We start from the raw sequence: 123,828 nt of genomic DNA, 5'->3' as shown, positions 1-123,828 counted from the left end.
AAGGGACTGTTTCCTATTGACTGCTGCAGGAGTTGGAATGGCATTGTTTATTGGCCTGGGAAGCCAAGCAAGCGTCTTGTGCTGCTTACAACATATTAGCAGACTTCCAAATGACATGCTAGCATATGTGTTCCCAGCAGTCCCCACCGGCTGGCAGGGAGATTCCTCCTTGCTCCAGATCCTGGACTCGTTTAAAAGATGCCACCTGGTTTGAGGACTTGGGAAGGAATGGAGTCAGCCGACCAGGTGAAACTCACTGTTCCTTATTAGGCCAGGTTTTGGTTTCATTTTAATTTATCTATTTAAGAGTAACTTGTGTCAGTTACAGTTTTGACATTGAATTGCAGGTCTACAGGGTCCCCTCCCCCGCCTTTAGCTGTGGACTACAGAAACAGCCACTTGTCCCAATTGATAGTCCCATTCAGTAGGAGAAGGTTTGGCTCAGGATTGGTAGCCCTTGACTCTGTCTGCACTTGGCTGTCACCCATCATGCGACCTGGGAGTCTGCCGATCCAGCTTCCAGGCGCTTTTTCAGGTTAAAAAGCTAAGGAGAGGCGTGGGGAAGGCCTGTATTTTTTTCTTCCAAACGTTCCTTCAGAGAACGAGGCGATTTAAATTCAAATAATGTTGTTCAACGACTTCCTATTTTCTTCTGAGAAGGTGAGATTCATGTGCAGTCATTTTGATATCAAAGACAAGTTTTTAAATAGAAACTAGCAACCTCACCGCTGCAGAAGTGGACTTGAATGTTCCAGTCTTCTCAGGACAAAGTAGAGAGCATTCCACTGTCTTGGTTCATAATGTTTTAAATCAGTTTCCCTCTTCTCTTTTCAACGTGGAGTATGTTGCACATAGCATTTTGGAAGTACATAAAGTTCTTTTGGAAAGAGCTTTATGATACCTTATTGTCATCGTGGTGGTTACGCTTAATTGACATTTTATGGGAAGTCCTGGTATTTCCTGGGCTCTTTCTGTTTCCATCTTTTAGTCTTTCTCTTCCCCCTTGTATATTCTCTCACTGCCCCACTAGTCTCCCCATCCTCCCTATAGAAGCCTAGTGGGCTTGGGTTCCTTTAAGCGGGTCCAGTGAGCAGGCGTCTGACCCTTGATTGAAGCTCAGGAAGGGCCAGCCTGCTCTCCTCCCCTTCTGGAGGCCAGAGAGGAGAGAGCTGTGTTTAAATATTAGGAGCTGGCAGCAGGGGACGCTGCGGAGCTCTTTTAAAAAGCACACTCTTCTCACCCGCCGCTCGATGCCTTGGGCCCTGAAAACTGAGCTCTGGGCCCACCTTCGGATTGTTCAGTTGATGTTTTATTTGGGCAGCATGACTTTCTGCAGTTAAGTTGAGCATTGTATGGAAAACTTTTCTGTTCCTGCCCTTAAATAAAAAGACTGAAATAAGCAAATACTCAGATCGGCACAACCCCCATCATTACCAGCACCACGCACACCTCTCTGATGTGTAATAAAAGAAACCTGCAGGCATAATTTGTTATGTAATATGCTGATAATACAAGTTTCGGTTTTCGATGGAAACCAGATGTGGAGGGACTGTCTTTAATTGATCCAGCAAGGGGAAGACTAATAGATTAACTAGTCCTTGCAAACCCCAATGGTGTTTTGATTTGTTTAACTTTAGGGGAGAATCCCAAGCTCAGGGCTTTGGAGAGGTTTTTACCCTCAGCTTCTGCTTTGCTGCAGCTGTCCTTTTTGTCAGACTCTTCCTTTTTTGAAAGAACCGGTTCATTGCCAACACGAAGCACATGGCCGGAGCTGGCGGGGCTCAGCGAAGCTTAGCTCTGCTGGACTCTCCTCCTCCTCGCCTCGTCCGGCTGCTGCCCTCCCCTCCACGCCACAAAACAGGGTCTGGCCAGGGGACTTGGGTGCTGGGAGGAGTGTTGATTGTTCTCCCTCAACTCCTTCCTGAAATGTCAGTCCGATCATCCAGGGAGAGTTTCTGTTTAAACTTGTCCAATGAATACACTTTCCAAAAATCATTGACTCTCTTTCTCTGATTAATTTGTTTGTTTCCTGCCTAACTTTGAGGGTTTTTTCTGGATGGCTGAGTCACCTTTATTATGGCTCAAGGTTGGGGATGGCACTGTAATAGCTGACCCCATTAACAGCAGTTTCATTGCCTGCCGGGATGTGAACTTTGGAAACAAACGCAGAGGCTTAGATATGCTGATGTGCCCTGAGACTTGCTTAGAAAATTTTTGTTGTAGCACAGTTTACATTAACATGATTAATGACTGCGCCACTGAAAAGTCCATATTCAAAAGCAATTTACCGTTCCCTAGGGTTCTTCTTACAGTGAAGTATTTTTCTTTGCCAAACAACTTTGTTTTAAGGTAACTTCCTTGATGCTTAATCCAAACCTCCTGTGCACAGGGTTTTGGGGCAAGATTTGGGCTTCGTGTATTGCGGGTTGTGGTTTTGGTGGTGCCTGTCTTAACCTTACCGAACTTGGGTCAGGAAGAACTCGGATTCTTATCTAAGAAAGTTCTCTGAGATCCTGAGCAACAGAGTGCTGTGCTGGCTAGGATGGGAGGAAATCTTCCAGAGGAAACTTGGCTTCTGGGTATCTTGGAGTGATGCGAGGAGGCTGGAGCTGAAGATTTTATTTTCTTTCTCCTCACAGTGATTGGAGATACTTGAGCTTTTCTGAAAAATAGAGACGTCCTTGGGTTTTTCTTGGTTTTTTTTTTTTTGTTGTTAAATGTGGGTTGATTGAGAGGGGGAAATGCTGATGGGTGGATCTGAAAGCAGCCTTAGGAACCCGAGAAAATAAAAACATGTTTGAAGGACTCTGGAAGATTTTGCATTTCAAAGGGTCTACCTTGTAGAATTTCACATCACGTCAGGGGTTACAGAGAAGTGTGACAGGCACCCCCGCTTCTTTAATGGTTCTCCCTCTCTCCTGCTGTGGGGGCTGCACGGGGAAGCTGGCTTTTGCATGGGGGATGGGGGACAGCTTGGCCAGACCACGCTGGAATATCATGGAAACCACATTGCCTCTTGGGCATCTGTAAGTCTTGGGAAGGACTTTTTTCACGGTGCCACTCTCAGGAGGCTGAAAGCAAATCATGTTGGTAAACAGCCCATTTGACCCCAGAATGCAGTGGCAGGCTAACTCCTGACTTCTCCACTCACTGTTTTTGTTCTCTCATTAAACAAAGAAACAGATTCTTCCCTTGCGCTGGTATAATATGATTCCTAAGGATTTAGCTGAAATGGGTGCAGATTGTTCAGAGAATAATGGCAGCACCCACTGGTTGTTGAAGGCCCACCCTGGGCCCTGGGCTTTGTATACACTCTCTAATTCTCAAAGCAAACCTGCAGTTATACCTGAGGCTCAGAGAGGCCAAGTAACTGGCCCAAGGCCACATAGCCGGAAGGCAGAAAGCCAGGAAGGAGCTCTATTCCTTCAGGGCCTGCTTGCTTTCCATATGCCGTGCTGTGTGTTCATATGATAGAGGCACTGGGTTCTGTTTTATCTCAAAGCAGAAATTTTGTTTAGTCTTGTTGACACCACAGAGAAACCTAGAACTTTTAACTCCCTTTTCCCCTCCACTCCCCTCTGCTATGGCTGTGTGTTTTTTTGTTTTTTGTTTTTTTGGAGTGATTGAAATCTGTATGTACTGTAGGACGAAAGGCAGTGCCATAGTTTGGGAGGCTGAGATGTTTTGCTTCAATCTCAGAAAAGGCAGATTCACAAGAAAACATTTCCTGTGACCTTCTGGGGGAAACAGGAAGTAAACCTGGCAGCCCACTGGAAGCACCACCATTTATTCAGATTCCATTTTCCGTTCAGAGAGATTCTTAAAAGCGTTTCCAACTTTTTTTTATTTTTGCATTTGTAATTCAGATGTCTCAAAGTAAATTATGATGTGGTGTTTGCCACTCCAGGTCTGTACAATATCATATTTTGTTTACGTGCCTAAAGTAATCAAATAACTGAACGAACACAATTGTATATCCTCCAGTGTGACTGAACTTGGTGCGCCCCAGCCAGGGCTGGGCAGCAGTCCTGCATTGTGTCTCAGACAGATGGCTCTTTGCAGGTTGGTTCTGGGGGGTGTGTGAGTGTGCGTGTGTTTTGAAGGAAGAATAAGGAGACCCATCTCTAGCAAGGCCTGCCTGGCTGGGCGTGCTGTCCTTTCTGCCCCGGAAGAGTTTGTAGGAGAGTGCTGGGGCCCCTGTGCTCTGAACTTCTAGAAGCTAGAGTAATGGTTCTGAATCTTGGCTGCACATTAGAGTCACCTGGGAAGGTTGAAAAAAAAAAAAATCATCCAGATGCCCAGGCTGCATTCAGGCCCAATTACATCACAATCTTGGAGAGGGGGGCAGCAGCCCAGTGTTGGTATCTTTAAAGTTCCTGAGTCGATTGTCTTGTGCATCCAAGACTGAGGAGTGAGGGCTGTAATAGACCCCATGCATACCTAGGGGTCGGTTCCTTAGTTTCCCTATTCCTTAGCAGGAGATTGGGGGCTTTCGTATTCGGGAGTGGAGCAAACCTATTGGTATTTTCTGCTGCTGCTGCTGCTATGTCTTGGTGAAGTGGCATCTGAAAGGCACCCATCCCTAGGGGAAGTGTCTGCTGTGGGCATCATCGAGGTCATTTCTGTTTCTGCTGGGCCAAGATTCAGCAGAGTCCCTTTGAACGACCTTCTTTCCAGATTGAAGGGGGCAGATTTTACTCAGGCTGTGGTTTCGGGCGGTTCTCATGCAGGGCCTGCCTCCCCATGGTCCTAGTGGCCTTGTTCCTTCTGGGGGTTTGGCACACCGTGTGCCCCTGGGGCTCAGGGAAGGAAAGATGCAGTTAGGTTCCAGGGCATATCCTGGCAACTCTCAGTGAGTGGTGAGTCTTTTTCACCCAGGTTTGCAGTGGATGTCACTCTGTCAGCTCAGAGCCTGTCTTGCCGTGAATATACTCAGGATTACATTTCATAAAATTGTGTTTAGAATGGCCAGGGGGCTTGGAGAGTGAGAGCTTCTTGGGCCTGCTGATGTAAGCTTCTGGAAGAGAGGTCTGATCCTTAAGAGGCGAGGTGACTCTCCTAGGGTCCCGTAGCCAGTTCTCAAAGGTGCAGACTCTGTCTCCTGAGTCCCTGCCGTACTGCTGTGTTCTCATGATGTGGAACCTTAATTCCTGCTTGCAAGACAGCCTGCGTTAGCGTAGACCAGCAGGTGAACTTGATCATTGCTCACAGAGTTCGTTAGCCAAGTGAAACATGCTATCCATCCCCCGTCCCCACCCCCCAGTCCCAGTGGAAGGTGCTGAAACCTTGTAAAGGTGAGCTTGATGAAAAAGCTTTTGGCCTCTTTGCCAAAAGTGTGTCAGTCTGTCCGGCTGTGTTGGGGTGGTGGTGAGTAGTGAATAAGGGCTCTTCCCCCCTGTGGGGAGTTGGGTTTGGGCTGAGTGAAGGGAGAAGAGGAGAATTGCTATTTTTCTCAGGGCTGCAATTTCCACATTCATTTAGCAGACATTGGTTGGACATCTGCTGGGTGTCCAGTGTGGAGCTGGGCACTTTGCTTCATTAGTTCATTTAATCCTCAGCACAACCTGTGGCTCAGGGACTAGCCCGATTTCATTGCTGAAGACATGCTGCCTGCAGAAATCACTCACCCCAGGTTGAGAGGGGAGGTTGGGATTTGAACTTGGCCCAGCTGACCTCAGCCCTGTATTCTTTCTACCACACCCTGCTGCTTTTCCATCCAGTGCTCACCAGGGGAGGAGAGTTCCTGTTGTAAGACATGTGCATTGCCCAGTGGGCGTTCCCTGGCAACTCCTGCCTGGGTGCCATGCTGCAGCTTCTAGGAGGGGGCGTGGGTGGGCCTTCGAGCTCCTGGATAGCTGGGTTTGTACAGGTCCTGTCTGGGGCCGTTATGTGTTCTGGCAGCTGGACTGTGCCTTGTGCAGGAGAGGCGGCTTATGCAGGTTCCAGTTGCTGCTGCCTGCCCCCACCCCATGGAGGCCACCCTCCCTTCCAGGCTGCCCTCTGGCTGAAGCCTGAAGCACCCTGACAGACAAAACCCAGCTGGGAGAGGCCTCGGCCCTGCCTGGAATTCCCCTTGCTCTGGCATTGGCCTTGGCTATGGGCCTGGGAGCGGAGGGAGGTTCTGTCCGCTGGCTGGGAGCAGCTTCTCTGCGTGTTTGGAAGTGGAAAGACTAAGTTCTCTGCAGCTGGGTGTCTCCATGATCTGGGTGAGGAGAGGGAGCCTGGCTCCTGAGCCCGGGGGAAAAGAGGTCTGTGGTTTTGAGTCTCCAGAAGGAGTGCAGAATGCGGGGAAGACCGTCTGTGGCATGATCCTGGGGACCGGGCTGTAGGAACCGCTCTCCCCGGTATGGCAGTCAAATGATTCAGTTTCCTGGCTGGAAGGCAGTGGGCACAGACTGCCTACTTGCTGGACCTAATTTGCCCTGTAACCCTCACTGGGCCTCCGATTTCTCACCTTGCTGGTCCTGCCACCCAGCATTTTTAGTAAGATCAGTTTAGAGCTTGTTTGAGAAGCCCCTTGCAATGGGCGTAGTGCCTTGCAGAGCAATGCCAGGTAGGAGATGAATGTGACTGGGGAGGCAGGGGTTCTGCTGCAAAGCCCATGGTCGGCTGCATGCCAACCAGGTGCTTCTTGTGGCTGCAAGAAGAATGGGACTGTTTGGCGTCACAGAGGAACTTTGGGCAGAGTCTAGGTGAAACCCAATTCTGTATCATCAAGGGCAAAAGTAGCATTCAGCTTTGGAATCAGAAGCCTGGGTTCAAATCCCAGGTCTGCCCTTTGCCGGCCATGCCATGTGCCTTTGAGCAGGCGACTGTGTCTCTGGCCCCCATTCCCTCTTCTGGAGTATGGTAGTGCTGACAGCACCCCCAGCCCATAGGTTCGGGGCCCTGAGTGAGACCACACATGAGGACACTTAGAGCCCACCAAACATTAGTGAGTATCTCATGCAGCCTGTGGTAAGCGTGTGCTGTTGCGAGGACTGAAGGGAGGCCGGAAGGACATGAGTCAGGCAGGTTGCCCTGAGGAGGTCAGTCAGTAGTGACAAGATAAAGGACAGAGCAGAGGGGACTTCAACTGGAGTTGGGCTTGGCTGGATGGGTCAGGCTGGGGTAGATAGAGCCTTTTCTCCTCCAGCATCTTCCTCTCTCAGATAGCGTAGGGTTTTTTCGGGAGGAAAACTTGAAAGTATGCATTACAGTTTAGTTTGCAGTGTGTCTGTTACCAAGAGTTGAGACTGGTGAAATCTTTTAAGTTTTCTCTCTAGGAAACTAAATCTTTGTTTACCAAAAGTGATTTAGTTTTGCTCCTAAGCATAGAAAGTTAAATGCATGTATGGGTCATGATGTGGCCTCACCGTCTTGGCTCTGCTGCGACCGACACTTCTATGAATGAATTCTTTGGAAACCAAGAAATTAATGGCTGCATCCCTACCTAGACTGAGAGTGAGGGGCCCACTTACCATATTTTGGATTCTCTTTAGGTGCTTTGCAGTGGGCATCTTTGTTTTTTGCTCTTCTTCTCATGTTGGGGGAGCTGCCTTGGACACCTAGAGTCAGCGTCTTCCGGGTGCGGGTTATGTGGTTGCAGCTGGAGCGCCTGCCCCCAGCTCGGCCTGCGGTGTGATTCCGGCTGCTTCTAGATCCCTTTGCCACCTGAACCTGACCTCAGTCTGCAGGAGCAAGAGCTCATCTAAGCTTGCTGAAGCTTTGAAAGGAGCCCTTGGCTTGGAGGACAGAGGGAAGGGTCCAGGCTGTGCCATCTGGCTTCTGTTGGTGCAGGCCTCTGACTCCTGACGCGCCTATTCCCTGGGTCTGGTGAGCATTGCGCCTCATGAGTCTGGGGCTGGCTGGCATCCTGTGGGGTGAACAGGATGGACAGTCTTGACTCATGAGATTTCCTGCTGTACTTTGGGTAGCTTTGAGGGAGACCCCTTTCTATGGGGTGTGAAGACTCATGCTGTTTACTAGGTTCTGGGAGGCGGCCCTGACTCCAGACTGTGACAGCCCCTCCCCTCTGGGGCTGGCCCTAGACCGTCCTTTCCAGAGGACCCACCAAGGTGGCTGGGCATGGGTGGCCTTGAAGCAGACCTTCTGCTAGGGCAATGAGATCCTGAAGCTTTGTGAGCGAGGGCTGCATAAGGGAGGTCTCTGAGGTGTCTCAGCTGCCTCTGGTCTCATGGATGTGACAGAACTCATCTGCCAGGTGGAGTGTGTCATCCTCACCCACTGTGTCCTCCTTGGGTGTGTCACTGTTCCTGTGATGAGCACAAAACATACCTGCCATGGCGGTGGTCCCCAGGCTCAGTGCAGTTCAATCAATATGGAGTAACAGCTACTATGTGTGTCAGACACGTCGTCAGGCCCCGAGGAATTCAGAGATGCATCTACTGAATCTCTGATTTTAAGGAGTTCATAGCTCGTGTTATGGACAGTCAGACTGCAGGTTTTTATTGAGGTTCTACTGTGTGCTAGACGCAGTGTAATAAATGAATGAAGATATGTTTACACAAGGTACTGGTGAGTTACACCGTCCTCTGGAAGTCATAGAAGGTCTGTCTAACCAAGCCGAAGAAAGGAGGGCAGGGAAGGCTTCCTGGAGGGGGTGACAGCTGACCTGAGTCTTGAGGAATGAGCAGGAGTTTAGACAGATGAAGAACGGGGAGGAGGAGATATTCCAGACCAGGAGAGCAGGTGTCCCCAGTCACAGCAGCATGAGACTGTGTCAGGGAATCTGGGAGACCTGGAGCCTGAGTGAGATGAGTGTAGATTTCAGAGGGGAGTGGAGCTGATCTGGGTCAGGATGGCAGTGAAGGGAAGGGCGAAGGGCTGGGAGAAAGCCCACCTTCAGGGCGACACTGCCCAGGGGCCCAGCCTTTTGACCTTGGAGTGACCTTCCTGGAGAAGCATGAGACTAGCCTCTGAGAATTTTCATCAAGTGCCGCCTTGGCCAGAGTGATGTGGTCTTTGTTTATTTTTAGACAAAACTCTCGCATTTAGCGGGGGCACTTGGGATTCCCAAGAGCTTCCAGAACGTCTTGCCTGTGCTGCGCTGGAACTAAAGAAGTCAAAGTTCTGGCGTTGTGTGAGTTGAAACAGTGCGATTCAGTGTAAAACTACCTTATTTTTTCTTTAAAGGGGAAAACAGGCACCTAACCGTGTTGGTGCGATGGAAGAGGGAGCTTCGGTGCCCCTTGGGCTCTGTCATAGCCTGTTCTCACCAGTGTTCTCAAAGGCAGGGGGAAGCTGCTGACACAGACACTCGAGAATGGCAGGCCTGAGTCACCTGACTCCTGGCGGCCAGTGCGCCTGAGGCCTCTGCAGCCCTCAGATGCCAGCCCAGATTCCAGGCCCCGTTGACTGTGTGGCATGTGACCTGGGCCCAGAAGAGGAGAATTAAGAAAAATACTGAACCTGTGCAGAGGCGGAGGTGGAACTGCAGTTAGCAGCCCATCTTGGCTTTGGGGGGTGTCTTTTCCAAGGCTGGTAGGGTTTTGCTCATCTGCATTTACTCCTGAGGGAAGAAGAAAGTGAGTAAGTTAGCCACAGATGGTTTTGATTTTAACAGTAAACCTCTCTGTTCATCTCATTCCCGGGGAGGTTAGCACATGCCTTCACCTGTTAGAAAAGAAAGCAAAAGAGGATCTGGCCTGGCTGCGTCCGCATAGGCCAAAAGTTGAGCAGCAAACTGGAGTGAAAGAGCATTATGGCCAGAAGTAGGAGCAGAGAGGGGATCAGACACCTGGGCTCAGGAGAGTACGTGATAGTCCACAGGTAAATGAGTTCTAACTTGTTTTGGGGAAAAAACGATTTTTTTTTTTTTTTTTTTGAGATGGAGTCTCACTCTGTCACCCAGGCTGGAGTGCATCAGTGGCGTGATCTCCGCTCACTGCAACCTCCGCCTCCTGGGTTCAAGTGATTCTCTCGCCTCAGCCTCCCAAGTAGCTGGAACTATAGGCGTGTGCCACTATGCCCAGCTAATTTTTGTATTTTTAGTAGAGACGGGGTTTCACCATGTTGGCCAGACTGGTCTTGAACTCCAGACCTCAGGTGATGCCCCTGCCTGGGCCTCCCAGAGTGCTGGGATTACAGGCGTGAGCCACTGCCCCTGGCCAAAAAACGATTTTTAAAAGCATGTGTGAGGTTCAGGTGAGTCCTTATATGTTACACATGATTTCAGGAAGTCATAGTTCTGAGACATGGCGTGGTGACATGCTCCTCTGCCATGGAGGAGCGTGGCCAGGGTGGTGTCCGTCTGCTCACCTGAGGAGCTCCCTGGGTCTGCCAGCTTCCTGCCTGGCCAAGCCCTTCCCCTGCACTTATGAGACGACGACTGAGCGTGGCTGATCCTGCCCGGTTTCTGGGTGGATCAGTGGAACCTGGGGGAACCAGGGTAGAGTCCCTTATGGGAGGCAGCCATTGGCCTGGTCAGGCTTTGGGCGCTGTTGGAGACAGGGCTGAATTTTTAGCCCCGAGTGTAGGCACAGGCGAGAGCTGGAGCCCAGGCACTTGTTCCCTGTGTGGCTGGCTGCTCATCTCTGATTTAGCTTTGGCTCCATTTTTGTCCTACCCACTGGTTGCTACTGGAGCCAGCATGGTGGTCACAGCCACTGGTGTCTTAGGGCCCTGGAGGAGAAGACAGCAATCCCAGGTTGCCCTCTCCCCTGCTCAGGGCTGATCCTGGCAGACATGGAGGAGGAGATAGGCAGGAGGAGATAGGGAGAAGACTTGGGAGGGAGCTGGATCTTCATGCCAAATGCAGGAAGAAGCAAGCCATCGTTCAGTTCATGTTTGAGCTGCGTCAGCCCATGTGAAGGCCCCTGCACCTCTGGGAAGAACTGCAGGGAGCATCTCTCTGGTCCCCATCTCCAAGGTCGGGGAAGCATTTTACAGTTTTGGCGGTGATGCGGGGAAGGGCCACAGCCAGAACTTCATGTAGCAGTCTAGCATGCCACACCTCACTGGAACCCCGCACGCTAGAGGGGAGCTGCCTTGTGAGAGGTGTTCCAGTGAGTTACTGGTGGTGACATGGGCTCCAGAACAGTGTCTGGAACAGGAACTAGTAGAGCTCAACGTCTTAGATTCCTTAAAAAAAAAAAAAAAGGTGATTTTGTGTGTCTTAATGATTTCCTTTATAAATGGAGCCTCTTATAGTACAGGGCAGTACAGATGAGCCCAGACAGTTGGACAGAATGTTGGGTAGGGCCGATGTCAGTTAGAAAAGCCTGAGAGAAGAGAGAGTAGGGCACAGAACCAGTGAAAAGGATCCCTGGGTTCTAGTGCTGCCACTTGGTGGCTTTTGACTTTGGTTCAGTCACTTCACTTCTCTGAGCTGTGATTTTCTCATCTGTGGACTGGGAATAATAGTGCCTACTTAACAGAGGAGGAGGAATAAATAGGATAGTGCAAGTCCAAGCACCCAGTTCTTTCCTGTTTTCATTCACCCAACAAGTACTTTTTGAATGCGACTGTGCGTTAGGCTTCACCGTTAATTCATATAACCACCCTGAGAAGTGAGTGCTGTTATTATTCCCTTTTTATAGATGAAGAATATAGGGTTCTGTAAGGTAAAGTGCCCAAGGTCATTTAGCTCATGGGCAGTAGTTTTGGGTTTTGAACTCCCAACTTTAGGACTGGCAAACTGTAGCCTGATGACTAAATCTGGCCCACTGCCTACATTTGTAAATAAAGTTTTATTGGGACACAGCCACATCCGTTTGTGTAGGTAATGTCTGTGGCTACCTTCACACCACAGCTGCAGAATTTATAGACCACAGGGTCTACAAAGCCTAAAATATTTATTGCCTGGCCCTTTACGAAAAAAAATGTACTGACCTCTTCTCCACATGAATACTCTGCACTCCGGACCTGGGCTGTTCAGTATGTTAGCTGTAGCCACATGTGGCGATTTAAATTAAATCTAAATGAAATGAAGACTTCAGTTCTTTGGTTGCACTAGCCATGTGTCACATGCTTAATAGCCGCATGCGGTGGTCACCTCTCAACGTTGGACAGCACAGACCCAGAACGTTGCTGTCTTTGCAGAGTGTTCCATCAGGTAGGAGCACACGAGACTGTGTCCCAGTGTAGGGAGAATCCAAATCTGGGAGAACCAAAAGTGCAGAGGAGGCACTCTGGTGAAAGAAAAGACACTGGACCTTCCTGCTCCCAAAACACAGAATTGAAAATTAGTTTGTTGACTCTGAGGTGACGCAGAAATGTCTGCTGTGGCAGAGGGAACCTGGGCCTGGAGTGAAGAGGCTGTCCCTAAATCTTATGACCATTGGCAGGCCCCCGCCATGCCCCTCTGCAGCCTGTAACCTCAGCTGCTGGTTCACTGGGGCCATTGGCCTCATCAACTCTGCCATGTCCAATGCCCCGTGTGTGTTTGCATGCTGGGTCCTGCAGAAATCCCATTTTTATGTATTCATACCTGTTCTGTTCTGGGCCATTTGGGCCTGTTCCTACTGTGCTGGAATGGGAAATACATGGTCTGATGAAATGACCATGTTTTCCATGGGCATCAGATAAAGAACTACTTCATTCATTCAAAATGATGGCTACTGTGTGGCATGAGGAAGGAAGGTGAGTTCCAGGTCCCTCAGCTAGCTAGTATCATGTGACTTACTCCTTAAAGTGCTGTCCACTGCCAACACTGATGCCGTGTGTTGAATAGCTTGGAGCTGGGCTGAACTGTAGCTCTTGTCTTGCTTGGTCCATAAATGCTCTGAATAGGAATCTCTTTGGAAGCTAACTAGGGGCAGAGTCATTCTGAGGGGTGAAGGCAAATATGGAGGGCATAGATCTCCAGTTCATCAGACCCAGGCATAAACGCATCAGTGCTGGACCCATCTCCCCCACATTCGTGCATGCTGATAGACTCTGAGTGTGGAGAAGAGCTGTGTGGCCGGTTACCAGAGGGCTGGTTGTAGTCCAGGCTGTCTACATTGGAGTCTCTGAAATGCATTGTACAGTCAGGAGTCCAGTCCATTGCTCCTGTTAGGAATGGCTGGCTTTTCCATGTTTGGTTTACATGGTTACAGTCTGCACGAATCTTCACACTTTAAACAATGCCCACTCCCTCTGTAATCAGGATGGAAACCTTTATAAAATGCAAGAATAAGATACCAGGAGGACTTTTCAGAACCTTGGGCAAGAGTGAAAAAAGAAGAAAACCAGTTAAGTAAGCCCAGTGAACTTAGCTCTAGAATAGTTGCATGAAGTGCCTGGTAAGGAGGAAGTTGTGTTTAAGAGGTCATACGTGGAAAATTTTTCCCCTACATGCTTTAAAAGGGAAAAGAATAGCCTTGGAAGGCCAGCCTTGATTACGTGTGCCCCTCCCATCCCACTGCCACCTTTGACACTGTGCTTGCCGCTAGCCAGCCACTCCTGGGATGGTGTCCTGTGTCTTCCTTCTTCAGCCAGTGGAGGGGTGAGATCATTCGAGATTAGGCTGTGCCCTAAATTTCTCACTGCTGTCCCAGCACTCAGGGAGACTAATTGCATGTGCCCAAAAGAACCCGGGCACAAATAAATTTATCATGGAAATTATCTTTTTAGAGTGCTGGCGTTTTCTGAGCACCTACTGTGTGCCAAGCACTCTGCATACATTCTCTCATCATCTGCTCATTGCACAGCCAGCTGAGGGTGACTAGCCCCACTAGGCAGTAGCTGAGCTTTAGCCATGTCCCTGAGAGAGTATGGCTTGTGATGGGCTAGAGCCTGGCTTGAAAATCCAGGTCCCTCTGCTCCAAAGCCAGTTTCTCCTCACCACATAGTTTTGTCCCCAGTTGTGCACATGTTGCTGTTTCAAAGAGAAATCTCTTGCTCCTCTGCATGGGTTCCCTGATGACATTTTTATCACGGCCTGTGGGCAGAGAAGTAGGTTGCTCACTGTGGGGTGACATTTAAGAAAACCAACTCCATCAAGCTTTCCCTTTGAATGTGTTGTTATGGTACAAGAAGTCTTCGTTTGTCCTGGGCTATTTTGAAATAAAAGGCAGGAAACTCCCCTCTTGTTTCTATATCTTGCATAGAAGTCATCAAAACAGAATCCTCTGTTCTGTGCAGTAGTCGTGATTGAGGAAGCAGCTGTTCTCTTCATGAAGACCCAACCAAAGCCAGCAGTCTGGAGGCGTCAGGGATCCAGAATTGTCTGTTCCATCTGCTGGGTTTACTTGCGTGTGTTAGAAGTATTTGGCATGGAAACTTTCCCTACCCCACCTCGTGGGCGAGGCCAGAAGGGAGCTCTCCTGGTGGAGGCAGGGCAGACCCCAGGCTCTGCTGTACTTCAAATAATGCCATGGTTTGCTCCATGGAATGGGTGCCACAGCCTCCCATGGGGCCAGGCTGAGTGAACGAACCAGATCAACTGTCTCTCCAAGTCCATGGGTGGGAAGGCAGGCCTCTCCTGTCTGTGATTAGGAGTTTTGTGGGTCTACTTTGTTGTGCATGGAATTTCACACAGTCTGAGCTGTCTAGGCATTTTCAGGCCTCCAGCTAACTCACCGCATGAGCCAGGGAGTGGTGCCGATGAGAATGTGTGACTGGATGGCTAAGCCAAGTGAGTCCATGGAGATCTTCAAACCAAGATGAAACTTAGTCGTTTGAATGTTTTCAGGGGTCTGAATTGTCAGCATCATTTAGACCGGAGTCTGCACTCTGGTGGTCTGGGGGCCAGATGTGGTCCTCAGACATGATTTGTTTGTCTCATATGATGCTTTACAAGTTTTAAAATTTCTTGAGAACATAAAAAGGAGATTGTGCAAAGAAGTCCTGACTTTCAGTTTCTCTTAACAAGCCAGGAGGTAAATTTTAATAGTAGCCTGGGTCTTCTTTCCCAAACAACCCACCACAGTTAGCTATAGCCAGAGCCGTCCACGGTGGACCAGGCATGTTCTCTGCACATCATCTCGGTTCCTATGCAGCATGCTTCTCTCATTTATGTTTCCTGCTTGGCCCTGGAAGGCATTTGAGTTTGAGATCCCTGGAGTGGATAAGACATTGGGAAGGCAGATTCAGATTTTCTGGCTCTCCAGGTTTTTGGCACAGGGCGAACCATGGTGAATGGCAGTGACTAGTAGAAATGCCCAGGCTGTTTGCAGTGCTCAAGGTCATTGCCATCATAATCCTGCTACCTCGTGTTCCACCTGCTAGTAAACTTGCAAAGATAAGCCAGTCCTCAGGGCACTAATAAAAACTCTGAAAGTACAAATATGTCCCTTAAATCTTGGAAGCTAGTCTCAGGCCAGGGGCCCTTCTACCCCCTGAATGGCCCTGTGATGCTGGGTGACCTGGGGATTCATTTTGTACCCCCGCACCACCCCCCACAATCACTCAGGTGCTTCACCTAGTTTAATCTTCTTATCTAAAAGCGCCTTCCTGAGGCTGAGGCAGGCGGATCACTTGAGCCCAGGAATTCGAGACCAGCCTAGTCAACATAGGGAAAGCCCATCTCTACTAAAAATACAAAAATTAGCCTGGTGTTATGGCACGCACCTGTGGTCCCAGCTACTGGGAGGCTGAGGCGGGAGGATCACTTTAGCCTGGGAGGCGGAGGTTGCAGTGAGCCAAGATCGTGCCACTGCACTCTAGCCTGGGTGACAGAGTGAGACCCTGTCTCCAAATATAAATAAGTAACTAAATAAATAAAAAATGCCTTCTGGATTTTAATAGCTATTGCAAGGAATTTTTTACAAATAAAGATTTAATTTTTAAATTCTCGGGACAGGCAGCCTAGCTGCTGTGTACCAAGTAGATAACTTCTGGTGTTAGACAGAAATTTCTTAGGGTAGATGAAACATGCATCTCAGCTCTTTCTTTTGACAGAGACTCAATACAGCAAGTGGAAGTAAAGATTCGCCAGATGGTAATTAATATTTTTCAAAGAATTGAGGTGTTCTCTTCATATTTCTTCAAATATCTAATAGCAGTCCCTCCTGTCATTTATCTTTTTCACTCAACCTTGTTTTTATCTCTTCTTGTGGCAACTGTTCTGTGACTTTTTGTTTCCTTCTGATTCTCACACGTATTTCACCGCATAGTCAACCTTTGGGATTCTTAGTCTCATTCCAAATGGTTTGCTGAATTTGAGAAATGTAGCCCGTCAATCCATTGCCTGAAAGCCCTTCCCATCCCTTTCATTTGCAGCAGAAACATGGCATCCTCACCTGCCTCTTTCTCACCTACTGGTCAGGGCATCGTGCACCTGGGTGGTTGGTTCAGCCTCTGATTCTGCTGGGCCAAGGGTCTTGAGAAGGGGCCCCAAGGCTCTGACGATGCCACTGTTCTCCTTCAGTGCATTCTAGGGACTGTTGGAACTCCTGAAGGCCAAGGATCATCTTGATCTAGATTTAGATTTCCAGGGCCTGGCCAGAGGACGTGCTGGGGGTGGATAGTAGGCCACCCGTCCAATTCTGACCTCATGGCTTTTGCAAGAAACTCAACTTTTATGGATCCCAATTTTCTCATCTGCAAAATTGTCCTCCCAGTTACTAGGGTTCTAGGTACCAAATCCACTAAAAATGTGTTTTTCAAACTTTAGGGACCACCGGACTCAACCTGGAGGGCTTACTAAACAGAATTGCTGGGTCCCACCCTTCATTCAGTTTGTCTGGGGTCGGGGACTGGAACTTTGCCTTTCTAATGAGTTTTCAGGCAATTCTCTACCGATCCGGGGTCCATGCTTGGAGAACCAGTGCACATTGCTGAAGCAGGCGTCAGATACCCCAGTGTTCCCCCTAGCAAGGATGTGGGTTGGCCTGTGTGGGTCTTGGCTGCCTGGCATATGAGACTCGTCTTTCCTTTCATTTTCCCACTGCATCTTATTTTCTGGGAAACTTGAAACTAGATTCCCAGAGGTGTTTTGTTTTCCATTCAGCCATCTTCATGGAAGCTGTCTTCAGACTCTCACCGTGATAGTTGGAGACACATTTATTTCCTACCTTTAGGTAATTCTATCACTAACACACACCATCCACTGTCCATCTCGGTTTCCACCCTCCACCTGGAACCCAGATAGTAACGGAGGCAGCCTTGGTGATTTTGAGTTTTGAGCTTTTGGTTTCCCAGATAGGTTGATTTTACCCGTTCTCACCAAAGACAGACTGCATTTGGGTCGAGCTGACAGAGCTGTCATGGACACAGCAGGTTACCCTGTACTCGGGAATGCTTCACGAGGCTTCCCACTCACTGCCGTCAGTCCAAGGCTGGGCGCCCTTTGTTTCAGGTGCCCTGAAATCAGTGTCTCCGTGCAGTGGTGGGAAATAGAGTGCTTAACCATGTCCAGAATCAACTGCTGTACCCTTTCTTTCCCTTCTCTGATGACACCTGAGCCCAGCCAGGGCTGCTGGAGGTGAGAGACCCTGGGACCCATCTGGGGAAGCAGGTGCAGAGCCAGGAAGTGGTGCGTTGGAGTCCATACAGTCAGCCAGTGCTCATATCTAAGTGGTTAGTGGTGGTTTCCTCTCATTTGGGGGTTTTAGTTGTCCAGAGTGAACCTGAAATCACTGCTGGGTCTTGTGTCTTTAGCTCCAGATGTAGTCACTGGGAGGTGACGGGCAGGCATTGGCTTTGCCTGGCCTTGAAGTTTTCCTCACAGTTTTGTTTTGTCAAGGAGTGTTCCCCCTTGTACTCTCACTCCTCAGAAACAAGGGGACACTAACTCAGTCATGGCTTTGAATGGAGCGTTTCTGTGTGGTTTTCTCCTTGTCCCAGTACTCTGCCTTCTGCAGCTCCCAGCCCCCAGCAGCTGGGCACATTGGCCCTTGTGCTTTCATATCCACAAAAACACGTGGGAAGCGCGTGCCCAGCACATGCCTTGATCACATATTTGTAACTCGGGAGTCTGAGATGATCGTGACATTCTCGTTGGGGCTGTGTGTGGCCACTCCCATTCCCCAAGGGAGAACACAATTACTGTATTGTCTGTCGGCATTCTGGGCGAGCTGCTTGGGTCATGGCTGGGGCTGTTGGTGTATTGGGGGATGGAAATAACCATTTTGCAGCTTCCTATCTTTATGCTGCCATTTACAAAAGAGGGAGGTTTGGGACAACCTCTTAGAATCCCCTGGATCACCTGGCTTTGTTCAGCTGAGTAAACCACCAGCCTGTGCAACCCCACCCCCCCACGCCTCCATAGCTCAGCTTGTTTGCCTGCGATTCAGGCAGGACAGCTCTGGGAGGGCAGACCTCCGAGAGATGGAGAGAAGCAGAGTGATGGGAGGCAGGGAGCAGGGTGGCGGCTTGTGGCTGTCCGGTGCGCAGAGCTCCCCCTGCCTGGGCCTTGTGAGGGCGCTGGCGCTGGCACTGGCCGACATTGTGGCGGCTGACCTATCTGGTCATCCTGAGGCTTCTTCCACCAAAAGCTGGGAATGGGCCCTCCACTCCCAGCCCCATCGCCCAAGCTTGCTGGAGTGTCAGACATGTCGTTTAGCAGCATCCTAATAGAATACTCTCACCCCATCTCTGGCATTGAACTCCTGCCCAACACTTGTGCCACTTCCTCTAGGAAATCTCCCCAGATCTTTACCTCCCCACTTGGAATTCCAGGCTCACTTCTCTGTCCTTGTGGATTTATTATCATATGAACACTGTGCCTTGTGGGAAACCTAATTGAACACTTGCTGTTTGCGTGAACTTAGTTATGTATCACCTGCCTTCTTCCCTCAGTCCCTAGCACAGCCAGCCTAGTGCGTGTTGGACTTGGGACGAGACTGATATGGGGAGGAAATACTGTCCAGAGAGAAGCACAACACAGGGCGTGCATGAGATTTGCCGGTTCAACTACAGTCACCTAGAAATACTTTTTGTTTCTGAGTAAAAGTCTGTTCTAAGGAGCGCGGCGTCACATGTGTATATAATCTTCCCTTGACCCTTTCTGCTCTCTATGGAGGCTCCCAGGACCTTGGCCCTCCCTGTCCCACTGGGGTTCCTGCAGAGGCCTGGGCTGTCCAGGCTCTGCCTGGCCCAGGGCTGGCCCTGCACGTGCTGCCTGCCTCACATCAGGCCCTGACTGCAGCAAGATTCTTCCTCCTAAAAGCAGAACGTAGAAAACAAAGCTGTTAGGGCGGGGCCGTGGGCTCTCAGTTTTCCCATGATTGGGTGTGAGAAGGCTGCTGGCCACCCTCCCGCCCACAGAAACTCTGATGAGTGTTTGCCGGTTCCTGAGGAGGTGTGAGTATGATCAGATACAGGGGTTTTTGTGCTGGTCACTGTGTTTTTCTGTTATGCTCTGCTACTGTGGAACCCAGAAAACTTTGAGTCCAGCCCCTCCGTGAATCGGGAGGTGCTTTGAATTAGTGTTAACAACATTTTGATAGCTGTCGGAAACCCCCCGCAAGCAAGACAGATTTCAGTGTCTCTGGCACCAAGAACGTTGAGACTTGACTTAACGTGGTGATTGTGTTCTTTGTTTCAGCAGACATTTCCTGAGCAGCTCCTTGTGCCAGGTTCTGGGGACTCAGGGGGCTGAGGCTGGGCTCATGCCCTCCAGAAGCACACAGTCTGTGGGGGCGGCAGCTCGCTGGTTCATTTCATGGCCCTGTGATTCAAGCTCTGCATTCTGCACAGAGGCAGAGGGCGTGACCTGACTCAGTGTGGGGTGTGGAGGTCTTCCTGGAGGTGGTGACACCTGAGCTGAGTCTAAAAGATGAGGTTAGAGAGTCTGGAGGCTGAGAGGGGAGCAGGGGAAGTGGGTGGCAAGTTGTAGCCCGAGAGACCAGCATGAGCAGAGGTCTGGAGGCAGGAAACTGCATGTGGTATTTGGAGAACTCCAGAATGTTTTAAGAATAGGCAGTACATGCATGTGTACAAACTCAGCAGTGAAAAGCAGTTTCCTCATCCCTGTCCCCAGCTACACGTCTCCCTCCTTCCCGGGGGGGAGCTCCTGTTGCCATTTTCTTGTTTGTCCTCCCAGAGATATTCCATATGCATGTGCAAGAATATACAGATATATACACACACAAATATGTATATAAAGATACAGTATTTTTTATATTTTTGATTTTAGAAAGTATTACCTATTTCTTGTGAAAGTCAATACCTCGTTTGGTTCAAAATTCAAAACATACAAAAAGCCATTTCTTGAAGAGTCTTCTCTCATGTCTGTTCCCGGCTACCCATTTCCCCTCCCTGAAGACAGCTTTTATGTTAAGTTTCCTTTGTATCCTTCCAGGACTTCTGTATTATTGGCACAATTATTTATTTAGTTTCACCCAAATGGGAGCTTAATATACCCACTGTTCTGATCTTTGCTTTTCTACTTAGCCCTATACCTGAAGATGGTTTCCTCTTTGGACGTGTTGGGCTCCCAAAGCCTTTTTTTTTTTTTAATTTTTAAAATTAAAATTTAAATTGACACATAATTGTACCTATTTATGGGGTACATAGTGATGTTGCGACACATATAATGTATGATGATCGGCTCAGGGTGATTAGCATTTCCAACATCTCAAACATTTATCATTTCTTTGTGTCAGGAGTGTTCAATATCTTTCTTCTAACTATTTGAAACTACATAATATTGTTAACTCTAGTCATCCTAGGGTGCTATAGAACATTAGAACGTACTCCCTCTATCTGGCTGTAATTTTGTATCCTTTAACAAATCTCTTCCTGTTCCCCGCCTTCCCCCTACCCTTCCCAGCCTCTAGTCTCCTCTGTTCTGCTTTTTACTTCTATGAGATCAAAATTTTTTAAGCTTCCACATATTCTCGTAGCCTCTTAGAAAGCTGCGTTTTGTTCTTTGCATGGTGTTGCAGTGTGTATTTATCCTGTCCTTCTTGTTAGGTGGTTAGGCCACTTCCCATCTTGGCTGTGCCTAACGATACGATATGTACTGTTTTGCTCGTGAGTAGGACAGTCTGCAGGGCAGGCTGATTTGGTACTCGCACACGTGTTCACAGGGAGAGTGAGTAAGGAGGATAGAACTGCATGAGGACACGGGCAGGTTATGTTTTATGCTCATCTCTCTAGAGGTTGACTTGTTCCCCCTCGTGAAAGGCAAGCGACTTTTAAGTTGGATTCTGCCGAGTCTTGGGGAAGCTGTCTTACTCCTTTACTGTCTCCCATAAGTAACCTCTGCAAAAGGAGACCTGGCCCAGTGTGGTGTCTGGAAGCAAGGTTCGCCCAGGGGTGTGGTTTGCGTTGCTCGGGGAGACTCCCTTACAGACTGTGACCTTCAGGCCATGCCCTGCAGGACAAGGTCAGCCAGAACTGAAGCCTGCAGTGCGGCTCTGCCAGCCTTGTATGCTGGGGCCTTGTGGATGCGAATGCCACCTCCGGCACTTGCTAGACTTGGGCCTCATGAACATCACAGTTCTAGTCAGTAGTTTGTTGATTTATTAATAATTGAAGTGAGTAAGAGTCTGTCCAGGCAGAGGACCTGCCAGGATGTGGGAGGGAGAGACTGCAGGGTGACTTTGCACCCATCCCATGAAGGTTGTGATGCAGATTTCTGAACTTTATTTTTTGAGGTGGATTCTTACTCTGTCCCCCAGGCTGGACTGCAGCGGCATGATCCAGACTCACTGCAACCTCCGCTTCTCGGACTCAAGCGATCTTCCCACCCCAGCCTCCCGAGTAGCTGGGTCCACAGGCATGCACCACCATGCCCAGCTAATTTTTTTGTATTTTTGGTAGAGATGGGATTTTGCCATGTTTCCCAGGCTGGTTTCAAACTCCTGAGCTCAAGCCATCCGCCCGCCTTGGCCTCCCAAAGTGCTGGGATTATAGGTGTCAGCCACTGCACCCGGCCCAGATTTCTGAACTTTAGCGGTCCCAGTTATTTTATCATGCTATTTTTATCATGATATTTAAAAAATACCCTCTGCCATTTAGTGCATTTTAATTTAGTTTTTATTTCACTTATCCATCAGTTGTTAATAGTTTTCACTTCCGTAGGAGGGGACTGTGGCTTATGTATGTTCATGTCTTCAGCCCCTACCATCATCCCAGCAGTCACAAAGTAGTCACTCAGTAAGGGTTTGTTGAATGAATGAGTACAATTGCTTGCCACGGAGGCTTTTGTCAGGGCTGGTGGCATGCTGTTAACTATTCATCCAGCACACTGGAAACTGGGTTTTGGTGCTTCAATGTCAACCTCTGACCAGTACTTGTTAAATTTCATCCATTCTGATCCCATCCAGTTATTCAGTCTGATAGGGTTTCTTTTTTTGTTTTTACATTTTGTGACTTAAAAAAAATTATTATTTTCGAAGCTAGGACCTCACTTTATTGCCCAGGCTGGAGTGCAGTGGTGTGATCATGGCTCACTGCAGCCTTGGCTTGCCTAAGTGATTCTCTTGCTTCCGCCTCCTGAGTATCTGGGGCTGCAGGCACATGCCACCATGCCTGGCTAATTTATTTTTTGTCAAGACGAGGTCTCACTATATTGCCTAGGCTGGTATTATTATTATTTTTAAGCCTGAGAACATACCTATGCCACCTCCCTTGGGTCTGCTCCTGATCAAGGTGGCCAGTGTTGGTGGTTTGTTTTTTTTTTTAGATAAAGTCTCGCTCTTGTCACCCAGGCTGGAGTGCAATGGTGCGATCTCGGCTCACTGCAACCTCCACCTCCCAGGTTCAAGCAATTCTCCTGCCTCAGCCTCCCGAGTAGCTGGGATTACAGCCGCCCGCCACCACACCCTGCTAATTTTTGTATTTTTAGTAGAGACAGGGTTTCACCATGTTGGCCAGGCTGGTCTCGAACTCCTGACCTCAGGTGATCCGCCTGCCTTGGCCTCCCGAAGTGCTGGGATTACAGGCATGAGCCACCGCGCCCGGCCATGTTGGTGGTTTGATGTGTAACTTTTCCTTCTCCCGCACATTTTTGAACTCCTCCATCCAGATGACACTGGGGAAGAACCCTTTTCCACAGCGAGGTGAAGGCCAGTCCACATTTGGTTTGGGAGGTGCGTGGAGGAGTGCTCAGAGGCCTGGCTTTAGAGTTTTGCTGCTGACTTGGTGAATGAGCTTCCTGAGAGCAAGGGAAGTACAACGAAGCCTGGTTCAGATGGCTCCACTAGGGGGACAGTGACAGCTATAGCCGCAGCTGGTGTACTTGGCAGTCTTTCAAGCATTTTGGGGTGTGCTGCGGACAAACAATAGAATGAATCTTTGTTTCTGGAGCCTGGGCCATTTCTAATGAGGAAGATGATTACTCATTTTTGGAAGTTGGGTTAACTCTTCCAGAGTCTTTTGAGCCTTGCTCAGATCTGTAACAAAAAGCCGGGAAGGGTTCACCTTGGCATCCCAAGGTGTTTGCTTTTAAGCCGGGTGAGTCTGGTTGGCTGTGTCATTTCCTCTTTAACACTCCTCCACCCAGGTCTTTGCCCTAAGTCAGGAGGCCTGATTGTCATATCCAGAGTGCTTAGAAGGAAGTGGGGCAAGTGTTTGCAAATGAGGTGCCCCTTTCTTCTCCTGTTCCCCCACCCCTATGGCATGCCAAAAAATAAAGAAGGAGCTCAAGACCCGTTGAGCAGCTGTTCCCCCAAACTTCTTAGATTAATTCCGTGGCCGGTTCTAAGTAATTTAAAGCCAAATGCCTGGACTTAGCTTTGAATTAGGACTTCATGAAGCCTTTCTTCTTCTTCTTCTTCCTTCTTCTTCCTTCTTTCTTCTTCTTTCTTCTTCTTCTTTTTTTTTTTTTTTTTTGTGAGACAGGATCTTTCTCTGTCACTTAAGCTGTAGTGAAGTGGTGCTATCATAGCTCACTGCAGCCTCGACCTTCCTGGCTCCCTACTCAGCCTCCTGTGTAGCTGGGACCACAGGTGTGTGCCACCACGCCTGGCTATTTTTTAAATTTTTTATACAGATGGGGATTTCTCCATGTTGCCCAGCTGGTCTTGAACTCTTGGGCTCAAGCAGTTCACCTGCGTCAGCCTGCCAAAGTGCAGGGATTATAGGCGTGAGCCACTGCGCCTGGCGGTGAAGCACTTCTTTGTAGGAATCTCTTTCTGTGCCTTAAGAGGCAAGAATCTGGTGCTATTTTGATCTGTGTATAGACAGATGGCTGTTGTTACACATGCAGCGGCTCCCCTGCCATTGTGCTGTGGCTGGTGGTGCTGGGAGTAGTCTTACCAGAATTTATCCTGCCCTCCGGAACCCTCCTCTGCAGTAGGAGTCAGGTAGATAGCTTTGGCTGTTTGACCTGAGAGGTGCCACAGAGCTCGGGTATACTTGTCATATGACAGACCCGCCTGGCAGCTTAGAGTCCCTCCAGTTTTGTTTTGGCAGATGATGGCATTCTCGAATGTGTGGTAGAGCTTGCAGCGCGATGTGGGGGTAGAAGGGAGAAGGCGGAAGGCTTACCATGTGATTGATGAGCCTGTCCGATTAATTTCTACAACAGACCCTGTAGGTTGGTAGATATGACTCAGTCAGATCAGGAAGGGGGAAGTCCTGAAGTGTGAGCTGAGGTTAGGATGTGACCTCTGATGAGTGGGTGGCACATGGGCAACCTTGTGCCTCTCGTGCCTATAGCAGTTCTTACAGAGCTTGTTGGGACCTTCTTGCATCACCTGTCATGTCCCAGTGTGATATAGTCTTAGACCGGTGTGTTGGGGCCACCAGCCTGCAGGCCTCCTAGATAAAGAGATCACTGCCCTCGCAGCTGTGTTCCAAGGCCCAGCTGCTGAGAGATTACCTTCCGTCCATGCAGTGGCTCTGGGGGTCCTGTGAGAGCTGTAGACACCAGCGGGAATGCTTCTCCCTGCCTGCTCAGTGACTGGAGCTGCACCGGTAGGAAAGCTGTGTGTGTAGCCTGGGCTGGGGGTGGATTGTCCTGCAGGAGGGGGAGAGTCCGAGAGCCCATCAACATTTTGTAAAGGAAAAGGAGATTCTTGTCCTGAGAGAATTGTCCTAGAAGATGAAGATGTCAAAACTGGTCACTGGCTAACTTCCTGGCTGTCCAAGAAACTCCTCTAAATCAGGTTGTTGTTAGCGTCACTGAAAGACACCAGGATGCCCCGTATGCATAAGGATTGAGCTCGTAAAAGGCAATCACACATACATCCTCATCCTCACCCCATGGATATGTAAGAGAGGGGCAGGTTCTGCAACACCACCTCCCCGCTACCTCGGTCCCACCCATTGGAAGAGTCCCTGTAGCCTGCTCCGACTCTGCTTTATGGGAGGTCATAGCCAGGGCACTTTGATGGCAGCAAGTAAGGATTTGGCCTTTGCCTTTGTCCAGTTTCCTGGGACCTTCAACTGCAGGTCAGGTCTGAGTAGGACTGGAAAGGCCAGCATAGCAGTTGTTCCAGGACAGGCATCATCAGCTTACTGTCCTTTCTCATAGTTCATTCAGTACCTTCAAATCTGTTGATTTTCATGCTCTCTCCAGAGTTGCCATTTGCCTATGACACCTGAGAAAACTGAGGCCCAGAGAGGCATTAAAGACCTGGCTGAAGCCACACAGCTGATCTGTGACTACAGTTAGAGTCTCACTAGTCAGAAACGGAGCTTATCTGGCCCAGCATCCCTTTTGACACGAGGGAACTAAGGCTCCGAGGAGGGAAATAACTTGGCAAACTGGGCAGAGCCCGTAAGTGGCACTGTCAGGCTCAGAGCCCCCATCCCCTAAGTCCTGCTTGATCCACCTAGGCCACGCAGCCTTTTGTTTGGGTCTTTCCATTTTTGTTTTTAAATCTTTTTTTTTTTCACCCCTCTTCTGTTGATTTTTAGTCATGGTTTGAGTAAACTCAGTATACTTACAAATAGGTCCGACTGAAGAACAGGTCATGGTTGTCTTAGGCTAAGTGGCTTAACATGATAGTAGATTATCTTTGGGGCCTGCTGCAGTCCCCTCATTGTCCTCTGGTTCTCTTCCCATTCTTTCTCTTCCCCTGGTTTGGGGCAGAAGGCGGCATCTAGCTCTGTGGCCACTCGGTAAGTGTGAGTTCTCCTCTCTCCGTGCCTCTTGTCCCTCGTCTCCTTCCTTTTTGAGTGTGTCAGGCAGCTTCCAGTCTATAGCAAGCTCTTCTTTCATAGTGTTTGTGGGTTAAAAGGACATGAGCGGTTGTGAGAATTACGGGAGTGCCTATAGGAAGCTCGTCCGTCAGTTATTTTTCATTGATAAATGAACTCTTGACAAGTCATGCATGCAGTTGGCTTCAGTTTCAAGAAACAACATGGGCTGTCTCATTCCCATGTTCAGATTTGTTTTGGCTTTTTGGATCTCAGCACTTTTATGTCCCTGAATAATGTCATTCCTCCCCCTCCTCTTGAAATGTTATTTGCTTTAAAAAGCAGAAAATCCCTACAACATTGAAAAGTCCAGGAGAACAGAGTTCCGATTTGGTTCAGCAGCTCAGTTTACTGTTTTGTTTTGTCTTGTTTTGTTTTTCCCCCTTCCATTAAGGAGACACATAGGGGAGCCTGGGCTACTTTGTTCAGCCAGGGGCCCAGGTCAAGTCTCTTTCAAGCTGTGTAGTGTGACTCCCAGTCCTTCCCCAAGTGTGGCCTTTGGTGGCCTTTGATTACCTGAAGGACTAGATCAGGGAATATGTTTTAGCCCCAGTTACTGAAGAAAGCACCTCCGAGGACACACCTTCCTGTGGAGGGAGGGATGAGGGAGGGGTGAGTATGCCCTCTCTGTCTAAGGACAGCAGGTGCTTCATGCCTGCAGCCAGCCACTCTTACTCGCCCTGCTGAATGTCCACCAGCCCAGTTGCAGGAGCAAGGTGCTTGGAGGACTCAAAAACATATTCTTGGCCCCTAGAAGCTTATGCTGTAGCTGTGAAGACGAGATACTTTTATCCAATTTATGAGCATTTAATAAGGGCCTATGCCCTGCTAGGAATTGTGCCTACCTAAGGATTTCAGTGTTTCTAGGGATATTTTTGTAGTGCCCCCACCTACAGGGCGTTACCTCCTTAACTTATAGCTGAGGTGGGCAGCACAAGGGTAACGTCTTACATGTTACAAAGGCAGAAAGCTGAGCAAAGTTACAGAGCTCAGCCAGGGCCCTGCAGCTCCTCTGGGACTGAGCTGGGCTGAGTGTGGACTCAAGTTCAGTGCTCTTGCTGTGATACTGACTTAGCAGATAGACATCAGTCTGGTTGCTGCCGTGGGCAGGCTCTGTGCTGAGGCCACAGGATGACTGAGGGAGGGCCACACCTAGGCTGCACACGTCGGGGGGGACTCCCCACAAACAACCTGGAAATGAACTTTGAGAGAAGGGCAGGGTGGCAGTGGGGGAGGCATAGGCAGGAGGTATAGGACCTGGGTAGATAGGGACAGATGGATACAGGTTCCAGCTGGGGTTGCAAGAAGCCATTGTGACTCCCTGCAGGCCCAGGAGCACCCTCAGCTTCCTGGGAGACACTTCACCCTCTGCAGGTTACCCACCGTGTCTGCACATCCATGCAGTTAAGGAGGGAAAGTGATGGCTTCCTGTCCCACTTCTACCCTCTCCAAGATACTCATCATCTGCCCATTTTTCCTGCCTACAATGGAACCCCTAATACCATGTTTCAACATCAGTTCCAGAAGGTTGATGTTTGGCTGGGACACCTCAGGATGGACTGTATTAGAGAGTGTGTGTATTGCAAAATTAGTGTCTGCTTTGGCATTTGATCATTTAGCTGACAAATCAAGTACTTAAAGGATAATTAACAATGAAACTTACAGGTCCTGGAGTAGTGGGGTCCAGGGGTTAAGACAAAGACTTTGGAGTTCAGTAGATGTGGGTTGAGTCTTTGTGCCTTGTTCACAACTAGGTGACCCTGGGCCTGGGCCTCACATTCCCCCTCTGTAAAATGGGATAACAGTAGTACCCTCTGATAGGGATACTCTGAGGTTGCAGTAAGCACAGGGGCTGGCACTGTTGCTATGGCTAATACTTTCCTCATGCTGTGTTAAAAGGTAGGCTCTGTGTCACCTGTTACTTCTGCACTAGCAAAGTACTGACGAAAGAGGTTTTCTTTTTTTTTTTTTTTTTGAGATGGAGTCTCGCTCTGTCACCCAGGCTGGAGTGCAGTGGTGCGATCTTGGCTCACTGCAAACTCTGCCTCCCGGGTTCCCGCCATTCTCCTGCCTCAGCCTCCTGAGTAGCTGGGACTACAGGCACGCGCCACCATGCCTGGCTAATTTTTTGTATTTTTAGTAGAGACGGGGTTTCACCGTGTTAGCCAGGATGGTCTCGATCTCCTGACCTTGTGATCCGCCTGCCTTGGCCTCCCAAAGTGCTGGGATTACCGGAGTGAGCCACCGCGCCTGGCAGGAGGTTTTCTTTGCCTCTTTTTTTCTGTATGTTGAGGGTGGTGCTGGCAGGATTGTTAGTTGTTTCTCAGTAGGACCTGAAGACATGGGAACCCTGGCTGCGGGAGTTGTTGAAATGTTCACTATAGTATAGAAGCTGCACATTCGTGGGTCCTGAACTCTGTGAAACACCAGACTCTCTTTCCAGTATCAACTTGGTCTGGGAAAGTAGAGGCCCTGGATAAAGTTCTTAGGCAGCTTTCAACTTTTAAGATGACTTAGTATATAAAATCAGCAAGCAGAAGTGTTCCCAAGCAAATTAAATCCCTTTGTCTTGGCAGATATGAAGCTTGACTGCATGCAGCATTCTGCTCCCCTCGGAACCCTTCTCGCACTTGTGGGTTGTCACAGAATTTGGCAGGAGACAACATGACCCACTAAGCAACACCCTTCCCGAAATGTTCGTATACTTGCTTCTAGATTCTGCCTACGGATTGCTTTTGTCACACCAACAACTGAAGCTATGAAAGTTTCAAAGTGCACAAAGACCTTGCGGAATTGCTGTCTTCCCCTCCCATTTCCTTTGCTTAATGGGAGGGGGAAATGGAAGCTCTGAGAGCAATGACTTCCGCGAGCCACCAGGAAAATCACTGTCAGTGGCTAAGTTCTCATGTTTAGGTTTTGATCTGAGTCTTGTTTTTAAGGCGGTAAAATTAACTGTGAAACTAACGTGTGCAAGTAGTAAGTACAGGCTAAATAAAGACACTAGAAGGAAAAGCTTGTAAAAGCTTGTCTTGATTTCTAGTGTGGTCAGTTTCTTTTAAGGGATAGCCCTTCAAAATGCATTACAGAGCATTTGGTAAACTTCTAATCTTCTTAAGATTTATATAGGATTGTAGAGTTTGCAGCACTTTCTTGTGTGTATTAATTCATTAGCATGCAATCCTCTTGAAGTGGATGAGCCAGGTGGGGCTCCCACTTGCTGGAAGCTGAGAGTCCCAGGCCACAGTGATATCTGATAGCTGTGTTCAGCGGTTGCAAACAAATGAAGACACATTGAAGACTGTAGAACAAAAGCAAGAAAATTTCATGTTAGCAAGGACTTGTGTGAGAGCAAAGCTGTTCCCCCTGTTTCTGCGGTGTCAGAGACAGAGTGGCCTGGGGAGGAAGGCCTGGATTTGAATCCTGGTCTTGCCCCTGCTAGCTGTAGGATATTGGGCAAATGACTTGATTTCTTTTCTTGGAGCCTCAGTCTTCCCATCTGGAAAATGTGCATACTACCAACCATAATGCCTGTTCATAGGAATGTGAGAGGATTAGCTGAGAAGGACCCAGCCTCTGGTGGATGCCCAGGGAGATGGGAATGGAGGTGAGGGTGGAGGGGTGTGGCTGGAAGTGTGGCTGTGTGGGGCACATGGGGGTGGAGATGGGCTCTGGGCATGGGGTGTCTTGCTGACCATGGCAGCAGCCACCTGTGTGTGTGCCCTCCCACCCATAGGCCTTGCTTTGGGCACAATGCTGGCGAGTTTGGGGCTGTTCTTGGGCAGATGCACTCTTGGGGTAAGGACTTGGGAGGTGGGCAGGGGCCCTCTGCCACCGAGTCTGTACCCAGGGAGCATAAACACGGATCAGTGGAAAGTCTGACCTTGCCTTTTGCTCTTTTCAGTGGAAGTCCTGGTGAAGATGAGTCATTGAGTAGGGGCTCCTGGGGTTGAGTCAGAGAGCACTGTGTCTCCATGATCAGGTTGGGGTGCCAGCCAAGGGGAGACCCTCACCTAGCCCTCCTTTGGCAGATATTGGGTAGCCCTAGCTGTGTATGGAGGCAGGCTGGGGGCCCACTATCATGAGCACTGCCCAGGGAGTCACGGGAGAGAGGTGGGAGGTGAATGTGGGGACTGGGAAGTGACAATACAAGACTTAAATACAGGGCAAGGAAAACTGCAGCTGAGATGCAAGGATGGTGCCCGATGAGATTGCGGCCCACGATTGCTACTTGTGCAAAGGGGAATGGACACCAATGCCTGGCCTTCTCTGTGCCGAGATTTTTTATATGTGTTTTCTTATTTAAATCTTAACAGCAGCCCCAGGGCAAAGGTATTATCCTCATTGTGTTTAATTAATTAATAATAATAATTATTTTTTGAGACAGGGTATTGCTCTGTGGCCCAGGCTGGGGTACAGTGGTGTAATCTTGCTCACTGCAGCCTCTGTCTCCCAGGTTCAAGTGTTTCCTGCGCCTCAGCCTCCTGAGTAGCTGGGATCACAGGCATGCACCACCACGCCAAGCTAATTTTTGTATTTTTAGTAGAGTTGGGGATTTCACCATGTTGGCCAGGCTGGTCTTGAACTCCTGACTTCAAGTGATCCACTGACGTCAGCCTCCCATAGTGCTGGGATTACAGGCATGACCCACTGCACCCAGCTTAATTATTTCTTTTGATACAAGGTCTCCCTCTGTCACCAGGCTGGAGTGCAGTAGCATGATCATAGCTCATTTGCAACTTCAAACTCCTGGGCTCAAGCGATCTTGCCTCAGACTTCTGAGTAGCTGGGACTGCAGGCATACACTCCCACACCTGGCTATTTTTGTTTTAGTTTTTATTTTTTGTAGAGGTGGAGTCTTGCTGTGTTGCCTAGGCTGGTCTTGAACTCCTGGTCTCAAGCAGTCCTTTTGCCTCAACCTCTCACATGCTGGGATCACTGGTGTGAGCCACTGTGACCAGCCTCACCCCCATTTTAAAGATGAGGAAACTGAAGTCGAGTGATTTCATGGCGAAGGCCAGGGCTGCCAAATTCCACAGCGCACACACGTTCCTCCCCACTCCCCCTCCCTGGTATAATCACACGGTCTCCCTGGTATAATCAGTGGGCTTTAAAAAAAGGTTTTAAAAATTTATATATAGCGTAATAGTCTTTTGGTGGTTAGTTCTATGAATTTTGATAAATGCATAGATTGGGATTTCTTTAAATTTTTTTTTTGAGATCATTTACACTCATGCAGTTACAGGAAATAATACAGAGAAATCTCGCATACCCCTTACTCACTGTCCCCTAATGGTAAATCCTACCAAACTAATGCAGCATCACAAGCAGAAAATTGTCACGGATACAGTCAAGGCACAGAACATGTCTGTCTCCAAGGATCCGTCCCGCTGCCTTTTCATAGCCACGCCCATTTCCCTCCTGCTCCCACGCCCCATCCCCAACCCCTGACAGCCATTCATCTCTTCGCTAATTCTATAATTTTGTCATTTTAAGAAAGGGATATAAATGGACTCCTAGAATAGTGAGCCTTTGGGGACTGGCTCTTTCACTCTGCATGAGTCTCTGGAGGCTCATCCAGGTTGCGGCGTGTGTCTCTGGTTGGTTCCTTCTTATTGCCGAGTAGTATTCCACAGTGTGGCTGTGCCCTGCCACATTTTGTCTAATTGTTCACCCAGCGAAGGGTCTCTGGAGTATTTCCTGGTTTTGGCTGTTATGAATAAAGGGCTGTTACAAACATTTGTGTGTGAATGTAAATCTTAATCTCTCTGGAATAAATGCTAAGGAGAACTCTTGCTGGTAGTTGTTTGAATGGGCATTTGAAGGGGTTTTTTGGGGGATGGAGAGGCGAGGCACTGGTGGGAAGTGCAGTCCTGAATGCTGGCCCACCAGGGTTCAAATCCCAGCTTTGAACCCGGACCCTGGGTGAGTTGCTGTATATGGCTGTAAAATGGGGATAATTCAATCTGGCTTGTGGCTAATGTGTGTAAAGCGCCTGGTACCTCGTAGGTGTTCAGTAGATAGAAGTGATTCTTGATATAGGTTAAGAGAAAACCCACTAGACCATGGCAGGGTCTGTGCCCCAGAGGTGGCCTCTGGGAGGGCTTTGCGAGGCTTCCACCTTGCGCCCTGTGGGATCACCCAGTTATTGTCTTTTTCTTGGCCATGCCCCTGGTTTCTCTTTGAGAAGACCCTGACCCTGTTTGCAGACTGGGCTCGAAGTCTCTGGCCTGGTCCTGGCATTCCCCAGTGAAGTTGGCCGGGCCAGGGCCCACAGGTCATAGGAATCCCAGGAAATTCCAGATCGTGCTGGGCTCTGCTGGTCTGGATTCACCTCACAAATTCGGAGAACGTGCCCAGATCATTTCAGATGTCGCTGCAATTTAGCTCGATTCCGGAAATGTGTATTGAGCTGTTAGGGTATGTGAGGGATTGTGGTAGGTGTTGGAAAGGGTTCAGAAAAAATTGCTCTCCCAACAGATCAAAGCAGCCAACTCCAGCTTCTAACCTCCTTCAGGAGCCTCCGCAGCTGCAATGATAAGGTCTCCATTGAATGTGGCATTCAGAGCCCTGGGTCTGGTTTGAGTCTCTCTCTAGCTCCCATCCTGCTACTGTGCCCTCTGCATGCCCTGTGTGCCAGCCACCAGCGTGCTCACCGTTCCCATACTCCAAGTCCGGCCCGGCGGCCACCCCTTGCTTACACCCTTCCCTCTGCTTGGGTGCCCTGCCCTTCCTGATGAAATCTTGCCTGTTTTTTAAGAACCAAAAGTACCATGGGCGGGTGTGGGATGGAATATTCAAACCTCACATAGGGTTGGACGTGGTTCCTCTCCGGAACCGTCATTCCCTTCTCCAGGCAACCACTGTGTGGGACCATGCTGGACTCCTTTTTTTTTTTTTCTTTTTTTGAGGCGGAGACTCACTCTGTCACTCAGGCTAGTGGACTTGCTCTTCTTGCCTTTGTCACTTTATAGGATTTCTTGGAGTTTGTTTCATATCTGTACAGTTTGAGCTGGCTCATTAAAATATTTTTGAAGGCCACATGGTATTCCCGTATGTAACAACACCGTAATTTATTTAACCAGTTCGCCCTGTTTGTAGGCATCTAGGTTGTCCCCACTCTTGGGCTTTTACAGTGCAAAGGAGTCACTTTAAGGCCTACCTCCGATGAACGTCCCCCTTTCTGCCTGCCTCTGAAATGTGTTGGCTGGGTCACTGCACTCTCTGTGAGACCCCCCAGGGCAGGGATTGTGCTATACCTGCCTTCTCCTTTCCATGCCTGCCACGTGTGCTGACCACCCAGTTACCCAGGCGCTTTTGGTGCTTCTGCTGCCTCTCTGAGCCCTGGCCCCTTGTCGGGACTTTGCTGGGGATGGAGCTAGAGAGAGCTGGGGCGCCCCATCTTTGCCTCGTTCTGGCTTCCTGCTTCATGCAGAGCTGTGTCTGGATGGGCTGATGTGTTCCCATGGCGACAGACTTCCACAGTTTCATTCTTACTGGCCGCCTCCTACTTCACCAGAGGGATGGGCAATCATATAGCCAGGCCCTTGTTGATGGAATTTAGTTTGTTTCCCTTTAAACACATTTGAGAGGATGGCCGCTTGGGCGTCTATTGCCGAGAGGAGGATCTGGACTCCGAGCCTCCCCCATGAAACTGCTAGCAGTAGCTGCTGTTGGTTGAGCACTCGCCCGGATGAGCGAGACACCGGGCAAAGGACTTGGGCTCTGTTTTCATCAGATACAGTAACCTTGTGAGGCAAGCACTGTTTTCCCTGTTGTACAGAGAGGGAAACTGAGGCTTGGACAGTAACTTGGCAAAGGCCACTCAAACAATGTATTTCAAGAGCTGGGATTCCAACTCAGTTGTGCTTGAGTCAGGACCTGAGCCTCTGTAGCTACTGAGCCCACCTGGCTTCCTAGAGAGGCTGGAAATGGGGGAGGAGGGAACAGGCAGCTCACCTCCCAGGCCTTGTGCCGACGGCTGGCTGCTGTAGAGCTGGATTGGGGCTCACACACAGAAACATGACGGCTGCCATTAGGCTTCCACCACTGAGGAGGCACAAAAGACCCCTTTGAAAGGCGAGTCCAGGAGCACCTCTTTGGCCTGCTCCTGAGCTAAGCCTGCAGTGGGGGCTGACAGGCATTTCTGGCTCAGCTGCCTGGCCAGAACTTGCAGGAGTGGTCTGAAATTCTTTCCTTGAACGGATCACACTTGGTCAGAACGTGTCACTTCTAGATTGATGTGGTATTGAACCTGTGCATCAGGTCTCTCAATGCGACCTGGGAATCTTCAGGCTCCCCGGGGCTCCCTTCCTGAACATGTATTGATTTCCCTCCTCCCCTTCCCTGCTTTTGCACTTTGGATGAACCTTGTTTTCGAAGAACAGTAGAAGGTAATTTTCCTGTGCTTGCCAGCTGGCCTGTAATTGAGCAATTTCAATAACACCCACTGTAAAGTCTAATTGAAGTAAACAGGAAAATATGATTTACAATCTGGACAGCAAGTAAATACCAGGGTGCAATTAATTTTTACACAGAGCAGCAGATTCTAAAACATTTTCCTGTGTTGAGCAGTTTGTTTTTGATTACAGATTAGGAGCTGCTTTTCTGTTTAATACTATTATCGTGATTATTTTTTACTTTTTGATGGTGATCTTCAGGTTCCTTGTATCTGTGTGACTTTCTTTGAAGGTTTAGCCACATGGGGAAATAGAATCAGAGACATGAGTTTGTAAGGAGGGATTTTTCAAACCTGAACTGAAGGCCGCACTCTTTCTTCATTTGTTTGGTGGGAAACGATGGTGGGTTATTGGAGAGGGGCTGCGGATAGGCTGTGCAGAATGGTGATGCTGAGTGGGTCCCATCACTGCTGGAAGCTCACTTAGTTTAGTTCATTCTGGGGAAGATGACAAAGCTGTGAAGGCCCCCAGTGTTGCAAAGATGTTGATGTTGAAATGTGGCACTTCCAAGGACCAGAAATGTATGCCTTTTTTGGGGGGTGGGGGGTGGGGACGGAGTTTCACTCTTGTTGCGCAACCTGGAGTGCAGCGGTGCGATCTTGGCTCACTGCAACCTCTGCCTCCCAGGTTCAGGCGATTCTCCTGCCTCAGCCTCACATGTAGCTGCAATTATAGGTGCACGCCACCATGCCCAGCTAGTTTTTTTTTGTATTTTTAGTAGAGCTGGGGTTTCACCATGTTGACCAGGCTGGTCTCGAACTCCTGACCTCAGGTGATCCACCTGCCTCAGCCTCCCAAAGTGCTGGGATTACAGGCATGAGCCACCATGCCTGGCCAAACGTATGCCTTTTTAAATGGACCCTCCTGATTGTTCCAGTAGCTTCTGTTCATAACTGGGTGGAGAAGGGAGCCAGCATGCTGACTGCTGGTCCCCTGCTGCCAGTTGGCTGCCTGAGGGCCGACCCCTTTGGTGTTGGATGCGGGGATGAGGCATGTTCTGACCCTTGGCTTACTTTAATGCATCCTGGTGTGTGCTGAAGCTGCCTGTAGAGCCAGCTCAGTGGTAAGATATCACATGACTTGAGTATGCTGCAGGGACAGCAGATTGTTAGCCACCCAGACCCTGAGATAGATCTTGAAGGTATCATGCGGCTGGACCCCAATTTGTTGTTCTACCCACCAGGCCATTTTACAAGTGAGGCAGCCCAAGGCTGGCATGGCAGGGGTGTGGGGGGCTCTGAGAAGGTAACTCTGGGCCTTGGTGACTCTCCCAGAGTGCATCTCCTTTAGCAGAGAGGTGGTTCCAATCCCCTGGGATTTCCAGTACTGTGGGAGGGGTGACTCTCAGGGCCCTGGTCTTTCTTAGTCCTGAATCTTTTTGCTTTTCTTTTGTCTTTCCAGGGAGTTGACCACACTTGGCCATTTCCCGGAAGGGCCCCACCCCAAGGGTGAGTGGCCAATGGGGAGCTGTTTCTGCTGACATCAATTCCCCAGGAGGTACTCACCCCAAGTCTGCCCAAGTGAAGATGGCTCATACCCACCCTGGGATGGAGCCCAGCGCCTGAGGCCCTTATCATGGTGATGGTCCTAAGTGAAAGCCTCAGCACCCGGGGAGCTGACTCCATTGCATGCGGGACCTTCAGCCCTGAACTGGTGAGGACCTGGCAGGCTTCCTGCTTTCCATGACCATTTCTGAGGCCTGATGTACAGACAGGGCTGTGGACTGAGCACCTAGGCTTAGCAAATCGAGTCCAGAGCCCCCAAGAGCAAAGCTCTGTGAGGCGTCCCGGGCTGGTGCGACAGGGCACAGGAGCAGAGCTTGACTGAGAACTTGCTGGAAGGAAGGAACTCAGCTCAGATTTGAGGTCATCTGGTGAATGAGGAGGGGAGGCCATCCCCTGGTAAATAACAGCAAGTGTGGTTCTGCCGCCTGCCAAGCCAGGATTGACATTCCTTCTGTCTCCACCCGTTAAGAGGGGGTGGTTTCCAGAGGGGGGTGGTGCCCTGAATGGGGGCCCAGATAAGCCTATCCCTCTGAAGGGTGGTGCTGCCTCAGGAACGTCAAGAGTGGGAGACGATGGGGAAAGAAGGTGTGGTGAGCTATGGCAACAGCCACCCTCTGCCAAAGGTGGTTCACCCTGGACCGCCCTGGACCATGTGGTGGACTAACGCAGAGAGGTAGCTAACTCGGCCTTCTTACACTGCGAGCCAAACAACCTCCAATAGCTGAACCCTGTCAGCAGACCTGTCCTTCCAAGCCCAGTTCCTCAGATGTGAGTGCAGGCTGCTCCCCTGCGGAGGGAGCGAGAAGCCACACTCAGTCATAAGCAGTCTTGTGGAGATGGGCAAGTCCTCGGAACTCTCTGCAGCTTCCGTGATCAGGAAGGGGCCAACTGCCCAGGGTCACCTCGCCCAGGACCCCTCCTGGCACCCTTCACATCTCTTCTCAAGGACCCACGCTAAGCCTCCTTGGTGGGCCCCTTCCCCTAGCTCATGCCGGTGAAACCAGACCTTGAGCAGATAGACCTAGGTCTCTGGCTGTGGCAGGAGCTTGGGAAAGCCACCGAGATCTGTATTCTTTCCTCAGGCCTCACAGAGCGCCTTCCGTGTGTTGGGCACCAGGCTGGAGGATTTCGGGGAACAGGATGAGCCGGAGCCAGGCCCTGTACTCCTCACCCTTGAGAAGCTCCTGGTCTAGAGGGAGGGTGTCTGGAGAGCTGTGAATACAGTGACACTTGAGGATCCCATGAACAAGAACTCGCAGCTGAAGCCCACGGGAAGGCCAGGGTGTGTAGAGGAGCAGGGCCAGCCTGGTTGTAGCACGCCAGGGAAAGCCTTGCAGAGCAGGGATACTTGATTTGGACTTGAAGGGTGAGAAGAAGTGGCTTAGAAACCGTTGGGTCCAGCCTCCTCGTTTTACAAATGAGGCAGCTGCAACCTGAAGCAGGCAGTAACTGCCTCACTGGCTCCGCCTCTCCCTTCCCTCCTGCCTCTCCAGCCCCACTTCCTGGGCCTGCATTCAGGCCTCTGCCCGCTGCCTGGTGTCTGGATGCCAGTCTTGGTGGCCCTCCCTCAGTCAGATCTCTTCAGCCCTTACCAGGTGTGACACTGGTGCCACTCTGCTCATGGGCCTCAGCCTGTGAGCACTCCATGGGTGTCACCCCCAGCTGCAAGGACAGGGACTCAGCTTTGCTCCTCACCATGTCCCCAGCACTACTGGGGGCAGGGCAGACAGCAGGCACCTGAGGTGTGTTTGCTCGATGGCAGACTTGGTCACTGCAGCAAGGAGTAGAGCTGCTGTGACCATTCAGCTCTTCTGCCACCACCCCGTCCTTTCCAGTTCACATTTGCTGTGTAATGTGATTTCTTCTCACCAGCCCCACTGCCACCACCCTGGTTCCACCTGCTGTTCTCTCGCAAGGATTCTTGTGGTAACTGGTCGCCTGCCTCTGGCTCTTTTTAACCTGTTCTCCACCCAGCAGCCAGAGAGAATCCCAGTCAGAGCTGTCCTTCTGTGTGTAGAAGCTTCCACTGGCTTTACACTGAATGCTTAGCAAACACCCAGCCCTTACTAGGATATACATGGCCCCATATATTCTTGTCCATGTGACTGCTCTGACCTCATCTCTGCCACTCTGTCCCCTCTGCTTGGTCCCCACTGGCCTCCCTGTTCCAACATGCCAAGCGTGAGCCTGCCTCAGGCCTTTGCACTTTTTCCTTGGCTCTCTGCCCAGAGTAGGACACGCTCCCTCCCTCCTTCCTTCTCTGGCCACTCAACCTACAGTTCAGTCCCAGTGCCAGCGCCCACCCCTTACCCCCACCACACTTTCTCTCCTCTTTTCCTATCTTTTTCCCTCTTGGGCACTCAGCACTTTTAAACATGTCCCTGTGGATCTTGACCGAGTCCTTATACTAGAATGGGAGCTTTGTGAAGGCAGGAGATGTCTCTCTTGCTTGTTGCTGAATGCACGGGGCCCAGCGCGTGGCAGGTGCTCAGTGGATGTTTGTGGATGGATGAGCTTGCAGGTTCCTGTTGCCTGGCCTCTTCTCATTCACCATTGTCTTACTCTCTTTCTGGCTGCTGCTCCAGTTCACGACTGAGTGGGTGTGACTAGAGTAGCTCTGACCAAAAAGAAGGGACCTCAAGGGTGAGGAGCCATCTGGAGGTCCCGAGGGAGGAGCCCTACCTGGATCCAGCTATGCTGTTGGCTGCAGTGGCCGCCTCTGTGCTTGGTCCCTTCTCAGGGTGGGACTGCCTGGTGTTGGCTTCAGAGTTGGTTCCAGGACATGTGGGCCCAAGATCAGCTGAGCTGCTCTTCCAAGAGGTGTGCCCTGAGCCCCTGGCAGGAGGAGCACGGCCTCCCAGCCCTAGCCAGGGAAGGAAAACTCATCTCAGAAAGGGAAAGCAGTCAGGGGAGAGCAGGCGGCTTTGCTGGAAAGGATTCTACCATGTGTTCTCTTGTGGCCACACACATTAGAATCTGTGCTTTCTTCCCGAACTCTCCCTTGCTTTGTTGGAAAGTATCCTTCTTTCTGCTGCTTTTTGTTACTGGCCTGTCCGGGCCCAGAACCACCCAGTGTGCGGTGCTGTGGGTCCATCTGTGGTCTTCCTCCTCCTCTTCTCTCCCCTGGGCTCCAGATGAGAGGTCCGTTGTGGGGAGCAGCCCTGTTGAGAGGGCTTTCTCATTGCTCAGTTTGCTGATGCGCCCAGAACACATTGACTGGGCGTCAGTGCCTGGCCCAGCCCGGTCCGGCTCAGTGCCGCCTGCCCTATAGCGTGGGCCAGCAGGAAGGTGTTGGGGGTGCGGCTACACTGAGGGTCTTGGGAAGTGTGTTAGTTCATATCATGTTGCTATAAGGAATACCTGAGGCTGGGTAATTTATAAAGAAAAGAGGTTTACTTGGCTTATGGTTCTGCAGGCTGTATAAGAAGTATGGCACCAGCCAGGCACGGTGGCTCACACCTGTAATCCCAGCACTTTGGGAGGCCAAAGGGGGCGGATCACGAGGTCAGGAGATCAAGACCATCCTGGCTAACATGGTGAAACCCCGTCTCTGCTAAAAATACAAAAAATTAGCTGAGTGTGGTGGTGGGCGGGCGCCTGTAGTCCCAGCTACTTAGGAGGCTGAGGCAGGAGAATGGCTTGAACCTGGGAGGCAGAGCTTGCAGTGAGCCGATATCGCGCCACTACTGCATTCCAGCCTGGGCGACAGAGTGAGACTCTGTCTCCAAAAAAAAAAAAGAAGTATGGCACCTGCATCTGTTTCTAGTAAGGCCTCACGAAGCTTCCAGTCATGGCAGAAGGTGAGGGGAGAATAAGTGTGTCAAAAGGTGAGAGAGGGAGCAAGAGGGAAGGGAGGAGGTGCCAGACCTGTTAAACTACCAGCCCTCACATGAACTAGAAGAGCGAGGACTCCCTGTTCACCATGAGGAGGCCACCAGGCCATTCATGAGGGATCCGCGCCCATGACCCAAACACCCCCACCAGGCCCCGCCTCCAGCATTGGGGGTTACATTTCAACATGAGATTTGGAGGGGATGAACATCCAAACTGTATGCCCAGAGGTCCAGGTACCTCCTCCCTGTCCTTGAGCCTCATGCCACCTGCTGAGGGGCAGGGGTGCACCCATTTCTACCCCATTATACAGACAGGAAACTGTGGCTCAGAGAGCCCAGGGAGGGGCTGCCCCGGTCACAGATTTCAAGTCCAGGCCCTTGTCTGCTTCCCCCAGCACCTTCTCGCATGGGCCCTGTTCCAGAGGCTGTGATCGCCTTGGAGCCCCTCCAGGCCTTGGGGAGAGACACACGATGTAAATAACTGAAGAAATACCGAAAATAATCTTAGTCTAGTGATGACATCCACGGGACAGAATGTGAGATAAGCTGATGTTAGCATTTGCTTTGAACAGCCAGCAAAGGTTCAGAGGAAGTTGACGGGGTTTTGCTTTAGCTTCCTAAACTGGTAACATCATCCCCGTGTAAATACCATCAAGATAACAACAGGAACGATGGAAAATAATTTTTCTTTTGTTTTCTAATCAGACTAAGAAGATAACAAGTGGAGGTTTAAGATTTAAAAGGAAAGCATGACTGTGGGGGAGGCCGGGACTGGTATCAGCACAGGCCACTTTGGAATTATGGGAGCAGGCCCCAGAGGCGCAGCTCACCCTGGGTCCCCAGAGTCAGGCCTCAGTCACAGAGCGGGAAAGTCTCAACGTGCAAGGGAAAGTCACCAGGGTCCTCGCAACCCTGGGTGTCATGTGGCACTGGTGGAGGAGCTCGTGGCCAACTCTGAGGCCTGTTGAGGGGTGCGAGGACTCGGTCTCCCTCCCAGCCTTCTTAGGGGTTCATGCCATGGTTCTCTGTCCCCTGTTTTAAAAAACTAAATGCTGGTGAAACAACTGTCTTTCCCTCAAAGAAAGATGTGGGAAAAAAGGAAAAAAAGGACTGACCAGTGCTCAGCATTTTGCCTTTCCCAGCACAGGGCCCACCTGCCTGGGGAGAGATGGCCCTGAGGCTCAGCTGTGCCCATGGCCCTGGCTTCGCTTGCACTGCCGGCAGCCATGGCTGGGTCCAGTTCCCCTTTCCCCCACTCTGCCCGGTGCCTTCCTCTGGCGAGTGGGCTCTTCCTTCCAGTGTTCTAACATTAGCTGCTCCCCTGGAAGGCAGCCCAGACGTTTGACCTTGGAGCACTGTGCTCCCTCAGCTCCTTCCCGCACGCCCACACTCAGGCCAAGGGCCTGTTCTTTTGTTTCCAGAGTGACCACCTCCCTTGGCCAGGCCGGCTCTTCTTTATGCAGCCTATCCTCCCTTAAGGCTGAAGACCAAAGGGAGCTGACGGCTGGCTGCTCCTGGGCAGAGGGCAGTATGCAGCTCCAGGCTGCCTGACTTTCCACGTAACAACCAATACTTGTCCTTTGGAGGGGCTGATCTGGTAGCTAGAACAAGCACTTCCTTCTGTACTTGTCAGATTAGGATGCCAAGGCTAAATGACTTTTCTTATCTGAGGAGTTAGTGGCCATGTCAGGCCTTGCACCCCGTTGCGTGGGCACTGGGGTTCTTCATACTTTGGGCCATGCTAAGTTGGCACTTTGAGCTCAACAGCCCCAGCCAGGATCTCTGGCAGGCCCCAGGCTGGCCTGAAGTTAGAATGCGGGAGTGCACAGGGTCCAGGGCAGCCTGATGCCTTTCACCCTGGGCAGGCAGAGATACCAAGGGGCCCGCCCATGCTTTGGCTAATCCTGGAGCCTCAGGAGTCAGGGCCACAGTATCTCTATCAGCATCTTTGAGAGTCTTCACACAAAGGTGCTGTTCCCTCCTCAGCTTCTCTTTCTTGTCTCAGGCCTGGATCTCCTTTTTGCTTTCGACTGCCGCGGTCTCGCGGGGTTGCATTTCGGAAGTGTGGGTGCTCCACTTGTTCCCCCGCAGGGCATGAGTGCGAGCCTCCACCTGTTGCTCTGTGGCTCCCTGTAACAGAGCCACAGGAGATGGAAAAGGTGACTTGATTGCTTTAGTGGATAATGTGCAGAGGAAAGTTACGAAGAACCGTGGTTGTGGCCTGGCATTTTCTGCAGGGCTGGTTCCTCATTTGGAGCCTTAATTGTGTCTTTATTTAAGCCAGGGCTGCTTTCTTTAGTCAGACAGATGGCCCTGCAGCCTCCATTTGATTTCCAGCTTTTGCCTTTCCTACGAGGATCTAATTCCAAAAACCTTCTCTCGTGATCTGAGGAGTCTCACAGAGATGAGGCCCTGCCCCGGGGTGGGCTCGGGAACAGAGGCTTCACAGTGGGAGAAACACAAAGGGGAAGTGTGCTCTGGTCTTATTTCACTGCAGACCTCAGCTAGGGCTCGGGTGCTCGCTGAGTGCAGACACTGAGTGTCTTGTGAAACCTCAGAGGGCCAAGGGGTTCCCTCAGGGCCTGGTGGGGCCTCCACACCATGATTGGCTCATTCTTCCCACTGTGGGTGCAGGAGGTTCAAAGTGTTGGAAAGGCTGTGTGTGTAGGAATGGTAAATACCAGTGGGAATGTTAGCATATATGGGGTAGCCTGGGGAAAAAAAGGCCCTGGCCAACCTAGAGTCAAGCAGGAACTCTGCTGGTTTGCCCATGTGGAGTTGGACCAGGGTACACTGGGGCCTGGCACCCTGGAAAGCTGTCAGTACATGACGTTCTGGCCTGGCTGCCACTGGCTTAGCCTCACGGATGGGGCTCAGAAAGCAAGATGGGCCCTGATCTGGTCTCGAGGTCAAGCACGAAATCAGTCAGGGTTCCTCCTTTGTCAGTGCCAGAGGCCATCTCCAGCTAACTCACCCTAAAAGAGAACTCCCTGAAGCACAGGGCGAGCTCGCAGGGCTGGAGAGGAGGGGGCTGGTCGGGCCTCAGAAAGGGCAGGGTGGGAGCAGCTGGGAGGACTTTAGAAGCAGGTCCTCACGGGCAAGCTGAGGGCCTCCCTGCTGGGGCGGATCAGCCCCAGCTCTGTGGTTCGGGAGTCAGCCATGGAACCAGTGTCTGGTCAGCCAGGCCTGAGTTCTGGGCCTAGCCTGGGGCCAGGGGAGGTGGAGGCACCTTGGTTGACAGTCCCACTAAGACATGATCCAGTGAGGATGAAGGTATCCCAATTCAAAATTGGGGTGCTGCTGACAGAAGAAGGGGGCCGCACCACTGGGCTGCTCAGTTTCATCTGTTCAATGAGGAGCAAGCAGTGGCTCGCCTGGGGTGGGGAAATGGAGAAGTCGTTCCTTCGAGTTAGAAAATCATAGTGTGCACCATTGCTGGTTCATGGGAACCCTTAGGTAGAGTGTTGGAGACTGGCATGAGGAGGCCAGGCCAGCCTGTGGGGCGGCTCTGACACTCAGGCTGGCCTCTCAGCCCTTCCCCACTGAGGTTTGACTTTGCGTGAGGCCAGCGATTTTGGGAGATAGTGACTTCTGCCCAGTGAAAATCCATTTCCATTGCCTGACATCCACTGGGTGTGTGGCTGCAGGAGTGGGGCAGGCTGGCGCTGACAGGTGGCTGTAGCCATGGTGCCTGCTGTTGGCTGGGATGTTGGAACCGAGACAGCCCTCCTTTCTCAAGAAGCTTCCGTTCCCATGGAGCAGAGAATCAGTACAGGAACAGATGTTCCAATACCTGCCATGTTCATTAAATGAGGCGATGGGAGAGAGAAAAGCAGGTGGGAAGCACCGCTTCAGCCAGGATGGTCCGGCAGGGCCAGTGAGGAGGCCACGGGGCAGGAACAGTGCAGAGCCTGCTGCTTGAAGATCCCGGCACAAAGCCCCTGAGATGGTAGTGACTGGCCTGGCCCCACTGGGTGGTGTGAGTGAGGAGGGGAGGGCCAGAGCAAGGTTGGGGGTACTCAGGTTGGCTCATATGGGGCCCTGTAGGCTGTGGAGGAGAGGTAGTGGCCAGGATTTGATTCTGGTTGTGGTGGGAAGTTGTTGGAACAGAATGACGTGGTCTGATCTCTGCTTTAAGAAGATGGCTCTGGGTTCTGGGTGGAGGGTGGGGAATGGGGGCTGAGGGTACAGGCTGTAAGAGCGGTTAGGAGGGGCGTTCACTGGGGCTGGCAGTGGCTGGGATCAGGGCCAATGGTGGAGTGGTGAGGAGTCTGTTTTCCAGGTTAGAAATGGCAGGCCACTCTGGGGACCTGCTGCAGATGCTGATAAGTCCTCATTGAATGAATGAATGAGCAAGTCGAGTGAATGTATGAACGAGTGCCTAGGGTGCTCTGTGTGCTGGCCCAGTGCTGCCTCAGTAGGCAGACAGACCTCAGCATCCCTGGCAACGTTCCTTGTGAAGACCTGGGTCAGGAGGGCCCTGAGGTCCCCTTTGGTCTAGAACATGCCAGCTTGGTGAGAGGCGGCCAGCAAGCACTGTTCTGCTGGCCAGGCAGGGGGCAGCTCACTATGTGGCTTCCTGCTTTGGTGTGGAAAGCCCCAAGCCCTCCTGCATGCATGCCAGTGAAGCACACGGGGTGCTCCAGTGTTCCTGCTCAATTCTGCTCTCCCCAGCCCCCATCCTGGTGTGGCCTCTCTGGCCTCCCAGCCTGGGTTGCCTTCTCCTACCTGGCAGGCACGGGCTGGGGGCCGGGGTTCCCCAGGGGGTGATTTCCTTGTGCCCAGGTGTTCCCTTAGTGCTGGGAGCCGCCTTCCTTGGCAAGGAAGACCGTGGCCTGACTTCCCTCTATGAGCCTGGGAGCTGGGCGCCTGCCTGGCGTCCACAGGCTGAGCTCTCGGCTGTGCAGGCAGTGCAGCCCCAGCAGCAGGGCTCTCATGCACTTGTCATCCACTTGCCATTGGATGACTTCGGTGTGGTCTCAGCTGCACCTCTCAGCTGGGATTGTGTTGGGGGATGGGAGTAAGCAGGTGCAGCCATTTTGAATTCTTCCCAGATATTTCCACAGATGGCGGTAGAGGGGATGGTTACATCACTGTGGAATCCAGGAGGGTGACCGAGCCTGATGATACTGTTAGATCATTTTAAACTGAGGAGGGCAACCTGTAGGAGGACTGCCCCATTCCCCTTCCGCCCTAGAAGCTCCTGTGGTCCTCAGCAGCAGTCTAGGCATCCCCCCCAGGAGGCCGCCCCGACCTCCAACCTCATCCCAGCACACTTGCCCTGGACATCCCCTCCAGCCCCGATCTCCCTGTGGTTTGTCTGTGACTGTCTTCCATGAAGTGTGAGCCCTCCTTCACCTCTGTGTCCCCAGGTTAGTCAGGATGGACTGTTAGTAACCCTGTGGGATGAACACAGTGTTGACCTTGTGCAGAGGTCCCTGGATTGGGTGGATGGGGATGAGGTGAGGGAGCTGGTGCCAGGTGCTTGCCACCTTCTTACCTGGATGGGCCAGGAGTTCCTAGTCAGCCCCATCCTCCTGCCAGGCCTTAAAGAGCCAAAACCTGGGCCCTTGTCCACTTACCAGCCTGGAAGTCTTGTCTGTTTGTGTCATTTTGATGGGGAGTGTTGGGGGTTTCTTTCAGAAGTTAGAGCCTTCTGTGACAGGCTCATTTCTCTGGGGCTGAGAATTCCTTTCATCATTGCATGATCAACCCCCAGCACAGCCCGCCTAGAAAGAATCACCAGCCCATGTCCACTGAGCGAGTGGGCGAGTGAGTGAGGGAGCCTTGAAGCACTTGAGGCAGAGCTGCTTCCTGGGGCTCTGGCTGGGTAGTCTCTGCTCATGAGAGGACCGAGCAAGCCTCTTGACTTAGGTATCACCTAGCATGAGGAACCCCCAGAATATTCCACACCCAGCTTACTGTGTAGCCATGGAGCAAGTGCCCTGGATTTGGGGTTCTTCTAGGCCTCGTTGGCCTATTTTCTGCCCAGTGGCCATAGCGTTCAGTTGAGGGTAGGCGGGGGGCATCAGGGAAGATGTAGAATGTTTACAGTGGAAAGGGAAACCATTGTGGAAATACAGGGCCAAGGAGTTCAAAAGCCATAGCTGTTATGTTGAGACCAAATATAACCCTTGAGTTTCTGTTTCAGTTCAGAGAAAATGCCTCAGGGGGCCTCGATGTAGCCACAAAACAGTCTGCAGAGCAGAGGCCAGCCCTTCCGAGCTCTCCCCATGCTTCTCACCAGAGCGGGAGAGCTGTTCTCCCTGGATCTGGAAGGGAGGGGTCTCGGAGTCAGACCTGGGGCCCTCTGCTCCCTACTTGAGGTTCTTCGTGTCCCCAGGGAGGTCCCCTCCTCTCTTGGTCTCTTCTCAGCCCAGCTCAGGGAAGCTTGTTCCACTGTTTACCATCCATCCTGCCCCTGGGCCGCCTCCACATCACTTATGTGGAAAAATCCCCTCGTGTCAGAAGTCATGGGGCTTTCTGTGTGTTTTCAAAGCCCATTAACTCGATGGACTCCATAACTCACTAGAGACTTGGGACAAAAAATCTGGGCCTAATTTTGTGCAGATGTTTTCTCTTTGAATACCTTTTCCTCCTTTCCCTGATCTGACATTGGCAAAGGACAGTCACCCTTTTATTGTGACTTTAGAAGGGATCAGTAGAGAGTCAGTGCAAACATGCTTCCTATGATTTGAAGAGTGAATAGCTTTTCTGGTTGTTTTCAGCACACGCCAAAGAAGATGAGTCAAGGACCTACACTTTTCTCTTGTGGAATTATGGGTAAGTACTCAAGGCCGTCCTGGAAGCTGTCCTCCTAGTCCTTCCAGCCAGGGTCTGAGTCCTCCAGGTGAGACGCTCAAAGCACTTTCTGGACACAAGTTCAAAAAGAGCGGGACTCTTCTGTGTGTTTTAACTATTTTGGTCCCCTACGGTGCCTGAGTGAAGGGACAGGCACTGGTGTGTGGTTTACAACTCCAACATTGAGAATTTCTGTCTGATGATTAAAGTAATTCATGTTGATTTTTTTCATTCAGAAAATGCGCAATAGTGTAAAGTATGCAATAAAAATCTCTCGTAGCCCCAATGCCCAGGGAGAGTTACTGTTGATATTTTTGTGTATCTTTATGTTCTTAGCATTTTTTATATAGCCCACTCCACGATGAACATATAATTATGTAAAACTATATTAGTTTGCTTTTTTCACTTGGAGTAGTTACCATCATCTTCCCACAGCATTAAAATTGTACATGCCATGCATTTTAATGGTCTACAGTACCGCATTGTGTGGTAAATGTATCAGAATGTCTTTAGTGATGTAACTACATCTAGGCTGTTGGGTCAAGGGGCTGTTTTATTTGCTGTTGTGATGAACAGTGACTATGTAAGTGCCTAACTCTTTGTCTGCCTTTGAGATGATTTGCTAGGATATTTTCCAGGAGTGGAATAGACAGGCTGGAGGGCAGGGACATTTTGAAGGCTCTTGATTCATTTTGCTGACATGCCTTGCAGAGAAGGTTGCCTTGATCCTCTGTTTCTGTGCAAGTGTGAATTACTGATTTTTATAGGGGGCAAAAAAGATGACCATTGATTATATTGATTTCTTAATGCTTCAGATGATTGGGCATTGTTTGACCTCTCAGCGTCTCTCTGTGGCTGTCCTTGCCCACCTTTGGGGACGTCTTGCCGGATGAGTTTCTGTAACGTCTGTGTGGGCTCAGAAACCACTCTTGGATGATGGATGATGACTGTGGGCTTTCAGATTCAAAGGTTACTTTGGTCAGACGTCAGAGTCTCCCTTGCCTTTCCTTCTCCGTCTTCCCTCCACGTGTGGTGTTTTGTTTTTCTTCTTCAGATACAGTTGCCATAGATGAGGTGATGTGTCAGATTGAGCACTGTGCCAGGCTCCTTACATGCCAGGCCCCGCTGGCTCTGCCAGTGGCTTCACTCACATACAGGAGAACTGAGGTCTAGTGAGGTGGCCCTCTGCAAAGTCCCTCAGTAGGCGGAGTTGGACTCAGGTGGGTGACGAAGGGAGGTTGTTTTCTTCTCAACCACATGCCATGGCTCTGGGACACCTGATGGTGCTCTTGATGCTGCCACTGAAGAAGATGGAGACAGGGAGATCAGCTGGCCCTGGTCTTCCGTGTGACATACTTCGGAGGCCCATCCCCACAGGACTGAATACCTCCCCGGTAGTTTACAGCTTTCAGCAAACCCTCAGGGCCCCAGACACATAGCTCAGAAGCCTACCTCATCGCCTGCTTCCTGGGACAACCTCACCTTTGAGCTTCCTTCCTGCGTCATGCTGGGAAAGAAAGAGACCCCGGCATGCCCAGCCCCTCAACCCTGCCTAGGCTTTAGCTGTCAACCGGGCCAGACCAGTAAACTGGGTTGTGGAGATGTTGGTCTTTATTTCAAGGATTTCTAGTCTTTGCACTATGTAAGTTATAATAAGGTGGAAGTCTGGTGGGTTTGTGATGACAGAGAGAGTCGCCCTTGTAGGGCCAGGTCTTGAGGCCCAGAGACCAAGGCAGAGGCCCCGGAGACGGGAGGTGTGTGGGAAAAAGCCCAGATGGCCCAGGAGAGTCTATCGGAGGCTGCAGAGCCCAGCAACCTGCTTTCTACCGGGGAGGCCGTGGTTTCCAGGAGGCACTACGCTGTGTCTGCAGACTCCTGTTTACAGAGTGGCTCTTTAGGAAGTGCTGGCTGGGTCCCAGTGCCTCCGTCCCAGGCTCTTCTCCTCTTCAGCAGGGTCCTGTCTTCCTTCTGCTCTGTGGGACAGTGCCAGGGCACTGCCAGGCAGCAGAGGGAGAAGCGGGGAGCCGTTGTACTGGTGGGAGGTCTGTGGAGTCCCCTTGTTCTCCTCTGCTGCTCTCTCTCCATGGGTCTCATCTTTCTGTTGCTCGGCCCCTCTCTGATTCAGGAAAACCCTGACCTGCATGGCTGTGCATCACTGACTGCAGTTTGTTTTCATTTTCAGTGGCTTGCTGTCATAGATACGACTTGAGCACCTGCTGTGTGTCAGGCACCTGGTGAGGGATAGAGTGAATCAGACCCTGCCCTTTCTCTCAGGGAGCTTTCTGTCTGGTGGAGGAGAAAGATCAACGAACAGTGAATTCCGTGCTGCTTAGGCCAACTCTCGTGAGATGTGGAGGCCCTTGAGCTGTGGGGATACCACCCCGTCTTCCCGGCTAGGTTTCCTCAGCTTGCAAGTTGTGGGGATTTAAGGAGACGGCCACACACTAGCACACATCCTCCCTCCCACCTCTATCCCTTTCCTGCGCTTGCTAGAGTAGGGGGTCAGCAGTCAGGAGCCTTACCCCGTGCACTCTGTCTAGTGGAAGCTCAGGTTACCTCTCCAGTCCTCCGTGTGCTCCATGAACTGGGAGTGCACCCCACCCAGGCAGCGAGATTTCATCTGAGGTGTGCCTGCTTTTCTTTTTTTTTTTTTTTTTTGAGACAGAGTCTCACTGTCTCCAGGCTGGAGTGCAGTGGTGTGATTTTGGCCCACTGCAACGTCCGCCTCCCGGGTTTGAGCAATTCTCCTGCCTCAGCCTCCTAAATAGCTGGGATTACAAGCGTGTGCCACCACGCCCAGCTAATTTTTGTATTTTTAGTAGAGACGGGGTTTCACCATGTTGGCCAGGATGGTCTTGATCTCCCGACCTCGTGATCCGCCTGCCTCAGCCTCACAAAGTCCTGGGATTATAGGCGTGAGCCACCGCGCCCGGTGTGCCTGCTTTTCAACAGTGGGGAAGAGAATACTCCGAGGGGCCGGCTGGACTTTTCAAGAGGGTTTTGGGCCCTTCCAGCGCTGGGCAATGCTGTGCGAAGATAAAACACCAAATTATCATAATCACCAACCCCCAGCCTGTCTCCTGAAGATAAAGGACTCATGTTCTGGTGCTGATCAGTGGAATTCTCCCATGAGAGCTGGGGACAGTTGGCCCTGTGACTCAGGATTTTTTCCTCCTGAGCCCCCATGCCAGGGTCCTCGCTGGGAGCCAGTATGAGTTCAAGTTTCACAAATGTTCTGCAGCAAATCTGGGCAAGTGCAGCAGAGCAAGGAGCACAGCACCCTGGTCACTTTTTAAAATGCCACCCTTTCAAGTAGCTCAGCCTCCTCTGCACCCACTTAGATAAAACACATAACTAATATAAATTGAGTGTTCACAACAATGCCTTTTTTTTTTTTTTTTTTTTTTGAGATGGAGTATCGCTCTGTCTCCTAGGCTGGAGTGCAGTAGCGCAGTCTTGTCTCAGGGCAACCTTCGCCTCCTGGGTTCAAGCGATTCTTCTGTGTCAGCCTCCCGAGTAGCTGGAATTACAGGCGTCTGCCACCATGCCCGGCTAATTTTTGTATTTTTAGTAGAGATGGGGTTTCACCATGTTGGTCAGGCTGGTCTTGAACTCTTGACCTCAGGTGATCCACCCGCCTCAGCCTCCCAAAGTGCTGGGATTACAGGCATGAGCCACTGCGCCTGGCCTATGCTTTTTATTTATTTATTTATTTATTTATTTATTTTTATTAAAAGCACTTCACGCCCTGTGATTGCAAGCTGGATACTGGGCCCCTCCCCACTCTTGTCCCCTACCCCAGTTTAGGAACTTGATACAGAGAAGTGGTTTTGTGCTTCTCAGTATGGAAGAGAGAACAAAGCCAGTGTGAAGCGTGGATGGGAGAAGCAGAGAGGGTAGAGCTGAGTGCTGCCCAGCCAGCCCTGCACCAGGGCTCAGTGCCCCTTATTAGGGTGCCAGCTCAGCCCCCACCACAGGGCTCCTGCCAGCGGAGGCTGTTTTGACTCTTGGCTTCCTTTCTCGTCTTCCAGAGCATCCCCAGCCCACCTTCTTTGCTGAAATGGAATTTCTTCTACAAAGCTTCTCTGGGAAAGAGCCATTTATATGACTGGTTCTTGTGCTCTCGACACAGGAAACATGGGTCAGGTGGCAGCTCCGTGGTGCGGCCCACCCACTGGTCAGCCGGCTGGGCGAGGGAGCCAGCCCTTGCTCCTGGCTCTCATTTCTAGTGGGTACAAAGAGGGGCCTGGGCTGTGGCTGAGAGATCCTGTGTGGGGAGAAGCGGGGCCACACGTGGACTCTCAGTCAAGGCTCCCTCCACGTCTTCTCCCATTTGCAGTGGGGGACCCAGGGTCACACGTGTACTAGTTTAATCTTTTTTGGTGAAACAGGGCAAGTGGAGTGAGCGCAGTCTCCGTTCACCACCCTTGGCTAATTGCAACCATTCAGTGCATTTGTATTGCAGGGACAATGGACACCACACATTCCATTTTCCTCAGCACTCAGGCGAGGAGGAGACCTGGAAATCACATCATATGTAAGAAAGCGAAGGCAATACCAATTATTTTAAAAAGGCTACTAGGAAAAGTCTTGTAAATACGAGTCAATGGACAGAGAACAAAACAATTCATATGCTAAAAAAAAATTGGATGGAAACCCATAATTACTTTAGGAGTTATGGTAATAAATTATTTATTAATGTAAATTATTTCACAGGCAAAGAACATAGAGGAAACTTGAGCAGAAGGATCATACATTATGTATAAAAAGGAATTGTAAAAATATTATAGCAGCCCTCCTTGTGCCGCCCCAGTTCAGGTTTGTCCGCATTTTAATTATAAGCCCTTACTTTCAGGGTTTAATTACTTGGCTGTTAAAGTCTACTCTGTACATGAAAGGGTTGTTCCCTGGGGCACTCTCTGTATTAATTTCTACAGAGTAAACCAGTTGGCTGTGTTGAGCTGGGGAGGACTAAGAGATTTTGCTTTGAGATTTGGTAGCTTTTGGTCTTTAAACTCAGCCACTGTTTGTCATGGAAAGTGGAAAATGATTGCGCATTGCAGGAAAAGCGTGGCCGTCAGAGCTTGAGTGTTTTTGATTCTTAGAACAAATAAACGAATGAATCAAAATGAATGACAGCAATCACAAAATCAGAGCTTCTCAGGCCCAATTTTTGGTCTCTGCCACTTTTTCTGTTTTGCAGAGACAGCCATTTTGAATGTGATCTTTGGGCCAGGTCCTCCAATAAGAGACTGCTCATTAACCGGTGTAGGCTAGAATGAGATTTGTTTTCATTGAAAAAAAATTACATCCATATGTAGGTATGTGTATATATATATGATTTTTTAAGGTTTGCTTTATTATTTTTATTTTTATTATGGTCATATGCGTGATTTTTAAAAATCTCTAAAATAGTTTGTCCATATAGGGTATGTAAATTCTTCCTTGTACCATTCGTTGGTTTCAGGCAGTTTTTCAGGAATAATAAAGCACAGAATGGAAGTAGATATAAAATGTGGTTGGCACATGATAAGTGTTGCCAGTGACAAGTGAAGACAGAGCTTCCCAGGGCTGCCTTCTTACCCAGGTTGGGCTGACTTGATGGGGAGGGGACCACAGTAGTGCCAGAGGACAGGGAATGGCCACTGCCAGCCTGTCTGGGTGCCATGCCTTCCACATGAAGAGATGGTCAGGTTAGGCAGCCTGGCCCAACTGCAAGAGCATGACCTTGGGTCTACAGACTAGGTTGACGTCTGGGCTCTGTCATTTGCTGGATGTGTGTCCATGGGAGAGCTGTGACATCGTTCTGAAGCCCAGTTTCCCCCATCAGTCAGATGGGGATTGCTGTGACAACCCATGAGATGAGTCACGTGCTTGGGATGCACATTCATGCTCTTTCTCAGCTTCAGCAAGGACCCTATTGGAGTGTTAGCTGATTAACAGTAAATATGCATTTATTGACAGTTTCGTGAAAAGCTCTGCCTGTCGCCAATTCTCTCGTCTGTTTCATGGCACCCCGCTTTGCTGTGCGCATCAGTTGAGAGATGCATCACCAGCAGCTGCCCGTTTCACATGCTCTGTGCACACCCACAATCAGGATGGAAATCCAGAGATGGACCAAACTGACCTTGTTGTCCCTTCAGAGTTCTTGTTGCCAATGCAAATACTAGCTGTTCCCTGTACATTTATGAACGCCTGTGGGAGCTGAGGGGTAGAATAGGAAGTCTTGGTCAGAACCAAAAGGGCTGTCACAAGACCCTAGTCTACCCAGCCTTGTGCAGATGGTGAGATTGAGGCCCCTCTTCCCAGTGCCCCATCTGGTGTGGTTTTTAACCTTGAGGATCTCACTGGGCATCTTTTTGTAAGAGCAAAGACTTCCCAGAAGCAGTGGCAGCTGCCATGGGCCACCCCAACTCTGCTGGTAAGGGCAGGGCCCTGGTAATGGCTCTGAACCCCGATCTTTGTCCTTAGCCTCTTTGTCACCTCCCAGAGCCCTGCAGACCCGCCTGCCTTCTTCCTTGGATGTGGGGCCTGATGGAGCGTTACTTCTAGCCATCCGAATCCCTTGTTCCTTGTGCCTTGTGTGAGGAACTTGGTGTCCTGTGTTGCTGTCCCCGAATCCAAGACACAGCTGCCATTTTACAGTCCATCCCAGGTGCGTGGGCAGGACCTGAAGCTGAGGCCTGGCAGGCAAAGCCCGAGGACTTTTTGTTTCTGACACTGCTCTGAATTGAGTCTCCTTCTGGTCATACAGGCAAAGAGACTCTCCAGGGAGCCAGAGGCTCTAAAGTCCATTTAAAAACAGATGAGACGATTGTGGGGGAGCTCGTGTCATTGCCCTGCTTGTGTCCCCCCCACCCCCATATTCTTTTCGTAAGATCAGTTTAGCAAAACCGCCTTCAGAAAGACACCTCGGCTGTCTTGATTTTCCCATTGATGGGTTGGTGAGCTTCTCCCCAAACCAAGCATAGAATCTTTGTGGCCCTGAGGCCAAGTTAGCACAACCCAACCCACAGGGCAGGGGAGAGATACTCATTGTCAGCACAAGTAGATAGGTGTGAAATTTAAGAATGAGTCAGCTGGTTGTGATCTGACTGCAGGCTTGCTAATCAGGGCATTTTGTATCTTGGTCTGTACTTCAGGTGCTTAACCTTTTCTGGAAACCACATTCTGCTATACTTATGTGGCCATAAGGCACCATCGAAAACATAGCACAGAGCTCTCTAGGGCTATAAAGCTCCTCTATCTTTTGAATATATGAAGGTTTATAGTCCCCCAAGAATCTGGAGCCCTGGGAATTTTCCTTCAAATTTAAGGGTAGAAATGGAAGTAAGAACATTTGAGGTCAAATGCCATTCGTATTCCTCTGAGTGTTTTTCTTGCTTCGAGCTCTAGGATCTGTGCACACAGCAGTCTTCTGCCCTTCTTAGTCAAACGGTGACAGGACCAGAGCCTTGTGAGTGCGAATTTGGGAATTTGAGTCCTTGTCTCTGCATATGTAGGCAACTCATTCTCCTGTTCTTTGTGGCATAATCAAAAGTCAGAAACTGCAAGCTCAGTCATCAAACCTCACCTTTGGAAGAGACCTTGGTCACCTAGTCTGTCCAAGACTGTGAGAGAACTGGGCCCAAGGATGCTTGTGTGGCTCACCCTCCCATCTGCAGGCAGAGGCTCTTGTGTGTTTACGCTACACACAAATGCACACGCTCTCACGTATGTATCATTTCAGACTTGTGAAGATAATGCTCAGTGGGCACATGGAGAAGCTTTACATGCCCTAAAGGCTAAAGCAACAGGCGCAGCATAGAACTGAATGGGCTGGTGCCATGCTCTCAGGCTGTGGGCCATCGCGCCCTGCTCAGGTCTGCCAGGGGCTTGGTGTCAGGCTGCAGATGGATGGGGGGCCCTTCTGCGTATCTTTAGGACGCAGCTGATGGGCCTTTGCGTGTTCTCAGGGAGAAAGTGGGAGACTTCACACTCATCTTGTTCACAGGAGTGAGTTAGCTTCTAAGGCCTTTGCTAGTGGCTCTCCATCAAGAGCATGTTGTGTAGCTTGAGAAGGAAGCCCTGAGGGTCCCCATCCTGTCCTGTGGAACCTCTGAAGGGTGAAGTGATCCTTCTCCATACTTCTTCCTGGAATTAGCCCAAACCAAAACATAAACACCAACTTTCAGTGATGTTATGAATTCAAATTTGTAGAGACCAGAATTGTCAACCGTCCTGAAGCTTCTGGGCAGTGGTGCTAGATGGTCTGGATGGGCCGCCATTCTGACAGATGTTTGAGAACTCAGTTCTCCATGCCATCTGCTTTCCAGAACAGCATTTCTCAACATTTTTGCATTGAAATAACCTGGGGAGCTTATTAAGATGCAAATGCCTACCCAGAGAGACTCCGATTTACCAAGTCAGAGACGGGGTCTAGAAACCTGCATTTTAACAAACACCCCCAAAGGATGCTCCTGTAGGTGGCCCAGAAGTCACACTTTGAGAAATCCTAGTCAGAGAAGCCAGGTTTCCATTCCAGCCGGATTCCACAGAGGCTGGAACCCAGTTGCAGCTCTGGTTGAGTCAAGCCTCAGCTAGGAGAGCGTTTTCCAGTACCGTGAATTATCCTTATGATGACTGCTGTTTTTGAGAGCCTACCGTATGCGCTGTATGAGATGCCTATTTAATTCTCATAACAGCTACGGGGAACTGAGTAACTTACAGAGCTGAGGTTTGAACCCAGGTCCTTGCCCTTTCCACTACACCAAGTGACTAGTGCTCAGTAGACTCCTACATCCATGGCAGTTGTGACTTGAAAGAGTTATAGTTGTTTGTGTAGAAGTGATATTGAATGGAGGGGGCGGGGGCACCCCGTATCCTCTTCTCGGAGGCCTACCGAGGCCCTTTGTATGGTGTGACGTCAGGGCCTAGCGCTTGGGGCAGTTTGCCATTAAAAATTAGCTTCTATTCCTGTTTCTTTTGTCTGGTGATCTGACCCAACAAATCGCTTTCTGTTCCCTGAGCGAATGGGGAAAACACAGGGCTAAACATAGCCTTGATTGTTTTTACTTTTCTCATATTGTACTTCTCAAAGCGATAAAGATAGAAACAATTACAATATTATCTGCCTACAGACTGAACAAGTGGCCACCTGGCTGGTGTTGATACACAATAGCAGTGCTTTGCTTTTCCAAAGTATCTTAGACATGACTCTGCCAACCCATCTCCTGGCTGAGTCACACATGGCCACATGGCCCAGGTGGGGCAGACGGTTCAGGGCACAGTCCCGGTTGGACTTACCTGGCCAAGGAAGACTCACTTTTGCCAAGGACAAAAGACAGGTGAGTCCCAGAGAACACCACATCCTCTTGTAGCTTTTAACTGCAGTTTGCAATCCACTCCCTCATTCATGCACCACCGACTAAGGTCTGCTATGTGCCCTGCTCTTTGCTAGGCACTGGGGAGCCACACTGGGGCTGTGCTTGAGAGTCTGTGGCTTAGGAGGAGAAGTAGATGTGTAAGCAGATCAATAATTAAAGTTTAGGTACATATGTGCTGTACGATCATAGAGCTAGGAGAGAGGTGTATCTTCAGAGGAGCTTTGAGTTGGCTTTTTAAATGAGGAGGTGAAAGGAGGATAAAGGCAGGAAAAGAACAGTCCAGGCCTTTGCAAAGGTGTGGAATGTTCTTTGCAAAGAATTGAAAGAGCTGATGTTTGGGGAAAGCTGCAACTTGTCTTCACAGTTAAAAACTGACTCTTCGAATCTTCCCTACAACAAAGAAATCTTATAGGCCATAGAGGCTTACTCTGTAACACAGAAGGAGTAGGTCCTGTAGGAATTCATCACCCAGCTCTGATGCCCCTGGGTTTTGGTAGTTACCTCAAGGCCCAGCAAGTTGGACTTCCCAGCCTTTCTGCATATAGATCTTACCTGTCCTTGCTCCTGCAGTCTAGTTATTAAACTTTAGTTGTATTAAGAATTGCTGGTGCATAAGAATTACCCTTTTGGGTTGTCTACACAAAGCTGGGAGGAGGAGTTGTACTTTGTGGGCTGGTTCAGGAATTCTTCAAGGATGGTTTTGACTCTATACGATTCTTTTCTGACCTCCACTGTCATAAGAGGTTTGATACCTGGAGTGTAGGGTTTGTTGTGGGGAATGATGAGGAGATGGACCCAGGTGCCAGTCTGAAATGCTTGTCTTCTTTCCCGGAAGCAGTGGCTGACAGCTGAAGCGAATGGGCCACAATAGGTGGGGACTTCAGAAAGTTCTCTAGAGGCAGTGAGGAGGTAGGCCTGGAGTAGGGAGGCCCTGAGGGGTCCCTTCAAGAAGCACCAAGATTGCAGGCTGGCCATGGGAAAGGAAGGCAGCTGGGAGGGATGGTGTGTTCCTGTTTAGCTGGCTCCTGATTCCCCTTTCGGAAGTGATTTCCCTAGAGATGGGGAAAATTCCAGGCCAGTGGCGCAAAAATGGAACAGAAAATGGTATCCTCTGAGAGTGGGATCAACTCCTTTTCATGTCACAGGTTTCCCCAAGGCCTGGCGGAGACACAGTCTGTAGTATGTCTCAGGCTCCGTGAGCACCGGCCACCCTCGCTGCTCTGTGCCAAGCCCATTGGTTTCTTCCTCAGTCGGCCACATTCCTGGCCCATCTGGTGCCTCAGTGCCTTGTCTCAAAAGAGAAGTTAGTGGCCAGCGTTTTGTACGGCAACTTCCTGAAAACCCAGAGGAGCCAACTCAGCAGAGGGTGGGCTGTGGGCCCCCGCCCCGCCCCTGGCTCACTTCCTGAGTTAAGCAAGGGCACAGCACCAGTGGGCTTGGTGGCCACATCCCCCACATATTCGATAATACATTTTTTCTCATAGGACATTTGGAGACTATAGAAGAACAAAAGAGAAAAAATAAATTAACCAACCAGCTGTCTGCCAATCCACTATTAACATTTTGGTTTCCTTCTTACCTTCACATACAACAGACATATTTTGCTAAGTAGGAATCACACCTTCTATAGTTTTATATCCTGTTTCTTTATGCTCAGCTTTATATTGTTAGCATTTCCCCACACCATTTAATATTCTTTGAAACTCTCCTTCTTCATGCTCCATGTTATTCCTTGATAATTTATTTAACCGGCCCCTACTGTAAGACATTTTAATTATGTTTACCATTTTGCTGTCGTTCATCATTTTGATGAACATCATCATACATAAATCTTCACTTTTTTCTTAGGATAACTTTGTTTTCTTTTAAATCAGATAACTGGGATAGTTGTGACTCTGTCAACAAGAGTTTATATTTCCTTTAATTTTACTTTATAGCTGGTCATGGTGGCTCATGCCTGTAATCCCAGCACTTTGGGAGGCCAAAGTGGGTGGATCACTTGAGGCCAGGAGTTTGAGACCAGCCTGGCCAACATGGTGAAACCCCATGTCTACAAAAAATACAAAAATTAGCTGGGCGTGTGGTACATGCCTGTAATCCCAGCTACTTAGGAGGCTGAGGCACCAGAATAGCTTGAATCTGGGAGGTGGAGGTTGCAGTGAGCTGAGATTATGCCACTGCACTCCAGCCTGGGCCACAGAGGCAGGTCCTGTCTCAAAAAATTTTTTTTTACTTTATATTAGTTTATTGGACTTTCAACTGCTGACTAGTGTCAAGCTGAAACTGATTTAATAGAATGGTGAATACCCAAAGGGAATGGTTTCCTTGGTGGTGAAGCATGTTTGAACAACGTAATGCAGCTTGCAGGAAGAGGTACTTTGGATGATTTTTGGAAGTAATTGATCCAATCCAGTTGGAGGAGCAGGTACTGAGACCTGCTGTGGTCAGGCCCTGGGAAATTTCAGAGATGAGATCAACGATGTATGATGAAGGAATTGGATGTTTAGCGACAGTCTTGCTTTGTTGCAGCTGGCTTGCCTGGGCTTTTGGAAGGTTTCTCTCCTGCATCTCCAGCTTCTGAGGCCCTCCATGAATACAGCCTCTGGAAAATTTCTACCAGTGTCCCCTGTCAGGGTCCAGCCCCTCAGTCTGTGTCTCATGACCTTGGCAGGAAGCCCAAGAGGAAGGAGAACCACCGTTAGCTCTGCCTCGGCTTTTCCTCTGGGCTCCTGGCCCTCCCTTTGGTCTGCACAGGTCATTCCCGTTGAGTCAGTCAAGTAGCTGCTGCTTGTGACGCTCAGCTGGGGTGTGTCTCTTGGTGCCCTTTGAGATGTGGCCACTGATAGAGGAGATGGGTTTGTAGTTCTTGCTGCCTTGAGCACTCATGGGTTAAATCTCAGTTTTCTGCACCTGAGCCTGTCTTGCCTGACCCATAAACTCCTTAAGGCCAGGGCCAGAGTCAGGCTCACCCACAGTCCATCTCAGTGCTGCAGTGTAGTGAAAAGGGCCTGCGCTCTGGGGCCTGACTAAGCTGGGTTTACATCCTGTCTGGTGTTAGCTGTGTGGCCTTGGGCTAGTTGCTCAATGTCCCCCAAGCCTTGGTCTCCTGATCTGGTCCATGATGGTACCTGCACTCAGGGTGCTGTGTGGGTTACACAGCCCAGCTGAATGCTCAGTAAGTGATCTGCATTGCTGAGAGACCCGGCATGCGTTTAAATACCTACCAAATATCATTTCAGGTTTCACTTCTATTCTTCTCTTGACTGACTCAAGCCATTCATGTGTGCATGATTTATAAATATATATAGGCTCGAGAAAATAGTACTAACAGGTTGTTCTCTGATAGCATGGCATATTTTGTAACTTTGGTTTTATACTGTAAACTTAAATACAAGAACTATGTCAAATTTATCTTTGCATCTCCTAAAATTCCCAGCATGGTGCCTGATTCCACAGTAGAAAAACAATAAATAGTTCTTGAATCATTTCACAAAATAAAGGTTCGAGTGCAAATGTAGCATTTCATAGCAGGGTAGGTTATTTATTTGTGTATTCAAGTAAAGACCTGAATACATAAGTTTAAGTGGTGCCCTTAAGTCTGTGAAGCCCAAGACTTGTTCTTAGAGATTTTAATTGCTTTAAGTGAAAAATCAAGTGAACACAGAGAAAGTGCTGTGATTGGCAGCCATTGGTGACGCTGATGTTAAGCATTTTGACGGAGGTGACTTAAATCAGTACAAGCTCCAGCTTCTATTATCAGCAAAGGCTTTCAAGGTGGAATTGGGGTGAACTAACCTGGCAGTGCCCCAGCCATCTTTTGGCCTGGGCCATCTGAGCTGTTGAGACATCTTTGGTTGTGGTCTTCTGCCAGGGCATCGAGTCCCAGTCCTGAGAGCTGCAGAGAACCCAGTGGCACTTAAGAGATGTCTTGTCCCGACTCTCACCGGCCAGGGCAGGGTTCAGGGCAAGTCGGTTTCCCACCCATAAGATGAGAAAGAAACATTTTGGATGAAAAATATTGCTTTGGTTTCTCCTGGGAGGAGTGTGGTACACTGGAAAGAAAACCATATCAGGAGTCCCAGGGGTATATCTGGATTCTAGGCCCTGCTGTGCTTCCAACTTCCAACTCAGAGCCTTGGGATTCACTTCTCCTCTCTCAGCCTCAATTTCTCATCGGTAAAATGAGGTTGGACTGGATGGTTTCTAAGGGCCTTTTGGCTCTAAGATGCTGTGTTTGAAACGGGCTGTTGGTGTGGAGATAATAAAGAGCTGGAGTGAAGGTCTTCTCAAATCCTGTTTTCTCCTTGTCATTTATGAACCAGAAAATGACAGATGGCGAGACCTGGACAGGAAATGCCCTCTTCAGATTGACCAACCGAGCACCAGCATCTGGGAATGCCTGCCTGAAAAGGACAGCTCACTGTGGCACCGGGAGGCAGTGACCGCCTGCGCTGTGACCAGTCTGATCAAAGACCTCAGCATCAGCGACCACAACGGGAACCCCTCAGCACCCCCTAGCAAGCGCCAGTGCCGCTCACTGTCCTTCTCCGATGAGATGTCCAGTTGCCGGACATCATGGAGGCCCTTGGGCTCCAAAGTCTGGACTCCCGTGGAAAAGAGACGCTGCTACAGCGGGGGCAGCGTCCAGCGCTATTCCAATGGCTTCAGCACCATGCAGAGGAGTTCCAGCTTCAGCCTCCCTTCCCGGGCCAATGTGCTCTCCTCACCCTGCGACCAGGCAGGACTCCACCACCGATTTGGAGGGCAGCCCTGCCAAGGGGTGCCAGGCTCAGCCCCGTGTGGACAGGCAGGTGACACCTGGAGCCCTGACCTGCACCCCGTGGGAGGAGGCCGGCTGGACCTGCAGCGGTCCCTCTCTTGCTCACATGAGCAGTTTTCCTTTGTGGAATACTGTCCTCCCTCAGCCAACAGCACACCTGCCTCAACGCCAGAGCTGGGGAGACGCTCCAGCGGCCTTTCCCGCAGCCGCTCCCAGCCGTGTGTCCTTAACGACAAGAAGGTTGGTGTTAAAAGGCGGCGCCCTGAAGAAGTGCAAGAGCAGAGGCCTTCTCTAGACCTTGCCAAGATGGCACAGGTAAGAGCCCCAGTAGCCCGGAGTCACCTTGGTGCTCACTGGAGCCTCTGCTGGTTCTGGGCCGTCCTAGACAAGTGTAGAACGCCAGTTTCAGAAATACCCAGGAGTGGGTTAATTTCCTGGTTTTTTAAAATCCTATTCAAAGAAAGATTATTTCCAGTTGGTTTTTAAAAAGCGTTTATTTCTATTTACAACCAAATATTCCCTTTCACTGTGAGCTCAGTGCTAGGGGTATGAGGGCAGGCAGATGGTGAGAGGCGGGGTGTTGGTGGGCAGACTTACTGGACCAAACACTGGTAATCCCCTCTGGCCCTTCACTGGAGCCATCTCTCCCAGAAAGCCACCCCTGCAGCTGCTGCAAAAGATAATTCACACACACTGGGATTCAGTGTCCCTTGGATTATGCTGATCCTGAGATCAGGGTTGTGGGTAATGGTTTCCAAGAGCTAGTGATTGGGGGGAGCTTATTCCTTTGATTAAACTGTTGAAACGTGAGGCCATCAAGATGTTGTGATCAGTATCCTCTGAGCTGCCTCTGTAATCATCCTTGCCCTTCACTGTAGAAGAAGTATCTGGCCACACGCCCCTGTCACTTGGACTTTATCCTCTTTGTCTTGGAGCTCTGCCTTGTGCTAACACTGATCTTGGATATTGATTTGAATGAGATGAACTTGGAGTTAATACTCTGTCGTCAGGAGCATCTCTGAGCCTGAGAGTTGGCTGCATCTGGTTCTGGCTGGGGATGAGGAAGTGGTGCTGGCCCTTGTGACCTCTGACTCGAGGATGGGCGGATGTGATGGGACACAACACTGTTGGTTCTGTGTTCATCCAGGAGGCCATCAGTTGCTTAATGCCACGGTCTGACCATCATCTTTTCTGGACTTGTTTATATAAACATTGGTCTCGCTGGGTTTCAAGGGGTGAAGATCTTCTTGTTGATGAGGATGGTTTCAGAGGGGTTGGAGGGATTGGCCTTGGTCACTCAGCATTATGGCCAGATCCAGGGCAGGCAGGCTCATGGCGCTCGCTGTGTTTCGGGCGGGCATAGCTGACTTCCTTCCAAGCCCAATGTTGTTTTCTCAGTTGGGTCTTCTTTCCTTTTACAAAGAACATGCAGTTTCTCTTCTGGCCCCAGAGTCCAAACTTTCTGGCCACCTTTGTTCAAGAGCCTGGGCACTGGCTGGGGCATTATGGGAGGGCAAGATGGTGGTATGCTTGTGCCTCCCCTGTGTCAGTGGGATCCGCCTGGGGGAGAGCCTGAAGGGGTGTGGGGCAGAGCTCTTGCCCCTTCTCAGCTAGTTTCCATTCTTCCATTGTGGCTCCAGGCATGTGCCAGTCTTTTTGCTGTGTAGTGGAACGTTTTTGACTTTACTAGTTGGACAGGGATTGAACACATTTATTGGACACCAAGAGGAATTTCCCTTCTCCAGAAAAATTTAAATAGGTTAAAAGTCTGGAAAGGTGACAGATTTGGGTGACTTCTGAGGAAAACCCAGAGCCCCGAGTTCTGGGTAGGATAATGGCTTCAGCTAAATTTTTAATGCTGAGCATATTTTATTACCTAATCAGCTAGATAGGTAATAAAAACAACATACGTGTTATTATATTTTACTAGCCACAGTTGGAATAACACCACCAGCATCATTGGAGACATTTCTTGACCTCGTTTGGTTAGAAACTATTTAAAAATATATTGCTCAGTGGGGCTGCGCCCAGTTGTATGGATGGCTTCATCGGCCCCGGGCAGGCCTCCCAGATCTGGGAAGGTGTGCGGAGCCTGAGGAGGCTGCTCTGGTTCAGCCTGTCTGTCCTTGGCCGCCTGCTTCGCAGCGGGTCTCGGGCACAGGGAAAGTAGAGAGGGGCCTCTGGAAAGCGTGTGTGCCCAAGGCCTATGGCCAGAGCCCTGAGGCTGGGCCCGTGGATGCTGAGCCATGCCCCCACCAAGAGTCTAGACCCTGGTCAGCCCTCTCTCCATGGGGCTCTGCCTGCTTTGTCTCCACCATCAGATGATTTCTAGCCTGAGGAGGTGGGCCTTGCTTTTCTGTGGGCCCCTGAGAACGAGGCCTAGGATATCCCTGTGTATTTATCAAGAGCCCTGGCGAGTGCATGGCCTTGCGCATGGGAACCTGATGAGCTGGGCATGTTGCTGGTGTACAAGGACTAACGTGTTGCCAGATGGTCAGTGAGGTGAGACCACTGGCCACAGACCCCAGCCTCTGCGTGCTGTGGCTTCACTCAACATTTGGGACCACTGAGAAGGGGTTGGGGTCTGCTCTGCATGCCCATGGAAGCAAGGCTTGGAGTTGGGCTTTCCGTATCTTTGGAAGGGTAGGCTGGTACCCAGGTGTGGCCCACGCTTCCTTCCGCTGGGCTCTGGCTTCTCTTTCATGGGCCTTTTGATCTTGGTTTACACATTTGCCTTTGGGGGTGAGAGCTCCACTTGTGCATTCTTGTAAAGGCGCCCTTCGTATGTGGGTTCTGAGGCCAGGTGTGTGAGAGCCTCGGGTTAAAGCTGCAGAGGGCCTTTTCAGTTAGACCTTTGGAGCAGCTGGCCATTCTGAAAAGCCCCAGCTCACCTAGAGGTCCCGACTGGGGCCTAGAGCAGATCTTGAGGGTGTGTGTGAGCACATGGGGGCTTCCCTCTGGCCATCATTTAGTGTGGCCAGATGGACTGTGGTAGCTGGAGCCCCTCCAATCCGCCAGCAGGAAAGGGTCCAGGGAGAGAACCCGAGAGAGTAAGAGGGCAGGAAGCTCTGAGGTCCAAGGCCCTGCCCTCATCTGTATCCACAGTTGAGTTCAGCAGGAGCAAGTGCCCTGGGGTGTAGACTCTGCTAGAAGCAGAGGGTGTCAGGAGATGTGACCTCAGAGCTTGTCCACTCCAGTCTCTCTTGAGGAAACTGAAGTTCTCTTGGTCCCTATGCCCATCAGGGCTCTTCTGGGCATGGTGTTCACTTTTGGATCTGCATTTAGAAGGTGACATTGACAAACCAGAAGGCCGCCAGAGGTGGGGCCGGAGACTGGAAGCCCTAGGCAAATTGCCTGACATGTCTGTGCAGCAAATGCCACCACCACCACAGGACTGTGGGAGGAGCAAGGGAAACAACGTGTGTGGATAATGCACTATCCATATGGGTGTGTGTTTATATATGTGTGTGTGTCCACATCTGTTGATATGCATGTGTGTGTATCTGTATCTGTATGTACACACACTCCCCCCAGTGCATTGGCTGGCACAGGCTGGGTGCTGACAGATACTCATGATCATCGTCACAGTCGCAGGAGTTAGAGGGAAGGTGTGGGCTGCTTCTGGGTGCCTCCAGAGGCAGAAGTAGGAGCAGAGGGTAGACATTCCCGGGAGGTGCCCTCAGTCTGCTGTAAGAATGCCTGTTTTTCTTTGTTTGTCCACTGTTTTCCCTGTGTTTCCATCCTCCCTTTTCTGTTCATGCCACTTTCTTTGTCTTCTTTGTTCATCTTCTTGCCTCATCGCTTTTCTTTTGTAAATGGGAAGGAGGCCTGCCCTGCAGCTCAGCTCAGCCTGTAGTCAACTCCGTGTTCAGAGCCTAGGGTTATGAAATGGTGACAATTGGATTCGCCCCCCCTTGCCAGAGGAAGTTGGCCGTGTGTGAGCATTCTCCTGTCTGTCGCCCTTGAAACTAGGGTGGAAATATCCCGGGGGCCTACTGGCCACCCTACCCCTTCCTAGCCATGTCCCTGGGGCACAGCTGTCCAGTTAATAGTAGCGGGGACTCTTGTCTGTCGGGGATGAGACACACAGGATGGGGTGTAGATACTGCTTTCAGATTGTCTTTGCTCATGTCTTCTTAAAACCCCAGTGCCAAGAGAGCAGGCAGAGATGCTGAATGAGGCTGCAGGTGAGCCGGCCATCTGGATTCTGAGTCGGGGAGGCTGACTGTAGCGAGGAAAGCCGTAATGGGGGAAATGACGCAAGGACCTGGTCCAGCAGTGGCCGCCCTCCCTGTACTTGTAATTACAACCACTTGGTTCCACAGAGCAAGTTGCCCAAAGGCAGCTCAGAGGACTGGCTATGCTGCGATGCCTGCGCAAGCCTGGCCCCGTGGGCCTCCTTACGTGGTGTTTTTGGCCTTCCTGGCTGGTGTTCTCTGTGAGGCTGCAGCCTTCCTTTTGCACAATGACAATGTCTGCCATTGAAGGCAGGGCCCAGCCTGAGGGTGTGAGTTGTTTATTAGCAGGACTTTTGCTGACGTTTTCCTTACTGCTTTTTTGAGACCTGGTTTGACCACCCAGCATTGGTTGGCTCCCAGCAAGACTTGAGCTGTACGCGGCCATTTAGACATGGATCACATGTGTGTGAGCAAAGATTTCAGAAAAAAGCAACAATTAAAAAGATCACCCATTGAATGCAGTCCCCCTGGGTGTCATAGTCCCTGCTGTATTTTTAACTCCAAGCTGGTCAGCTTGAAAGAGCAACAAATTGTACTTCTCAACAGTACTTCAAACAGAAGCAAGATGTTTGTGGGGAGGGGTCGGGATGTCGAAACAGAGGTTTGATTGATTGCAGCTGCCCACACACTGAGTCCCCGAACCTCCCTGAGCAGGCCTCAGAACAGGCAGCAACTGTTGTGTTAGCAGATGTTTGAGGGACCGTGAAAGCTGGCCAGGGGCAGTTTGGGGTAGAAAAGAAGCATGAGGTAGAAACCAGCATGCCAGCACGTCTTTGGGAAGCCTCTGAGAGCCGTATTCCTGGGGGTGAGTCCAGGAGAGCTGGGTGGGCGGGGCCACAGGGACTGGTCAGGATGAGGGGTTGCTGCAGGAAGCTGGGTGAGCTTGTGCATACGCTCATCAGTGACTCACAGCTCTTTGCTGGACAGGTCATCCCCAGGTGAAGCCCCCCAGCCAGCTTCCACTTTCCGTCTTTTGTGCTGGTGGGGCCACCTTTGAGGGACAGTGGCCCTTCTTGGTCGCCATGGGGTTGGCTACATGACTTCTTGTGCTGGCACCCCCAGCCGCTGCAGGCCAGCTGTGCCTTTCCTTGGCCAAGTTCCTGTGTGGCAGGCCCAGCTTGCCTGCACCTTTGTGACTTTTCCTGTCCACTCTGCTAGTGGCCGTTCACCTTCAGCTGCTTAGGGTTCCCACCGCTGTACACCCTTGGCACCCTTCCTCTCAGGGTGGGAAGCTGTGCTGATGGCAAGTAGAGGAATTCAGAGGTGGAGCACCCCTTATAACACGGACTGCAGACTGTGTGAGGATCCGGTGAGAGAGGTAGGCATGGAAAGCCCTAGAAAGCCCATTGCAATGAAAGAAATGCTAAATACAAGTAAAGGCAAAAACTTTTGTGGGCAGGCACACGAGAGTAGTTGCTTCTGACTTAGAGATAGTTAGGATAGGCTTGAACAAAGGAAGAGAGCCTGTAAGACCTGGGCTGTCAGAGTTTAGGGATGTCAAGGGGGCAGCTTTGGGTGCTGAACTAGCACGCCTCCTTCCGTGCTCTTGACAGACATTGCTAATCAATCACGGCAGCCTTTTCAGGTGAACTTCGTGGAGGTCTTAGAATCCTCCTCTTGGCAGTCTTGGCAGCCATTGCTAATTGATGGGTAATTGAATGTCAGTCATCTGCCATCTCTGTTCTAATCCATCCCCTCACTTGAGGATGAAGCCTCCAGAGTACAGGAAGAGTTGGGGCCTTGCCCAAAGTCACATGGTGAGGCACCCCGGAAGGTGGGACCTCTTGACCCCAGGCTCAGTGCTCCCACTGCTGTGCTTGGTCCTGGGTGAGGACCAATCAGCTGACCCTTCCAGAGGACTGATGCACATGGGGCATAGAGAGTGTGGCAGTGAGAAGTGGGAGCTTCGGAGTCAGATAACTGGGGGTGTGTCCCCATTCTGCCACTTTTGAGCTGTGTGCCTCAGGCCTCATGTCTGTGTCTGTAAAATGGAATGGCAGTGCCTGTTGCTCATGAGTGTGGGAGGGATCATGTGGCATGGATCTGGCACACGGTTGGCACTCAGCAAATGCCAGCTTTGATGAACAAAGAAAGCCCGGGCCTGCTGCAGCCTTTCTTCTGTTGCTCCCATGGTAGCTCCCCCCACACCCTCTGCTGCTCTGGGCAGTGTCCTGGGCTCTCCACTCTTGGTGGGCCGGGATCCTGCCAGCTGTGGCGTATGCTGGCATCAGGCTTCCAGGAGACTAGTTTCAGCTCTAGTCCTCGTCTTCCCTGCTTCCCTCCCTTCCTTTCCCTCCCTTTCTTCCCTTTCTTTTGACGGAGTGTTGCTCTGTCGCCCAGGCTGGAGTGCAGTGGTGAGATCTCGACTCACTGCAGCCTCTGCCCGGATCCCTCCTTTCTGTCTCTAGTCACAGCCCTCAGGTTGCACAAGCAATCTGCTTAAGGTCACTGGGATCAGTGCTGAGTGTTGACACAATAGCTTTGATCTCCTGGGGAAGAGGAGAATGGGAGTTCATCTGGGGACTGCTAGGGAGGCAGCTTTTAGTGCCACTTGCTGATTTCCACGCTTCAATTGAGAGTCATCCTGAGCAGAGAATGTTTGAGAAGCTATGAGACTCTGGGAGGCCCCGACTCTCTGAAGTAGGGGCCCTTTCCTAAGCCAGCTGCTCAGATGAGAGCCCCAGGCATGCTGGGAGTGCTCTTGGCTTCCCAGGCCCTGCTCTGGTGCTGGCAAAGAGGCTTGGGAGGCCCTAGCAGGCCCTGCCCTTGGGAGGCCACAGCCTATGGGCCGGAGGGAGAACAAGGCCTTACCAGCTGAGGCCTCACCACATCTGAGGGCATCGCCAGTCTTGCTTCATGGAAGCCAGAGTAAGAAAGGCCTGTGGGTCAGCTGGCTCTTGCCCCTTTGACTGGTTCGACTCCAAGGGCCCACAGAGGAGGGTTTACAGAAACCCTCATGTCATTCCCAGGCTTCTGAAGGAGAAGCAGAGAGCATGGGTTGAGATGAGGAGACAGAGGGCTGGTGGGAGAGCGGGGCCTCAGCCTGGAGCCCTGCCCATGGAGTGAGCCCCAGCCCCATCCTCATCCTGGACAACTGATGGAACCTCTTCATGGTTCATTTTCCCCATCCTCGAGGAAGGGTGGTGACATCCTCTCTCACTGCGTTAAATGTCTCATTAAATGAATTCATTTGTATGAAGCGCTTGGAGCTTAGTTCTGTGTGCCCAGGACACGTGCTCAGTAAAAGTTGGCTGCCGTATTGGGGGTCACACTTTAGGAGTAAAGGGAGAAATTTGGCAAAAGGAGGGGCCTGCTGCTCATCCAGTGTGAGCTGTCCTCCCTTCAGGAATTCTTTGTCTCTGCAGCGCTGAGGTGCTCTGCCGCATCCCTGCTCCCCAGAGGAAGGCCTCACCTGAGGGCGCAGCTGAGTTGTTGAGCGGTGCTGCTGGGGTATGAGTCCCGGGCTCTGTAACTCTGAGGGCAGGGTTTTGCCTTATTGCCACGTGGTAGAGGCCTCTCATATCCTAAGGGAAACAGAGGTGCACTGTCGTTGGAACACAGCTGCTGTTGGAGTCAGAAGAGCTGGGTTTGAGAGGCACTCTGCCACCCGGCTGTGTGGTGACTGTGAGCCGGTTGCCCGGCTTCTCTGAGCCTTGGGTTTCTGACCATGCATGCATCTGCCCAGCTGTAGCCATGGGCGTCAGGTTATCTGGGAAGCCAGCACACTGCAGGTTCCTAGACCTTGTCCAAGAGAGTCTGAATTAGCAGGTCTGGGGCAGAGCCCCAGTACCTCGGGGTCCCAGAAGCTCCCTAGGTGAGTCTGGGGCTTGTGGGGGCAGCAGAGATGGGCACATTCCTAGCCCAGTGACTCCACAGATGCCCAGGGGCTAGTTTTGTGTCATATGGAGATGGCATTGAGAGTTCAGGTCCCTCAGTCAAGAGGTACCAGCTCAGCCTGGATTAGGAAGGGCCTGACCTGGAGGAGGGATCCAGGTCCTAGGGCAAGTGCCCACTGAGCTGCTGTACCCAGCAGAGCAATGGTGTCCCCGCCTGCCATTGAAACTTCCCATGCAGGAGGGCTCGGGGTTAACTTAGGCTGAGTCGAGTACAAGGCGCTGCTTCAGAAATGTCTGGAAAGCCTGTTCTAGTATATAGTGTTGAACATTTCCGAGGCAAGTTCTCATGGGTGGGTTGTTAAGAGCAAGTTCCACACCCTGTTTGATATCCTGCCTTGTGTGCAACGTCAGAGTGAACGAATGACAGGAACCCTGAGTGCAGGGTAGAAGCATTAGAGGGTTTTAAGTAGGGGAGCAATAGCACCCCCTAAAAAAGCTCCTTTGGGGCAACAGTGAGCAGCATGGACTGTAAGTTCTGGGGGAGGTGGGGAGGCCAGGCAGGAGGCTATTAGCAAACATGAAGGTGGGCTAGACGAGGGTGGGGGCAGTGGTAGTGGTGATAGGCATAAGGGGCTCAAGAAATGTTCTCCAGGTGAAAAAGCAGCAGGGCTGGCTTCCAACTCACCCTAGTCATAGGCTTCACTGGGCAGAGAATCAATCATCCTAATCCCCAAAGGTGGCAACTTTCTTTAAGCTACCCTGTTTAGTGTTTGCTCATCATAAGTCCCTCTTGTTATCCAACCTGCAGCCCTCACTTTGACTGTATTTCTTCTTGATCTGTTTTGAGTAGAACTGAAATCCAGTGGATCACCATGACCTATTTTGTCTCTGTATGAAAGTATGGGACTGTCTTACCCCCCAGTCCTTGCACATCTGTGATTTGCTAGCCCAGCTGCTCCTTGCCATTGGGGAGGCCCCATTCCTTACCCTTTCCTGTCAGCCCTCAGTTTGCAAACCTCTGACTCGTTTGCCCAAGCTTCTCTGTTCTTGTCCATTTGAAAGTGGCTGTCCATTCTGAACTCTGGGCTGGAGAAGGGCTGGGGGCAGCTTAGGGCCACAGGAGGATTCTTTCATGGTTTCTAACGCTTGTCACGCTGGATCTTATCTCAGCTGTGCCACATCTGGTCAGTTTACAACAGCTGGGACAGCAGCTCCGGGAAACAAGGGGCCTGTGATGGCCTCCTCGATTCTCCTAATGAAGCCGAGTAATCCCCAGCTGGGCCTCAGAGGATGCAGCGAAAGGGAGGCCTGGCCAACCCCAGGAGGATTTTGGCATTCCCTGCCTTATTCCTGCTTCCTGATCCGGGACATCAGGAGAACGCCTCGTGGGAAGCCCCTCCCAGCCCAAGGTTAGCATGGTGCCTGTGGGCTGTTGAGAGCCCAGTGAGGGCCAGAGCAGGAAGCCCAAAGAGGTGCATCGCTGAGATGGGTGTGGGATGGAGACGGAGCTGTGCCCAGAGCCCAGTACGGCTGGTACCTGACTGGGCCTTTTCCCGACACCATGCAGGCCGCTGGCCTTGTGGGTCCATCAGTGTGAAGCCTTTACTTTAGCCCACTTCGCCTTTGGCAGCATGATCCTCTGTCGCCCCAAGCACTGCATCAGTAGAGAATTTCTCTTGCTGACAGGAGCCCATTTATGTACCATTTTTGTGGTATCAGCCACCCGGAATTACCACTCTTTCTTGCAACTTCAGGCCGCAGTCAAGAAATCAGAAAGCAAACGCCACACGAAGAACAAACCCTTTGCTGCAATCCCCTTGCTGGCGGGAACTTGGTTTGACTAGACTCAGAGTGGGTGTTAATTGCCTATTTATGGCCAAAAGATTAACAATGCCTCCTTTGAAAGTTAGACATAGTAGAGCTCTTGGATAATTCCTTTTTGGGAGGGGGAGGAGTGGCTTAAAAAAAAAAACTCTTGGAAAACAAAAGCAACAATCGGTTGCAAAATATAATGCAACCACCAGAGGCTTAATTTGTGAGCAGTAACACGAGCTCACATCAGTAATGTGTCACCAGAGGTCATCAGGCACCCCACCCTCTCCCTGAAGGGCCACAGACTGCATTTACTCCTCATGGAGTAGTGGTGGCAGTATGGAGGCCCCCGCTGTTTCCCTGCTGGAGCTCTGTGGGTGGAGTGGGTGGGGCAGGCCTCCTGGATCAGCCAGGGCCTGTTGGAGACAGAAACCAGCCCATTAGATCCAGGTGAATTCACTGTGAGCAATGGTTAGCTAGGTTTCTGAAAAACTGAAAAGCCAAGAAGAGAAAACGAAGTATTAATATCATGCAGAAGCAGCTACAGGAAGCTGCTCCCCACCTTGGGCTAGAGGGCCCCAGGGCAGAGACTGCACTTCTGAAAGCTTGGCAGCGTGGGGTCCATTGGCCGCACAGGGCTAGGGCAAGACCTGAGAGGCAGGGGCGCCGGCCAGCTGGTCCCGCAGAAAGGGAAGGCGACGAAATTGGTTCTGTGAATGTTGGAAGTGCAGCAAACGGGAAGCAACTGCTGTGAACGGAACAGATTGCTCCTGCAGGTCACGCAGCATGGCTGGGTGATGGTGACAGCACAGGAAGCAGACGGGGAGATGCACGGCCGCCTCTGTCCCCCTGCCTGGCTCTGCTCAGCATCCTTCTGTTGAGTGCTGTCTAACGTTCTCCAGCGGGGCTGGAGATCTCTTCTAGCGCGCATCGGCGGCTCCGTCCTAGTTTGGTCTTCACTCAGCAGATCCTTGCCTGGAGTGTGCTGGCCACCTGGCATTCAGCTAGGCCCTGGGGATGTTTCTGCAATGCAGAAAGGGGGATGGATGTCATGCAGGCCTACAACAGGCAGGCAGGGCCCTTTCTGATGGCAATATTTGTGCTAATGAGAATCCAGCAGGCCAGCGTGGTTTGGATCACCAGGCAGGATGAGAGGAGGTGGAATGGGAAGTGGCCAGCTTTAGATTGGAGGGACAGGGAGGCCTTGTTGAGGAGGTGACATTGGCACAAAGTCACAGATGATGAGATGTGTTCAGCTTTGCAAAGATAATCAGGTCCTGAGTAGAGGGAAGGCAAGCCCCAGAGGTGGGAATGGGTGTGGTGAGTGCAGGGCATGGCGAGGCTGCGGTGACTGGGGTCGGAGTGGGCATGATGAGTGCAGGGCATGGTGAGGCTGCGGTGCCTGGGGTCGGAATGGGTGTGGTGAGTGCAGGGCATGGCGAGGCTGCGGTGACTGGGTTCGGAGTGGGCGTGGTGAATGCAGGGCACAGCGAAGCTGGGGTGACAGGGGTTCCTGAGTCAGGGGTGCAAGGGATGCTTGAGATGTCGGCAGGGCCATCACGGTCGGCCTTGCAGGCTGGGGCGAGGAGCGGGCTTTTTGCCTGGAGCGCAGGGTTGGAATGCCATCAGGGCTCTGGGGCCAGGATCTGATTGGATGCTCAGTTACCTGCCTTATCTGACTGCTATGCTTGTTTTCCACCTTGGGGGTTTGACTGCAGACGGCCCCAGGGAAACCGGTGCAAGGAGGTCATGGCAAGAAGGCACATGAGGGTGAAAGCATACCAGAGAGACGCTTAGGCAGGGCCCCAGTGTCGGGGACAGGCTCAGAGGAAGTTAGTCAGGCACCTCTGCAAGTGCCTCTCATGGTGATGAGTGTCACTTCCCGCCCTCTGTTGCTGGACAGTGGCAGTGAGTGGCCTGAGGCTCACAGGGGTGTCTGAGTTCTCCCCTCCCATATCTGCACACACATCAGCCTGACCCTGGCTCTGGGAAGTGGGTCACTAACTCCTAATCCGTGGGCCGGCGTTTGCAGGGCGTCCTCCCTCGGGTGTGTAGTCCTCACCCACCCTGTGAGGGGCTCCTCCTGTTCTACTTTTCAGGGAAGAAAACGGAGTGCCGAGGCCATGTGCTCACTGGTTGCTTGGCAGAGTGGTGAGTGGGACCCACCCATCTTTGGCCTTGACAGCCCGTGGGCCCCCATGTCTCCATAGGGCTGCCTTCCTGGGGTGAGCTCCCCACCACTTGGGAAGCACAGGGCCCAGGGAAGTCTGGGATTTGCCCTAGGCTTTGGGTTCCCTGATGGTCAGGTGGGGATGGTGACATCCTCACGTGGGGCTGCTCCCAGCCTTTGGCCCAGGGCCTGGTACTCAGGCCATGCTCAGAATGTGTGGCTGTTACTTATCACATTCTCTGGGCCCATAAACTGATGGATCGTTGACTCCCGGTGGCCCTGACTTCTCCTCCCAGCCCTTGAGCAGACTGCGTTTCTTGAGCTATGAGCAGGTTGGTAAAGCCGGGCACGGGGCTCATAGAGAGGCTCTGTGGCCAGCACCGTGGCGTCTCTGGAAGAGTGCTTTAGTTCTGCCTGGCACTGCGGTTCAGCTGTCCTGTTGTACAAGTCCGGGACATGAGGGAGAAGGGCCCAGTGATCTGGCGCTCTGCCACACTGAGTGGAGGTGCGTGGACAGTGCGGGTTACATCCCTCAAGTGGACACATCCAGAATTTGAAATAATCCTCTTACTGCCCAAAGCAGAACCTTTGTGAACCATTTTTTTGGTGACTTTGCTGAAGACCTCTGAGCCCTTGGCCACTGCCTTCTACCCCCCACACCCCCCAAAACGGCTTGTCTTGAATGGCGGGGAGGAGGTCCAAGCCAGCCCTGCACTTTCCCCAGGCCAGGGGCCTGGCTGGCCTCTGCTCTCGGGCCTCTTGGCAGCTGCTCCAGAGGCAGCACCGGATGCCCTCCACTCACTTCCCTCCCTGAGGGGCGCCTTTGGAGTGACTGGCACATCAGGCCTTGGGAAGGAGTGGCAGGAAAACCTGGCATTCTGTGTCCCAGAAGGAAAAGGCCTATCAGTGCCCATACTTGAAACTTGGCACACAAGGGGAAGGTGGTTTGAGGGCTCACTGTAATGGTGGCTGTGCCGCACCGTGCCCCGCCAGGCCTGTTCTGTGCACACTTGCTGGGCCCACTCAGCCTCCATGAGGTCCCCTCTTGCCTCATGGCCCGTGGCCCCACTTATCATCTGCTTCTTTGCTCTTGTGCCTCCCTAGAAAGATGAGACAAGGAGAGCACCCTTGTGGGTTGCCTGGGCCTTGTCGTGCCTTTCTGGCTCTGTACCATGTGTCCCCTTGTGGAAGGACAGGTCCTGCCTGGGATGGGCTCAGTGGTGTGCTCTTGTCTACCAGGCAGTTCTAACTGAAAGTGCATTGCCCGTACCCCCCTTGCTAGTTGGTTGCCAACTTTAAACAAGCCTGATTCACCTAGAGAGTTTCCATCTCACTGTAATCTAGAACAGTCTTGGGCAACAGAATTTTCTGAGAATTGATGGCAAATAAACATGGGAATAAACACCCTGCGGCAGGGGAGCCGGTGGCTAGAAACACCCTGCTGTGGGGGGTGTGGTCCTGCTCAGAAACAGCTTAGACCAAGGGGCGAGATGGCCGTGTGTTTGGGGAGAGCATTTCAGCAGATGTTGGCTGATTATGCAGCATTAACTATTTGGCAAGAAAAAATATCTCATCTGAAATGGTGGGAGGTTAATTGTCACTCAGCAGAGACACCAGATCTTCAGCTTGATTCACACAGGGAAAACCACGAACAAATACGCATGCCGGCATCTGCCGCGAACAAATACGCATGCCGGCATCTGCCGCGAACAAATACGCATGCCGGCATCTGCCGCGAACAAATACGCATGCCGGCATCTGCCGCGAACAAATACGCATGCCGGCATCTGCCGCGAACAAATACGCATGCCGGCATCTGCCGCGAACAAATACGCATGCCGGCATCTGCCGCGAACAAATACGCATGCCGGCATCTGCTACGAACCTAGGACAGCAGGAAATGGAAGGCAGTGTCTGGCCTGGGCTCCTCTGCTAGGAGGAATCTGGGCTCCAGAGATAGGTGGGCCTGGTGTGGGGTTTGGTGTGCCCCTCACCAGCCGAGTAGCCCTGAGCAAGTCGCTGCCCCTCCCTGGGCCTCAGTATCCTTCTCCCCATGCCGTGGGAGTGAAGCAGCCTGTTGAGGGAGAGCTCCTAGAGCAGGCGGCTGTGCAGTACCCCCTGGAGAGGCTCAGCACCAGCACGGTGTTCTTGATCTTATTTTGTTGCTGCTTGTGATCTTCCAGAAGGGTCTCTGCTTCTTATGAAATCTTCCATTTGAGGCATCTCTGGAGGCATTATTCTCATTAGCTTGAGGGGCAGTCCAGTGAGGGAGGGAGCAGCCCTCTGCCCTGTGACCCCGGGCGGGGCGGGGAGGCTGTAGTGCGGGAATGGGGAGAGTCAGGTGCCTTGCACCCCAGGCACCAGGAACAGGAGCCTCTCCCAGCCCTGCCCGGTCCTCCTCAGCCCTGCGGATGTGGAGGCTCAGAGGGCAGCCTCTGACCACACAGGTGGAGTGCCAGGCCACAGCTGTGGGCTGCTGACTGTTGGCAGGTGAGGTGGGGGACGATTTGCAGAAGAAACTCACCTGTTGTATTTTCTCCTCCAGATAGCCCCATGAGGAAGGCACGTCGTTATCCATTTTAGAGGCGGTGGCTGAGTCTTAGAGGAAGCAGTCCAGTGAAACCAGAACTCAAGCCACATATATAATTTAAAATTCCTAGTAGCCAGTTATTAAGAGAAGAAAGTGAAATGACTTTGAATAATATATTTAACCCAGTATTTCCAAAATACTATCATTTCCACATGTCATCGGTGTAAGTAAATCATTAATGCACTATTTTATGTTCTTTTTTCTTACTGGTTTCAGAGATCCACTGGTGTGTCAGGTGACAGCAGGTCTCAGTTTGGCCTGGCCACTGCTCCATCATTCAGTGGCTGCATGTAGCTTTGCTGAGTGGGGCTTTGGGGTACGGGTGTAAGAGTGGGGGGTTGGGGGTCAGCCTTGGTTCCCACTTGGTGCTGCCATAGACCCTTTTCCTCTGGAAGGGCCCAATGCCAGCTGGTAAAGGAGGGGCTGGGCAAGAGGCCCTTGCCTGGGGTGCTAGGTGCTCTGGGCTGTGCCCTCTGCCTCGGGCATAGCAGGCCCCAGGAGACCTGAGGACCAGAGCGTCTGGTGCCCACAGGCTGTCCATGGTGGAACTAGAGGTTCCTGGGCTCACCTGCTCCACCCTCCTCGTGGGGCTGGTCTGGGAGGCCCGGGGAGTTCACTGTGTCTCTGAGCATCCTGCCCTGCTCTCTGAGGCGTGCTTTTCTACTGTACCCATGCAGCCCTGCTTAGCCTGCTGTTCCTAGCGTGTGGCCGGGGCAGGGCTGGGGGAGATGGGAGGTGGCAGGAGACAGGGTGGTACAGGAAGACGGGGGCTTCTCATCAGGGGGTGCTGAGAAGACAGCTTTGCAGCATGACAAGCCCTGGGCCATTTTTCCACAGTCGTGGTCCTGCATTTCATGACTGGGCGGTGCCTTTGTCCCCACATGTCCCCTGCTCGAGCCACTCGCGTCAGTTTCTACACAGCTGGCCAACTGCAAGCCCCATCCACAGGGAGCTCTTCGGGGTGAGCCCCCACCTACCAGCACTCTGGAAGTGAGTGTGAGCCTCAAAGGTTGCAGTGGCAGGTGGAGAGAAGGCCCCAGACTGGAAGGAATGTGGCAGAGGTGGCCTTGGACCAAGCCGAAGGTTCCAGAGCTATCCTGTCTCTGGGGCTTGGCAGCCTCTTAACCATAGTTTTCCTGGAAAATTGCATTTGTGGCTCTGGGTTGCCCCGCCCTTCTGGGAGGGATTCACAGGAATGTCAGGGCCTCTAGCTTATCAGCCCGGGAGCTTCAGGAACGTGGCCCTGCCCACCAGGGGAACTTTCTGGGCCTTCAGAGTCTAGGCAGCCAATAACCTGGGAAGCTGGTTCAAATCAGCATGCATTGATTGAACACCAGCTGTATACAACTGCCTGTGCCAGGGCTCAGGGAAGACTAGCATGTACAAGACCCCATCTTTACCTGCAAGGTAGGTGTAGGCTACAGGGCTGGGTGGAGACAGCTGTGTCTATGTAGCCCACTATAAGCCGAATCACAGTAAGATGAGCTAGTCTTGTCCTCTGAGGATCGAGATTCAATTCTAGATTAATCTCTTTGTTCGGCCACTATTTATTTACCTAGCATTTGCTGTGAGTCAGGCCCTTGTAGGCACCAGGGATGCAGCAATGGAGAGAACAGTTAGCCCTGGCCTCCTGGAGGTCACAGCACCAATAAGTCATCACTTAGAAACATGGAAAGGGCCATATCACCTGCCGATGTGACCAACGCCCAGGGCTGTATCCTCTGAGCCTTGGTTTTCTTACCCATCTAGCAGGATCCATAATAGCAGTTGCCAGGACGAAATAAGATGATGGACACAGGGCCTCCATGTCTCACTTAGTATTCATATGGGATGTTCTAGGAAGCCAGGAGTAGGAAGCGAGGGGCACGTTTTGGGTTCTGCCTGTCATGTGCAGGGCCTAACATTGGCTCCTTTGCAGGGGAGCTAAGAAGCTCTCTAGTCAGGGGAACAGGCTTGGGCTGCCCCTCAGTTGGAGTGGAGAGGAGACACAGGCACATAGATGTTCCTAAGACCAAGAGCAGACAGTTGGGCTGGAACTGGGGTTGGGAGAGCCACCTGGAGAGTTGAGGCTTTATTCTGTGGGCAGCCAAGGATAGCCCTGGGCGGGTGGCCAGGGACTTGAACCTCACTCAGGTGGTAGACAAGTTTGGGGCAGTAAGAGAAGGCTATGCCCACGCCTTTGGTACCCTTCAGTGGAGAAGGGGGCTGTGGAACTGTGCAGAGCACTGGAGGCTGTGAACTGCTTGGGCCTGAAGCCCTTGGGAATTTCTTGCCTGGTTCTCAATGAGGGTCCAAGCGCCTGGTGCACACAAGCAAGGGCCACTGGCTAGGGTTGACCTCTGTAGGGCCAGTCAGGTGGGTTCTCCCTCTACCTTACCAGGAAAGGAAAGTTCATCAGGGAAAAAGGAGCTTTGTCAAGTTTGTCCTTGGGGAGCCAACCTGAGTCAGAAATCAGGAGCCGAGAAAGCCAGAGGCAACAGTCCTGGATCGAGCAGCAACAGAAAGAAGCTTTGGGACTTCCCTCTGGCCCCACGCAGTGAGATGATGGGGACTTCTGCCCTGGGCAGCTACTTAACCTCTCTGTGCCTCAGTTTCTTGGTCTGAAAATTGGGTAAAAGCAGTGCCTACATATAGCAAGTGCCTAATAAATCATTGTTTTGGAATACAGGACTATCCCATTTCTGTGGATGGCTGGGGTAGCCACTGAGCATGAGTACTGAGGGCCTGGCCTTGGGCACAGCCAGGTCCTGTCTTTTGCCGTCCTTAGGTGACTTGCTGAGGGCTGGAGAGTTGGCTAGCTTTGTGCCATCTGTGTAGAGTTCTACCCTCAGAGCTGTAGCCCTGCGGGTTTTGAAGACTTGGGGGCCTTGTAGCCCCTGGTAGAAAGGCAGATTGTGATGGCGGAGCTGGGCTTGGATCCCAGGTCTCTGCCTTCCCGGCCCAGTGTTGAAGCTCCCCAAGCTGACCAGTTTCCTAGAGGCGAGCAGCATGCCAGGGTGTACCAGCCACCATTGGCTTTTGGCCCCAGAGACCTGCTTTGGCTGGGGTTTTGCCCGCTTCCCATGAACACCAGGCACCCAGCACCTGGGAGGCAGGCTAAATATTGTCATGTGTGCTGGGTTGCTTTTGAAGGCTGCCTGGGGTAAGTGGGCCCCAGCTCTGAACCTCCCTTCAGGGACTCCATGGAGGTGCTGGAGGCTGCTCTCTGGCAAGTCTTGTGCTTGATCTGCTGGTGTCAGGCAGCCCTGGGGGCCAGCCCTAAAGGAGGTGCCAGTGTGTGCAAGTTCCATCCCTTCTCAAATGGAGACCGGCACCTGCTCACCACGGGTGTGTCTTGGCCGGGTGAGGCCTGAGCCTCAAGCTCCTCAGTGCCTGGTGCTGTGTGAACCTGGTGCCCAAGTTCCCTGGAAAGCATGGAGGCATCCAGGCAGCGCTGACCGCAGGGCCTGGCACGGCGTCAGCTCACTTAAACCTCACAGTGTTCATGGGGTACACTGACGAACAGGGAGGCTGGGCATAGAGGTGTCCTGTGTCTGGCTCAGGAGACCTGGGAGATTTGGCCCAGAGCCTCCTGGGTTGGTGGGAGGAGGTGAGGAGCGGTAGCATCGGTCTCTGGAGACTCCCGAGGGTAGAAGTACAGGGAATATAGGCTGCTGGTAGGTGCCCTGGAAGAAAATGAGCCCTGGGGTGAATGAAGTCCCATGACGAACCCTTGTTAAAGGCCCAGAAATCACCATGGAAAGCTTCCAGCTCCCAGAGTGCAGTTCACTTTCCAGCACGAAGACATCAGCTGGCAGCACGATGGGACTTCAGAACCTCGGTGCCCACCCCAGACCTGCCGGATCAGAGTCTGTGTTTTAACAAGACCACCAAGTACATCGCGAGCTCCTTCAATATGGAAAGTGCTGAATATGGGAGATGGGCCCTCTGTGGGAGGCCATCTCTGGTTTGTCTTTGGTTTGGGCAGCCCTTCTCTGGCTCCTCTTGCAGCTGGGGATGGTTTGGGCCTGTTCTGCAGAGGTGGGGCCAGAGCCTTACTTGGCAGCCGCTCCAGTGCTGGCCTTTCTCTAGCCTCTGATGTTGGTCTCCTGCTCGCATTGTCTCTTTTCCTAGGAACAAGGGCAGTGTGGTTCATGTTAGGAACCTTAGCCAGAGCTCTGTACCTCCTTTGGCCTAGGCCCCACTCCTTGGAACTTTGGTCAACACACAAATGACAGCACTGATGGCTTTGGTCATGCACAGGCTTACACTTTGTGTGTGTGTGCCGTCCACCACTGCAGCTCTGAGGCAGGGATGAGGCTCTGGGAGGAGAAGCAGCCTGCCTTGTGGTCTTCTGGGGTCCACACTCACATGACATTGAAAGACAAGGACAAGAAGGAACAGGCTTAGATTTGAGACTTGCCCCTCAGTGTGCAAAGGACTCTGACCGTTTCTTGTTCCTGCTCTGTGTGAGACCCTGTTTCACCTGGTCTAGGCTTGTAGACAGGTGGGCAGTCCAGGCTTGAGGTGCAGTAACCAAGCCTCAAGTGTCACCCAAGTGGTGACAGCTGGCCCTTGAGGCCAGGGCCTGTACCTGTCTGGTTCTTTAACTAGACCTCTAGCACCTACCAGGGTGTCAGTGGTTTCCCAAAAATCGATCGATTGACAGGATCTTGCTCTGTCACCCAGGCTGGAGTACTGTGGTGTGATCGTAACTCACTGTAACCTTGAACTCCTGGGCCCAAGTGATCCTCCCACCCACCTCAGCCTCCCAAGTAGCTGGGACTACAGATGCATGCCAGTATGCCAGGCTAATTTTTAAGTCTTTTAATTTTTTGTAGAGACAGGGTCTTGCTATGTTGCTTAGGCTAGTCTTGAACTCCTGGCCTCAAGCCATCCTCCTGCCTGAGCCTCCCAAAGCACTGGGATTACAGATGTGAGCTATTGTGCCCACCCTCTAAAAATTTATTGAATACATGGATGGATGGATGGACGGACGCACGCACGCACGCACGCACGCACGCAGAAGGCCTGGATTCTTTGCTAATGGGCACATCAGCTCCTCCATTGATGATACCTGGATTCTTTGCTAATGGGCACATCAGCTCCTCCATTGATGATACTTAGTAAGCAAGGATGACACCATTGTTTATTGGGGACAGTGTGGCAGGCACTGTGCTAAGTGTTTGTGTAGCTGCAGATTATCTTTATTACAGCCCTGGAAAGTGGGTATTGTTGTGCTTGTTTTACGGAAGAGGCTGAGGTTCAGAGTAGCAGCCACTGTCACAGGACCAGCTGTGGCCATGAGGACCATGCTTGTTCCACTCCCCAGGAAGGGACCTGGGCAGGGCTCTGGGTGCCAGGCCCCTCCCATCTCAGGTGTTGTCCACAAAGGGGTCTGGTCCAGTGAGGGCTAGAGTCATGGAGCTGAGGGGTTGGCTAGGCCTTCCCGCCTTGCCATGGTGGACACATGAGGATCCCTGGTGTGAGGCAGCCAAGCAGCCAGGCTCACCGATCGGAGCCCAGACCTGGGATGGCAGCGGGGATCTCACATGACGTCATCTAGGGAGCTTGCTCTGGCCCCTGCTAGGCCAGCCATCAGAGCCATCTAAGACAGTCTAAGGTGACAGTTGTCACTGTTGTGGATGAAGTAGGCTAAGATTGGATCATTACTGAAATCTGAAACTTGAATTTAAGTGGGGACAATGGGCAGTGTCCAAACGGGGGCAGTAATGGTGGCCTTTGTAAAGCCCAGGAACCTGTTGAAGGAACTCCCTCGTGCTTTTAACAGGGCACCAGAGGTGTTGGGGTGGTGGTGGCAGAAGACAGTAAAAGGTCCCTTCCCTCCTCCCCACTGCCCTGGTCTTGAGGCCTAGAGAGACCTCGCAGTGCGGGACAGTGGCTGTAAGATTGTCTCAGAGCCTACCAGCTGGGAGAAGGAAAAGCACAGGACAGGCGCAGCCTTTATTCCAGGTGTCAGATCCTGTTTGGGCCCTTTCAGGAGGCCTGGCTTACAAGGAGAGCTAGACTCTGCCTTTTTCCTCTGCCCTCTGAGGTGGGTTAGAGGGCAGCCATGGCTCTTCTCCTCCTGGGCCTCTCTCAACCTTCTGGAGACCATTCTCATCACAGCATTACCTGGGGAACACTCACAGAGGACGGAGGTCCCAGTGTCTGTTGAGTTCTGTGTGGGATGTGACACACCTCCGTTTAATATGCTAACTATAGATCTGCTGAGTGGACAGACCCCTGGAACCGCCTGATTCGGGGGACATTCACTGTACTCATGACTCCAGTTATGGCCATGTCTTCCAGGAGTGGTGACAGCTGTCACCTCAGAGAAGGGGTCAGCACACCATAGCCCACAGGCCAGATCCTTCCATTGCCTGTTTTTTTTCTTTTTTTAAATTTCAGTAGCTTTTGGGGTACAGGTGGCCTTTGGTTTCATGGCTGAATTGTATAGTGGTGAAGTCTGAGATTTTAGTGCACCTGTCACTCAAGTAGTGTACATTGTACCCAATATGTAGTGATTGCCTGTTTTTATAAATAAAGTTTTATTGGTATACAGCTCTGCCTGTGTACATATGTGTTGTCTCCAGCTGCTTTCATGCTACAACCGCAGGGTTGTATAGTGTGGCAGGGCTGGGTCATTATGACAGAGCCCGATAGCTTACAGAACATAAATATTTACTCTCTGGCTCTCTAAGAAAAGTTTGCTGGCACCTGATCTAGATGACCTTACATCTTGATTTCCCCATTTGCAAAGTCACTGGATTTGCTTGGCAATTTCTCACCAAAAGCTAAAGCTGGCCCTCGATAGGGCCCAGGAGTGTGGCAGGGCTACAAGGCAGCCGGCTTGGCTGTCTCAGGCTCTGCTGTGCTCACCGTTGGCCTCGCGTGGGCCCTTCCTGTGCTCCCCAGGTGATAAGCAGGCATGCTGGCGAGGGGGCTGTGGGAAAGGGGCACTTAGTGCTCGTAAAGCTTGGCTAACTGGAGCCTTAGTATCAGGGCGAGTTGTGTATTCAACGGATCTCGGTGCACAAAAGTGTAATTTTTACAATGAAAACGGCATCCCCTGGGGCATTCCTCTGGATGTACCAGCTGGGTTGCTTGTCTGGTCCCAGTGAGATGTCTTTTCCATGTTGTCTTGTGTTGCCCTCATGCTTGAGACAGTGTGGGCCAGAGTGAGGATGGATCGTTTCTCCTGCTTTCATTTGCTGCCTCAATTTCCTCTGTCTCCTGAAGCATTTTGGTGGGGCTGTTCTGCTCCATATAGTGGAACAAAACCCAAACCTGAACAGCGAGGGCAGCACTGGGCTTCTTGCCACTGAAGACAAACCCCTAGAAAGTTCGCTCTGGGCGAGGCACAGCGGCTCATGCCTGTAATCCCAGAACTTTGGGAGGCCAAGGCGGGTGGGTCACTTGAGGTCAGGAGTTTGAGACCAGCCTGGCCAACATGGCAAAACCCTGTCGATACTAAAAATACAAAAATTAGCTGCGCGTGGTGGCGCACACCTGTAATCCCAGCTACTCAGGAGGCTGAGGCAGGAGAAGCGCTTGAACTTGGGAGGCAGAGGTTGCAGTGAGCTCAGATTGTGCCATGGCACTCCAGCCTGGGTGACAAGAGTGAGACTCTGTCTCAAAAAACAAAACCAAACCAAAGTTGACTCTGGCCTGGGACCCAGAAAACTCTCTGTCAGCCAGATATCTTCTGGCCCCTTAGGTGGACAGCCAGCTCAGAAGTTGCTAGAGGAGATGAGCTTGTGGTAATGGAGCTTGGCCTGACAAGGTGGTTTTGCAGCCACTCTGTGAAAATAAGGGTGGGGATGGTTGGCTCAGATTTGAAAGCCTCAGCCGGCCATGGTTTTATCCTGTGCCCCACCTCAAAGTTAGGCAGTGGGGGCTGTCCCAGGGCAGATGCTGCCATTGTCTGAGAAACCTGCAGCAGCCAGCCTGGAGCCAGGAGGCTTTTGCGTGGGCTGGAGCATCTTTGGGGGCCCAGAAATGTGTTAGAAAGTTCTTACTGTAACCAAGAACACTTCCACCACTGCTGTTAGCTCTGGCCCTAGCACTGGCCTGTTTTGAAACTGACAATGAAAAAATGAGGAGCAAGGAGGAAAAGCTGCCGATCAGTTATGTCTCTCCCTTTAAATAAAGCTGCTCCTTATGGCTCCTCTTAGTCCCTCTTTGGTGAGCAGCTCTGCTCAGACTTTAGGCCTATCATGGCTGAAAGCAGGAAGGCTAGAGGTGGAGGGAGTCACGATTTTCCAAAGGGTAGTTTAGCTTCAAAGGCTGTATGTGTTCTGCAAGTCCTGTCAGTGTACACCAAACTCCCACTATGTGCAAGATGCTGGCAGAAGGGGTGGGTGCACGTCAGCCACCATACCTGCCCATCCCCACCATCGTCATCCCAGTATCTGGGACACAGCTACTGTTATTGTCATGCCAGGTTACCACCACAGACACAGAAGCACAGACCTAATTAAATAACTCACCTAGGGCCATGGTGCCGGTTCCAGGCAGGTATGGGATTTGAACTTGGGTGGTGTGGCTAGCAGTCTGTGTGCTGAGCCCATGCAGCGCAGCCTCAGTGGGGGCACTGGGAGCAGGGTTTGAGGACCAGCAGGCTGGAGAAGCTTTGACAGGCGGACACGGGGCGCATGGGTGGAGGCAGGGAACGTGGCCTTGGTGTTCCACCCCTAGGCTGTGGCCCTTTAGCTCACTGCACTGCAGCTGCGGCCTGGGTTGCCGGGGTGAAGTGCAGGGATGTTGCTGGAGGCACCTGGCCTGCTCCTAGGATCTCAGCTTTCTCCACATGCCGTGTGCACCTTCCTCCGTCTCTCCCACGGTAGTTTGCTGTTCTCCAGGACTTGTATGGATGGTTATCAGAGGTCCAGCACAATTAAATAGATCTCACTAAGGTGATACTTCTCCAGGTCTGAATATGCTTGTGTCTCCTAGAAGGGGTGAAGAATACCCCTCTTAGCCCATTTTGCATGTATGAGTGGGGGCCACCCACTTGGCAAAGCAGCCTTTGAGAAACACCAGTAACATGTTACCAGGGTAGGGATGTGGCAGTGGGCAAGAGGGTCCCCCTTGACATCTATTCAGAGGTCCATAGCCTGGGACTCCTGCTGAGGTGACCTGGGGCGCTTCTGGTCCTGAAACCTCCTTGGGTGGCATTGTGTATGGCAGCACCGAATATGGCCAGAGGCCTCCGCATTTGCCACGCGGGATCCCTATCCCCAAGCACACCAGTGTTTTCCTTAGTTTCTTGCGTAGCAAAGCCCCTCCCCTGGGCTCTTGCTCGCTGCCCCTGTCCCTGCCCCAGACTGTCTGCTGGGTGAGCCAGGGAACTGACTTGGTTCTTTGACTGTGGGAGAAAAGTCACCAGTCACAACCAAGATGCTGCCAAAGTGCCCACCCAGTTCCGTGGTCTCGGTAATATTTGTGGTTAGTATGACCTACATATGATTACGGCTGCTTTCAGGGGCCGCGTAGAAAAGCGAGCAAGTAGAAGGGAACCTTCCTGGCTGCGGAGAAGCTGTGGAATAGGCTGGCTGCGAGCAAGGCCTTTGGAGTAGATGGAGCTCGTTGCGGCTCTAGCTGTGGGACTTTGAGCAAGTCATTGGATTTCTCTGAGCCTGTTTCCTCGTTCGTAAAATGGGCATGAAAAGAGGGAGTTAAGTGAAATGTCTGTCTCATGCTCAGGGCTAACGGCACACAACAAATGCTCAATTCATGGTAAATAGGAATATTCTTGTTGGTAGAGGGCACAAACACTTGCATTTCAGCTCAGGAGTATGTCAGTTTCACATTCATTGACATTTACTGTTTCTGCTGGTTAAGAAATTAATGCATACATGTAAAAAAGTTTAAAGTTCAGAAGACAAAAAATATAGTTTGGAAATGTAAAAGCACAGAAATTTAAATTCCTCTGAAATCCACCTACAGAGATAATGATCTTTAAATATTTGGTGTAGTTCCTTGCAGTCCTTTTTCTGAGCAGTTATAACGCTGAGAATTGACTCTTGACACCCTTTCTAGCCCCAGGAGTCCATGGATTCCACAGGTGCAAATACAGATTTTAAATCATCATCATCTACCAATGTGTGGAACAATGACAAGAAATACTAATTTGTTGCTTTAAAAGGGGGAAAGAAACACAAGTTAAAACAAAATATATGAGCTTAGCACTGGTTTCTTACTCTATCCAATATGAAAAGCAGACAGTTTTTTTTTTCTTTTTTTAATCTGTATACTGCCATTTCTTTTATATATATACATATATATTTTATTATACTTTAAGTTCTAGGGTACTTGTGCACAACGTGCAGATTTGTTACACGTGTATACATGTGCCATGTTGGTGTGCTGTACCCATTAACTCGTCATTTACATTAGGTATATCTCCTAATGCTATCCCTCCCCCCTCCCCCCACCCCACAACAGGCCCCGGTGTGTGATGTTCCCCTTCCTGTTTCCAAGTGTTGTCACAGTTTAAAAAAAAACTCCTGGCTTGTGGCAACATAGAATTGAATTATTTTAGGCGGTTCAGTTTCAAAGACTGTGAATGTTGATGCCCTTGTATCCTCAGTTTGTAATAATGCTGTTTCCTCTTTAACACCACAGAACACACTCCATCAGCGGGAGGGCAGCACATCACCTATGATTTAATCAACCCCGTTGTCCCTTCGGGAGGGTCGTATTGTCTGGCCTTAGGGGCCGGGCTGGCCTGGCTGCACCAAGCACAGTTTGACCAACTGTTTCCAGCCTGTCCGTGAACAAGAGTCGTTTCTAATATTGGTCTGTGCCATGGACACTGGAGCAAGGGTGCTGATGGGGCAGTGCCCTACTATTAGTTTGGTTTTGTTCTGAACGAATAGTCTGTATGTGAGTTCAGGGGGTCTGTGTTCACTGTGGCATTGTACCCAAACCAGCCCTCCATTAGGGCCATGGCGTCGGGGAACACCTGCGCTCCCACTACAGCAGGGCTCCCCGGAGCCTTTGGCCCTCTTGATCATTCAGAGCATGCTTATCGTGGGGCCTGGGGTGCCTCCAGACTGCGCCTCCACAGCGGGAGTGCCTGCTCTAAGTGAGCAAACCTAGACGCTTCTTGGTTGTGTGTCCGCCTCCCAGATCTTGGGCCTTGCCCTGTTCCAGTGGGCAGAATCCAGGCCTCCTCTTCATTTCCTTTGTACTCATAAAGAACCCATGTTCAGGTTTCTCTTTGCCACCTGTTCAATGTGTCTTTCTGGGACCTACTGTGTGCTGGGTACTGTGCTGGTACCGTAGAGCAGGAAAAAGAGAAGCAACGCCCCATTGCCTGCTGCTGGATGGATCCCGTTCTCAGGCTAGTTCTGTTTGGTACGTACCTACTGTGTGCACATACTGCTCTTGGCACTGAGGACTGTGTGGAGCAGGATGGCCATGGGCCCTTCTCTCTGGCAGCTTCCATCTAGTGTAGACAGATAGACAATATTAGGAGCAAAGCAGATTATGTTGGACAAAGTAAGTGCTGCAAAGACAAGGAGCATGGGTAATGGGACAGAGGCGACGAGCAGAGAAGTAGAAGGATCTTCCACGTGGAAGGATAGCATGAGTGACCTCCAAGGCTGGTGTGTGTGGGAGGAGCTGGTGTGGCTGGGGCAGAGGGACCCCAGCAGAGAACAGGCTGCTGGATATTCATCTGTGCCTGCTGAACCCCTGCCGCAGTCAGGAGCCCCAGCTCTGCCATTAAGCAGTCCCTGGATGACAGTGGGCATTGCCTGGAGTGGCCACGCTCACCCCAAGGAGAGGCCATCTCCAGAGCCCCAACGCTGGGCAGCTCTTCCTCATTCCTCGGCATCCTGTGTTTCCTGCTGGTATCGTCCTGAGAAGCTTCATGGGATGAGATGTCTTGGTGGGGAAAGCCAAGGAGGTAGCAAGTTCAAGGAGCCCCTAGTCTTCCTATTGACACCCAAGAGGGTGTGGCTTTCAGGCCCCTCCCCAGGCCAGCAGGCCCTGACACTGACCTGAATTCATGTGGAAATGCTGAGCCTCCGAATGGCCTTCTGCTGTGTGAGACTGGGTGGTGTCGAGGAGGTAATCCCAGGGTGTGGGTGGGGAGATGGGAGATGAGAATGTCCTGAAGCTAGCCTTGTCACCTGAATGTGACGGGACACTGTGGTCAGTCCACCCTCTCCAGCCAAGAGTGTCCAATGTGGAGTGAAGTTATGAATGGGCCCCTAAGCTGGGCCTGAGGAGGCAGCCCCGGGCCCTGGAGCTCAAATCTGTGTTGCCATCATCTAAAAGAGGATTGTCCAGAAGCCCATCACCTGTGTGCCCCTGGGGCTCCTGTAACCTGGGCACTGCTTTGGGACCTGTGGCTCACTGCAGTCTTGGCTGTTGGCAAAGCAATCATTGTGCATTTCCTGCCTGTCTTGCTTTCAAAAGGAGCCCGAGGGGCCTGGTGTGACTTCCCCCGTGGAGCTCCTCAGACCAGACACGGACAGGGCGAGCAGAGGCACGCCAGGGCCTCCTTACCTCTTTCTGGAAGGGGCCTGCTCACAAACCCAGGGACTCGGAGCTGGGGGAGCAGAAGGTCCCAGGCCTCGGGAAGGCCAAACACAGCCCTACCCACAACACCACTCATGTCCGCAGAGCTGTCCCTTCCTCTGTAATGGAAGGGAGTGGGTTCTGCTACCACCCGAGCTGGGGGTGGGGACCCTGGCACATGCCTGGAGTCGGGCTTTCTACCCTGGCCCTGGGCAGGGAGGGCCACGGGGAGATGAATCAGAGGCGGATTCTGCCTTCCAGTAACTCCTTCTTTGTTCTGCTGTAAGTGGAAAGTCAGCCCTCACCATCCCTGCTGCCATCCCCATGCCTGCAGACCTTTGGGGAGCCAAACACCCCCTCCCTGGGAGCGCCCTTCCTTCCCATCCTTGCCAGCATGGCCACAGACTGGAAGTGGCCCTTCCCAGAGCTGATGTTCCAGTGTGGTCCAGTTTCGGTCCTGGTGTGGAGAGAGGAAGTCCGCTCAGACCCAGGGGTTGGGAGGGCCAGGCCCCAGGCTCCAGGTCTTTTGTTTGAAGATTTTTTTCTGAGCGCCATAGCATTGCATGATGATGACAGTCGCACTTCGCATGGCTGGACACAGCGTTTCATTCACAACGTGCGTTTTTCTCACTTAATGCTTCCTAATTATTTCCTTTGGCAATGATAGGATCCTCTTTCTTTAGGATAGCACCTGAGTTTCCAGAGCCACAGTTCTTCCAAATAAGGAGGCATGTGGCAGCCTAGCTTGTGGCTGGTGTCCAGCAGATCCCTTAATGGCTCTGAATGCCCGTCCTCCCTGCATCCTCAGCAACCTGGCAGACTTCGGCCCAGGAAGGGTGCTGATTGGTGCTGTCTGGTCGGCTTCCAGAAGGTTACCAGGTGGGACCGAGCTCCTGGGGCTTTCCAGCTGAGTTTCTGCACAGCACTGGTCAGTATAAAGAAGCTGGAGAATCCAGCTGGCATCAACCCTGAACTGGGCAGCAGGTATTCCAGACCTGGCCACACGTGGACTCCTCCATCTGCCCAGCACCTTGGAGGTCCCAAAGTGCGTTCTTGCACCCTGTTCATTTCTTCCTTGCAGGATCCCTCTGAGATAAGCTCTGCTTGGGCCATGTGGATGAGGAAAGCGAGGCTCAGACTGGGAGGGTCCTGGCCAAGGTTACCCTGAGAAGATAGTGGTTAAGAGAGGGCTTTGACCCAAGTCTGTCTGGCTCATGAGTCTGACCCCACTGTGCCAGCGAGACCCAGCTGGGCCTCTTTGCCCTACAGACCAGCGCCGTCAGCCGGGCCAGTGCCCTGGCAGGGGCCCACAGCCCATCTTGCTCTTGCAAGACCTCTTGAAAGTGTAACACGGAGAGTGAGGCCTGGCCATCCAGGACCCTGGCAGTGCCTGGGTATTTTCAGCTCTGTGAGATGCGCCTGTTGAGTCAGCATCAGGGTCCCCAAGCCAGAGCCCTTCTGGCAAGCCTCTGCTTTACTCCAACCCTCCTGGCATAAAGGAAGTTGGTTGTCCCAGCCTCAGGCACAGCTCTTCTGGAAATCTGGAGGACATTACCTCCTGGCTGGCCTTGAGCTTGGGGCTTCATCAGAGAAACATATCAAAGCCTATGGCCTATGGGCTTCTCCCCATTCACTGAGCAGGGATAAAAATCGTATCAAAATAGTTTTTGAAGAGCAGGACCCTACCAGTGTCATTGGGGCACATGAGGTGAGGCAGGCAGCCCTCAAGGCTCTGTTTAGCTTAGTTATCTTATCTGCAGAGCCCTCGGGGACCTGGTTGAAAAATGCTGTCCTGGCCTCAAGGGCACGTGGGTACCTACCTCTTAGGGCCTGGCAGCACAGTCGCCTCCTGGCGAAGGCATCTGGGTGCACAAGGGAAGGTAGGGCCATTTTGTCTACAGCTCCTTTGATTGGTCGAGCATACACCAACACAGGGCGTCGTCTGCCTGTGTGGGCTGGAGAGGCAAGAGGCTCCTCTGTCCTGGGGACAAGCCTGAGGGTTCCAGCTTGGAGATTTTTGCCTTTCTGTGGTTTGCTTGGCTGTTCCCTGGGTACTCTTGCTACCTTCCATATTGAAGGAAGTGGACCCCGAACTAGAGCCAGATAGGACAGATGGGGAACGCCGCTGCTTCAGGCCCTCCACCACAAGGCTTCCTTGTGTCATTAAAGTACATACTGTCCTTTCCCACTACCTCTGGGACTGGTGTTTGTTATAGCCCTGGAATGTGAGCACCAGGAAACACTGAATGTCAGTCACCTCCTTGGACCCCTTGCCTCTGCAGGTGAAGCCACTGAGGCCCAGAGGAGGGAAGTGGCTGGCCATGGTCACCCAGGGTTATCACCGTGGGTGACAGGCTGGGACCAGATCTGAGTGCAGCTGTGGGCCGGGCCCCTTCTCCCCAAGGCTGTGGCCACAGCCTCCTCTGACACCTGACAGCAGCATGAACTCAGCCCATCCCGGTGTTGCCCGGGGCCTCAGTTTCCTGATCTGTGAATTGGGTATGAGTTGCTTGCTCAATTCACCCCTGGGCACAGCTGGATGTGGACGTATTGTGCACCTGGTAAGACCCTGGCTAGTCCTAAGCACTGGTGTATGGTTCACACCTACTGACCCTGGCTAGTCCTAAGCCCTGGCATTATAGTTGACATCTCCTGAGTAGAAACAGTTGGGAATTGATAGCTTTTCCCTCTGTGGGTTTTCATAACCATTGCTGGACACTGGCAGGGACAAACTTGGGAAAATATTGGGACCCAAGTGGAAGAGAGGACTGTAAATGAAAAACTAGAGGGGATAATTCCAGCCTCAAAAGGATGCTCGTTCTTATCACACTTTGATGTTGGCTTTGAAATTCTCTAGGCATGCCCTTTGGAAAGGGACTCCTGGAGGGCAGGGGCCTCGCTTCCTGGCCCCTGAGTTCACGTTGCTCAGGACAGCACCTCGTGGACCACAGATGCTTCACAGATGGGGGACAAATAAAGGAACCAGCAAGCAAAGGCTGTCTGGGTTGAGAACCACCCTCAGTCACAGTTGTCCTGACGCTGGGGCTGGCATGAACGTTCCAGGCCCAGTCATAGTAGACAGCAGGGGTGGCGTGTCCCTGCCATGTGCTAGTGCCTGGTCACTGCCGACCTGAGGCAGGGGCTAGACATCTGTGGGGCTCTGCTGACCTTGACCCTCCAGAGCAGGCAGGCCCCAGGGCCAGAAGTCAGCTGACAGTCTCCACAGTGCTCCCCTGAGGAGGAAATGAGGAGGCCGCTGGGCCTCGCTGTCTCGGGGGTGGGGGTGGCAGGCGAGAGCAGCAGGAGGAGTGGGGTGCATAGTCCAGGTCCCTGGTGCCCGTGTGTGGGCTTGCGATTCTGTCCAGTGGCTGGGCTCCCTGCTACAGTGCCTGCAGTTCAGCAGTGAGGGGCCACGGCATGCCTTTATACTGCCTCCCCTGGCAGCCCTCTCAGCTTCATCCCTGCCTGTCCCGTGTAGCTGGGAGGACAGAGCAGAGCAGGCTCAGGAGGATGCCAGGCAGCACCCTCTGCTCAGCTCCGCCCCTCCAGCCTCCTTCTGCACGTTTGGTAAGGTGCAGAGGGAAATGGAACACGAGGGAACTGAGTTAGGGCCCTGGGGCCCCAGCTCCTGGAAAAGGCAGCAAGGCCACAACAGAGCCTCTGAGGGCAAGGTGGTGGCCACCTGGCTCTGTCTCCCTGTGGCACAAAGGGAGAAACCGAGGCCGGCAAGGACAGAAGGCTTGGCTTTGCCCCCGTGCTGAGTGCAGCGGGCCCTGCCTTGCTGCCACCTTTGCTGCAGTGGCTTTGGCTTTGGGGTGGTTTGGGCAGGAAGTGGCCTCTGAAGGGAGGTTGGGGGGCTCCCAGTGTCTGGCGTGGCTAATTCACATGCATGGAGCCTCTCGGTGTGACCCGGTGCCCGTGAGTCCTCGCATTTCTTTTTTCTTTGTTGTCTTAGGTTTGTTTTCATTCTCATTGTTGAAGGCAAGAGGGGGGTTCAGAGTTTAGGGCACAGAAAATCCACTTTAGGATGAACCCTTTCTTTTCAAACACATCTCTCTCTCAAAACAAATGGCTGATGGCAAAGGAATATTGGCCTCCTAGCAGGGCTGGGGACATTTGTACTGGGGAAATAGTCTGGAAATTGGTCATCTGCAGAAGTAGTTTTCCTTCTGGAGGAGGAATGCCTCACTTGGGGAGGCATTAGGTGGAAGAACACAGCGCCTCTGGAGTCCTGGGGTCAGGGTTCAGCTCTCGGCTTCGCTGTGCTCTGGCCAGGTAAGCTCTGAGCCGCAGCGTCCTCATTTGTAAAGTGGAGATGAGAAGAATAACCTGCCTCACAGGGTTGGTGTGAAGATCACACAGGCAATCCCATAGGCCAAAGGGTGTAGAGCACCTAGCACATCTGGCCACACTGGGTGCCTGGCAGATGGCAGCTGCTGTCATCCCCGTCATCACCATAACCACCGTTACTTTCAGCATCATGAGTACCACTGCCAAAATCACCATCATTGTCGTCATCCAGTGTGGAGGGTCCAACTGGAACACTTAGAAGACCCAGGCTCATGCCTGGTTCTCCGATTCAGGGTAGATGACACCTGTCCCGCAATGACCTGGGCCTCTTTTACCTTTGGCCTCCTCCAACTGGTAGAGAGTCCTTCCTTGGAGGGAGAGGTCTGCCTCCTTAGTGCTTACTCTGGGAGCAGGGCAGAGCCTACAGTATTGTAAAATTATCCTATACTTAATTATATTACTAAGAATATCCCGGCTCCATTAGGGAGATAAGTCGTCTGATAGATAATTATGTCATCTGTACCTGTCGCCAGCTCGTCTTGTTATGACGTTAGCTTTTACTGCTAGAAATATCTAGTAGACGGCCGGAAATCTGCAGGCAAAGTGCAGAGGGAGTGAGCCTGCGAGGAGAGGGCCTGGGCAAGTGACTGCCCTGGGCCTCAGAGTTCTTATCTGAAAAATGGGAACAGTAGTGCCTTCCTAAAGGCACCGTGGACTTAAAATGAATGGCACGTTTCCTGGGACTTGCATATATTTGGTTGCTTATGGGGAATTATGTATATTTGGTTGCTTTCGGGGTCTGAAGGAGTGCAAAGAATCAAGTGCACACTTCCCAGTGTGTGAGGGAGACCAGGGACACCGCCAGCCTGAGTTCTGGATAGGGCAGCTCTCTGGCAGTAAGCCTCCATCTTACAGGGGGACACTCTTCATGGAAGGCGGCCTTTATCCAGCTGTGAGAAAGCAGACTGAGGCTTGATCTGGAAGCTTGTTTAGAACTGGCCTTGTCCACATCCTTGCAGTGGCTGGGATTTTGGCAATACCTTGTGTTATGCGACGGAGGGCAGACATGTTGGGAGAAACAGCTGCTGACTTGTCTGGAGGTGGGGCCGGCCAGGCCTGCTGTTTCTCTTTCCCACCGTGGCTTTGATGCCTGGGCCAGCCTGCCCTGTAGCACCCTCTCTACCCCATCTGCCATTCTGCTTGATCAGATGGGTGGTCAGAGGGTGCCAAGCTGGTCCAACAATAGCAGGAAGGCCTCTGCCAGGGTTAGTTTGCTGCCATCTACTGAGACAACAATATTTTTTCTTGGAAGACGTGGAAACCTCGAAATAATCCAGGCTGGTGTCCTTACTCCCAGGTTAGAGGTTGAAGAGGTAGGTGCAGAAGGTTCTAGCTGGAGCCTATATGTTTCAGAGCTGGAAGGGACCTGTCATTATGTACCTGGTGAAACTGAGGCCTAGAGAGTTGCAGTCCTTTGCCCTGGGTCACGTAGAAAGTTAGCTGATGATGGGGCAGTGACCAGACCTGGCCTTCCACTGCTGCTGTTGCCTGCCTTTGGCAGCCTGCCCAGCAGGCCTGCAGCTGCTTCTGCAAGTCAGTAGGATACAGCTCTCATCCCCCACCAGTTCCATCCTGCCTCCCGCAAGTGGCTCGCTTGTTGTGGCAAGCACTTTCCACCACCAGTCTCTCCAGTGACGCTGCACATTCCTTAAGGGCTGGGACGGTGCTTTCTCTTCTCAGGGTGGCTTCCCACAATTACTAATCCTGGCCAGACCCCTTAGCAGCAAGAGGAGCCCGGAACAGGCAGGACAGGTGGACTAGGTCTGAGTTCTGTTTCATCTGTAGGACCTTGGGCAAGTTACTTAACCTTTCTGAGCCTATTTGCTCATCTGCAAAGCAAAAAAGAGCACCTTTAGGGGCTTGTTGTTGGTGCACGCACAGTGCCTGGCCCATTGTGAGGGCATGGTGGAGGGCTCTGCTGTTGCATTTCTAGTGGGTTCTCCCTTGTGAAGTCCTGTGGCAATTATTCTTGAGGTCTCATGGCATTCCTATGAGGCAGGCAGGACGAGGTCATTATTGCCATTTTACAGATGGGGGAGGCTCCCAAGGAGGGGGGAGATGTGTGATGATGTTATGGCAGGTGGTGGAGAGCCAGGCCAGGACACAGCAGGCCGCAGCCCATCCTCCCCCAGCGTCCCAGACCTTCCCCTCCATGGAGACTGCAGGCTCGTGGGCACCAGGCACGTTGGGCTGGAGGCACCCACTGCCCATCTGTCCCTCTCCATCCTGGAGGTTTCCTACCCAAGGCTTGGCCATCTGCCATGCCCAGGCCTGTGGTCTTGAGCGTGGGGTTTTCCAACAGACGCTCCCAGAGCCTTGGAGCCTCGATGTGTCTTGGTTTCCTCCCAGAAGCTTGGCTGCTGCGGTGTTCCCAGAGAGAGGGTTTTCTGGAGGAGGCAGGGCGTGCCATTGTGCCCTGCAGGGCCAAGCAGATTTTCAGCATCCTAGGAAGAACCAAGAATGCAGAAGTCTGGGGGTGGTGAGGCCTCAGCCAGCCCCATGGTGTCCCCAGTGCATTTCCTGTTGACTCTCCCCGTGCCCACACCCACTTCCTTTCCCATCCCTGGCTCCACCCTGAGCCCTCTGCTGGCTGATAGCTCCATGTGGCTACTGACCTGCTTCATGCACACGGGGCTGTTCTGGGCTTTGTAGGAAACAGTGACCACAGGCCAGGTCATCCCTTGAGCTATGAAGCTCCTCCTGTGTCTGGTGAAGCCAAATACATTTTCCTTGGCTCATCTCAAGCAGCCGTCTTGGGTCTGCCCTCAACACTTCAGTGAGGTGCCCTGGGGGAGGGGGTGACCCCGAGGGAGACATAGCCCCCCTACCCCGTGGGTGACATGGGAAGGGTACAGGCCTTCCCTGCCCTCTGCTGCTTCCTAGCTGTGACACTGGACACATACCTTCCTCCCTGAGCCTCAGCTGCCACACGAGTGCGTTAGTGACATGCATCTCTGCTCACACGTGTTCTGAGGACAGTCCTGCTAATGGAAAGCTCCCGCATGTGGTGGGGTCTCGGCGACAGCTTTCCCTTTCTTCTCTTGCCTGTCTGTCTACAGGGAGCTTCCAGTTCCTTTGGAACTTCAAAATGTACAGATCAACACTCTGCTTGAGACCCTGAAAAATCTGATTGTCCTAGCTTGGGGCGTGGGGTTTATGAGCAAGAGAAACACCTGAGGCCTGGAGTCTCAGGGCTGCTCCTCAGAGACAGGGAGATTTGCAGTGGCTTTCTGCGCTGTTCATTAAAGTCACTTAGGCTCAGAGTCCCCATTTATGAAATGGGTCTAGTAATAAACTTGAGAGCTTCAGGGCAGTGATAACACATTAAATGAGATGATATTTTCCCATGTGCTTGGCAGAGGGCCCAGCACAGCCTGACCATCAGCACATGTGGCCCCGATGCCTCGCTCTGCGTCCCTTCCCAGTATGTGCTGCTCACCAGTCCTGCCTCTTCACTGAGTGTGGGCTCCTCTGAGGTGAAGGCTGTTCTCCTTCTGCTCCCAGTTCCCATCGCCTGGTGCAGGGTCTGCCAAGGGAGGGCTTGGTGCCCAGGAATGGGCCGGCCAGGAGGCTGGCTGTGTGAGATTCCATGGATGGGGCCTCACTTAGAACCTGGAGAGGTCGACACCCATACACCCACATTTGCCTCTTTGCTTGCCTTGGGTGCTTCTGCAGTGGGCAAGAGATGCCAGCAGTTTTCCCAGACTCCCTGGCATCCATCATGGCTGCTTCCAGCCTCCCCTTAAAGTAATGGGATGAATCACCCCAGTATTGCAGGCTCATGAGTTAGATAAGAAGGGAAGTCAGAGTTCACATAAGGGGGTTGGGTGGAGGCCAGGTCTCCCAGCAGCAGGAGGAGACTGGGCGAAAGAGCGTCACAGGGTGGCCATCTGAGCTGGAGGGCAGGGATACGGAGGGACCTGTAAAGCCCTGCACCTATCGGGAACCTCGTCTCGTGTATTCCAGAGGCTCCGGGCTGGGAGCAAAAAGACCAGGGAGGAAACAGAAGGCGCCGGCACAGCAATGGGAGGGCCTTGGCCTGCGGTAGATGCTAACAAAACGGTTCCGTTTGTTCTGGGATTCCTTACACGCTTGACTGGAGAATGGCATGTTTCCCCTCCTCTCTCCTGTCAGGCATTAGAGGCCTGGGGAAGATGTTTGAGCCCATTGCGGGGCCAGAACAGACATAGCCCATCTGCATTGAAGCCACGATGGAAACATTCTTGAAGGCACATAGCAAATGCCTAAAGAAAGCGAGCTGCACTCACACAGGCAATCAGAGGGAGACACGCTGTGATGTGGAGTGACATGGGGTCTGTGGAGAGCTGTCCTTCATGGGAGGATCCCTGACTCCATCCGCTAGATGCTCATTGTTCCCCCTCCCCTAGTCATGACAAGTGGTCCTCAGCTGGGGGCAACATTGCTGTGGTCGAGAACCACTGACTGGAGTGAAAGGCCTTGACCTCCCTGGTGGCCGCAGTCCCTGAGGCCCTGTTACCTGTTTGGCCTCAAGACAGGAAAGCTGATCCTTCTGAATTGGGCAGCGGCAAAGGAGACGCACCTTCTCGGTGCCCACTCAGCTCAAATGCCATGCAGTGTGGGGTGGAGCTGGGCGGCAGGGCATCCTGTTACCTGTAGACACAGAGGCCTGCTGCCCCCTGGGACAGGCTGTTTACCTTTATTGGCCCCACGTTTTCCATCCTGGCTATCCCTGAGTCCAAGTCCCCAGGAGCTGGGAAGGATGGTCACATGATGGTTTCTTGGCGCACTTCTGCCAGCTCCCGGGTGATGCTGGGGTCTCCTGAGCCCCTCGAATGAGGCCAGGCAAGCAGGCGTTATGCCAGACAGCCGCCAACAGTGTGCGTCGCTGCTTTCCATAAGAAAAGGCGCCTGAGACCCACTGCCAAAGCACAGAGCCATCTTGCCCATTAATCAGGATTTCAGGATTCTTGGAGTGATCTTAGCAACTGCCTGGCAAAATCCCTACTCAATTTACCCTCACCTGTCTGCCTTCAGCAGAGGCTGGGAAGGCTGTGGGTGGAATGGGGGTGGGGTGGGGAATGCTGCCGGCGTGGGCCCATCTTGGGCCCCTAGAGCCTGTCTCAGGGGCTAAGGTTTTGCATCTCTCAGCAGGGCCTGAGGGGGCACTCAGAATTAGTGTTATTTTTATTATTGCTCTCAATTATTACTGTTCTCCATTTTCAATTTTAAAAAATTAAAGAGAAGAAGGTATTTTCCCAGTTACTGTCTTGAGGAAGAGGCTGAGAGAGCAGATAGGCGGTCTTACCACAGAATAGCGGTGATGGCAGGGCCCACTCTGCGCCTGAGGCCTCCAGGGAGGGCCTGAGTTGCCCCGGCTGCCCCATCCTATGCCGAGGGCTCTGGCCAGCTCCTTGTGGCAACAGGTACCCTGGGCCCTTGCTTGAGGCTGAACCTGGTCATGACTTTGCTGCGGTCCCCAAGGTGACCTCTGCTGGGTGCCTTTGCCTTGTGGCCTGGCTTCAGCCCTGCAGGTGACAGTCACGTGGCTCCTCCCCCTGACATTCAGGGGGAGAGCAAGAGGCAGGCCCCTCAGAACTCTGGATGTGGAGGGGCCACCATCACCCACTTAGGGACAGATGTTCTCGCAGCACCGAGTCCTGCAGCAGAGGGATTGATGCGCCGTCCCCTTCCATCTCCCAGCCTACCTGTCAGAGCAGGCTCTGGCTGGAAAAGCCAGCCCAAATGGCTCTCTTCGGCTTCCCTCCCCCATGCCCATCCCTGCTGCCACCCCCCGGACCCATCTGCCCTCTCAGGTCCCCTACCCACAGCCATCTGGGAAACTGACATCCCAAGCTTCTCTGAGCACCCCAGGAAGGTCACCTCTCAGGCCTCCCTCAGTGGCAAAACCCTTTGAGTGGTACATTTCTGAGCTGTTCCTGCCAGGAGGAAACCCTGGTAATTTGGAGAAGGGTTGCTGAATGCCAGGCAGGTCAGCCAGAAGTGATGTGCATTTCACTGAAAGAACAGAGTTGCCACCCACATCTTCATCCATTTCTAGGCTAGGAGCTGTCCTGGAATTCTAAAGGGAAAGAAGGAAGGAGGGCGGGCAGTGAGCAGCCCCAGTCCCGTCTCTGGGGGTTCTAATTGGCCTTTGCAGAGCCAAAGCTCCTTGGTTTGCTGGCAGAGGACGTAAAGGGGCTGTAGCCACTGGTAGTGCTATGAGTTGCGGTCTTAGCTGTCACTGGGTAAGGGCTGTGTGCCATGACTGTGCTAGCCCAGCTAACTCGGTGAACTAGCTCTCCTTATCGGCATTTTCCAATTGAGGAGGCAGGCTCGGAGGGGCCAAGTGACCAGGCGGTAGACAAATAGCTGCCAAGTGGCCAGGCCTGGGTACCCTCTTCCCCCAACTATAAGCAGCTCAAGGCCTGGTGGCTTGTGGCCCACCAGGTGTCCTGGGAGCAGGCACTGGGTGGTGAATTTACCTGAGTCACATCCTTGTTGGAGCAAGGCTATGTGAGATGACCCTCCCCAACCCTGCCAGTTTTGCCCTTTCTTCCCGAGCAGGTGTGGAGGCCCCTGGCATGAGTAGGAAACACTAGAATGTTCCAGAGACCCAAGGGACCAGCCTTTTCTGGGGGCAGATGCCATGTGCAGATGGGCATCTCCAACCTCTGGATGCCCTGTGTCTCTCTGAGGATGGGGCGGTGGTCAGAAAAGGCCCTGTCTTCCTAGCCTGCCAGCCACTCCAGGAGCCGCCCAGCGTGCACAGTTGCGCCTCATCTTCTGAGCCTTCCATCCTCACTGCTCCGCGGGGCAGCCCTGGGGGAGAAATCACGTTTTTAATTAGCCTGGTTCGGGATGGCGGCTCTAAAGCTCCGGGCCATGAATGCAGCCTCTTCGCCTTTGGAATCCGCTGCCAGTGGACACAATGTAGCTATAGGAATGAAAACCAGAGAGAGAAAGGCCCACAGGCTCAGATTTTTAATTGGCACTGTCCTCCCAGCCCTGCACCCTCCCCCGCTAGCCCTCCCGGGGCTCTGTTTGGGCGGCCGGGCCCAGGCGGCGAGTGATGGAGCCTTTCACAGCTTCAGACTGATTTAAGTGGACCTGTATAGATTCCTGCAGCCGCGCTGAAAGAGCCAGGCGCAATCACCGCGCCGAGAAACCCTGGGAAATTTATCAGCCACCTGCGCGTCGTGAATAGGGAGAACTGCTGAGGGCCCTGCCGAGCCGCCTGGGCTTCAATGGCCCCACAGCCCAGCCTCACAGAAGAGATTTTTCTAAAGCTGCAATTAATTTTTTTTCCCTCAATCAGTTGGAAGTTGCTTTCTTGCTTTGAGCTGGGTGAGTGCGATCCTTGATTCTGTGATTCTCCCTTAACCTGAGCGTTCCAACAATTGATGTTTCTCTCCAGAGACAGAGAGCTTTATTTCCTGTCAGCTATCGAGGAAGAGACATTTTTGTTTGTGTTTTGTGTGTCCTTTTCGTGCTCTTTCTCTTCTTTCTTTAAGATCATCGCAAGCTAACAGTGAGAAAAAAGGCATATGTGAGCGATTCTGCCTCGACAGGTCCCACAATACCGTCAGGAATGTCCGTTTTTCTTGCTTTCATGAAAACACTGTGGGGTCTCACTTAGAGGAGACAGTGGTAGAGATGAAAGAAGGAAGGAGAGGAGTGCACGTAATACGGAGAGGAGAAAGGCAGTCTTGCTGGACTGCCAGAGAGCCGTGTGCTGCAGCTTCAAGAGGTTTCTCCTAGACCGACCTCCACCCTGCAGGAACAGTTATGGGGACAATTCTTGGCTTATATTTAATTTTACAATGAGAACCAATTCTAGTGCATAAGAAGAGAAGGCCACCCTTTCTGCCTGGAGTCACTGTCTTAAAGCTTCTGTGATCGGCAGTTGCATGTGCCCGTGTCTCAGGGATCCTAACTCACAGGGATTTCAGGTTCCGTGTTCACTCAGGGACATTGCTGCCGAAGGATGTTAACCATTCTGGCTGCTGTGGCGGAGCGGGACGCCTGCAAGCCAGCCTGAGCACCCATCTGCCTGTTGGGCCACTGGGCAGGTTCTGCAGATCGGAGTCGTCAGGCTTGAGAAGGCGACATCTGGGCTATGCCGGGCTGCCCTTCTGTTTTGGCAAAGTCACTGCCTTCACTGCCCCACCCTTGAAACTGGCTTGCTTTTGTCACAACCATTGGAGAGGCATTGGTGTGAGAGTGAGACCCGTCACTGTGGACGTGTTCACATGCATGGCGCTCTGGCTGTCCTCTCCTTCCCTGGAGCCCGTGCCTTTGTTAAGATCTCTAGGACCTGCTGGCATGGCAGACTGCCCGTAAAGCCTCTCAGCAGGGAGGGCTACTCTTCTTGAGGATGGGAGACAGAAGCGGCCGCCCTGTGACCTGAGCCTGCCCGGCACAGCCACTGACTGCAGTTGTGACTTTCAGTTAGGGCTCCGATGGCTTGTTCTTCCTCGAGGAACACTCACGTTCTCAGGGTGGGCATGTATGCACACGCGTATGCACGCACACCATTTGTTCAGTTGTGCACCTGCTTTAGGCTTCCGGCTCTCCAGCTGGGTGACCTTAGCAGGCTCCTCAGCCTCTCTAGGCCTCTGTTTCCTCAACTATAAAATATCACTGGCACAGGCCTCCTGGGGGTTCTGGAGGAACCAGCAAGTCACGGTGTGCCAAGTTCCTTTTGCAGTGCCCAGCACATAGTTAGGGTCTAGTTCATGGGACCTGTAAGTCTTATCAGCGCTTGCCATCTTAATAAGACCCACCTGTCGACACCTGGGACAGAGGGTCAAGAAGGGGCTCCTCTCCTCTCTGGCTCCCAAGGAAGGGGCCTCTTGCAGGCACGGCAGATCCAGTGTGTTGGGGGTTGGGGGTGCTTTTCCCCTACGGCCATAGTGGTGGCCCCCTCGAGGATTTTAGAATCTTATCTCTGAGTTCCCTGTGACTCTCGGCTCCCCTTTTCTAGTGAACATGGGCCTCAGTGATGACACATGGTGTCTGGCAGTTCCTTTTTGTGGTAGCCACTTGCTGATAGAAGGAGAGGCACCTCCCCAATGGGTTCTGTGCTTTCTCTGAAGCACCAGACGTTGGTGCCAGGACAGAGTCAGCTCATCTCCTAACTTGGGCTGAGCCAGTGGTGGTCTCAGCCAGAGGCTGGGGCCCTGCCCTGAAGCTGGTCTTGGGGTAGCGTTCTCACTACTCCACCACAGCTCACACTTCCCATCTGCACTGGAAGGGTCACTGGGGGCTCAGAGTTAAACTGGCCCCAGCATTATTGGTCACTGTAGAAATTGCAACATCTTGAAGTGAATCCAGCATAGCGAGGAAGAGGTATGTGTGTGACGTGTGAGCATTTACCTTTAAGAGAAGGAACTGGATGAGAGCCAGTCAGGGTCCCTCGGAGGCTGCCTGGGACTCTGGACAGCCCCCGAGGGTGTCTGCTCTGGGCACTGTGCTGGTTTCTTCCTGTTTTGTCTTACTGGTTTTGTCTTCTGGGTGCTTTCAGCCTCTCCCACACACATCATTTATCATCTAGGCGGGGTATGCTCCAGAAGAAAGTAAAATACCCACAGCCTCTGTCCCTTCCTCCCATCCGGCTGAGGGCTCTTCTTAGTATGGGGTCAGCGGGGCGTGCCCTCCACGGCCTTTGCCAGGCTGTTGCCTCACTCTACTCTGCCGCAGGGAGGCCTGTCTTTTTCCTCCTCCTCTCATCTTGCGCTCGGGGCCGTACTGCATGGTGGTCAGTGCTTGATCCCAGGTTCAGACTGCTGGTGCTCAGATCCTCCCCACTCATTCTGTGTGTGGCCTCACCAAACCTCTTACGACAGTAGCGCCCCTCCCAAGGCTGAGGTGAGGGTTTAGTGGGACGATCCATGGAGCTCAGGGTGAATTCTTAGTAAACATTAGCTCTGCCATCATTCGAGGCTCTGCAGCTGCTAGGACACCAGAACGAACCTCCAGAAATGCCCTGCCTTTGTTCCCAGGACAAGACAAGATTCTAGGGGATGACGGACTGGTGGGATTTATGGCATCTCCACCTTTGGGTTGGTTTTCTGCACAGGAAGAAACATGTGGATTTAAGAATGATTTACGGCGGCTCCAAGCCCTGCACATTCTTCAGGGGCCATCTTGATGTGCCCCCCTACTCCCCTTGTTATCCCAGCCACTGCCTGCCCTTTTCTGGGCCAAAGCTTGGCTGCTCAGGAACACGATCCCTCCCCAGCCTGCCGTGCGAGCTGTGCAGGCTGAGGGTGCTGGCCGGAGAGGCGTGGAGGGCCCGAGGCTGTGCTGCTCCTCACACTCACAGACAGGCTCAGGGGTTGCACCCGAGAATGCACCTGTAGCAAGGGGCAGCCGTCAGGGCTCCCTGAATTGCCTTCTTTGCTGCTCCAGTTGTTGGGGTGGCTCTGCCCAAGGGCCTTCAGCCTTGTAGTTGGGAATTTTTACCAAGCAGCAGGCAAGGCTTGCTGGGGGTTCCTAGGGGTAGAAAGTGATTTTCTGCTGTCCTGAATTCTGGTGTTTTATGGTAGCAGTGGGGTGAAGCGTGGTGGTTAAGGGTGGGTGCAGGCTTTGAACAGACGGATCCGATTTGAACCTGGCCCTGCCACTGCCTCTCGGTGGGAGTTTGCCCAAACCAACCTCTGTCTCTCCAGGTGTAAACAGGAGGCTGGCAGAGCCTGTCCCTTGTGCCTGGATGATGAGCTGATGGAGGTGAGAGATCCCCCTTGTGCCCGCCCCAGGCATCTGTCTCCAGCACTTTCACTCAGACGCAGCTAGGTACTCTGGGATGCGGGCACTGTGTTTGTATATTCTGCCAAGCATTTAAACAGTAATGAACAAAAGGAGAAAATATAGAAAGTGGGGGGAAAAAGCCTATCAGGAAATTCATAGTTATGTTGAGGTGTGTCCCTGGGAAAGTCAAAAGAACAGAGACCCACCCCGGCCAACCCTTCTGGAGCCTGAGTTGGGCCTCCGAGTGGGAGCCCCACCTGCCAAGCACCCTGGGCCTTGAGCTGGGCCTTCCCAGGACCCCTCCTGATCCAGCCTGCACAGCCACTTCGAGAGGTCTGCCTCGTGATGCCCACCATGACCCGCCCAAGGCCACTCAGCTAGACAGGGCAGATTTTCTATTTCTGTATCTGTTTGGTGGCAAACAGCATGCCCCAGGCTGCATGCCCACTGCTGAGGATGGGCCCTGTCTTCAGCCCTCTTGGAGATCTCCTGGCACCTCCAGTACCCTTTAAGGAAAGATTTCCTGAGTGCCTGAACCTGGCACAGAATCCTGACCTCCAGCTGGGGTGGGTCTGGCCCAGTCCTGGTAGAAAATACAGAACCCCACCCGCCATGGCCCACGCCTGAATCCCTGTGGTCCAGAAGCCCTGAACTAGGGGCTCCCTGTCAGGCGTCACATTGGGTTAGAGGGACGGGACTTATATAGGCAAGAGGCTGAGCCACCCCAGGAGGGTCCCTGGTGGGTAGGTCTGGGATGAGTCTCCCCACATCTCCACCCAATAGCTAAGCAAGTGTTTGGTTTGCCTCCAGGTGAGAAAAGCCTTAGCAAATGCAGTCTCCAGCAGGTCCTCTGGGGCTCAGGGAACACCAGGGCCCCACACACTTTGTCCCCACCACTCACTACTGGCGCTGCAGGTGGGGCCAGCTGAGCCCAGAGGAGCAGAATGTGCCCAGGAATGTCCTGCCCTGCCACACCCACCACCAGCGGGCATGTCCATGGCCAGCTTCCCTGCTGGACGTGCTGGGACGTGCTGGCCAAGCCTTGCTGGTCTGCCGCCTTGTCCTCGCCCCTGAAGGGCTCCAGTAGCCAGCGAGGGCTAGCATGGCCTCCCCTGTCCCCAGCATGCCTGGGATCTCTGCTTTCATGGACTGTGGGTGGGGTGAGGTGGTCAGTGGTTCTCCTTGTGCAGCATCTGCCTGGGGCTGCTCGTGGGCAACATGGGCCACTCCCTCTGTCGTGGTGCAGCTGGCACCATCAGGTGCTGTTCAAACCCCTCTGAGCCCTGAGCTGCTTGTGATCTCATTTCAACTCCATGCAGCCCCTCCCACTCTAGGGCAGTTTTATTTCCCCATTTTACAGATGGGAAAAGAGAAACTCAGATTGCGTAACATGCCCAAGGAAGTCCTAATGTTTTGTTTTGTTTTGTTTTTGAGGTGGAGTCTCTCTCTGTCACCCAGGCTGGAGTGCTGGAGTGCAGTGGCACAATCTCGGCTCACTGCAAGCTCCGCCTCCCGGGTTCATGGCATTTTCCTGCCTCAGCCTCTCAAGTAGCTGGGACTACGGGTGCCTGCCACCACGCCCTGCTACTTTTTTTGTGTTTTTTAGTAGAGACGGGGTTTCACCGTGTTAGCCAGGATGGTCTCAATCTCCTGACCTCGTGATCCGCCTGCCTCGGCTTCCCAAAGTGCTGGGATTACAGGTGTGAACCACGGCGCCAGGCCCGGTCCTAGTGTTGAGAGGCAGGATCCCACCCCAAATGGATCATCATTTCAGTCCTTCATTCAGCCACCTGACCCTGTTTTCCCAGGCATCAGGGATGCAGCACACAGAGGCACTCAGACAGGGAGGGCACCAGCTCCTGGGTGTGGGGGACTCCAGGATGGAGAGTGAAGTTCCTCTGCCTGGACAGAGAGCCTCCACGGAGGCTTTGATAGGGCTGCGGTGGCTGTTTCAGCTGGGCTGTGCAATGGGAGGAAGAGTCTTTCGGGAGAGAGAGGTTTAGGAAGCGGGTGATCCTGGCTTATGGAGGGCACTCCATGGGAGGGGCTCCATGTGTCCAGGGGCGCCTGAGTAGGCAGGGAGAGTATGAGTGAGATTGGCCTGGAGATGCCAGGCCTTTAGCCCTGGAGTGAGGCGTTTGCTTTTTATTCTGAGAGCTTGGGGAGGAAGGTGCTGGATCAGGTTTGAGACACGTTGAGCTGAGAGGACCGTGGGACATCAACAGGGACATGCCCATTGGGTCTGGAGCTCAAGATGGGATCTGGCCTATAGGTGGCCATTAGGGCCACTGTGGTCAGCAGTACAGGTCTGAGTTGGATTTGGTGCCCGGTCGCAAGTTGCATCGAAGCTAGTCTCGGTGCAGTGGCTTTGCAGGGTAGGGCAGGGACACCTGGGGCTCATGCTGAAGATCCTCATTGTGCAGATGGGCCCAGAGCAAGCAAGACTTCCCCAGGGCATGCCCAGCACAAGGCGGCTGGAGCCAAAGCCAGGCACCCGCGTCCTGCCAGGTACGTCCTGGACCCGCGCTGCCTCATGACATGTCTGGTTGTCTCCTGCCACCTGCGGACCCTGTGAGGCCCAGCACCAGCAAGGGTGACCCAGCCCCTGCTCAGAATGGAGGAGAGATGGAGGTCCCCAGAGATGCATTTAGACCCCATTTCCAAGGGGGCCCTCTCGAGTGGGAGCAGGGAGCATTTTGTCAGTCAGAAAGGACAGCCTCTGGAGGGTTGTGGTGACTGCTTGCTTCTGGAGTTTTCTGTGCTGAGGCCTCTTTGGGCAGATAAATCAGTTGTGTTTCTGCAACGCTTGCCTGCCTTCTCCTTATGACTTCTGTTTCGATGTTGGGAGGAAAGAAGTCTCGCTCCCCCCAAATCGAGGAAATCTAGCTGCATCTGACTCTGAACTCTGCCTCTGCATCTCTTCTGCTTGGTGGGTGTGAAAACACGGCTGGTGGAAGCGGGGCTCCAGCTTCACAAACATCAGAACTGCAGACACCTGGCCCAGGCGTCCGTGTTCTGTGTGTCCTGCGGCCACCGAGGCTGCTCACAGACACGAGAGGCCATTCCTCACCCAGAACCATTAGTGACAAACAGGCAGCCTCCTCCTCTAACCTCCGCAGGATGGGGCCCGGCCTGGCAGCTGCCCCCAGTGGCTAACGTGGGCCTTTGTGGACAAGGCAGGTGCAGCTAAGGCTGCAGGCGCAAAGCAGCCCCAGGGTGGGCGGGCAGGGGGCCACCTGAACCTCTGTAACAGCAAAACAGTGAGTGTTTTCCTGGGATCTCCCTCTTCCTGTTGTTCTGTGAAAGCACCTACCAGCCATGTGAAAAGCCACCCAGCTAACCACCCACATGCAGGCGTCTGGCACAGGGTGGCTCACTGGCTGTTCAGGGGTCGGCCCCTCCTGATGTTTGCATGTCCCCATTGTGTGAAACTCAGATTTAATTTGGTGATTATTAAGTGCAGGAACCTGGGGATGGTAGAGGTTTTTTGTCCACAAATTTTGCAAAGTGCCATTAAAAAAAATGCATACGCTTTGTTGCTACCAATAAAGAGAAAAGGAAAGAAAAGAACTTTGGTAGAGAAACACTGAGAGATTTTAATATGGAGATGGGGTGGGGATTCTAGCTGGGAAAACAAGTGATCATGTGAATAGGATTTTGGCCTTTTCTAACTTAGTGTGTTCTCTGCTCTTAAGATAAATACACACACACACAGATAGACGTGGCATTTCGTTTTCGGATAGTACATTCACGTGTTCGAAAATTAAAACAACATACAGAGTAAACTCTTGCCCCATCTCTTCCATCCCCCATGCCCTCAGACAGACCACTAGTTTCTTGTGCTCCTTTTTACAATACAAGCAAATAGGAATTTCAATTCTTACTATAACAAAGGAGATAATAGCATGCAGTACATATCTTGCTGTACCTTGTTCTCTTGAATAGTAAACCCTGGAGGTGTTCTCATGCCCTTTTTCTGGCTGCATGGTGTTCCACTGCACAGATGTGCCCACTTTGCGGGGTCCCCTGCCGACTCTTCCGGGCTTCTTCAGCTGTGAATTTCAAGTGCATGAGTCCCTTTGGGCATGTTAGATCCGTCTTCTGCAGGGTCTGTTCCCGTCGGGATTGCTTGGTCACACGTCGTGTGCCTTTGGCCTCTTGGAGAATGTGGCCAGGTTAACGCTGTAGGAGCCCTTCCTCCCTGCATCTCAGAGGGCCACGTTCAGGGTGGTTTGTTTGCCACTCCCCTCTCAGTAGAGGCTGGTCCAGCATTTGACATTTTCCCAACCAGATAGGTAAACGGTTTCTCTGTCATTTTAGTTTGCATTTTTCTAATCAATTGAACATCTTTTGTATATTTAAAGGCTACTTTTATGTCCTTTTCTGTGTTCTTTTCATTTGCCCTTTTAAAATAATTATGTCGGCCGAGCATGGTGGCTCACATCTGTAATCCCAGCACTTTGGGAGGCCGAGGCGGATCACAAGGTCAGGAGTTCGAGACCAGCCTGGCCAATATAGTGAAACCCTGTCTCTACTAAAAATACAAAAAGTTAGCTGGGTGTGGTGGCGGGCCCTGTTTTCCCAGCTACTCGGGAGGCTGAGGCAGGAGAATTGCTTGAACCCAGGAGGCAGAGGTTGCAGTGAGCCGAGATCATGCCACTGCACTCCAGCCTGGGCGACAGAGCAAGACTCTGTCTCCAAAAACAAAAATAAAAATAAAAAATAAAATAATTGTGTCATTGGTCGTTTTCTTCTCAATTGTATATCAGGGAGATTAATTTTTGCCTGTGATATGAGTTACAAATATTTATTACTAATTTGCTCTTTGTTTTCTGACTTTGCTTTTGACATTTGAGCTTTATTGAGATATAATTCATATACCACACAGTTCACCCATTTAAGGTGTACAACTTAGTGGTCTTGAATATATTCACAGAGTTCCACAGCCATCACCACAATCAATTTTAGAACATTTTTATCACCTCAAAAGAAAGTCCATACCCCTTAGCAGTCACTCCCCATCCCCTTCAGCCACCCCCACTCCCAGCCACTGGCAACCACAAAACTGTGTTCTGTTTCCATGGGTGTATTAGTGCGTTCTCACGTTGCCATAAGGAAATACTTGAGACTGGGTAATTTTAAAGGAAAGAGGCTTAATTGACTCACAGTTGTGCATGGCCGGGGAAGCCTCAGGAAACTTAAAATCATGGCAGAAGGGGAAGCAAACACATCCTTCTTCACATGGCAGCAGGAGAGAGAAGTGCTGAACAAAGCCCCTTATAAAACCATCAGATCTCGTGAGAACTCACTCACTATCACGAGAGTAGCATGAAGGTAACTGCCCCCATGATTCAGTAACCTTCCACTGCGTCCCTCCCACGAAACGTGGGGATTATGGGAACTACAATTCAAGATGAGATTTGGGTGGGGACACAGCCAAACCGTATCAGTGGGTTTCCCTATTCTGGACATTTCATATCAATGGATCCACGAAATATGTGGCCTTTTGCGTCTGGCTTCCTTCACTTAGCATCATGCTTTCAAGGGTCATCCACACCATAGCATGTATCAGTATCTCCTTTCTTTTTATGGCCAAATAATATTCTGTTGTACAGCTAGACCACATTTTATGTGTCCATTCAGCAGTTGACAGACATTTGGGCTGTTTCTACTTTTTGGATATTTTGAATAACGCTGTTGTAAATGTTTGTGTACAAGTTTCTACGTAGACATATGTTTTCATTTCTTAGACATGGAATTGCTGGGTCTGATGGTAACTCTGTGTTGAACATTTTGAGAAGCTGCCAAACTGCTCCACAGTGACTGCACCATCTTACATTCCTACCAGTGCTTTTGGTGTTTTTTGACATGTAAATGTTTTTATCAAATTTATTACTTATTTCTTTTATGGCTCTGGATTTTGAGTTTTAGAAAGGCTTTTTTTTCTCTCAAGATGATAAAGGAAGTCTCCTGTTTTCTTCTAGTACTTTGATGGGTTATATTACACTGTTTGGTCTGTGTTGAGTTTATCTTGTATGTGGTGTGAATATGGAGCCAGCCTTTTCTTTAATGTAGCTGCCCGTCTGTTTCAGTACCATCTGTTGAGAATGCCATCTTTTCTTCTCTGCTTTGAGATTCTACCCTTATAATATACTAAACTGGGTCTATTTCAGAACGTTCTGTTTCATTGGTCTCTGTAGGTATGCATGTACGTTCATACTAATATGCTGTTTTAGTTATGGAGGCTTAGTAATGTGTTTTGGCATATTTTATGGTATGGGCTAGTCTAGGAGGGTTAGCTTCCCCACTGTTCTTTACAGAGTTTTCCTGACTAATCTCACTTGTTTATTTTTTCATTAAAAACTTGGAAATTAGTTTGTCTTAAGACCATGGAGATTGGGAGTACTGTTGATATTTTAGATTGGGATCATATTAGACTTATGAATTAATTTAGGGAGAATTTACACCTTTTTGAGGTTGAGTCTTCCTATCCCTGACACAGAATTTATTTCTGTTTGTTCAGTCTTGCTTTTCTGTTCTTTAAAGTTTTTTTTTGTTTGTTTTTTTCCTATCAATTTTCCCAGTTCTTATAAGTTCATTCCTAGGTATTTTATCGTTTGTGTTGCTGGCGTGTCTTCTTGCTCTTGAGAGCAGATTGTTGTTAGCAAGAGCGGTTGGATATAAGCAGAGCTCCCAGACCCCTTTGCTGTGGCTTTGCTGTGTCCACAGAGAGCCAGAGGCACAGTTGTGGGATGGGGTGTGGGAAGGGGGGATCGCATCCTTGGTGGTCTCTATTTATCCCTCCAAACACTTCTGAGGCTTTGAGGCTCTTATTAGCCTTGTACACATGAGAAACTGAGGCACAGAAGTTTAATGATTTGCCACGTTCCCTCGGGGCACACCCGAGCTGGGATTCCAGCCCATACTACCCCACCGTCCTGCTGGAGGACCGCACGCTTTCCTGAGCACAGCCCAGAGTGATGAGGTGCGATTGCACGTCACGCAGCTGTGCAGTCTGGGGCACGTCCCTTCTCCTCGCTCGGCCTCTGTCTGCTCATCTGCAAGAGTGGCTAAACCAGTTGGTGATTTGCTCACTTCTCCAAGAAGGTTCCCCTTTCTCCAGTGTGCCCTCCATGGAAGACGATATCTGGAACAGAGCTGTGAGCTGCTGGGGTGGAGCCCAGAGGCCCCCGTGCCCAGCATTCCTGTCTTCAGCACCCTGATGTGGCCCCAGGCAGCTGAATGCGAACGAGTGCCCACCAGCCCCTCTGAGAGCCTTGGACATATACCTTCTGCATCGCTAGTCCTGCTCAGAAGCCACCCCCGAAACTGTGCGCCCTGCTGGTCGGCTCTGTTCAAGGTCTGTGGGCGCAGGCAGTACGTTAGCCTCAGCCCCCCGCCAGAACCCTGTGTGCTTTGGAAAGGTCCCTCGACTTTTGTTAGGCAAAGAATTCTCTTCACGCCAAGCTGTGAGCGAGGTGGTTTCACAAGTCCTGTCCTGAGTGTGTGCTGGCTGGAATGTACACCACAGAAACAAAATGTTTGTTTTCCAATTGTGAGAGCGCCGGGAGGCCCTTTGGCGTCAGCTCCCACACCTTCTGTGTTCGGGCAGGCCATCTGCCATCTGGGGCCTGGTGCAGAAACGTCGCCACCGTGTGGCCTGTGGGGTGCCCTCGGAGAGGGGCCACTGGGTTGGCCACCATTCAGAGGACATGCGTGGCTCTGGGCCTCCAAGGTCTGTTCTTACCCACAGCATTGTGGGGTGTAGGCCTCAGGACCCCAGAGCTGTGCAGAGGCCCAGCTGGGAGGGCCGACCGGGGTGGGCCCTTCCTTCCCACCTACCCTCTGCCCCCAGGCTGCACGATGCACCCACTGTGAACCAGGCCATGGCATGTGGGGTCAGGGTTCCCTGCATGCTTGGCAGGAAATGGGGTACACACAGGAGCTTGGGCCTGCTTCCAGAGTGGCTGCTGCAGAGGTGGGTTTTGGTGGGAGAGAAGGAATCTGCCAGTGAAGAGGGAGACAGGGCGGGGCCGTCAGGATGGTGCTGACCCAGGGCTGGTGCAAAGAGGGTTTATGTGGCTGAAAGAGGTTTGCTATAGAAGGAGCCAGAGCATGAGTGGGAGCAGCAAGGGCGGAGGGGCCCAGGCAGCAGAGCCTGAGGAAGAGGGGCCTTGGGAAAGGCCAGTCCAAGAGTGGTGGCCAGGCTCTGGCCTGCTTGGCGGGTTTGGCCCGATGAGTACCACTCTGGTGAACTTGACAACTCCCCAGGCCAACGGAGTGACTTTCCAGGGCTCCGTTATGAGGAACACTCTGTTGCTGATAGCCCACGGGATGAGTGGAGTCCACAGGGGACCTGCTGGAGCCCGCGCTTGCCTTCCTTGGGTCTGGCAGGGGAGATAGTAGGCTGGGCCTGCTGGCCCTAGGTCTGTCTTCAGAGGCCTGGGATTTTAGGTGTCTGGGCTGGGGATGGGCTGTCCCCAAGATCAACTCCTCCTTCCCCCATTCCTTCAGCCTCCGGAGGCCATAGGTCATTTTCCTTAGGGTCCTTGTCCCCAGCTGGGTCCTAGGCCTCGAGTAAGCATAGGCAAGGTCACACTGCGTAAAGAATCCAGTGGGAGGGGTGCCCCCAGGATGCACAGCATGGGGGCCCCAAGAGAGCCACCAGAGCGGGGACAGCAAGGCCAAGGGATGGCTGGGGGTGTGGAGACCATGGAGAGAGCCCCAAGCTGGTGCCACCCTTCCCGAAGTGACTCAGGGTGTCCTGGACTGGCCGCCACACAGCATACCTGGCTCTGGACCACCTGGGCCTCCCAGATCTGGAGGGGATGTCAGATTTGGGGCAAGATACCTTGTCCACAGAAAAGGAAAAATGGTGCCTGCCCTGTGAGTCTGATCAGCCTGAGACAGTGCCTCTGAAGTCTGTCCCCTGCTGTACTGGCTCCTGGAACGGGGTGACCACAATCTGGCTGGCATGTGGCAGGCGCTCAGTACACATTTGTTGGCCTCTGCAGAAATGAGCTAAGGAAACTGTCACAGGAAGGTGGGCACTTCCCTAGTAACTGACCAGGGCCAGCCTTCCACCCTGTAGATATTTTTACCACCCCCACTGGGCCATTTGCTTCTAGAACCTGTGGTCTGGGAAGAACCTTGAGTATCCATTGCCAAATCAGTGGAGCTCCCAGGGCCCTGGAGTACCTTCCCGCTCCTGGCAGCTTGATTTCCCTATTTTCAGGCCCTGGCAACCTGGCTTCCCCATCTGGGTTTTGCTGCCAGTGTTGCCCTGATTCCTGAGGGTAAGGAGGCCGTCCAGACTCAAGGGCTGCCTCTTTGGGGTCCAAAGGTGGTAAGCATTTCACAGAAATGGGCTGGGCATGATGCTGTCCCCCACTTTTCTTTTTTTGGAGAGACAGGGTCTTGCTCTGTCACCCAGGCTGGAGTACAGTGGTGCGATCTCGGCTCACTGCAACCTCTGCCACCTGGGCTTCAGTGATCCTCCCACCTCAGCCTCCCGAGTAGCGGGGACCACAGGCATGCGCCACTATGTCAGGCTAATTTTTAGTTTTTTTGGTAGAGGTGGGGTTTTGCCATGTTGCCCAGGCTGATCTCAAACTCCTGGGCTCAAGCAGTCCACCTGCCTTGGCCTCCCAAAGTTGTGGGATTACAGGTGTGAGCCACCCCACTTGGCTGATGCTATCCCTTTTTAAGACTGGGCACCAACACGGCCCTGGGCGAGCAGCTGACCTGGCCTACACAGGAGGTGGCCGGGCAGCAGCAGACCAGATGCCCAGGGGGAAGGGCCCTGCAGAGCCCGGGCAGTCAGCCCCTAGGGAAAGGTTGGCCATGCCCACAGCCTTCGAGGCATCTCTAGCACCTGCAACCTCTGAGGAAAAGAAGGCGCCATCACCTGACCCCTCTGGCCCCAGGGTCAGGGGCAGCAGCTTCCTGTGAGAAAGAGTACAGCCTTCATGCAAAATCCAGATTTACCAAAGATGGGTTAAAGATGGGCCAAAAATATGCTTGTGCCTTTTTTTCTTTTCTGAAATAGTTTTTTAAAAAGCCTAGGAAACCACATGCCTTGCCGTCTTGGTTGTTTCTGTGCCAGCTTCCAGCACAAATGGGACTTAGAAAATTTCCAGGCTGTTGGCCATCCATTCTCATAGCCTGGTGTTTTCTTGATACTTGGAGAATTCTGGTCTCATGCAAGCGTCTGTTTGGGGAGGAAGTGCGTCCATTCAGCCAGAGCCTGGGGCCCCTGCAGCTTTTAGCAGGGCAGCTGCCAGGCCAGGCTGGGGACCAGCTCTGCTCGTGACTTGTGAGTTGGGCTTGTTGATGGCCCTTTCTTAGAGGGACTTGAGGTAGCTCCATGAAGACCTGTAACACAGAGCACCATAAAACTGGACTAAAAAGAGGGAGAGAGCAAGGAAAGGAGGAAACGCAGCTGGTCCCGCCATGAGGAGCAGTGGCACAGGAGGGAAGTGGTCATCGCTTGCCCAAAAGAGAGGCACTTGAGCACCTCCGGGAGACGGGCTTGGCGCAGGCAGGGGCCCAGAGGAAGCCTCATGTGGGCACTACACTTAAGACACTGACTAACCGAGGAGAGGCGTCCCCAGCAACCACCCCTCCCCAGCACATGCCAGGCAGGCTGGGGCCAGGAACTGGACTCCCCACAGGGCCCCGTGGCCAGTCTCTGACCATGGCTTGACATTCCTGTTCTAGAAAGAATAGTAGTACTAAGAAGCAGGTGCATAACCTATAACTACATTAACACCCAGGGTGCTTTTACCCGTGGCTTTAGATTGGGTCCCTAGAGCAGGGCCTGAGCCGGGGATTCTTGTGCCAGTGACAGAGAGAGGGATGCTCCCAGCGGGAACCTTCAGGGAGGCGAGGGAAGCCCATGTACTGCAGAGGCCCAGCAAAGAGGTGGGCTCAGCTGAAGTCGTTTCTCAGCCTGGTGCTTTGGGAGCTGCGAAGTGTGACTAGCACGTGGGACTTGATCCCGCCCAAGACGAGGGGCAGCTCCTGTCCCTGCACCTGTCGGTCATTGCCTGGGGGTGACCCCAAAGGGAAAGGGTAACCTCCTTCCTATCCTAGATCTCCCAGCCCAGAGTAGTTCCGGAAGGGGCAGCCATGAACTGTCAGAGCCAACACTCAGCAGTGGAGAGTGGGCACTGCCGTGAGTTTGGGACTCCAGGCGGGACAGCAGCAGCCTGGCTTTCCTCTTAGGACCCTTGCAATGGCCCTGTGAAGCAGCCTGGCCAGACAGCAGTTCTGCTTCCCAGGGGAGGAAATGGGAAGTGAGGCCACTTGGTCAGTGGAGGAGCTCAGGGCCTCCAACTGCAGAATCTAGTTTCCCACTCTCCTCTCTGGAACCCTCCAGGTTCAGTGGAGAGCCAGGGCCCAAGGGGTGAGAGGACCCCGGCCTCCTTTGGAGGAGGCAACCAGGACAAAGGGGAGTGGTCACTATCTGCTCCCAGACATACCACCTGACCAGCCAGCTTTGTCTTTGTCACCGGATGCCCACTCCTGCATGTGGGGCTGTAGCTCATGAGTTCTAGGGATAACAGTCCCTAGACAAATCCTGGGGCTGTTTCCCCCTCCACTCCCCAGGCCTTGCCCTTCACAGCCCAGAGTGGGTTCTGGGTCACTACTGATAAAACATGTGGTTTAGTTCAGCTCAGGAGATGTTTCTAGAGTCTCTATTATGTGTTCACCCTGCTGGCCCAGGAACAGCAGCACCTGGGAGAGGGAATGAGCTTGTTGGGTTGAGGCTGGACGGAGTGAGTAGCGGTCTGCCTGGCAGCAGTACAGAGCTGATATGTTGAGTCGATGAGTTTCCTGAGGTGGGTCTGGATTTCAGCTTGTACCTAGAAGGCAAGGACCAGGCCACCTTTGTCTGTATCCCCGTGGACTCAGGAGAAAGTATGGGAATAAATATCTGCACAGAACAGCCCTGCAGAAGAGGGGTCATTGCTCCTAGCTGGGAAGCCCTGGGGAGGCCGACTGAGCAGGAAACCCCGGCTGGGGCCAGCGCCAATGGCCAGGGCCTCTTTCGTGGCTAGAGCTGAGGTCTGGGGGTCTGATGGAAAAGGCAGGGCCTCCATCCCAAAGTTGCCTCTCTAGCAGGCTGCTGTGGTCTGCCTTTTGCAGACTCTAGGAGTAGGTCTTGATCCATGTCCCTGGCCACTAGCCTGAGGCCATATGGACAGTTTCCACTGAGCTTTTTACCTGGGCAGGCCTGTCCAAGAGTAGGTGGCCCAGCCCAGGGCTGGGGCTGGATGTCAAGAGAGCAGAAGTCAACGGGCGGGGGGACAGTTGGTCCTGGAGCAGCAGTTTCACCTTGGAATAATGTGTTCATGCAGCACTTTGAACTTAGCCATTTTGCGGCTTTTTGCAGACATTTTTGAGGGCACACAGGCCTGCAGGCTTCCAACTTGCCTGTGCAATGTTCTTCCATGGGGTAGCTAGAGCTGGTAGGAGACGCTGGGGCAGGACCTTGCCCTGCGGCATGGAGGGCACAGGGCAGCTGCAGGGCCTGGGTGTGGCACACCCTGGGTGTCTGCATGCGGGTTGCTCATGAGGGATGGGGCTCTGGGCAGAACACACACCGCCCCGTTGTGGCAGTCACATCCTTTCCTGACAGGTGGGGCTCGCCGCCAGCTGGGGCAAACAGTGGGTGGTTCTTGGCTTGCTTTTACTGCGCTGAAATGGCTGTTTTGAGGCAACGGAGTTCTCAAGGTTTCGCTGGCTTTGTGGCCAAGGAGCAGGTATATTTGAAGAATACTGGAGACTCGGTGGCATTCTGGGGTTTGCTTGTGATGAGATTCACCAGCCCTTCCTTGTACACTCCCCCTGCTTCACAGCAGAAAGGGCCCAATTAGTCCAGACGGCCCTGAACACCCTGACTCGGCAGGCAGGCTGGCCGCAGCCCAGAGGTGGAAGAGTTGCCTGGCGCCGTGATGCCCATGTGGATGGAGTCTGCCTCTGTATTGCCTGTCTGACCTCAGCCCCTTCCAGGGCACAGTGAGGCCAAAGCCACACGTCTGTGAAAGGTCCAGCTAATGGGTCCCCAGTGCCCGCGCCTGGCTATGGCTAATGCATAAAATGTCTTACTTTGTTTGGGCTGCTGTGACAAAGATGCCTTAGACTGGGGAACTTACAAACCGCAGAAATGTATTTCTTAGTTAGAAGCTGGGAAGTCCAAGATCCAGGTGCCAGCAGGATCGGGGTCTTGTGAGGGCCCGCTCTTCATAGTTGGCACTTTCTCACATCCTTGCCTGGCTGGAGAGGCACCTGCGCTCCCTCCAGTCTCTGTTATGGGCCCTCATCCCATCCGTGAAGGCCCCTACATGACCTCATCACCTCCCAGAGGCCCCACCTTTTGCACTGAGGCTTAGATTTCAACATAGGAATGGCGGGGTAGGGGGGCACAAATTTCGACCGTAGCACCATGGTTAGTGCCGAGACGCACACAATCATGGTGGCCATAGGTTAGGCACCCCCGCTATCTGCGCCTTATGCCAGAGGAGGTCAGTGGGAAGCTCCGAGCAGGACCGAGAGGGTGAGCACAGACAAGCGCTGTGCGGCTTCTGTCCGAGTGCACAGGCTGCGCTCCTGCTGCATTCACGTGAGAGAGCACAGAAGACACTCGCAGCAGGCCACGCCCCAGGCCCCTCACATGACAGCTCGCAGAAAACGCTGGCACGCGTTCGGGCATCAGGCACACTCGTCTCAACAGATGTGGCTGACACCCAAGGCAGTTGGCCTCAGTGCCCTGTCACCCACCTAGAACCTGTTCACAGCACATCATCCGGGCTGCTCTGGCCTTGACTGGACATGATTATTTATTCTTACACACCATGGCTTCTATACAGGCCAAGAAACAGGCCGCTCAGCCAGGATCAGGAGAAGGTGGGTCTGGCTCCCTGGGGACCTCACCCTAGGCCTCCCTCCTGGGCGCTCCCTCCTGGCCTCACCCTAGGCCTCCTCTGTTGGGGCAGCCTGGCTCAGCACAGCCCGGGACACATGGCTGAGGCCACCCAGGCTGGGCCGTCTTGCCCCTGTTTTGTGCCCGCTACTCAGTTCTCCTTGTGTCCTGGCTCAGGTCTAGGCCGGTCAAGAGGGTGGCTGAGAAGCAGGAGGAGCCTCAGAGACCCTCCCCTCGAAAGCACTGGGGCCTCCAACTCACAAGCGGCAGGTTCGCTTCGGGAGCTGCTGGTCCATCACCCAGGCCTGGCCAGGGGCAGGCGAGGATCCTGGGTGCTGATCCATCGTCCAGGCCTGGCCGGGAGCAGGCGAGGATCCTGGGGCTGTTGTGCAGGGGTCGCCGTCTCCAGCTCTCTGCCGTGGTGGGGGGAGTGTGCTGTGTGCACACACTGGGCTGCATCGAATCCCACCATGGCCCAGAGGGTGGACCTGTGGCTCCTTGGGGGGCCAGCTGCAGGGATGGGCCAGCATCTCCAGTCTAATGGGTGCCCCTGCCCCTCTCCTGAGTCCCCGTGCAGAGCTCCCCCCAACACCTCAGGCTTCACCTTTCTCAGTTAATCAAAAGATTCCAAAAAAAGCAAACCCATCAGAACGGCCTCCTCCACGGAGTGTTCAGGAACAATGAGCGTGCCCATGGCAGGCACATATACCTTCCTCCAGAGAGAGCGCCTTTTATTTCCCGTTCACTGAGGCTGGTTCAACAGCTTGTTGGCTGTGACAGCCAGCGATCACCTGTATTTCAAAGAGACACACAAACACTGCAGCCTTTGAAAGAATCAGGCCCTCGGGACAGGTCTGTGGTCTTGGCGTCGGCAGGCGTGCGGCAAGGGAGGCAGCGGGTGCTCCAAGGCCCTGCTTTGCTCCCCCAGTCCCCACCCATCTGCTGGGAAGAAACTAAAGGCTGGAATTCCTCCTTGCCCTGTGTGTGCAGCTCTTCCCTCGCTCCCCTCTGGTATGCGACCTCGTTGCTGCAGTCCTGTTGGGGATATCCAGGACTGCGCCGGGAGTGCCCCTCACTGTCTCGGCCTCTGTCCTGTCTGTGGCGTGTGCATCCTTCTGAGGAGAAGGCTGGATTTTGTGCTCTGCCCTGGGAGCAGGCGTGGAACTGCACCCATTTGTGCAGTGTCAGCCCTACCCCCATCCCTGGCAGCTGATGCCAAGCAGAACTGGCCTGCGTACCCTTGAAATCCTGTTCAAGCTCTACCTGCCGCTCGGGCAGGCCCAAGGCTGCCTCCTGCCCCAGGCCAGCCCCCACACAGAGGGAGCACACTTGGTGAGCGGAGAAGCTTCTGTGCAGCCTACTCTCTCTCTGGGGCCTCAAAGGGCCAAGCAAGGCAGGCAGGGAGCATCGTGCACCTCTTCCAGATGAGGCCCCCAGCTGATGAGCACCAGAACCTGGAGCCTGGCCTCTCCTCAGCAGATCAGACCTCCCAGTCCCCAGCACCTGTGGAGGGCACAGGACCACTCCCTTCTGGAGACTCGGTGTCTCCAGGTGAGGCAGAGAACTCATGTTTCCCCAGCTCCCTGCATAGCTCTATTACACACCAGGCTCAGGACTTCAGCTCGGCCCCTTCTAGCCTGCGGCTCCCGCTCTGGTTGTGGAGAGTGGGTAGAGCGGGCATCGTGTCGCCCTGTGTGGGGCAGTTACAGCCTGGGTTTCCTCCAAGTCAGATCCCTTCTCAAGGGAAGTATCGCGGCGCGTCAGTTATGTTTGCATAGAGGTCCCTGCTTGAAAAACATTGATTTCACCACCATTGTAGGGCGTTTGGGTTACTCTCTTCTTTTCCATTTAACAGTATGTTGCCGAGTTTTTACACACCTTAGAATGTTTTCTTGAGATAAAAATCCAAGTAGTGAAATTACCTGATCAGGGAATTGCATATATTTTCCCCAGGTTGCGCTTCAGAAAGGCTGTGGACGAAGTGTTAGGAGCGTTCCTGTTTCACCGCAGCCCCCCAGAACTGGGTCTGCATCAAATTTGTGTGCTTTGCTGAGTTAGTAGGTGAATAGTGGAATTGTGCGTGTCTTTATGAGCACAGAGCGCTCATTGGCTGGAGGTGCATCTTCATGAGTACGTTGCTCATGGCCCCTGTCCTTGCCTGGATGGGAGGAACCCGGGACTTGATTGGTCTTGCCACAGCCTGGTGGTCTAGTCGCTTTGTGGGGTGTGCAATCCTGGGGCTGTGGGAGGGGAGTAACCCTTAGTAACCTGTGTGTCTGCCCCTCCACAGAACTGTCAGACCTTCAGCAGCCTCAGCTGCCTGAGCGCAGGGACAGAGGACTGCGGTCCCCAGAGCCCCTTCGCCCGCCACGTGAGCAACACCAGGGCCTGGACTGCCCTGCTGTCAGCCTCCGGCCCAGGGGGCAGGACCCCCGCTGGGACCCCGGTCCCTGAGCCTCTTCCCCCTTCCTTCGACGACCACCTCGCCTGCCAGGAGGACCTGTCCTGTGAGGAGTCAGACAGCTGCACCCTGGACGAGGATTGTGGCAGGAGAGCGGAGCCGGCCGCAGCCTGGCGGGACCGCGGGGCCCCTGGGAACAGCCTCTGCTCCCTGGACGGCGAGTTGGACATTGAGCAGATAGAGAAGAACTGAGGGGGTGTGGGCCCAGGCAGGGTTGGGGTGCGCTGGCATCGACAGCCCCCCCTCTGGGCACTAGGTGGGCCCTTGAAGGGGAGCCCAACTCGTGGGCCTGATGAAAGCTTTCTGAGTGGTGTCGGGTCCCAGAGAGGGAGCCCACCTACTGCCTGGGGGAGAGCCTGGCCTGGCCGTGTCACACAGCGGGTGTGTCAGCCTCTCACTGGCTCACCGAGCGTGGCAGCCACCAGGTCCACAGAACTACTGCAGCCCAGAGGACAGCTTTGAAGTTTGTGTCTTTTCTGCCTCTTTCCCTGTGGGATGTTGGGCAGTCTCTGTTGTCCACAGCAGAGCTGGGCAGCGCTCTGTATCCCCCTGGTGGGGGCTGTCAGGGAGGGCCTGGGGTGGGGGCCAGGGGCCATCTGCTATGTCAGGGCCCTTCTTGGCCTCACTCAGGTTCACTTTTGGGGAGTCGGCCCCGCAGCTTCTTTCACTGTTTTACTCCGTGCCTTCTCTCCCAGGTCTCCCTGCTTCAGGCTTGGGAAGGTTCGGGAGATGCTTCCTTGTGTAACACCAGAACCATTTGGCCTTAATTCCAATGTGAGAGACAGAATCCCTGGGGTGCTGGACTGGCCCTCCGGAGGGTAAGCCCATGTCCAGAGTCTCGGGCCCAAGGAACAATTTGGAGGGGTGCTTGTTAGGGCCTCCCGTGTTGGGTAGAAATTTGGTGGATCTGTTGGCTGAAAAGACAGACTCTCTTGCCTCTCCTACAGCATGGAGAGCCTGACCCCGTGGCTCTGCCACCGTTGGGGCAGGGTTAGCAGATGGCAGCCCTTCTCCGTGGCTGACTGGTCACTGAGCGATAAGCGTGGTTGGTTGCGGTGAGTATAGGGATGGCACGATACTAGGGCAGCCTCTTAAAAATGGCCTCAGGAGACAGGAGCTGCGAGCAGGTGGACACATGCGGGCCCTGTGCACACTCAGGGGTGAAGGGCATCCGCTGGCCACTCTGCAGGGGCCCCTGCAGGATTCCAAGCACCTCCCATTTGTCCTTGAGGACTGCTGGCTGTAACCAGGGCACACCACCCACCCCAAGACAAGCCCACGCCCTTGTCAGCTTAAGGGGAGCCCAGTCCTGAGGGCTACATCCGTGTCGTGAGGCCCAGCCACCGGCACAAAGCTGGATTCATACTCCCTGCCCCTCCCCCGCCCTGGCTCCTCACCCCGGGGCATCCGAGGAGCCTAGCCCCCTGAGGGTTTGCTCTCCTCTCCGGGTTTGTAGCTCCTCTCCAGCCGCCTTGCAGACACCACCACATGGGCTCTGCTCTATGGGAATCTGGCTTTTAGCGAATTTGGCGTCTTCTGCAGACAATAGCAATTGGGCTGGCTTAGGAGCAAGTGGCTCATTTTCCCATAAGGCTAAAAATAACTGGTGCGCTCCCTTGCGTTGGCTTACACGCGCGTTCAAAGCACTTTTGTAGTCACTTTGCTTTTGCTCGTCTTCATGGACGAGTGAACGCCTCGCTTCTGCAGGTCGAGTCCAGATGCTTCTCACCTTCTTTCTCCTCAAGAAAGATGCTTTTTGGGAAACGTTGTTTAAAGCTTATTTTTTTACTACATCAAAAGGATGGTGGTTCAAGTTCCCAATATGTGGGTGGCACTTCTTAAAAATCAGCTGTAAGAAGCTGGCAGAAAGCCCCCAGCCCCACGGCCCTGAGAGACGGTGTTGCCAGCTTAGGGTGGCTGACACATGGGGTATGCCGGGCACTGGGCAGGTCCCAGAGCCAGGGAACCAGCTCGCCTCTGGTTGCTGTAGCTCCTGCCGGAGGCACATCTACTTGTGATCCCAGACCCAAACCCAAGAGCTGGTGGCTCTGAGCAGACAGAGACATCTTAGCCTGTCCCTGCCTGGGGGTCGTGGAGACCATGTCTTCTTAGAGCAAATGTGGAGGCGGCCAGGGCAGTTGTTGGGTGAATGTGGAGAGCACATGGCCATGTCTTGCCCCCAGAGTACCATTGGGCATGGGGGGTCCTGGCACCACATGCCCAGTGTGGCCACCAAGGGCACACAGCCTCTAAAGCAGGCCTTCCCGTGGAAGGCAGAGGCAGTGAGGGAGGCGAACGGTGCCAGCCAAGGCTGAGGCATGCAGCAGCCCCCAGCTACCTTTGCTTAGGGCTGGGACGGGGGGCACATGGTGACAGGTGTATGTCGTGGGACTGGGGTGTGGGTGACCTGCCCTCAAACCCTGCCTGCCACCTTCCCATTCAGGCCTGGTGGCAGGAAGGGACAAGCTGTGGAGCTGGCTGAGTCACAGCCACCTCCCCGCAAGCTGGTCCCATCGACCAGCAAGCCCAGCCCCAGGGCGCTTAGGCAGAAATGACCCAGCCTCCTCAGACCCCCGCCTGCCTGTCCTGTGCTCACCACAGCTCCTAGCCCAAGCTCACCACGCAGCAGTCACGGGAGAAAACGGTGGCTATCCCTTCTGCTTAGAGAAAGAAATGGCCTTCAGCTGGTTTCCTGTTTGTCTTTTGACTGGAGAGAGTAGACCCTATCTATAAGGTGCCACCCTATCATCCAAGCCGCCACCCTGCTCGCCCCAGGACCTCTGATCTCAGTCCTCTGGGAGGGGGGTTCACCTAGGAGGTGCTCCCCACATTGGTGTCCCCATGGGCAGCAGGCAGACAGCTCACCCCCACCAGCATGATGGCCCCAGGTGGGGGCAGCGGCAGGAGCCTCACTGTTGCCACAGCCTTGCCCACGAACCCTGCCTCTGAGGGGAGACTGAGGAAGGGCAGAGCCAGAAGCAAGCCGTGCCAGGGCCTGCTCATGGGGCCCTGAAGAGTGGGCTAAGCCTGCAGGAAAGCCGGGGGGAGGGGGGGCTTAGCACCACATGCACCCCACTCATTCCAAAGCCACCAAACTGCCAGGGGCTGCCGTCCACCTGTGGGGCCCAGGGGCTGGGGCCGCAGCCTCGCCATTTTCGTTGCCATACCCTCTTGCCTTACTCGCAGTGGAGGCCGGAGTTGCACGGGCAGACGTGCACCTGGGCCCTGGGGAGCTTGTTCTGACCAGACGTACAGATTTTCATTCTCAGAAAGCCTTACTTTTCAACCAAATTTTTGTAGCCAGTTTTGTGAATTTGTACACTGAAAGAAAATTTAAATAAAGGGGAAGTCCACATTAAAAAGAAAACAAACCCTAACTAACTTCCAAATGGGTCTCCTGGTGCGGGGGTGTGAGTGGCCATGCCTTGGGTGTGCTGCCTGTCTGAGCAAGCTTCCCTAGCTGCGGAACCCCAGGCCCTCTGCTGCGGGCTCAGCCTTGGTGTCATGCCTGCTGCACCCCCGTTTCCACTGACGTGCCGTCTGTGGCTATGGGGGTGGTCACTGGAATGATGGTCACTCCAGACGTCAGCCGGCAGGGATGCAGCAGGCTGGCCGCGCACCGGGGCTCGGGCACCCTCTGGCCCCACACTGGCAATGATGCCGCACCTTGCCATGTCCACGCTGTTGGTCAAACCCCTCTGTCATGCCTCTTTAAAGAGAAAAGAAGAGAAAGATTTTTTTTTTAAATGGCAGACCGAAGTGGAGATCTTGTAGCCTAGATAGGATAGTCTGACCTTCTAGCATAGTCTTTTTGGCAAATGATTTGTGTTTTCAGTGCGTGGGGAAGCTGTCCTGGGGGCTGGGGCGACAGATAGATAGCACATAGACTGTTTCTGGGGCTGCAGGGGCTTCCCTGAGCTGGACGTTGTGGGTGTTGCAGAGCTTCAGGAAGTGTGGCGACCAGAAAGCGTAGACCCGGGGCCCAGGGTCTGCCCGCCCCTGCAGCCTGGCCTCCCCGCACAGGCTGTGGCTTGCACTCCAGCCGCTCTAGTCTCTCAGGAATTTGCTTGTTACTTTTACTGTGTAAATAAAGCTTCCTGGTTCAATACCCAAGTGCCTGGTGCCAGCTGTGTGGTTTCTGTTGGGTGTGGTGAACTAGCAGGTCCCCCCCTGCGCACAGGAGCATTAGTTCTGGGCTCAGAGAGACCTAGACTGGACCCTTCTGTCCCCTCCAAGCCTCGGGGTCTGAATCGATAAAATGGGGCTAGCAGACATCATAGAGCTATGGAGGGGATGGGGGACGGGGGAAGGCTGCCCATGGCCACAGCTGCATCATGGGGAGCCCTTCTAGGGCCAGGAGCCCCAGGACAGCAGCGGGGAGACACTCCTTGTGTCACTTGAGTTAGAAGCCATGGAGGAGTCTGCCCTTCTGAGCACATCAGCTCAGCCTTTGACAGCGCTGGGAGGTGAGGCCGCACAGCAGTGTGCAGAGATGGGC

The 123,828-nt window shown here is 52.4% G+C and overlaps 1 protein-coding gene across 1 annotated transcript; it reads left to right on the top strand.

The window, feature by feature from the left end:
- Positions 1-35,933: 35,933 nt before the first annotated feature.
- Positions 35,934-123,443, top strand: FAM53B (family with sequence similarity 53 member B). Its single transcript, XM_054503281.2, has 4 exons — positions 35,934-36,071; positions 46,485-46,539; positions 60,245-61,017; positions 119,160-123,443. Exons 1-4 carry the CDS (start codon positions 35,994-35,996, stop codon positions 119,520-119,522), a joined length of 1,269 nt encoding a protein of 422 aa, XP_054359256.1. The 5' UTR covers positions 35,934-35,993; the 3' UTR covers positions 119,523-123,443.
- Positions 123,444-123,828: the final 385 nt, after the last annotated feature.

The sequence above is a fragment of the Pongo pygmaeus genome, chromosome 8 (assembly GCF_028885625.2).
Source record: "Pongo pygmaeus isolate AG05252 chromosome 8, NHGRI_mPonPyg2-v2.0_pri, whole genome shotgun sequence".
Classification (NCBI taxonomy): domain Eukaryota; kingdom Metazoa; phylum Chordata; class Mammalia; order Primates; family Hominidae; genus Pongo; species Pongo pygmaeus.
The sequence above is the reverse complement of the archived record's forward strand: the minus strand, read 5'-3'. Positions and strand labels throughout refer to the sequence as shown.

Bases quoted from the DNA above. Each gene is read 5' to 3' on its own strand.
- FAM53B (XM_054503281.2), top strand. From the start codon at position 35,994: ATGGTGATGGTCCTAAGTGAAAGCCTCAGCACCCGGGGAGCTGACTCC. The intron at 36,072-46,484 runs GTGAGGACCTGG...GGTTGTTTTCAG, and splicing joins GGACCTTCAGCCCTGAACTG to CACACGCCAAAGAAGATGAG. The intron at 46,540-60,244 runs GTAAGTACTCAA...TTTATGAACCAG, and splicing joins TTTCTCTTGTGGAATTATGG to AAAATGACAGATGGCGAGAC.